General features: G+C 46.1%; 6 protein-coding genes and 1 long non-coding RNA gene across 13 annotated transcripts; 4 read left to right on the forward strand and 3 right to left on the reverse strand.

The window, feature by feature from the left end:
* Positions 1-10,036: 10,036 nt before the first annotated feature.
* Positions 10,037-13,707, reverse strand: LOC146179563 (uncharacterized). The gene is made up of 3 exons (XR_014700737.1): positions 13,353-13,707; positions 13,110-13,270; positions 10,037-11,593 (listed from the first exon to the last, which is right to left on the reverse strand). It is a non-coding gene; the product is annotated as an uncharacterized LOC146179563 (long non-coding RNA).
* A 447-nt stretch (positions 13,708-14,154) lies between these two features.
* Positions 14,155-18,959, forward strand: LOC146179564 (uncharacterized). The gene is made up of 6 exons (XM_084579218.1): positions 14,155-14,328; positions 15,106-15,214; positions 15,829-15,939; positions 16,009-16,066; positions 16,463-16,609; positions 18,822-18,959. The coding sequence occupies exons 1-6, from the start codon at positions 14,306-14,308 to the stop codon at positions 18,896-18,898; spliced, it is 525 nt and encodes a 174-aa protein (XP_084435344.1). The 5' UTR covers positions 14,155-14,305; the 3' UTR covers positions 18,899-18,959.
* A 3,450-nt stretch (positions 18,960-22,409) lies between these two features.
* Positions 22,410-24,360, forward strand: LOC146179565 (uncharacterized). Of its 2 annotated transcripts, XR_014700738.1 has the most exons (3): positions 22,410-22,533; positions 22,629-23,796; positions 24,031-24,360. XR_014700738.1 is itself a non-coding variant. In XM_084579217.1 (2 exons), the coding sequence occupies exon 2, from the start codon at positions 22,652-22,654 to the stop codon at positions 23,513-23,515; it is 864 nt and encodes a 287-aa protein (XP_084435343.1). In that variant the 5' UTR covers positions 22,410-22,533; positions 22,629-22,651; the 3' UTR covers positions 23,516-24,360. The 2 variants fall into 2 exon arrangements, 1 of the variants encoding a protein (XP_084435343.1); XM_084579217.1 differs by having other exon boundaries at positions 22,629-24,360.
* Positions 24,361-32,473: 8,113 nt separating this feature from the next.
* Positions 32,474-82,286, forward strand: l(2)gd1 (lethal (2) giant discs 1). 3 transcript variants are annotated; one of them, XM_084579219.1, is made up of 25 exons: positions 32,474-32,657; positions 35,659-35,809; positions 36,143-36,249; positions 38,270-38,376; positions 38,545-38,698; positions 48,156-48,270; positions 50,557-50,712; positions 51,605-51,765; positions 53,370-53,454; positions 54,308-54,421; positions 59,309-59,463; positions 60,556-60,628; positions 63,498-63,692; positions 65,970-66,109; positions 68,318-68,374; positions 68,967-69,092; positions 70,055-70,113; positions 73,482-73,598; positions 74,787-74,851; positions 76,768-76,812; positions 76,887-76,939; positions 79,017-79,068; positions 79,964-80,063; positions 80,149-80,239; positions 81,838-82,286. In XM_084579219.1, the coding sequence occupies exons 1-25, from the start codon at positions 32,595-32,597 to the stop codon at positions 81,955-81,957; spliced, it is 2,661 nt and encodes an 886-aa protein (XP_084435345.1). In that variant the 5' UTR covers positions 32,474-32,594; the 3' UTR covers positions 81,958-82,286. The 3 variants fall into 3 exon arrangements, with proteins under 3 accessions (XP_084435345.1, XP_084435347.1, XP_084435346.1); XM_084579221.1 differs by having other exon boundaries at positions 50,623-50,712; XM_084579220.1 differs by lacking the exon at positions 76,768-76,812.
* A 6,315-nt stretch (positions 82,287-88,601) lies between these two features.
* Positions 88,602-93,141, reverse strand: LOC146179567 (uncharacterized). The gene is made up of 3 exons (XM_084579222.1): positions 92,919-93,141; positions 92,211-92,412; positions 88,602-88,959 (listed from the first exon to the last, which is right to left on the reverse strand). Exons 1-3 carry the CDS (start codon positions 93,121-93,123, stop codon positions 88,671-88,673), a joined length of 696 nt encoding a protein of 231 aa, XP_084435348.1. The 5' UTR covers positions 93,124-93,141; the 3' UTR covers positions 88,602-88,670.
* Positions 93,142-98,421: 5,280 nt separating this feature from the next.
* LOC146179568 (barrier-to-autointegration factor-like) lies at positions 98,422-116,135 on the forward strand. Of its 4 annotated transcripts, XM_084579225.1 has the most exons (4): positions 103,453-103,563; positions 104,573-104,704; positions 106,855-107,005; positions 110,392-116,135. In XM_084579225.1, the coding sequence occupies exons 3-4, from the start codon at positions 106,880-106,882 to the stop codon at positions 110,536-110,538; spliced, it is 273 nt and encodes a 90-aa protein (XP_084435351.1). In that variant the 5' UTR covers positions 103,453-103,563; positions 104,573-104,704; positions 106,855-106,879; the 3' UTR covers positions 110,539-116,135. The 4 variants fall into 4 exon arrangements, with proteins under 4 accessions (XP_084435350.1, XP_084435349.1, XP_084435351.1 ...); XM_084579224.1 differs by lacking the exons at positions 103,453-103,563; positions 104,573-104,704 and adding an exon at positions 98,422-98,546; XM_084579223.1 differs by lacking the exon at positions 104,573-104,704 and having other exon boundaries at positions 103,412-103,563.
* Positions 116,136-122,925: 6,790 nt separating this feature from the next.
* Positions 122,926-125,289, reverse strand: LOC146179569 (neprilysin-2-like). Its single transcript, XM_084580212.1, has one exon. It carries the CDS (start codon positions 125,287-125,289, stop codon positions 122,926-122,928), a length of 2,364 nt encoding a protein of 787 aa, XP_084436338.1.
* Between the last annotated feature and the right edge of the window lie 17,594 nt (positions 125,290-142,883).

Below are 142,883 nucleotides of genomic sequence, written 5' to 3' on the forward strand. Positions count from 1 at the left end.
CCCGAGCAGGCCTTGCATCACCTGTCGCTTGCAGGCTACGCAGTGCAACCTTTTTCTTGTCTCGCGCTTGTTTTCTTGCGAACGTAACCGCAAGCTTTTTCAGTGCATCTTGCACCGTTCTTCACGAAAAGAACGACCATGCCGTGGTTCTGCGCAGCCTATGGCTGCACGAACACTGGCGGCCGAGAGGATGTCGCGTTTCATTAATTCCCAAAGGAGCGCAAGCTATCGGCGCAGTGGGTTGCCGCGGTCAAGAGGAAGGATTTCACGCCTTCAAAATCGTCGGTGATCTGCTCAGATCATTTTCGCGACACTGACTATTACCAAAGCTTGTCGTTGATGCGATCTTTTGGGATACCGATCAAATCTGCGCGATTGAAAACCGGTGCTGTGCCTTCTGTCTTCGCACACAAGAGCACCTCTCCGCCGCCAAGAGCTGCTTTCGCAAAAAGAGGAAAACTCGAAGTAAGAGGCCCAATACATCATATTGCTCTTCTGTTCTGTTTACGTTTTTGTTCTGTGGGGCAGATGGGTGGCCGGGCAGATGAAGGCACAGGTGAAAGTAAAACTATTCAGCATTGGCGCCCGCTGACGCGGCTGGAAAACTGAGAAGTAATGTCAGAGAGTAGGACTTTTTTTTTTTTTTTTTTTTTTTTTTTAAGAGGAGGGAGTGGGTAATTAGTGGGATGTGAGGAGCGCCATACCTTCTACACGCTCTCATGCATAGCCAGGAACCCCAACGCCGCACCCAGTGCACGAAGTGCGCGCCGTGCTTCGTAACTTGAACCGGGAGAACGCGAACGACCGCGCTAGCCGCGCGCGTCGGACTGGGGCGAGTTATATATCTCTGTCAGTGGAACAAGGGCACACGCTAGACTTGCAACTGAAGTTTACTCCGAAGAGGATGCATTTATGCATTTATTTATCTTCCTTGGTTGCACCTGGATAAAGATAAAAAAATGCGTATAAACTCGTTCTTTCCGGAGTAAAATTCAGTCGCAAGTCTAGTGTGTGTTTTGTCTCCCTGCCTTCTGTGTTCATCTTTCTTTGGAGCTACCCCTGTCAGACTCATTTCAACAACTATCCAAATTAAGAAAAGAAATCGGGGCAGCTTGATGTCTGTGGTCGAAGTCGCGATGTTAAGCGCAGCTAAATGAAGTGCGCTAAACTCGCGACATGGCAGCGCGTGACTGCCGATAGCTGTCCTAGCGTTTCGGTATTTTTACCGGTGTTCTAAATGGGATTACGCGCGCGCAGCAAGGCAGCGGCCTGGCTTCTCGTCGATACCGCGTTCCCGCGTTAATTTGCTAAATCCCGCCAGAATAAAATGTATACGTACTCGAGGTTGCGGGAGCTGAGAGCATGACTTTTGCTGCTCTTGCTGACATATAAATGACTAAATTCACGCAACAAAAGTGGGGCGACGGCTCGTCTGGATGAATTCATTTGTTTACAATCGGCACATCAAGCGCACTGACGTGACACTGCTTCGTTCGAGTCAGGCAGGAGATTTAGGGCACGAGTAACGCAGATATGTTCAATTGAGAGCGGATCACAGGCGCATACAGCAGTGCAGTGCAGCGGTACGTACCGGTGTGAATTTCCCATGCGGGAAAAGGTTAGCGCCGTCTCCTCGCTCGTCATTAAGCCGCCGCTGGTTCGAACAAGTACTGCTCAATATCATATTCCCCTGAGCAGCGTGACCGTTGCATGTTCAGCGGCATACATCCACAGAAAAGCACGTGCGTGCATGTACAATCACTTGGACCGCCGCTGCCACTCAATGGCACGCCGTCATTGACGTCACGGCGCGCTTGGCCAATCAGAGGCAAGAGCGCCACTTTCAAAACGCTCCACGGCGTTGGTGCACGTTTTTTCTGATTAAAAAGTAGTTTGCGGTCACTTATGACTAAATTTAACGTCGTGTTCGTGTTCAGGGGGTCGTAAACTATATATCTGTATTCCGAACTCTTTTTTTTTTTTTTTTTTAAGTGATGCAGCTGCCCTTTAAAGTGCAATCTACGAATTACTAGCTGCGAAGACATCGTTATAAACTGCGCATGGACACTGTCATGTTCTGGGAAGCAATTTTACAAGCTGAAAATTTCTTTATCACTAATTATTTAGCAGTGACTAAATCTTATGCGAAGTAAAATATTAGGGTTGCTTCCAAAACAGATGCCGGATTTAAAACTATTCCGAAAGAAATGGTGGTCATCCTATCATGCGACTATAAAATGTATTTATTCCCGAACTAAGCACTGATATTTAAGTCCGCATGAAGCATTTTTTCTCCCCTTGTCAGAAATGACGCGTTTTGTCGGAAGACAGCCCTTGGACGAAAAGGGATTATAATGTTTATAATACGCTACCAGTAAAGTACATTGATCTAGGTGCATTATGTAATATTTAGGGTAACAATTAGGTGTAGGGAATATGTTTCCCAAACGTTCGAGCATTTCTCTAAAGCAAAATGTGCTCACTAAAACTTTTACGGATGCACAGAAGCCTTCAACAACAAAAAAAAGAAAAGAAAAGAAATGCATATTGGCCCGGGTTTAACGCATGAAAGCGGCATCGGCTATGACGGATGATTGCAGAGGCTGGTTTTGGTGTCATTTTTTTTTTTCATTATTAACACCCCATTTACCACATGGGACTGTTTATTGAGCAGCCAAATCCCACAGCAGGGGAACGCCTTTCGAAACGGTTTTGATTTAATCCCCCGTTCTCGAAATCAGCAGTCGAGCGCCCTTACCATTGAGACACCGCGACAGAGGTTTAAAAGCAAAACAAAAAGTACTCACAAAACTCTATCATGCATACAGACGGCATAGTAGGCATAGAGTGGTCTGTTCAAACTGCATTCTGCTATATGAAGCAGTCTGCGGTGGCATATGTTTTAGTAGCTGCGGTATTCCAAACAGAAACGGGAATATGCGATTTCTGAGTGTTTGCATTAACTTTTATTGACGGCAACGACCTGTTTTGCTTTGACACGGCGGTAACGACCGTACCACTTCGTTTGAGACATTGCATGTCAAAGGATCTCAAGCGCCGAAGATCGCGATGAATGATGTCCTTATCCAAGCATGACATGCTCGATACCGACAAGCATATTTTTTTTAATGAAGCGTGGGGTTATAGACTGCTCATATTTATTTTGCAAGAGGCATATAGGTAAGCAAAAGCTCACAAGAACTGCGAAACAAACAAAAACACTCCTGTACACGCCGCATGCGCGCGCGTATATCACTGCGAGCTGGTACGCGACACGAAAACGCATCCACACTCACGGCCGGTCTCGAGGGAGAGAGCGCGGAGCGCGCACTCTTTCGTACGGCCTTCTCAATCGCCGCGGGAACAATGAGAACTTTTCTCCTTGAGTTATGCTCTCCGCCACCACAAGGGGCGCGACCTGCTCACTGTTCGCTCCGCGTCTGCTTCAGCGGAGGCGGGTGGCTCTTGCCTGGTTTCGCGCTGTCGCTCGCGAGTTTCGTGGTGAGTGCAGCACCGAAATTAAAGAGCACAGAAGGTAGATGCTGCAGCGGCATGTCGTCAACGTACCACACGTGAACGGATATAAAAAAAAATCACTGTCGTTCAGCAAACGTTCGACAAGCATGGCATACATTGCGGCATGGTAGCTACTTTTGTCCATTTTAATCCGAATTTTCCCCAAGCCTGTACAAGAATAGGAACAAAAAGAAAACTGAATGAGCAGTGATCACATCGAAGCTTCTTCAAGGCTAACATGACAGCAACTCGTCTGCAACAGCAAAACCGTCTTTCAGCGCTAGATGCGAAAACATTCATGTAGCACCGAAGATGAAAATAATTTCATAAAAATGTAAATTGCAAAATGCTTGCATGATATAAAGTATTAGTATAACAGTCAAAGTAAACGTTGTAGGGTTGAGTTTTAAGTGTTATTACAATTCATATACTTGGCAATGTGTGGTATTATAAACATTATTTTAATTTTGCAAATTTTAATAAACATTTTACATGATATTATGCTTAATATGAAAACAAAAAATGGTTGATATTCATGACACCACTTGTGCTCGAAGTGGTAAAGAAAGGCCAATAAATGATGAAGGTGATACTCGATGCAGTGACTTACAATGAGTTCACCTGCTATATCGAAAGTATGCAAGAAACTTCTAAAGCGTTAAAGAAGGACACTCTCACTGAAGACTCATTTCAAGCTTTATATAGCGACCCAATGAGGCTCTCTTCGGGAAAGTAAGGTTAATGTGCGGAAGGGAATGACATATGCTAGATGCGAGGGCCGTAACAGCTAGCGGCACATGACTACATTGTCAAGACGGACGTTTCATCTGAGAGCAAAATCAAGGCACTGAAGAAAGTGGTGGCATCTCCTACCATCCCATTTCTCACTGTCACATATTCCGGTTCGCCTTACGTCGCTGGATATAAACATATCGTTTAGTTAATCAACTTCGAGTGTGACGCTTGCGTTATTCTTCTTGAAACTAGCGAAAGAAGCAGCCCCGTGTAGTACGCTCTTCTACGAGGACAATGTTCTAGTGGACTTCATTATCCGAAACCAGAGCTTGTTGCCCTATTGGACAAGCTTTTTTTTTTTTCGAAAAAGCTGCCGTGCACCTACTACACACAAATGTTCTCGAAGTACTTAATATCCTGATCCAGTCAGCATTTCAGAACTCAACGCTGAGTTGCCAGAAATGAATTGACAACATCTATGTTATTAGGTCCGCTTCTTTGATATTTGAAAAATTTCTCAGAATTCTTCTCAATTGATTACACCAGGAAAGTGATAGAGAAGACCGAGAGGCCAACTCCTGATGTGCACAAGCCGTGCAGGAAGATTTTGAGACTGAATTTTCTAGACGCAGGTCGCATTTTGATGAATTGATGAATATATAATGCAATGTGTAACTTTGGAGGACAATTTTTTTTTATTGTTGCCGCTCTTTTCGATTCTGCTTAACTGTTTAAGCCCATTTCCTTGATTAAAAGTAGTCGCGAGACTACATATACATCTTCGGTCTTTCAACCGACTGATATGTTTTGAACGAAGCTAGAACAGCCCACTCCACTAGACAAGTGAAATTTATGAATTTTTGCCGGTGCCTCTTCTGATCTAAACGAAGACGGTAGCCGTTGACAGAATCTCCACCCAACAGTTCACCATGCACTCACGTCAGGTCGCGCTACACCTGCTTAAAACATTCGAAGGCAGATTGCATAGCCTGGTAAATTTATTTTTGTACAAAACTTAGGTGTAAAAAATGTTGAAGTGTACCCGAAGCTTCATTCGACCGTGCCCGGCCGCACTGACGAAGGAGCGCGCGTGAGCGGATTGTTGACTGTATTTTATTCATCGTACACGATAAATGTTCGATGTTGATGACGCAGTTTGTATAAACCATAAGGGGCGAAATGTCAGGAGCTGCTGGTTGCAACTGACGCGGGCGAAGCTGAAAGCGAGCGCGCGTTTCCCTTGCGCGTGAACGGCTGTAGCGGAGGAGGAGCACCGAGGCGCGGCGGGCGGTGGAAACAGACCCATTGGAGAAACCGTAAGAGAAGAGAAGCGCTCTCTCCCTCGAGACCGGCCGTGCCACACCATAGAGTTAAAGGGGTCGTGAAACGAAAATGTAGCAGCCCAGTTGCAATTTTCCTTGCTTCAGTAAACATTAGGTATGCCTATTCCAAAATATCTCGTCGAAATATTGCTTCTGCATTTAATAATACCATTCTGAAATGAAAGCATTTTTGCGTTCCTGAAGCGACCATGCGACCCTGTAGGCCGGAATTAGAAGTACTCGCCTACGTCATGTTTAGCCTTTTGGAAACGCAGATATAATCATTATTTCCCATACAATAGTAGGTTGCTGTTAAAGTTAGCAAATAAAAATACATTATATCAATTATTCGCTCACGCAAACGCATTTCTTCAACAATACTGTCACGTGACGCGCGGTCGGCGGCGGCGGCGGAGCAGGACGGGTGGTAAAGCTCACTTTACGGGTGGTGTCTGCTTCTCGCTGCGCTCTGGAACAGAGCGAGAGGTGACGCTCAAGTTCAGATTTTCGGTAACGACGGCTATACCTCGCTCCGCCGGGTACTCCAAATGACAATGGTTCCAATCTAATTTGTTGTTGTTATTTTCTTTTTCTTTTTGTGAACATTCGTGATGGAGCACAACGTCTTGAGCAGTCTCATACCACCGGTACAACTTGGTTGTGCGGCCGCTGCTGTAATTTTTTTTAAGTATTATTATTCCCGGCGTCATTAAAGATACGATCTAAATACGGTTCCAGGTCAAAGAAATCGACAAGTGTGTTCAATCCGAGTGGTGGGTGGAGTGTTTCAGGAGCGGGCGCCGCGGCGCGTACTCGTATAGTTGCTCGCCTCCGCGCTGCATCACTGAGAATAGCGTGTCGAGCTTCGCTTCCTTTATTTCGGCCGGATGACCTGAACTATGGCACTACACGAAAAGCCGGAAACCGAAAAAAAAAAAAAAAAGGTTGCTACAATGTACTTGGGTGGCCCTTTCACCCTACGCGTTGTCGCAGCTTTGCTCCCCCACCTTCCCGACGCCTCTCTCGTAACCTTTCTCAAAAAAAAAAAAAAAAAAAAAGAGGAAGCATACTTCCTACAACGTCTACAGTGCTCAGACTTCGCCTATTTTTCCTGTCACCGTTAGGTTCTGGGTTTAGGCGTGTTGTGCGTGATTTGAGTGCTCGATATGCCAACCGTGTACGTCGCGATCGATTGCAGCACGGCTTCTCCGAGTGGAAGTAACGTTCGCTTTCACAAGTTTTGGCACACCGATTGGGTTCATGTGTTCGTACTACTTTCTACTGGAAGTCCTAAATGAACCTCGGCGTCATTCGAAGCTCGGCATGGACCGGAAACGAAGAAAGCTCACCTCAAACGATGCGTCGTACCGACGCAAAACCGCTGGCCCAGTGCATTGGCAAAAAAAAAGTGTAGGTCGCGTGATAAAGGCAGTAAACGTAGTTGCGATTTGTAGCCTTACAGATATGCTTATTTGAGAACTACTCGACTCGCAGAAGCCACCAGTTCTATTTGATTGTTTCCTGCCAGATTGCCCTCATAGCAGTAATATGCGCATTTTGGATTTTTTTTTATTTTGAGCGATACCGTGAGGCCAGCACAACAGGTGCCCCTACCAGCATATCGTACCACCCAGAACAGGCCCCTTGGTTCCACTTCGATCACGTTCTTTCCACAGCACTCATCTAGCCCCATAGAACCTGATGAAGACTCCAAAGAGGAGGATCATGTTGAGCAGAGCTCAGAATCCTTCACATCATTTAAAAGACATATCTAGGGTAAAAATTGTTCACCTCAAAAGCTCATACGCCCCATGTCCTTGCATTACGATGGTGTGATTACCAGATCAACCATCCAGGAGAAATGCATTCACGCAAGTGTTATTGATTGGAAAGGCGGATAGATTGGCTTAAAAGTTTAATATCTGACCTGCTACAGAAAGAGAAGAACAAAGAGGGTCGTGACTTGATTAAAATATATGCAGAATCCTTCACATCATTTAAAAGACATTTCTAGGGTAAAAATTGTTCACCTCAAAAGCTCATACGCCCCATGTCCTTGCATTACGATGGTGTGATTACCAGATCAACCATCCAGGAGAAATGCACTCACACAAGTGTTATTGATTGGAAAGGCGGATAGATTGGCTTAAAAGTTTAATATCTGACCTGCTACAGAAAGAGAAGAACAAAGAGGGTCATGACTTGATTAAAATATATACAGGAATAGTAACTTGCACCACAGTCACGAGTCAAGTCCTGTGTCATGCAAGAAGCAGCAGAAAGCCTGCACAGCCTGTAGAGCTTTCCATTTCTGGCCAACCGGCCAATAAGTCCTCTGAGAGAGGCCTGTTGCCAAAACACTTCAAAGAAGTAACTCGAGTTATTGTTTTGCACGCATATACTGGGACACACCGCTAGTACACGCTCCAGAGTCTCCGTAATGTCACATGTGGAACATTCTGGGCAGTCCGCCTGTCCAATTAAGTATAAATATTTGTGTGTGAAACCACATTTAGATGGTCTATGGAGAAAGCATGCATAATGGCATATAATTGGCAAGTGGGTATGGATCCACTAAAGCACTACCTTGTGGCCTTGAGGACAAGTAGATATAAGGAACTCAGTGATGTGTAGTGCCAAAGAGTGGTAAGGGTGTGGTGTTGAAAACTTCCAAAAATTTGTAATGCAGGCTTTGAAACTGTGAATTCACACCACTTCTAAAGTGGTTTCCCACAGATGTGGAAAGCCTCTTACCAAGGGGCCACAAGCTCAGCAGAGGTTTGTGGAGAATTATGCCCTTAAAAAAAAGATGAGTCATGTTCTGAGCGGCATCACCACAATTGTAGGCGACGCTTGCGGTGATACAGATCTGTGTATACATGGATAGAGTTGTAATATTCTCACCAGATGTATGTCAGATTAAGTTGCTTGAATCTACTAATTGATATCTTGGATTTCTCCAGTATCCCGAGAACATGCAAACGCACCAAAGGTTGAGTCATTACACACAGAGGTTGGGTGGGGTGGTATGGGAAGTCGTAGCGTGATAGCATTTGTAATTAATGGCAGCGGAGTGTACGTGAAAAACTGCTGTTCAGCTGCTCATCATCAGTGGGTGGCAATGGTGTTGTGCAAGTAGTCGTAAATACACACAAAGTGGTTCGTGTGACAATTATGTAGATATTGGGCAGGCACGTGACATTCTGAAGTAACAGCACAAAACGTGGATGGGAGCACAAGACGAGAAGACGACACAATGTCTCATCGTCTTCTCGTCTTGTGCTCCCGTCCACATTTTGCGCTGTTACCTCAGGATGGAAAACCAACAAGCCCAACCTGCTATTCTGGCTAACATGCCATTGTTTGAGGTGCATTGTGGCAGCCAAGGTTTATCCCAAGCACCTGCACTTCTATGTACATGTTAAAGAGTACTGGGAGTGGTGCTCATATGGGTGTGTACCATTTTCCTGGCTCGGGCAATCAGATTGCAGGCGGGCTAGCACACACAGCCCAAAGCACATGTAGTAGAAGTTTGGACTGTCGAACCGCGAAGTCTTCAGTTCAATTCCTTCCCTTATATTTTTCAATTTGTATGAGTATCATACAGTCTGTGCTTGTATATGGTTAAATTGCGAGGGTGTACATATCACCTGCGCTCCTGACCAACCTCACTCTGCATAAGTATTCACCAAGCAGTTTTCGTTCCATCAAAAGGCTTTCACAATATTCAGCGACACAAGCAGCTACTCAGACAGCATCAGTGTAGCATTCTTGGAGCTTCGCAAATCTGTGGATACATTGTTTACTAGCAAAACATGCACGGTATGTAGATATGTGTACTAGGACGCATAAGATGCCGTGACAATGTGGACTGCCCTTACGTCTACAGCTGCCCTTTAATCCTGTTACATTCTAGCCTGCAGTGAATTCAGCAGCAAGGTTTCACAATTAAATCATCCCAACTTTATATTTCTAGACTTGAACCCAGCACCGACAAAGTTCATTGTATTACCAGCATTTTGGTGGCATATTCAACCAGCAGGCCAATTAACTCAACGTCATGCAGGTTCTAGTGCAGATGTTTTCATGCAAACTACGGGTATCATCAACGAAGGAGGCTTTACTATACATACCTTTTCAGCACGCTGTTTTATGACTGGTTAAAGTCTGGTACATTTCAAAGTATAAGGCACATATTATTGTATGCATGTCTACAGATTGCAGATTATGCTGGCTTGCTTCTGAATGAGACTGCAAAATGCTGAAAATAGTGGCCACCTTTCAAAGCAGCTTTTGCAGAAAACGGTTTGATTTTTCTATTCCCCATGAGCCACTATTTTTCGAGGCCGTGTAAAGGTGAACGCGGCAACTAGAAAATCTAGGTTTGTCAGTGCCACAAGGACCACCACTTTGTAGTACATTTGGGCATTATCTAATGTTACCAAATGAGTGTTAGAGACATGTTGCTTTCAAAATAATTTATTGGTTAGCCGCAGGTTCATCAGCACATACAAAATTTTTAGGCTAGAAGGAAGTTGACCTAGAGCAAGACATCTTTTATTCACGCTTCTTTGCTGTCTTCCTCTCTCCTAAATATACAAATGTGTATATACAGCTTCACAATCATGATGTGTTGAGGTCAGTGCTAAATAAAAAAAAAATGCATCCAACAAAGGTATAGTTAGAGATTGAGTACACAAAATTCATTCTAAGTGAGCCTATATATGTCTTGTAGATTCCAATGGAAGGCAAGTATAGCAGGGGGCAGCAGAAACTCAGGCAGGCAGATAAAAAGTTTGCGGGGATCAGATGGATGCAGCTGACAGAGGATCGGGTTATTTGGATAGATATGGGAGAGACATCTATACAAGCAGGTATATACACAACTGCACAATTATGATGCATTTGCGGTCAGTGCTAAAAAAAATTCCACCCATCAACGGTATAGGTGGGGAGTGAGCACACAAAATTCATTCTAAGTGAGCCTATATATGTCTTGTAGATTCCAGGGGAAGGCAAGCGTAGCAGGGGGCGGCAGAAATTCAGGCAGACAGATGAGATTAGGAAGTCTGCGGGGATCATATGGATGCAGCTGATGTATCTGCGGTCAGTTCCAAAAGAAGAAAAATTCTACCCATCAAAGGTAAAGGAAGGGAGTGAGTACACAAAATTCATTCTAAGTGAGCCTATATATGTCTTTTAGATTCCAAGGGAAGGCAAGTTTAGCAGGGGGCGGCAGAAACTTGGGCAAGCAGATGAAATTAGGAAGTTTGCGAGAATCATGCACCTGGCACAGGATCGGGTTATTCGGATGGATATGGGAGAAGCATTTGCCCAGCAGTGGGTGCAGTCAGGCTAGTGATATCAACAAGACTAACAACTGGATGAGTTGGTACTGATTCATCTTAAAACCAGCCAGAAGACGAAACACGTGAGAGGAGCACAAGACAAAGTTTGACTAACAACTGAAATGTTACTGAAGGAAAGAGGCAAAAGAAGATTCGCACAGAAATGCACGTGCACGAAAAACCCCCAAAGCAGTGAAAGCGTGGAAAGCAGAAAGGGTCTAAAAAATCAAAATCTAAAAAAAAAGCAAATTCCTTATGGTCAAGAACCACTCGTTACAAAAGGGAAGCCACAGATCCAAGTCCAAAGGCACACTATACTGCAAAGGCTAAGGACGTGTGTGTGGCTAAGAAATCGGTCAACAGTCTTTTGGGGCCTTTTTTACATGTGCATCTCTGTGCAAGTCTTCTTTTGCCTCTATCCTTTAGTAAAATTCCAGTTATTAGTCCAGCTGTCCTGCAATTCTCTCTTCTCATATTTTCCGGCTTGTTTCAGAATGAATAAGGTGATGACTCTACAAACATTGCACAAACTGGAAACCAGTGTAACTGTCAGATGGAAACCTTTCCCTTATTTGGCTTGCATTACAAATAGGGAGGACTTTACTGTGATGTCTGCCGAGGCATCCCCAAAGCCAGTGCGCAAGCTGGCTGTAGCAGATGTAGTGGTGCCTCCTGTTGACAAGAGAAAAAGCAATATTCACTTTTCAGCATAGCAAAATGAAAATATGATTTAGGTCTTTTACAAATTTGAAAGTTATTCATGCATCTGTACAATTAATTCCCATCTAACAGAAGCTGTACAGTGTAACTTTCACTGTCAATTTATTCTCCCTGGAAGTATGGCAAACTTTGAATTCTGCTGCAGGTGATTGAGAGAGAATGAGACCCACCCAATATTAGAACTCCAGTGCAATCACAATTTGCTACTGCAGCAAAATAATGCCTGAAGGCAATGCAGCTTTTGACTGAAAAAACCTGGTAGTCGTCTTACACCCTCTATACTAGTGTTGTGGCCGATGTCAATGTCCACGCTGATATCATCCGCATAGCACGAAGATGTTAAGTATGCGACTTATGCATTAAGCAGCTCTGTGCATGGAGTCATTCTATTCGAAGGAGCCATAAACTACAAGTGCACTTCTGTCAACAGCTCTCCGTTGTTTTCCCACAACACGGCACGTGCCAAACTTTCTGCAAGTGCCGCAAAACTACTGTATAACTTCATTTGCTAACTGTAAAATTTCCAACACTTACTCAAACTGTGGAAGTTTCGGTGTACTGGCTTTTGGGAGAACGTCTTTCTTTTTTTTTTTTTTTTTGGTTGTTACATTTCAGCACATGTAAAATGTCAGTGTCAAAGCATTTTGGAGAGGTTTACTGTGTGCAGGTGTTGATGATGGTATCAGTGAAGTCAATTTTTTTAATTATATTTGCACACTATACAACACTCACCTAATGCAAGTGGGTAAAAAAAAAAACTAGCAAATAAAACTTTGAGTGCTGGTATGGTGATTGTTCTGGCAGCAAGTGGGGACAGGCTATAACAAGAGTTGTCGGGCTAGTTAGTGATCGTCTGCAGAAGCCAGTCCTGCTCTGTGTGTTTTTCTTTTCTGTGTTGTTTTTTAGTGCATTTTCCCACAGCTTCCGCAGGAGACAGGCTACTAGCACAGAGTCCTCCGAAATGAGATTGCTTTTGTACTTATTTACTGCATTTCTTGTGGCATTCCTTATGTATTTATGTTTTGAAGTGCTGCACTTGCTGAAGGTCATAACTGGCTAATAAAACAAGCAAATTTGTCCGGACAGCGTCCCCCCCCCCTCGTTACTTCACATCAATGTGCATGCCCTTTCCATTTAGCAAGTTCACACTATCAGATGATGCGTGTTTTCTCATTTACTCGTGCATGGAATTAAGCAAACCAGTAATTTGCATGGTGAAACGTCATGCTCATGCGCTTCTACGAAAACAAGAAAAATATGAAAACCAGCGATGTGTTCGCGCTAACGTGGCGCAATATCAACACTGTAGACAGTGTAGATGATCGCAGGTAAGTAACGTTAAAGGGGAAGCTTTATTTTATTAACACTGCCTTCCGCAATAGATTTCATTACAGCATTTCTTGCTCGAGAAAATGAAAAACAGGTGCCGCTTGTTCAAGTTATGTCGCCTTTCGCTCAAGGTTCTTACCTTGTGTTCTCGACTAGCAGTCCATGATCAAGAAGCATTTGGAGTAAATGCGGATGATCTGTAACACCCAGACGGCTGCTTCAGCTACGTAGTCGCCGCCGGGATCTCGCCAGATGCTCTCAAGAGCAGTCGGCATCGGCACGCACCGCCCGCAGCTGCACCTGTTCGAAAGCTTCGGTTAGCGATTGCGCACTCTCGCAACGGTCAAACGTAGGCTAGGCTGCAAGACTCGGACATACATACCAATGCGTAGTTCCGAAACGGCTGGGATCGGGAGGCTGACGGTCGGGGCTTCTGCAAGCCGGAGTTGTGCCGCGGTTACCGCGGCCTCTCGACACAAGTGTTACTGTACCGGTCGCTCGCAGGGTCCATCTTCGCCGACCTGGCACCCGAAAAGTTGCGTCGGCGTAAGGCTCAAAGCCCACGATGTAACCATGTTTTAACAGTAGCGACTATATTCTAGTTCACTATAGCAGCACAGCGACGCTGGAACCCAGGAAGGAACCTAGGCGTCGGCCATATTAAAAAACCCTGTGTGAGCGTAGAGTAGGGCACAATTAGAACCTCTAAAATACACCGAGCTTGGTCAACTTTGGCTCAGCAGGCTCCGGCAACGGGAGCTTCTCATTGGCTTAGCGCTATGATGTACTCTGTTGAGTTGAGGAGGACGCGCGCTAGGAAACCGAAATTCTGTTTTTGTCGCTATTAAATCAACGCGGGCGATGAAACGAATCGAGGTATATTATATGATGCAGGACAAGGATTCCATTTAACTAAGCCATGCAAAATTTCCGGAAAACGTTTCACGACCCCTTTAATACAAAGATTCTTTGCCACACTGAGTAGGTTTCGCCGCTGAGCCGCAAGGTGGCGACTCTGCTCGATCTCGAGGCCAATAGATGAAATAAATGTTTATTCTCTCTCTCTCTCTCTCTATCGCATAAACAAAACAAACAAAAGTGCGCCTCTCTCTCTCCCTTTCTCTCAATGCTTTCTTTTTCCTACAAACAAACAAAAATGTATAGAGAACCGAAAGTCAGCACTAGCCAATCCAAAGCCAAATGGGCGCAATAACGCATGGATTTGTTTTGCTCTGAGTGGTGGAGTTGGTGGCAACGATTTTGTTCATGCTTCTGCATTAGCTGTGCAACATTTTGATCTTTCGTGTTGCCGAAACCATCACAAGAGCATCCTTGATGCCTTCTGCAGCAACCAAAAAGTTAGTCCGGCGCAGCTAAACAATACCGTTTTGAACGTATCCTTCGAAACACACGCTTGACAGCAGCGCGAATGCACTGTACAACCTTTATCAATGGCGTTGTAAAGGCGATGCGGTGTAGTAAATTGCTTAAAATGACAGTTTTATGCTATTGCGCATCCGGTGAAAGTGCTTATTGATCCTTAGTCATGATCTCTTAACGGTTTGCGATCGCTGGCTCTTAACGGTGGTCTCATGCATGCAGAAATTTCATTTGTTAACAGTGAGCCGTGCACTCTATCTACTGCTGGCGCTTGGAAAGCAGTAATTATTGGGAAAGGCTTTGTGTGCGCCTGAATACTTATGCTGTTTTGTTCTTTTTTTTTAACTGTTTCTCGTATGTTTGCGCACGTATTCGGCGAAGTTCCCATCTTGATATCGCCAGTAAGCATATGAAAGAACTTAAACCAGCGCTTTCGTTTGCTTACTGTTGGTGCTTGTAAACATATTTGGCAGTACGACTGACCAAGGCTGCCGCCGAGACACAAGAACTCTCAGGCCTCACCTAAGGTGACCAGACACGCCTGGAGCTCCCTCCGCTCTGGACTTAACTGGTCTCTCTGTTCACGGCCAGTCTACGTCGAGACTGGCCGTGCTCTGTTGGACGAAATAAAGTTCTTTCCCCCTATCGTAAACATCTTGCTCAATGCATTCATATGTTGTTGATCATACTGCAGTAGGGTTTTTGCAGTATTTGACTCACGATTTTTTTTTTTTTTTTTTGTTATGTTATGTTAGATACCAAGTTCCCGACAGCTTCGCTGCTGTGACAAATGGCGTTGCACTTCCAGCAGAGGAAGTGTCCGCTGACGAGCATCGGGTGTGGCTTATTCAGGCACCAAATGACGTAAGTGTGTATATATTGGAGTAACTCAATTGTGCTGTTTTGGAAGCAGCGTACCTTAGAGAACAGAGCCTACCACAATCTTCTGAATGCCTTTGTCTTTCCAAAATTAATAGTGCTGCCCCTTGGCAGGAAACTTCTTTTCCTGCATGCTTACAAGCTGTTTGCTATCATTGACTTGCATCTCTTTGTGATGCTTACAATGTAGCACTAGTGACTGCATATAGTATGGAGGATAAACTATATATGCTAATTGTAAATCTTTATAGCAAAGGTTACAAGCATGTTACAAAGGTTACAAGCATAACCTACCAGTTTAGCACGTAAGTATAAGTACGGCTCAGGTTGTGGTCGAGTCAACTGACTTAAATAGAGAACTGAAGGAAGTGCATTAAACAGGTCTTATGCATTAGAATTCTAGTTTGCGTTGCTATTTTAAGGACCTGCTATTAGTTTATAAAATTCCATTTTCACAAAATAATTTTACGTGTGGCATTATTTTATGTTCCTGTTATATCTAATGTTGGTTAAGGTTTAGTCATTCTATTGCCAGCGACATGCATATGCTTACAACATAGGTAAATCTGATGTTCTATGTTCCCCTTGTTTTGAAACAGGTCAATATCTCAAACTTGGATGGAGTGAAGATTTCTCTTAGAGGTGGTGACCAAGCTTCAGTGCAAATTGGAGAGAACACATATGAATTTAAAAAAGCAGAAAATCACAAGGTGAGCCAAGTTCTTCCTCATTTCCCAAAATATGAGTCATGAAAACTGATGTTTCCTTTGCATTCTCAGGAAACCCAGAAGCTCAGCATCTTGGTGCAAGATGAGATGAGTGAGCAGATGACGCTTGGTAAGATCGAGCTGCCTAAATTTTACTGTTGATGCTCCTTTGTCACATTTTATTTTTGTGAAAAAGTGAGGAACTTTAAACCATAGCCATGAAATGCCACCTTCATAGCTGCATTTTAAACCTACCCTTTCAAGCTCAGTAACAGCGCGACGTAGCAGTTAGGCCACCTCAGCGGATAGAAAAAAAGGGCAGCCTCCACCTTGTTGTGATTACTTTTTCATTTTAATGTCATAGGCTCTATATTCTGTTCACTAATGTATGATATGTCAACAAGTTTGCAAGAATTGCATGTGCATTTTCATCTCAGGAACGTGTAACTAGTATACTAGTTGCATGTTCATTACTTGTGTTCCGACCGTGACCCTGTGAGTAAATTCCTTTTTATCATGTTTGCAGTTGGAGGCACGTTTGTTGGCATGGCCACACTGACAAAAAAGATGGCACCTCCACTACAGTTGCCAGCTCCAGGTTCCCCAAAGAGACCACACCTGGATTATTCGGCACACGAATCAGCCCGGCAGCGTTTTGTGCCATTTGGCTCAGGTTTGAAATAGATTTATGTTATAAGCATCCGTGTGGAACCAAATTACCCCGCAGCAATATTCTTAACGATGGTTTGCTCTCTTCTGGAGCTGTTAAAACCTCTCTAAACGTGAGCGATTCAGCGATTGTTGAAGCAAGAGGTGATGATTCGGAAGATGATGAAATGTATTTACAGTATTTGCACAAATACAAGAATGAACTGCAAGTTACAAATGTAACGTCACACACACAAAAAAACAACTGAAACTTAAAACAATCTCACACAGAGAAACTGCCTACAAAACCTTACTTATCGACTGAGTGTCTCAGTTAAAGCCGAGGCACTTGTAGACTTACGTGCTAAGCACGGAGCCTCAACATAGACTGACTGCTCTTTGGTTACCTTCATCTTTTAAGTCATTGGTAGAGAAAGAGGTAGGGGCGCTCATTTTCGGTGGCCTCCCACTAGTGTCAGGTAACCAATCAAAAAAGGTCAAGCAGGACGAGCACTGCCCTGTGAGTTGAGCTCAGCCTCGGACCCAGCGCCCTGCTGACAAAATGAAGCCATCCAAAATAAATGAAATCGTTACTCTTTCTGGTGAGAGAGCCCGCGCCCTCTCCCTTCAGGATTAAGGGTCTCCTTCCCACTTTCATTCCCGACGTTGTCGCCCTTTCCACACTTCCGTGTCCCATGAAATACCTCAAACTTGTTTCATCCTGCTCGCCACCGGGTCTTAAAAACAAAAGGGGAAACCAGACACGGGCAGACAAAAGGGCTGCGTTGGGAAGTCGTTTTCGTTTTTCTGTTGTGCAGGTGGAAGACCTATCTGTGACAAATGGCTCAGGCGGGCGCTGTCGTTTCCCATTTACAAATGTGCAGTGGCACACTCATGTCTCATTTTTTGGTTGCCATTTTGAAAGGAAAAATATTCAGTTCCCCACCCCACGCTAGGACAGGTGAAGAATATCCGGGTGGAAACATGATTGCTTTATCCCCCTTCACAAAAGTGACAAATTTAGCATTCCGCAGCCATCAATAAAGTGATCGCCTGATTGTCGTTTCAGGAATTCGCTGCTGAGAAAAAGAAAAGACTCAGCCCTATCTCCAGCACAGGCAACACTCGAATAATGCCCGCAACAAGACACGGATGCTTCCTCAATTATGGGGCGTATTTCATGACAAAAGTAGCAGAATTCGCGACCTGGAACCAGTAATAGGGGTGTGTTGTCTAAGCATAATCTTTAGCTAAGCTTTATGGTAGCAAGGTTCAGGAGTACCAAACTTCCTCTGTTCTGCACATTGTTGTATTATAGCCACAGACAAATGTCATTATAGATGCAAGAAAACTTCCTCATTAAGAAAGTTATTGTAATGCCAAAAGCTCTCTTCTAAGTAATGTAAATTGTACAGAGGCACCTTAACAGTTTTATGAAGTGGTCATTGTGTAGGTATATAAAAGATACACTGTAGTGAATGTGGTTCTTAATGATGAGCGTGTTCTCCTAACAATGTACTGGCTCCATTCTTGCATTCGTCTTTCTTTGCTGATTGATGTCAGACTACTTGTTGGCCGTGTGCTATTAATTAATATGAAATGATATGCTAAGAAGAGAAGTTCAGACTAGGAAGGGAGAACGTGATCTTATTGGGCCAGTTTATTTTTGCTTTAATGGCATGAAGGCCACTTTTTGGAATTACTCTCTCTACAAGAGAAAGAAAGATCTTGCACGTGTGATTCCAAGATCTTGCTGGTGTGCCCTTTGCATTAAATAGAGTCTGGCTTGGCCTCCACTATACTTTGAACATACAGTTCCAAAGTAAATATGCATCTTGGTATTAAGTGCTACATTTCTTGAGGTCATTTGAAATAGAATAATTATGCTTCCTTTATTGTATTCATTATCATATTGTAGACCGTTTTTACTAATGAATGGTTTGGTTATATAAGCTGCAAGAGAAGAAATGCTATCAGAAAACTTGTCCTGTTTATTGGAAATGCCTTGCAAATGTGTCATAATAATGGCATGTTATTTGGTCTACAGCTCTGGTTGCAAAAAGAAGAGAACAACATTTCCATTCTCTGCTTTTTCTTCAAGAGGTGTGTTAAAGGCATGGAATGGCATTCAGTAATCATGGTCATTTGCTTGTTCAGTACCAACTGGCTGTGTATATGCTGAAAATATGCTTTGCAGTGTTGAACTGAGTGTAGTCATTCGTTTTCTATAACTTTAGATGGTGTGATGACCATGAGTAGAAAGCACAAGAACAAGACAGAAAAGGAACAAAAAGCCAAGCGGTCCAAAAGATGACCCACTTTTGTACGGAGTTATTTCTTTCAATGCGGCTAAATAAATGGCATTGTGCACTCAAGTGTGAACTTGACGGAGGTAACGCTGAAGCATGCCAATAATTATATCGGCATGTGCTTAAGCATTTCACGTTACTTATGCAGTTAAGCATGACATGCCGTTGGTGGTTGAATGATCACGGCATTTGACTGCTGAGAATGGGGGGCCCGAATATGGGTGGAAGCAAAATTCAGAAATGGTTGTGCGGAGCGATGGCAGTGGATGGTAATAAACCGGTGGTGGTCACAATTATTTTGGAGCAATCCACCCCAGCTCCTCTCCTTTTCTTCCGCCTCCTTCATCGTGGTGAGTTCTTGGTCTCTGCGAGTGAGACAGTTTTCACACACCTTTATTTTCTTCATAACCACTACTATCATTTCATTATTTAGATGCTCATGCCATTTCTATAGCACTGTGTCCTGACAAACCCGTGGGTGTCTGTCTCATTGGCACCATGCCTTTTCAGCAGACATCTACAAACTATATGTGATGTAAGTTGATGATGCATGGCATGGCATAGCATTTATTGTTGCAGTGTGCCACAGTTTGTGAGTGTCTCAAATGTTTTGGTCCAGGTGTCTGTATCGGAGACTGAATTGCAAAACAGGGAAAATAACTGCTATGTAGACGTAATTCGTTACAAACTGTGAGACTTGTGAAGGATGGGTGCACATGATATCAGTATGTGTGCTCCCACACTCTCCCTTTTTTGAACTCGACTCATTTAAATGAAACTGCCGCTGTTCTTTTTGCTCATCGAGGCTTGCTGACTTGCTACAATATTAGTCATTCTATATCATAATTATATAGTCTATGAAGTCAACCGCCCCTTGTGGTGGTGCAGTGGTTAAGATGCCCAAGTACTGTGCTGGAATACCCGGGTTCGATCCCGACCGCCGCCGGTTCCATTTTGATGGAGGTGAAGCGGAGTGGCACCCATGTGCTGTATGATGTCGGTGCACGTTAAAGAGCCCCAGGTGGTCGAAATTTCCGGAGTCCTCCACTATGGTGCCTCCCATAACCTGAGTCGATTTGGGACGTTAAACCTTACAGACCAAACCAAACATCCATGAAGCCAACCTTCAGTTTTGAAGCAATTGTTTTACTTTGCTATTAGTAAGTGCGAATTTTGGCATAGGCCTGTAGGTTGTGCTGCATGGCTTATCTCACTGAGCATGGACAATTGCTTGATATTAAATGACTTTGATGATGTCATTGTTTGGCTTTCAATTTTTTAATGTTACTAATAGTAATGAGTGCAAGATGATGTTTTATTTTTAGTGATGCAGACTTCGAGAAATGAGCCATAACTTCTGCCTGCTGCCAGGACACTTTCATACTATTCTATATGCAATGAGAATGTTTGCAGTGTGATGGCTGCTACTTGTTGTGCATCAACATTACTTGGTAAAGATTTGGTTCCATTTTTTACCTGAAAAAAAAGCCTGCCTCCCTCCTATCTTTCCATGCGGCACTGCTGGGAAGCCCATAGAAGCTGTGTTATCGGGCTCTTTTTGTAAATAGTGGCAATAGCATTTCATTCAAAATAAGTATGCCTGCATGCTCATCCTAAGTATGCAACCTTGAGCTAAAGCTAATGACACATAAAAATGTTGCAAGCACAGATACTTGTCATTCGGTGCCCTGCTCATATGCTAAAACACTTCTGGGCTGTTACGACTGCATCTCTGCCAGAGATGCTAGCTTGCTCTTGGATATTTCTCTTGAATGATATCCACAAGAAGTTTTACTGCTTTTCTGTGCTCGTTGGATGCCTGTATGTGTCAATATTTTAGAGCTGTTTTTTGCAGCGACATGCGAGCCTTGGTCATTGAATGATTTCTTTTGTAGCTACTGAAAACATATTAGTCCCTTTGATTTGAAGCATTTTGTACACTCAGTACATTTGGCATTGTTGTCCTTAATGATATTTGCGTACCTTTGAAGATTGCCGTTACAAAAAAATGCTTGAGTTTGCAACTTTTCTTTTGATCATAATTTCGCATTTACTCTTTCAGTGTCTGTCATTTGCAATATTCATGACAACCGCACATTTTTACTTTATAGCATTTTTATATAAAAATGTACGGGAAATAACAGGCTCTCTCAGTTCTCAGATTTTCAAAAACTAGATTTTCCTCGCAGGCATTTTTTCATTTTGTAGTTCAAGTATTGGCTAGCAAGAGCACCCTAATTATTTGCAGTTTTGAACCACATATACCCGACAGACATGTTTAAATTGAGCTTTGAAAGCACCAAAACTTATTGCTTTCAAGTGGGAATAAAGACAAGACCATCATTATATCATAGGATATATCAAACTTTTCCTTATGACGGCGCAGCTCTGGCCCTGCGGGTAGGGCGTTTGGCTGCTGAACCCATGGATGCACTTCAATCCTGACTGCAGCGGCTGCTTTTCCATGGAGGCTGGAAAAAAACAACAAAAACAACAAGGCACCTGTGTAATGTGCGATGTTATTGCACTTAATTGACCCCAGCTGATCGAAATTTACAGAGCCCTCCACTACAGTACCCCCTTAGCCTGAGTCACTTGGGGCATTAATCTAATGTAAACGAAACCAAACTTGCCCTTATGATTTCCCTAGTTAACCTGGTCATCGTTTTTCAGTCCAGGCAAACCACAAGGCCATTCACCCATCTCCGGCTTGCACCACGACCCACCTCCACTCGTCCAAAAATTGGGACTGGAGTCTTCGAACAAGCCTCACCGCGTCATGTTCATATACAAACCTGGATAATTTTGGAAAGCAACTGAATCGTAGCTTGCAATTGAGCTTACCCGCCATGTAAAGCCCTCGCCTGAGGCCTCTTTACGTATCTAGAAAAGCAATAAAAACGTGCAATTTCTGCATCTAAAGGCACACGAACACAAGAATTTCTTGTGTTTGTGTGCCTTTTCGAGCCTTTTACTTTAGATGTAGAAATTGCACGTTTTTGTTGCTACAGGACTCAGCGCAGCTCACAACTGCTTTATTGGAAGGTAAAACAGCAAATATATGGACGCAGCGCACACAAGGAACATCTTCACGAATCACGGTTGATATAATAACATCCGACCGAAAATGTTCTCGGCCTTATGAAGAGACAGCGAAGTATCACCATGCACATGCTGGCTTTTCGTTCAAAAAAAAAAAAAAAAAATTGCCTCAGTTAATTCCCTACCTTTGGTGTCTTATTTTAGAGAGAGGGAAACGCATTTAATGAAATAAAAGCGGAGAAGTCGGTGTCTTTCTTTACTTCTCGAGGTAACCACACTTGGACAAACCAATTTACCAAACAAACCGCCACGCGGTGGTAGCAGTGGCAGTGGTAGTGGCGCAGCCGGCACATTAAAGCCAGCAGGCAAGCATCAAATTAATATTACGTTTTTACTTTTTCATTTGCTATTTTCAGTTGTTTTTTTTTTTTGCTCAACACGAGTCAGTTTTTTAGATCACCTGTTAAAAAAGTTTGTCCACAAGCATCATCATTATTATCATCGGCCTTTTGTTCGACTCGTGCGTTGCAGAAACGTTCAGTTGGTGCGGTCACTGCTGTCCGCCAGCGAAATTATCTGCGAAAAGTGGTTCAATCGGGTACGCTACTCTTGCAAAAGAGATAGGTTACTGTGTAGAGTAAAATCGCAAAGCCACAATAATGTCTGTGGACGCGTTTCCTCTTTTCCCCGTAGCCCTCCAGGCCGAGTTGGACGACATGGACGCCGGGCCAATTCTTCGAGACATCATGCTGGGTCACTACGCGGGTGGCGGAGATGACAGCATCTTGTCCGACATCGCAGTCAGCGAGCTGATAGCGTCCTCCGGAACCTGCGATACCGGCGATGACGGTGTACAAGCTGTCCTGTCCAAGTCGTCGCCTGCAGTCACTCGGCAGCAGGCGGTGTCGACCAGGTTGAAATCCGGTCGCCAATCTAGGCCTAACTACACCATTCTCGCTGGTAAGTCTCGCTCCCGTGCCAAAGGCGAGTCCCTTTCCAGTTCTGATGAAGTCCACATTGATGACGATGAAGACGCCGGTTCGCCGGGTGAGCTGGAAGAGGACTTGCTTGAAGCGTTGAAGACCCGCGGAAGCTGCATGAGCAAGAACGCCATTGCAGCGCGAGAGAACAGAATTAAGAAAAAACTTTATCTAAAAAAGCTAGAACGCAGCGTCCGTGCCCTGTCGACAGAGAACGCTACTCTGAAGAGGCGGTCTATTGAGATGAACAGAGAGATCGAAGAGTTGAGCGATGAAGTGCAGTACTTGAGAAGTGTACTCTGCAACGTCGATGAAATATCGACGCTGGTTCGTAACATTCGGTCGGTTAGGCCTAGTTTGGCGACCTCGCTCGCGGATGGCCTCGTGGATAGCGCCCCCGCAAAGCGCCGGAAGATAGAGGATCATGACTACGTTTCCACCAGCGGCAAGAGGAGGCCGCCCGTTGAGAAGGCGGGAGGTGTGTGCATTCACGTCGCGGATGGAGCAGTGTCCTTGGAATTCTGTCACCGCTGCGCTGGGAAGTCCAGGAAACTTGTGGATGAAGAGCAGCAGTGCCGTGAAGTCAGCAGCGTCGGTTGAACCGGTTTCGGGCCGCACATGACCTTGACAAGTGTGAACTTGCGATCAGAGACGAGACGATGGTCGGTAGAGCGTGTCTCCATTATCCCTGTGTAGTTGACTTCGAGTGAGAACCCATGCCTGTGCTGGACAGACGCTTTTTTTGCTTTTCACGGATTTTCTCGTTTCAGGTGACCATCGCGGGCGAGACGAATGCCAAATGCAGCGGTGGGCTGTGATCGTGCTCTGCACGACGACGAGTGGGCGACAACATGGTCACAGTGCGCACACCATTAACGATGGTTGGTATCCGTTACGCACCACAGCTGTACTGACACAACACTTAGCAGAACGTCAGGTCGCAGTTGCTTGAATATTTTTTGTATTGTGCAAAGCAGCATTATTTGTATGTATTCTAACTGCGGTAATAGCATTGTTATGTGTATCTGTTGAATAATCAACATTAGCCAGGGCAACATGAAACTGTCGCGCTGAGTTCGAAGAACCAGTTATTGGAGAAGCTTTTTGCTTTATAGCGTCCACTGCGGTCTTGGTGCTGACCTGGGGATCACTACCTGCAAGTAAGGATGGTAGGTCTGGTAAACAAGTGACATCTCTCGAGTGTTTTGATTACATTATCTCTAATAGTTATCTATTGCTAGTCTATGTAGGATATGTCTTGTTTCTGTAGCCCTTTTGTAAACATGAATTGTGTGTATACCTATGATGAATCACCAGGGCACGTTTCAAAGCTTTGTAAATACTTGTTGTGTAACGGTTACGTTGTCGCATGTGTGAGTTGTAAATAATGAATGATTGGGTCTATATAGCTAGGTGTTGAATAAATGATTTTGGGCTGCAACTCTCATCTGTGTAGCTTTGTTTGAGTTTCTCGGTGTGGAATTATAGCTGAGGAATTATCAGCCCCTCCACCAACCACTATAGTATTGTGGGGGGGAGTCTTTTTGCGCTGTGAAGATTCCGTGACTTTAACCAGAGCCTTTGAAATGCCATTTGCTTCAAACTGCAAAAAGAATAATAGAATGTTGTAAACAAAAGGACTTGTTGATGCTGAAGCTCCTCTCTTGAAAGGGGAGAAGGGGGGGGGGGGGGGGGGGGGGGGCATTTAGTTCAAAATTGTGGTCTAATTGCTAGTCACCCGAGGTTTGGACCAGTTTTAATAGTGCACATAAAATTGCTAGTCAAGTCTAGCTTTTAAATGTGTGAAAGAGTTGTATCAATGACCTCTGGTCATTTGACCATAATGGGGGTGTAACTCCAGGGGCCGCCATGATTGTTTAAATAAAAGGCACACGTATCTGTCATGTGGTGGTTAGGTGTCCGTGGACACATTAACTGCGCAATAAGGGAGGGAGATTTGCCTTAGTGGAGGGCTCGGAATAATTTCAACCACCTCGGGATCTTTAACGTCCATTGACATTGCACAGCACATGGGCACCTTTGTGTGGGCCGCCGTGGTCAGGATAGAACCGGGGTACTCAGATTCAGTAGCCAAGCTTCTTAACCATTGAACAGCTTATACTTGCATTTCAACGCCTATCTGCCATGGCTGCAGTTTTTGTTTTGGAATTGTTCGGTGTAATTGTGGAATGCTCTGAATGGACACTAGCTAAATGCTTATTAATTTCATAGTGTTCAAGCCTGAATGTGCTGCAGAAAGGAGTAAGGTTTGAAAATTCAGTATGAAGGTGGGAACACTGGAGTACTTTTATAGGAATGCTTTATTTGTGGTGATAAAAAAAGTGATTTTGTTTGTTGCAAGATTTTGGCGAAATGGTCTTTCTAATATCCTGATATGCACTGGTATGTTAAAGGGCCCTTGAAAAGCTATTTACTAAAATTATAAAATGTGCACTGTCGATTGCCGCTGCAGTGCGAAAATGTTTTAAGATAGCCCTATTAGCACTGCAGATGTGAGCGATGACGATGATCCTCCTCTCTCACCTCAACTTGGCCCACACCGGTGCGCAAAAAAAAGTAAACAAGCAGAGATGGCACCACACCACCATCTCGGCCACATAACTTGGGACCATTCAATGAGCGGGCACGCCCAGCAGGCCCATACGGCTTCTCATGGGAGGTTTGCATACTGGATTATGTTGCCCCCAATCGGTCGCCAAGAACACTTCTTTTGTAAATTTTACGCTCTGTGCCAAGCTTTCAAGTTTGACTTGGAATGCTCTTAAGCACCACACCTATGGATTTCTTACATTAGAATATAGCAAGTAGCATTCCATGGGCCCTTTAAAAATTGGCTAGGGGTGATGATGTGGAGGAGACTAAATGAGTTAGCCTTTTGAGATGGATAGCAGTAATTTGTGGTATGACTGAATGTGGCAATGTTTTCAGAAAAGCACAGTACGAGATCAAGTAGTTTTGCAGAACCAGTGCTTGCTAGTAGAGTAATTTGGTGCTGCGAACAGAGCTGCACAGTTTTCATTGCATTTGCGGGCTCATGATTTTAGCAAGCATCAAGTGCCAGTTTTAAATGTTTGATTCGAGTGAACTAGGCTCCAGGGAAAGGTGTCCCGGCTCCCAAGCTTGTGAATGGAATCATGAAAGGGACCATGACAAGATATGTGCTAGAGAAGTGCAGGAGCAATTGCTGTTTTATTGATCTCCACAGCACACATTTTTTAAACTAGCTTTACAGTAACGTTGAAGATGTCGGTGATCAAAAGGGATACTGCTCCTCTCAACTCGTGCTGATGCAAAAGAAAAATGGATCGCGAGTGCACCCCATTGCGGCCTGTCACTTCCATGAACTAGATGGGTCCATCTGGTGTCGGCGGCTAGGGGCAGTGAAAATGTGCGATGAGGTGTTAGCCCTAATAGATTGTGAGGAACAGTTTTAAAAAATAGTCGTAAAAACAGGTTCCACACAGAATTTCAGATACAAGTACTCGCAAAGGCCACATCTACGGATTTGTTGCATTGCAATATGGGCATAAATGTTTTCAGGTCTCCCCGAGATAAAGGGTGTTGTTTGAAGGTATGCAGAGCACATAATAGTTTTTCTAGGAAAGTACATGTGCACCAGTGCCTTGCGGGTACTGTGCGATCTCATACGTTATAGGGAAGAAGATATATGTTTCGCCACATGAGGAACTCGACAAAGAAGCAGGTGTACGCAGAAAACTCGAGACTGGGACATACCCAAACCTGTACATTGTCAACCCCACGGTATATCCAGGTGTTTGCCTGCGATTTGTGGGAAGACCCATGATGTATTGCATAATAATGGTCGTACCAAGAATTGATGTGGTCTAGGATACAACTTCAAAAACTGCAGTTTTTAACTACGGGCCATAGTTTGCAGCATGTGTATTATGCGCTGAACAGTAATTGAAATCAGTTTTCTGTATTAACTATATCTAACAAGCCATAGCACAGAATCCTTGAGCTTATAATTTGTTCTGATGATTAGTTTTATATGTATTATGTACTTTCTGCCTCAGAGGAATTGTGTGTGGCAGTTATAGCAGTCTAGTTGAGTCCTACTATAGTGTGGAGCAATGGGATGCATTTCTGGCCAGCGACGCTGTGCACGACCAGCAAGTCGGATACACTGCGCTCTGTGCCGCAAGAGCAAGTGGAGTTCTGGAATAAGGGCTCCAACCTGTGCTGAAGGCTCCATGAAAAGGAGCAACAGCTAAGAAAGAACACTCTCGGAGCAATAAAATCGTCCAGTCTTGCAAGTTTTGTCTTTGTTGTCAACCATTCAAAGTGGCACACAGCCTTCGTATATGCAGATTAGGAATTAAGCAGTGAATCTTAGTCTGCAAAGAGCCTAATAGTAGAGTAGGTCATTAGCAGAAAGATATCGTGTGGCAGAATTTCATTGTATTGGAAGAACTTTGAGCTAGAGTACCATGCCCGAATGGGCTGCCTGTTCATGCTACGGAGTTGTGTAGCTGTATAAGGTACGGAAATAGTATACCACTAGAAAAACGAGGCACTGTGTTGGCAGAAAAGACCCTTGCATGTTAAAGTGGAGAATAGGGCATGCTGGTTTGCCACTGATTTATGAAGCAGTGCACCAGGGTAATACTTGTCCCTTTTTTGTGTATTTTCCTTCTACGCTGCTTGTAATCAGAACCTTAGCAGCCTGGTTAATGAAAAGAAATCTAGAAGTATGGTATGGATTGAACAGAATATTTTATGTACACCGGTCTCGACATGCGAAAGTGCCGTTTTTGCTGAACGTAACTGTTAATGAGGTTTGATTCTCAGCGTCGTGTAGCGAAAGCGCCTCTGGCTGTGCTAGAAATGAAAAGACTAGAAAGTGAGGACAACAGTATTCAGTGGAAAGTAGCCTATTGCACTGCTGAGAAACCCTGCCGACTGGTTACTCATTGTAGCATCGGTGCCTTACAAGATAGCCTGTCTTAAGCCTCAAAACCGAATTGCAGCTTGTTGACGTGCACGTAAGTACCCAAAATACCTGTAGTGCGTTTGCCCGACGTGCCGGCGAGAACCGTGTTCATGTAGTAGCGGATTGTTGCCGCGAAATCCAGGAACTACATCATTGGCCACGCCTGATTTCACTGATTGCCAGACTTTTCATTCATTTAGTACGTTCTCCTTTTCACTCGTAATGAAGCCCTTCGTGGCCCGAGGCAACACTTACAAAAAATAGCTGAGTTTTAGTGTGCTGAAATCGATTGACACGTACGAAAGCATTGTTTAGCATGATTTTCTCCAGGGAGTTTTGCAACGCCAGAGTTTCAAAAGAAGCTTGGTACGCTGAGTTTTAATACGTGAAGCAGGCTTCAAATGCAATTTTCAACACGAAGAAATTGCGTTGTGCACTGATCACACAGCGCACGAACGTCTCGATCCGCCTCTGGAAACGCAGCGGTCGAATACTTTGCCTATTGGTTCAATGGTTCAATGAAAGGATCTATCCGGCACTTGTTCTGTGGACACCTGAAGAGCACCGTTAGGGATGGGAGAAAGGTGGGAGTGGAGGTGGAAAAAGAGAAAGAGGTAGGTGTTGCGACTATAGCAAGGAGCTAGGAAAAGAATGTACGGGCGTATTCCATAAAAAAAAAAAAAAGGTCCAAATGGGACGATCAATCTAGATTGAATTGGTTCTGCCAATCCCAAATTGTTCGTCCAATGGATCCTGCCGGTTTCTTCACTCCCAATTGGGAGTCACCAAACCAATTGGGCATCTCATTGGTTCTAATTGGTCCAAAGGGAACATCCCAATTGGGAAAGTCGTCAGTGATATCCTTGACTGAGATATATGCGCATATATACATACCTCTATAAAGATGACAGCAGTGAAAAATTTTAAAACTATATGCCGCTTAATCACTGATTTTTTGTCCACTGTACGTGCAGGCATAAATAACTTAGCTCTAAATAACAGATATGTATCACTGGTCCTAGCTCTATTCAACGAATGTTCAACGATTTCATTTCAGTTAAAAAATTTCCAATTGGACCCATTGATTTCTTTTACTGGGATGCTACTGGTGCGGAGAGCGCGTCGCAAACAACTGCCGGTGTATGGCAGGGATTATAGCTGGTGGTAGGCGTGCCTCTGCCGCTTTCCCAGCTCCGTAGGGCAAGGAACAGCCTACACTCTCCAGAAAGATGTGTGTCCGAGTGGCGGGCGGAGTACCCCCGTTCGAACCTGACCGCGGCGGCTAGCTGCGTTTCGATGGTGGTGGTGGTGGTGGTAGAAAACATTTATATAGGACAAATACAGGAGGTTATGCGTGAGCTGACCCTGAAGGGGCCAACCCTCACAAACACTAGGTGGAGGTCCCTAGTTCGGGACCCCAGTGGCGTCTGCCGCCGCTCGGGCTCGCCCGACTAAGGCCCGTTGGGCCTTCAGGTCGGAGCAGCCGAGCAGGGTCGCCTCCCAGTCCTCCCGGGTTGGGTTGGGGTGAGGGGGGATAGCCGGATTTGAGGGGCAGGCCCACACCATGTGGTAGATGTCCGAAGACACCACCCCACAGTGCGGGCAGCTGCCAGAGAAAGCAGGGTCGAAGTGTTTTAGAGCTGCCGGGCACAGCAGTGTGTTTGTATAGAGGCGGAGTAAGAGCCGCTCATCCGCCTTTGAAAGGCCTTTACATGGGCGGGGGTAAAGGCTGTGGCTAGATTGGTAGTAATTTACGATATCTTTGAATGTATAAGCCGGATTAGGATCAGCGTCCTGGTCGGAGGGGGAGGAGGAGGAAACTTCCCGGAGAGAGAGCGCGCGGGCGGCGGCGTCGGCAGCCTCGTTTCCAGCCAGCCCCTGATGAGCAGGAGCCCAAATAATATATCGGGTAGCGGGGTCCCCAATGTAGGAGCTATTTTGAAGTATTCGGTAGGCTAGATAAGGGGTCCAGCCCTGTTCGACATTCCGACAGGCCCCTCGCGAGTCGGAAATTATATATTTCGAGTCGGAGTGGGAAGCAGCCAATGCTATGGCGACCTCCTCCGCATGAGTTGTGTTGCGGGCCCTGAAGCTAAGACCGTTGACTGTTTTCGCCTCGTGGACGACTGCGGCCGTGTACCACCCCCCATGGGGTGGCGTCCACATAAAAAACGCCGGGTTTAGAACCATAATGGCGTGCCAGGGCTTCCGCCCGCGCCAGGCGTCTGCCATCATGGTCTTCGCGTGCCATTTTGGCGGGAAGAGGGCGTACGCGGAGGGCGCATCTCCACGGCGCTGGAATGCGTGCCCGTTCTTCCATAAGTGTCGTATGTTTGATGTGGAGCCGGGCAAGAAGGCGGCGGCCCGACTGCGTCTGCGACAAACGCGTATATTGATTTGTGAGGTGCGCTTCCCTCAATTCCCTGAAGGTGTTCACCATTCCCAGTGCCATGAGGCGCTGGTTTGAGGTAGTCACCGGAATATCGAGGGCCCGCTTATAGATTTTGCGGAGAATGACCTCGAGGGCATCCTCATCTTGCTTCCGCAGGTGGAGATATGGAGTCGAATAAAGGATTCGACTGGTTACGAAGGCGTTTGCCAGCCGCAAGGCATCCTTGCTTCGTAACCCCCCGCGTTTATTGGAAACCCGGCGGACCATGCGGCCCACCTGGTCCCCCACCTTGCGGAGTTTAGCCAATGTGGTGTCTGGCTTGCGGTGTTGGTGAATGAAGAGTCCCAGTACTCGGACTTCTTGTGTTTCTGGAATTGGACCTGATTGAAGAGTAAGTTGAATTTTAGTAGTGCATTTTGGAGAGGGGCGGATGTGCACAAATTCCGATTTCTGTGGGGAGCATTGAAGGCCGCAGCGGCTAGCATAGCGGTCTACTATAGTCGCCGCCTGCTGCAGGCTGGCCTCAATGTCTCCAAGTGAGCCCTGTGTAGCCCACAGGGTGATGTCGTCGGCGTACAGAGCATGCTGCACGCCCCCGACAGCACCCAGCTGGACCGGCAGGCGCATCATGGCCAAATTGAATAGCAGGGGAGAAAGCACTGCGCCTTGCGGCGTTCCCCTGGTACCTAGGGGGAAGGGGCCGTGTTCGTTATCCTGAATGCGGATGTAAGATTGGCGGTCTGTGAGGAATTGGCGGATATATTGGAAGGCACGGTGACCACAGTTGGTTTGACTTAAGTGAGTGAGAATAATATCATGCGTTACATTGTCGAAAGCCCCCTTAAGGTCCAGGGCGAGTACGACCCTGTCGTTATGAGGGCACTCGAGGGGGTCAAGGACTTCCCGATGTAGTTGAAGCAAGACATCCTGTGCGGATCTGTGTGGGCGAAATCCGTACATGGTGTCCGCAAAGACATGTTGTGTCTCAAGGTACTCAGACAACCGGTCCCGCACCATCGTCTCCATAAGTTTGCCCACACAAGAGGTAAGAGAGATGGGGCGAAGGTTGTCCGTGTTTATTGCTTTGCCGGCCTTTGGTATGAATGTGACCACAGCGGTTTTCCAATCAATGGGGAGTGGCGTATCTCCTCGCCATATTGCATTGATGTAGTCCAATAAAGTGGTATAAGCTGAGTCGGGAAGGTTAGCTAGTAATTTAACAGTGATTTTGTCCCGGCCAGGTGCAGTACCACGTTTCATTTTGCCCAGGGCTGCCCGTAAGTCGTGGAGCTTAAACGGCTGATCAAGCTCAGCGTTCTCAGAGCCTGCATAAGAGTACGCCTGCCCACGGGTGTCCTGTATGTTGCACAAATATCGGTCCCTGAGTTTGTGCGCGAGTTGTGTAGTATTACCAGAGAAGGTGTGGATTACACGCTGAAGATGTTTTTGTGTTTCTCTACGGGTCTGAGTTGGATCAATGAGGGCGCGAAAGAGGCGCCATGTGTTTCGGCTGGACATTTGACGCGCTGCCGTGTTGCACCTATCCACCCAGTTAGAGTCGGCGAGCTGGGCCGCATACTCAGCCGCTCGCTGGGTGAGCTCGGCAATTCGAGCTTTAAGGTTTCTGTTATGTTTCTGCCGGCGCCATCGGCGGACGAGGGAGTGCCGAGCTTCCCAGAGGTGGAGTAGGTGGTTGTCCACATCCGATACCACCTCTGAAAGCTGAATCTGAGTTTCGGTGGAGCGAAGGTGTGAAACCAAATGCTGGGACCATGAGGTGTACCCTTGCTCTGTAATGGATGTTGTGTTGTCGAAATTTTGTCTGAATTTCGTCCAATCTGGGAGACGGGCTTGTGTTGTGGGTTTAGAGAGTGGGCGAAACGAAGAGGCGTCCGTGTGCTGTGCGATATCAGCGCACGTTAAGGATCTCCAGGTGGTCGAAATTACGCCGAAGCCCTCCTCTATGGCTCCACCAGCTCCACTTTCCTCCCTTTCCTTACAGCGCGGTCAGGTGCCCGCAGAAAGAAGTGTGACAGGTACTGCGCCTTTCCTTTCCGGTGAACCAATTATTATTATTCATAGTAACTGGTGTAAATTACTCCGTAGCCCTCCACTACATTTCTTTCTTTCTCCCTTCTTTCGGAACTTTTTTTTTTTAATCGTCCTTGGAAGACAGCTACTAATCCAAAACGATCCAATCCAGCAGCTCACGCCCAGCCAGCTGCTTACCCGCTCCTGTCCTGAAAGGCGTTGAGTGTTTTTAATCGTGTTGTTTTCGTGGTTGTCATGGTATAACAAGGAAACTAACCGACATGGCAAGACGTTCAGGAGGTAGCAAAGCCCGTTCTGGCGGGGCCAAGCCATCTCTTGCTCAGGTAACGAGCTTTTCCTCGACTTTCCGCGTCTATTGCGAAGTACAACTGCTCTTCAATTACTCGTATCTTGCCACTCTGTCTCGAACGGCTGCGCTTACGGGCTAGAATGCACTGTGTCGGGTTTTATGGTCACTTGGTGTTAACATAATACGGTCGCGGTGATACAAATACTTCTACGCCCGCAGAAAAAGTACCATGGCTGTGCCTCTTTGAGCGGTTGCATCGGTGGTATAAACGGAATGTCCGACCCAGAAAGGGAGTCGCCTGATCATGAGTGTTGTCAGAGGTGCACCGCCCTGTGAACGGTTTTTATGCTTCTTGTAACTTTCTGCTAGTTAACCGAAGCGTCGGGTCGCTCGGATCACTAAACTCGCACTCAAATAGAGACAGCCAGATTTCCCACCATTCTGTGTGCTACTAAAGAGCACTTTAACGGTCGCCGTTTGGTAACTCTTAGCGCTTACGAAGAATTGATTATATTTGTTTAGGACGTATTTGTTATCAGCGCTTCTGTTCGCTTTTGGGCCGTGTATTTTCGGTGTTTATTTCAGAGAAAATTCAGCGGATTTTTTCGGTATTTGTCCGGATCAACCGCTAAAAGCGGTGATTATCGGCGAAAACGTTCTCAATGCTTACAGAAGAGGAGACAGAAAATTACGCAATGAAATATTTGGGTAAAGTTGGTTATAGTAGCAGACTTTTTACCTTAATTGTTCATTTAACTGTTAGCATGCTTGTTTTGACAGCACCCACTTCAAGTTCTGGTTCGACATCAATATTTGACACGTAAATATACCGCCTCAACAATATGGGCTAGTCGCACACAGTAAATTCATAAAACAATGGAGTGCTGGCAGCAAGATTGAAACCCTGATCAATATTTTTCTGACTGAAATTGTCCCGCACAAGTCTCTTTGGATTGGTCAAATTCTTCTCACAAGGTCGATCTCTTACCCACTTGGTCTATAATGTGGACATCAATCTTTGGGCCACCTGTGAACTGCAAGTCAAAGCAGGTGCTGTGCTGGATGTTGATAAGCATCTTGTTTGAGCACCTTGTAGAATGCTGCACAAATTCTGCGAGCTACAATCTTAGATCCTCATCTCCCATGTTCGTTAGGCTTTACACACCTAAATGATCATCTACAGGCTCCTGATTCAACTTCTTGTCTAGGATAAAAACTTCACACCATGGAGAGGACGCATTGCGTTAACAGATCCGTCTCCGAGTGAAGCTTGCTTATAACTTTGTGAAATGGTTTAGATGGCTTGAGAGGTTGTTTTCAGGAGCTTTTTTAAAATATTCTAGTGCCTGTGTAAATGCTTTTATCTTTTGTGTCCGCTCTATTACAGCATCAGTATTCTTAAGAAAAGGCAATATTTGCAAATAAACCTGTCATGAAGGGCTCATTGTGAACAGCCTTTTTTGTCTGAGACCTCATATGCAATAGCGTTGAAATTCCACTGCAGCTCGACAACTGTTCAATGGAGTCGTGCTGTACTCTCTGCCAAAATGGCTAATCTTTTTGTGCGTGAGCCTATTGATACAGATGACGCAAACATTCCTAGAATATGGTTAGCTACCGTGGCCGAAAGGGGATTGGCCATGCCCACAGGGCTATTTGAAGGTGAAAACTAAGACATGCGGTGATATTGTTGTTGACATGAGAATAAAATGTTGCCTGTATTGCTATGAGTGCCTCCTGGGCTCCAGTTTTAAAAGGAAAGAAGCAGCAAATTCTTTCAGCGAAAACAGTCGTCTCCTAACTTCCACATGGCTAGTAACCAGTGAATTTTCACATTAACCGGTTCGATATTTTTTTTTTACTGGTGGATATTTATCAATGTTTTCAGTTAAGGCAAGAAAGTAGGCAGCCTAGTTATAGCCTAGGTTCCGAAGGAAGCAATGGTGCGTACAGCACTGCAAGCTGAATGCTGCACAAAGAGCTTTGGCTTATTGTTGGGGACAGCTTTTTGGATCCACTGATACTTTTCACATATACCGTTCTTTTCTTTTCTTTTCTTTTTTTTTTTTTTTTTCATACGTGGGGTATTATAAAGTTGAATGTGGCAGTATTCTTGAAATCAGTGCAACTTCTTTGTTTTTATGTCATTATGATAGATCTCCATAATATGCCTTGGATAGAGGATACAGGGCATCTGCTTTGTTTTGTAGCGCACTGTTGTATCTGAGAGTGTAGATGTCATGAATTGAAGGCTACCCGCCATACATTTTCTGATATATGAATTGTGATAATTTTGTAACGAGTGAGTTAATTGGCTGAGCTTTGTAAATTATCATTAGAAAACAATAATGACAGCAATATAAAACAGGAATCTTCATTGCTTAAAGTAGCTTTTCTAAAGGAATCTTTAATTTGAAGTACAAAGCACGGAAAGCAAGGAAACAATGAGGAAAAGAACCTAAAACACTGCTGCCATAGGTAACTAGCTCAGCTTTGGCTTGTATTCATAAGTCATTGCTCTTGATGCCAGCTGCTTTGGCATGAGAGTTCACTTATCAAGTGCAGGGATTTAGAGGCAGTTCTTTTTTATCAGATCTTTGAGGCTGCACTATACTGCTATTAACTTCAAGATAAGAATCACTGAGTGCTCTCTTCCACCTTGGTATTGCAAGTTGGAATCATGACAGGGGAAAGTAAAAATGTGATTTTTTAATCCAATTTTTTTTGTCAATAAAGGCAGCTTTTGCTAGCAGGAAAATATGAGCTTGGCCAGAAAACACCATGAAATTAGTTTGTGATGAAAAAAAGAATTTTGTCATTCCCTTAGTGTCCCTATGATGTAGATGATTTAATTGTGGGTTGCCTGGTAATATGCTGCAGCTGTCTGCACTGAGTTGAATTTAGATAATTGTCATGTGCTTTACTATTTGGGATTGCATTAAAGTAAATTGCCCAAGGGCTGAGTTTACAGTCTAGCTTTAATCAACCTTTGCTTTTGCTTCTTTTTCACTGTCTCTTGTTTGTCTATGCTGTAGATGGGACTATTTGACATGCCTGATTTGGATGCTATCGGCAATGATGATGGTAGTGACGATGATGTGGATGATGGAGACCTGGAAGCAGAATTGTCGGCTTTGCTTACTGGTCGCGTGCAGCAAAAGCCAAAGAAGCCGAAGCCTAAGCCAGGTTCGTGTTGTCATGCGATTGCTGTTCAAGCATTTTCATTTCCTTGTAAAGTCTATGTCGCTTGGATGTATTTAAGTGTAAACATGACATTCAATAGCTTGCAGCAGTGCAGATATGTTTAGAACGAATGTAGTGACAGCTGGTGTCAGAAAGTTTGTAATTTTTTTGAATAAAAAAGCCTCGACATCAAATTTTACTAATTTGTATACTTAGTGTGAAATGTAGTTCAGTGCAGCAAGCTTTAAAAACAGCCTAGTACTTATGTTCTGCGCTTATGACCATAGAAAACTTAGCTGCAGCATGTGACATTGATGTGCTGGGCTATTTTTGCAGCTTCGGACCTGGCATCGATTCAAATGATGGCGGCAGCTGCCTTGAAGGATGTGGGATCGGGCGATGAAAGTGATGATGCCAATCTTTCTGATGACCCTGAGCTTATGGTATGCGCTTTTCTTTGTCAGTTTCTGCAGTTTTGTTTCAGAGCTTGGATATATGTACATGTGCTCCTAATTTACCTCCATAGCTTGCGCAAGTTTCAGCCTTGTGGTGGAAGTGGACTTCGTTGATCATCGCACAGAACTAAATCTTGAGGATTTGTTGTTGGTGAGGCGATGTTAGCTTTGCCTTGCCGCGGTGGTGTGGCATTTAGGGCGCTCGATTGCTGTACCCCAGGATGTGGGATCGAACCCCGGCCACAGCGGCTGCTTTTCGATAGAGGTGAAAAGCAAGGCGCCCGTTTGTTGTATGATGTCAATGCACATTAAAGAACTCCAAGTGGTTGAAATTTCCGGAACCCTCCACTAGGACGTCTCTCAGAGCCAGAATTGCTTTGGGACATGGAACCCCATTCACCAAACCAATGCTAGCTTCGGAGTGATTCAGTACTAACAGCTTTGAGTTGTATTTCAGAAAAGTTGTCCCACAAAGTACTAGCCTTATCTTATGAGAATTTTATGTAGTGGTGCTACACATGAGAGTAATAAGTCTAGTGTGTTTAGGGGATTGGTTGAGGTAAGAATGATTTGAAAAAAACATAACAAAAAAAGAAACTTGGAGCTCTGCCTGTAAGGGTATGATGCAACAGTGTTAATGGCTCTTGCTTTTCCAGTTATTCTTGTGAATCTTTGTTTATGTTCATGGACTTTTTTACTCGTCTAATTGCTAATACACTTATTTGTTCCTCTAATATCTCACACATCCTCTTCAGGCCACTAGACACAGATATAAAGCCTAACTTAACCAAACCATACGAATGTGCCTGTGTTGCTTAGGGGTAGCATGTTTGACTCAGAATGCAAAGGTCCTGGAAGGATGATTCTGATCTTACCCTTCCATCTGAAAGGAGAGACCCGATTTGGTAGCTCCTGCCAAATCGGCCATGTTGTGTGGTTGTGTGACATCAGCTAACACAGAGTGGCTGGCCATGCCAGCCATGAACCTACTAATACCTGCCATCACCTTGCCCGTGGGTTTTCGCTCGTAATGGCGACAACGCTGGCACCGGATTTTCTTTAGAACAGGGCCTTTAACACTGTTATGTTAAACGGGAGTAATTTGTCACAGAAAAAAAATAATAATCCGAATCTTCTTTGGTTTTGAACTACAGATAATAAATTTCAGTTGCGCCTTGTCATCTCATAATGATACATAAGATCCTTGATCATCAGATAACATTTGCCCATGTTTGGTAGTTAATTTAAAATTGAGCTTTGTCTCTCATGCTTTTTTGGTTTCAGTTTCATCAATGAAAAAATGCCTCGGCCATGTAAGGTGTCTTTACGTCACGTAAAATGAGGCACGAAGAAAACTTCAGTAAAGCTGATACTAATTTGTCATTCTATCTCTTGAAGCAGACTGGTTGTATTGAATTAAAACTGTACATCAGTAATTATATTGCAGTTCATATTGTGTGCAGGTTATCTAAACACTTCTTACACTTCACAGCCATTGTTCAGTTCATGAATTCGAAAGAGCATCAAGAAATGGATTCAGTTATACACTATTTAGCCGGGGGTAGGAAAATACCGAGGAGATGATTTGTGTTCGGAGTCACCCGCTCTTAATGTGAACATGCGAGTTGGTGGTCGCTTTCTTTAAACCGCCATTGCATGAAACGTGGCCGCCCATTGAAACATAGTATTGCTCCCCACGGTCTGTGACTTTGGTTCAATGCGCAGCCAGCTCGGATGCAGTGGCACTTTGAAGAGAGCAATCATCTGCATGCATGTTTGTGCTAAGAGTCGACGACCCTGTACATATAATAATGTCGAAAGCTTCCAGTATGTGGCTTGCAGAACCCACGAAAGCAGCTTGTAAAACCCAGTTTGAATAAAGGCCAAAGCAGGAGGGGCATACAAAACGTTTGGCAACGTACAAATGCAAAAGGCAGGTTTATTAAGTGGAAATTTTTATGGCTGCCTGCTGCAAAAGTGTAATAATATCACATTTTTGTTGCTTTAGGGTGAGCTGGCTGCCCTTCATCCTGGCCAAGAAGAAGAAACGGCACCCGAGCCACCACCAAGAGTGGCGCCCAAACCACCGGGTGCCGTGCAGGTGCTTCCAACAAGGTGACACACAAGGCTCGCGTCACATTTTGCTCGCACGCTCCTGGCTTTTCACAAACTTTTCATGAAAACGCTCTTAGAAAGGCCATTTCTTTCCTTTGTGTTGTTGCGTGTATGCTTTCCGATGTCCTCGTAGATGACGCGTTGGTTGTTGTGGCATGTTTTTGTCAGCCCTTCGCCGGCAAGCTCCGTGTCAAGCCCCAGTGGTGAGCTGCCGCTTGTAGAGACCCTTCAGGAGCGTCTGCGCATGTATGGCGCGGCTGAGTCAGCGGCCAAGTCTCTCGGCGACAACTCCAAGGCTAGGCGCTATGGCCGGGCAATCAAGGTATGTCTAGCGCTTCAACCGTGCGCTGCATATTGGCAGGTTCTGCATTGAACAGTGATATTGGCCAGAACATTGCTGACTGCAAGGAAGAGCTGCAGAGCTGTGGTGCCCATTTGGAAGGCTTAGTTTTGCTGGACGGCTATGCTACACTGCTGATGAGAGTTGTGATCGTTTCATGTTGTGTAGTTGCAGTCAGTAATTCACCTAGTGTTAAACGGTAGACTGCTTACTGATGAGCTGTTGTTGCAGGAGAAACATTTTCTTTCTTCAGGAATGGTATGTGTTTACATACATTGCATCATTCACGATGAAAATTTTAAAACAGGCTCCATATCTTAGCTCACATTTGGGCGGGTAGAAATGCAAAACGAACAGAAAAAAAATTGTGGAAAAAAGTGCGTGCTTGAGTGGTCAAAAGAAATCCATGAAAAAAGTGTGATCAAATGATAAAAGTGAAAAGTAAAAACAAAATATCACAAACTTTTTCTAATGTGAATTAACTGTTGGTTGAGGTAGTTGGTGTTACGACCAAGCATCCGCATTTGCGTTCTCTATTGTTCGCCTGTGGGCATGGAAAAGTATTGTGGAAATGTGGTGATGGTCCAATGGCTCTAAGTGAGCCTGTTTCCAGGAATCCTGTTTTGTAAGCCTGTTTTGCTTTGTGGACACTCTGCAAATGCCAAATTGACCCTGTCAAGAGAACGTCTGGAAAAACACAAAGAAACGTCCCCCTGCGGGAAATAGCAGGAAGTGCTTTCTTTCTTTTGTTCACCCTTCCAGTCGAGAAGTGCTATCCTCCAGTGATGAATGCCTCCTATCCAAAGGAGACAACAGAGTGACATGTCCGCTGACGTGCAGGACAAGAAAGGAGCATGACTCATACGGCCATTAAGTGATTTCCCGGGAATGCAGGAAAGATTTGCAATTGTCGAAAAGGGACAATGTTGGGAGCCCTATGCGGCGCCACGTGCACTCGGGTTTCTGAGAAGTAAAACCCCTTGTCAGAACCAGCCTGTGGTTTCTTTGCTGAAGAATAGAAATGTACCTCCTCTCCTCGCCGTTCCCAAGCTTTTCCCGCCAACAAGTGATCACGCCCAACGAATGAATGCCGGACCAGTCAGTGCTTCAGACCATCAGTGCAGTGATGTGTTCGATTGGATGCCGATACCTGAGGGGCGTGCCCTGGATTTGGTTGGTCAACATCTTCAGAGAGGGGCTGGACATAGGGGGGTTTTAAGGACGCTGCAGAGCACGAAATGTCGCTCTGGGCCCTGGGTAAACGGCTCATCCAGTCGCTTCTCGCTATGAACTCTTAACGCTTGCCATTTTGCTGATGTACCCTTCTTTTTCGTGTAAATAATCTTGTAAATAAGTTTCTCAAAGTGCCATTAAACCTGCTTGTACATATTTCACCAACTTCAAAGATTCAATCCTTCATCAACCCCGAGTCTCTGCACGCTACCAAGTGAAGGCCGGGTCGACTTAGTCCCAGCGTCACGACAACTGGTGGCAGCGGTGGGATCTGAATCTACAAGCCCCAACACTGGTGACCAGCGTTGGGATCTGAATCTACAAGCCACAACATCTGATGACTGGAGGTGGGATCTGGATCTACAAGCTACAACATCTGGTGATTGGAGGTGGATCTGAAGCTACAAGCCACAACATCTTGTGATCGGAGGTGGCATCTCAAGCAACAAGCAGGAGCAACAATCGGCCAACAAGAGGGCAGCTCGGAACATCGATCGCATGTGTGGGTGAGTGCTTGGCTTTCTTCTGATGTGGACCAGGTTCTAGAACAGGGTTAGAATTTAGAACTGGTAAAAAGTGTTGAAACGCCTTTAGGTTTGGTAGTTTGCACTGTTGTTTTGGAAGTAGCCGACACTCGGAGCGATCATGGACCTACAAAAGCTGCAGAAACCGGACCTGTTGCAATTGTGTGAGGAATTGGGAATTGATACAAGTGGTTTGGCACGAAAACCCTTGATTATAAAGGCAATCACTGATCTGGGAACCGATGATGAGGAGCTCAGTGAAGCATGGAACCTCATCGGGCAAAAAAAGGAACAGCTCAGACAGCAGAAAGAGCGGGAAAGAGAGGAAAAGAAGCTAGAAATTGAGCTCCGGAAATTAGAACTAGAGTTGAGCAAGAGGTCGGGCGATTGTCCCCAGCTAGCGGTACCTCGTCTCAACAAGGAGGCAGATTTCAAGATGTCAAAGTACATGCAGCCATATGTGATATCAGGGGATATCGGTCTGTATCTGGCTAACTTTGAGCGAACTTGCGAAAAACTGTCCTTCCAGCGAGACACTTGGTCTCAGAGATTATTGACGGTTCTGCCCTGCGAGGCAGCGGAGGTTGTCGCGCGGCTAAGCAAGGAGGACGCGGACAACTACGAGAAGGTCAAAGCTTGCCTTCTGAGAAAGTATAGGCTTAGCGCCGAGGCGTTCAGACAACGTTTTCGGAACGCTACTAAGTCCAGGGACGAGAGTTACCCTGAATTCCTGTACAATTTAAGAGTCAATTTGGGCGAGTGGCTAAAGAGCACAGATTCCTACAGTGATAGGGACGCTGTAGTCGAGCGAATTCTTTTGGAACAGTTTTATAACTGCCTCCCAGAAAAAGAAAGAAATTGGTTACAGGACCGAGGCGAAATTAAGTCGGCAACTGAAGCTGCCGAACTTATTGAGGAGTATGCTTCGCGCCGACAATTCAGCAACCCAGCAGTGGATAGGCCCCGCAATCCCAAGTTCAGTGTGAAAAACCGTCAGGAAAGGCACTTTGCTAGAGTTGGAAACGAAGAAATGAAGGTTTCTTCAGGCAAATTCCCTAGAAAGGACGGCAGTGAGAAAAGTGGGGAAGTGACCAACGTGCAGAACACAAAGAATAAGCTTGAGGCTAGGAAGCCGCTCACATGCTTTAGGTGTAATGAGCAGGGTCACATTGCCGTCAACTGCCGGAAAGAAAAGATTGCTTTCTCGTATGTCAGGGACTGCGATGAAAATATGCAGCTTTTAGAACCCTACCTGCATGACCTAGTAGTCAACGGGAAGCCTTGCAAGGTACTGCGCGATTCGGCCGCAACGATGGATGTTGTCCATCCGGCGTATGTATCGCCTTCCGACTATACAGGACAGTGTGCATGGATCCGACAGGTAGTTGAGGAACAGAGTGTGTGCTTGCCGATCGCGAACGTGGTCATCGAGGGCCCTTTCGGCGAATTAACAACCGAGGCTGCCGTTTCAGGAAAGCTTCCTAAGTGCTATCCGTATTTGTTCTCCAACAAATCGGACATGCTGCTGCGAAAGAGGGGCATCCTTTTCGGAGACAGAGTTGTGCAAGCCTTAACACGTTCAAAGGCGCGAGAACTAGCTACACTGCTCATTCCAGAAAAATCCACAGCGGAGGAAACGGCAGTTAAAACAGTGGTAAATGCGGAAGATAGCAGGTCAGAAAACTTTGAGAGCGAGGCATCTCAGATATGTCAACTTGAAAGGGAGCTTGATGAGACGCGGAATGAGGACGTTCTTGAGAGTAACCTCTTGCCGCCAGTGTCTAGTAATCTCACGAGACTTTTAAGTGGAACCCGAGAGGACTTAGCTATAGAGCAAGCCAATGATCCCAAGATACAGGAGATAAGGGAGCGCCACCGCGCCACTAAGACAGCAAACAATATTTCTTTCGAGATGAGAAAGGGAGTGCTGTATCGCTTATTCAAGGATAAGCGCGGAGTAGAGCGGGACCAATTAGTCGTTCCCCAAAAGTATCGCGGAGACTTACTGCGACTTTCCCATGGCAGCTCGTGGTCATGTCACCTTGGAATAAAGAAAACAAAGCAGAGGCTGTTGCAAGAATACTATTGGCCTGGATGTTTTAAGGACACGGAAAATTTTGTACGGTCATGCGACACGTGCCAGCGGGTTGGAAAGGCGCAAGATAAGTGGAAAGCTCCGATGGTGTTAGTACCAATCATTACCGAGCCGTTTCACCGGTTAGTAATAGATGTAGTTGGGCCACTTCCTGTGACAGAGTCAGGGTACCGTTATATCCTCACTATGTTATGCCCAGCCACAAAGTTTCCAGAGGCTGTTCCGCTGCGCGAGGTGACGTCCGAGAGTGTAGTGGATTCGCTGCTGTCAGTGTTTGCACGAGTTGGATTCCCTTCCGAGGTCCAAAGTGATCAGGGTAGCGTTTTCACGAGTGTCTTCACCACCTCATTTCTCGAGCGATGCGGCATTAAGGTAGTGCATAGCTCGATCCATCATCCGCAGAGCAACAGCGTAGAAAGATGGCACTCTGTTCTCAAACGAGTCCTGAGGGGACTGTGCTATGAAAACAAGCGCGAATGGGATACCTGCCTGCCTGCAGCGCTTTTCGCTTTGCGGTCAGTGCCGCACGAATCCACTGGATTTAGCCCAGCCGAGTTGGTGTACGGAAGGTCACTGCGCTCACCTTTGCGAATGGTGCGCGAAGCCTGGGAGGGGCGCGGAGAAGACCCAACAGTAGTAGAATTCATTCTGAACCTCTTGAATCGCTTACATAACACTAAGGAACTCGTTGAGGCCAGCATGAAGTCAGCCCAGGCTCGTTCCAAGGTGTACTATGATAAGACAGCCCGTCAAAGGACGTTTTGTATCGGGGACCAGGTGATGTTGCTGAGAAGTTCAAGGCAGAATAAGCTCGAAGTACAGTGGGAAGGACCGGCTGAAGTCGTTGCAAAGCTTTCTAACACTAACTACGCAGTGAAAATTCCCGGTAGGCGTAAAGAAGTGCGCATTTATCATTGCAATCTTATGAAGCCTTATGTGCAGAGGGAAGCCGTGGTAAATCTAACGTTAAACCTTCCCGAGGAGATGGGGGACAACTTGATTTGCCTCAGCGGAAAAGGAAGCAACGCTCAGGAGCTTCTCAGAAAGACGGAGCAGAGAGGAGAACTAAAGAAATCCCAGCTGTCCGATCTGGGCGAGATAATAACAGAGTTTGAGGCCTGCTTCGTGGACAGGCCAGGCAGAACTGATTTGACTGAGCACGATATTGAGCTGACTTCAGACGTGCCAGTGCGATCAAGGTGCTACCGATTTTCTCCAAGGCAAAGAGAAATTCTGGATAGGGAAGTAACTCGCATGCTGGAATTGGGAGTAATAAAACCCTCGGAAAGCGATTATGCTTCGCCTATGATCTTAGTAGAAGCTCCAGGTAAAGACCCTAGGCCTGTGGTAGACTACCGAAAGCTAAATTCTCTCACCAGGGATCAAGTGTATCCTATTCCGAATATTGAGGAGAGAGTAGAACAGGTCAGTAGAGCGGCATATGTGACTACGCTGGACCTTACTCGAGGATACTGGCAAGTACCGCTCACTGAACGCGCCAGCAGATACGCGGCTTTCGTCACTCCGACGGGCAGCTACCAGCCAACAATGATGAGTTTCGGGCTCAAAAATGCTCCATTTTGTTTTTCCCGACTCATGGATAGGGTTTTAAATGGGTGTGAAACATTCGCGGTGCCTTATTTAGATGACATTGCGGTTTTTTCCGACTCATGGGCGGACCATATGGTACATCTAAGAGCTGTACTGAGCCTTTTGCGTCAAGCTGGACTAACCGTAAAGGCCGAGAAATGTTGCCTGGCAAGGGCGACCGTGGACTACTTGGGTCACAATGTAGGTCAAGGTTTCAGGAAACCCAGCGAGATTAAGATTTCTGCGGTAGCAGACTACCCGCGGCCGAGCACGAAGACGGAAATTCGAGCATTCCTGGGTCTGACTGGGTACTACAATCACTACATCCCTAACTATTCAGCTTTGGCTAGCCCTCTGACCGACGCTCTCCGCAAGACAGAACCGACAAATGTAGTCTGGGACGAACAAAAGGAAGCCTCCTTCGTAAACCTGAAGGCTGTGCTGATTAGCCGTCCGGTATTGCGAGCTCCAGACTATGGCCGAGAATTCACGGTCCAGTGTGATGCCAGTGATCGAGGGTTAGGTGCTGTTCTCTGCCAGAGAGATGACGACGGTAATGAGCACCCCGTGCTCTACTTGAGCAGAAAACTGAGTTCTAGAGAGAGGGCTTATTGCGCGTCAGAGAAAGAGTGCGCTTGCATTGTATGGGCCATTCAAAAATTGCAGTGCTATCTTGGAGGGGCCAAATTCACCGTAGAGACGGACCATTGTCCCCTGGCTTGGCTGCAAACTGCGACATCGAAGAACAGTCGCCTTCTTAGGTGGAGCTTGGTTTTACAGCAGTACAATTTTGAAATAAGATACAAAAAGGGGAAGTTAAATGGGAATGCGGACGCGCTTAGCCGCTCTTTCTAAGCGGTCCAAGATGTTCCTCACCATGTGTCCAAATTGATAATCAGGTTTTTTTTTTTTTTTTTTTTTTTTTTTTCGTGCGCTTGTATATGTGTGACTATGTAAAGCAGCACGATTGGTTTTCTAGGAATACGTGGGTCCTGAACGTCTTGAGAGTGGGCTTTTCTCGAACAACAATGGCAGTTTTCTTTTAACCTGGTCTCTTCAGACGGGAGCCGAGTGCTTGCTTCGACATGTGGTTGAGTTTCAGACAGCTCGAGCAATTTGGCCTACAACAATCAAGACAACGCGACAAGCAACAGCGAGCTTCAAGCGTTCACGTGCAGGCCATTAAGTCGTCTCTTCATGCAGCAGCTGGGACTGCTGCCCTCCGAGACTCTTCTGGCGGGGGAGGAGGCTGTTACGACCAAGCATCCGCATTTGCGCGCTCTATTGTTCGCCTGTGGGCATGGAAAAGTATTGTGGAAATGTGGTGATGGTCCAATGGCTCTAAGTGAGCCTGTTTCCAGGAATCCTGTTTTGTAAGCCTGTTTTGCTTTGTGGACACTCTGCAAATGCCAAATTGACCCTGTCAAGAGAACGTCTGGAAAAACACAAAGAAACGTCCCCCTGCGGGAAATAGCAGGAAGTGCTTTCTTTCTTTTGTTCACCCTTCCAGTCGAGAAGTGCTATCCTCCAGTGATGAATGCCTCCTATCCAAAGGAGACGACAGAGTGACATGTCCGCTGACGTGCAGGACAAGAAAGGAGCATGACTCATACGGCCATTAAGTGATTTCCCGGGAATGCAGGAAAGATTTGCAATTGTCGAAAAGGGACAATGTTGGGAGCCCTATGCGGCGCCACGTGCACTCGGGTTTCTGAGAAGTAAAACCCCTTGTCAGAACCAGCCTGTGGTTTCTTTGCTGAAGAATAGAAATGTACCTCCTCTCCTCGCCGTTCCCAAGCTTTTCCCGCCAACAAGTGATCACGCCCAACGAATGAATGCCGGACCAGTCAGTGCTTCAGACCATCAGTGCAGTGATGTGTTCGATTGGATGCCGATACCTGAGGGGCGTGCCCTGGATTTGGTTGGTCAACATCTTCAGAGAGGGGCTGGACATAGGGGGGTTTTAAGGACGCTGCAGAGCACGAAATGTCGCTCTGGGCCCTGGGTAAACGGCTCATCCAGTCGCTTCTCGCTATGAACTCTTAACGCTTGCCATTTTGCTGATGTACCCTTCTTTTTCGTGTAAATAATCTTGTAAATAAGTTTCTCAAAGTGCCATTAAACCTGCTTGTACATATTTCACCAACTTCAAAGATTCAATCCTTCATCAACCCCGAGTCTCTGCACGCTACCAAGTGAAGGCCGGGTCGACTTAGTCCCAGCGTCACGACATTGGCAAATGCTTCATGGGGCTAGTGTGGATTTCTTCGGTTGTTACACGGTTTCTCACTTCATATGAACGCTTTCGTTGTAGCTGCCTTTAGCTAACACAGCACTCAGTGTCGTCACGTTGTTGCTAATTCCTATCTCTTCTTACCCTGTCCAAGCCAGGTCTTGAGTGTGCATTGTACGCAATATTGAATTGGAATAGTGGTGGTATTGTTTCTCAGGTCTAATGTGCTCATCAGATCCTGTTTCCATAGTTATTGTCAGAGTGGATCAATGTTGGGGAATTGGGTGTAGTACTGGATATCTCGCTGGTTTTGTTCAGATCAGTCTTGTTTCCACCTTAGTGGGGTTTGCAGTTATACTTGCATGCACATGGAGTTTTTTCAAGTTAGAATGCTTGGTTTGACACTTTGTTTGTCTGCAGCAATGCCTTGTATGGCGTAGTCGCCAAGCACTTTCAGTGAAATAATTCGTGGTCAAGGTGACATCATGTTTTGTTCCTTCCGTGGCGTGTCTAATGACACGTTGGCAGTGCTCACCGTTAAAAATGTCTGAATGAAGCAGCTTCCCATCTAATAGTGGTTTTGACAGCTGATGCCTGCTAGGAATTCTAATTTTAAGTCTGTTCAGTCAGTCAGCCACGATGCTGATGACAAAAATCAGATGTGCTGCATCATTTTTTTTTTGTTACCACTTACAGAGCTTCTTCCAAGCTACAAGCCTTGATACAGCCAAGTCTCAATATAACATGCTGGAGTGTTATGAATTATTGGCCATATCGAACTGTTCACATGTAATTCAGCTCCTATATTGAGCGTGGCTTGCCATGACGGCTAAGTGCTAAGCTGTGCCTACATGGGCAGCAGATGGCAGATTTTTCTTCACTATGCAAGTGACTGGTTGGAGTACGGCAAGAGTTTATGCCACAGTTCACACTTTATGTGCATGCCAAACATCTTGGGAGATACAGCAGTGGGAATATTTTGTAGTCAGGCTGTCAATATCAAGCAGACTTTTATGGAAGTGGTGAAAATGGTAGTAGGTTTCATTCTGGCATCTCCCTCCTGCCTGAGTTTCTGGCTAAATTTATATTAAGAATTTATGTCTATATCAAACTGTTTTATGAATTTTTTTTGCTTGTAGCTGTTTATGTAACAATTTTTGACTGTAGCCCGTTATACCTAGTGGCACGGGCAGAGGCATATTATTTTCTATTACTTTTGGGTAGCCTCACCATAATATATGTATATTTGAAGCGTAGTGCTAAAAATGGCAACTGATTTAAGTTGCCCAAATCCAAAGTATATGAAGGCACGCCGCATTTCGTTTTGCTTATGGCTTGAGGCTAAGGTTGCAGTGTCAGGCTTCAGGCGAAGATCTGCAAAAACAGTGACTGGGCGCCTTAGCAGTAGTTCAGTATATAATATTTTGGGGCTGCTTAACGAGCATTAAGGGGATGATGCGATAGCTGTGCATTTAAATCCATTGTGCACAAATGAAAGTTGATGATGATGACGGCATGAACAGCGTGAGAGAGTGGCAGTAAGCACTCAAGGCGATCGGCTATATTGATAGCTATTTGGTTTCTTGCTTGTTTCCCATGAGGAGTTCCTGGGTTGAAATCCGATCAGGCAACTGTCTCTTTCTGGATAAGTGAAAGGTCGAGGCTTCCCAAATACCTTGGTGTTTTTAGATTTGCCTAGCGACGTTTGCACTAAAAATGTGCTGAAGGTCTGTGCCCTTGTGACTTTGCTTGTGGCGTGTGCAGACGCTGGAGTCACTGCTGAAGAAAGCCAGGGCAGGTGCGTCGGTGAGTGAAGAGGAAATCCCGCCTCCTGTAGCAATCCCAAAGCCACCGGCCCCTGCTGCTTCTGAAGTTTCCCGTGAGTCTCACCTCGTTCTGTACCGCCCATACAGGCTGCTCTTGTCCTTAGTATGCAACCTGTGGTCTTGGTAGCCAGTCCATCTGTAGAGGCACAGCAAAAAAAGGGAAAAGGGGGTACAAATACAAAAACTTTGAATAGTTAATCAAATATTCTGCTATGTATTCGATTATTCGAACAAATCAAACAGTGTATGTTATTCAAAAAGAATCGAATGTGAATTGAACTTTGCGATTAACTTTAAAATAATTGACACGAGGACTGAATAGAGCCTTGCCATATTTTTCTTGATGGCTGTGCTGAAGACAGGCCACGCACAATGATGCAGCATGTCATCATGCTGGGGTGAAAGGTCATCAGCACTGTAACGCAGTCCATTCATATGGCAGCATTCACAGTGCTCATAATTGGCCTCTAAGACTGGACCATGTGGTATGTTTCAAGCAACAAGGTTGACGACTGGGCAAGTTGGCAAGGGTTCATATTTAACCAGCCAAAGGACGAGACACAGGGAAGAAGAGGACAGGACAAATTTGGACCAGTAACTGAATGTTTATTGAACGAAAGAAAACAACGAAGACTCCTTCCGAAAAGCACGCGCACAGCCCAACCGGTGAGATGGCAGGAAATTGAGAAGAAGATGAAGAAGAAGAAAATTCAAAGTCCAGGCCTAACTAACGATTTTTCTAATAGAGTGAATTCCTTACAATGAAGGCTAACTGATGCCTTAGCCACACACTTGTCCTCAGCCTTAGCAGTGTAGTATGCCTTAACTAACTCTCGACAGAATTGTTTGCCTTTGCTGTAAATGACACCCGTATTACTGAAATCAGACGTACAAAGAGACGGGTCATCCTCTGACCTGTCTCTTTGTACGCCTGATTGCTGTAAACCATTGCTGTAAACGACACCCGTATTACTGAAATCAGGCGCACAAAGAGACGGGCCATCCTCCGACCCGTCTCTTTGTACGCCTGATCAGTTAGCCTTCTTTGTAAGGAATTCGCTCTATTAGAAAAGTCGTTAGTTTGGCCTTGACTTTGAATTGACTTTGAATTTTCTTCTTCTTCATCTTCTTCTTAATTTCCTGCCATCTCCCGGTTGGGTTGTGTGCATGCTTTTCGGAAGGAGTCTTCGTTGTTTTCTTTCATTCAATAAACATTCAGTTGCTAGTCCAGCCTTGTCCTGTCCTTTTCTTCCCTGTGTCTCGTCCTTTGGCTGGTTAAATTAATCTCAAGCAAGTTCAGCAAACCCTGCTTTGATACCCGATTTTGGAAGACCATGGGTCGTCTATATCTCATGCGTTGATGTGGGGTTCTAGCTTGCCCTCTCTCGTCATCAGTAGCAAAAGGTAATTTTCATACAGTAAAATTTTGCTAACTTGGCCTTCAAGGAACCATAAATTAATAATTGTCGAATTATGGAATGGCCCTAAAGGTACAGTAGTAAATGGTTTGTGCCACAGTAATTTCATCTTAGTTTTTATTTCGGGTCATGATCCTGCCTCCCCTAGGCTTTTAAGGAAGAAAGTTGATTCATTGTAAAAAATGGTTTCAGTCTAAAAGTTGAGATGGTGCCTCTAGGCTGAAATTGTGGCTATGGCCTCGTTTACGTACGCTGAAGTAAATGTGCAGGTATGAGAAACAGCGTAGCGTCATGCAAAATGGTATTCTAGAACTCCGAAGTCCACTTTTAAGGGTTTGGTATGTAAACAGAGTCTACTTATACCGTTTTTGTAACCATATCTGCATTTATTGCGCTGTGGAGCGGATGACGCGGCACAGAGGAACTCAACACACTCTCATGATTGGCAAAGAGGTCTCCTAGGTTTTATAGTGCTATATATAATGTGTATAATGTGCTATATATAATGTATAGTGCTATATATATATAGTGCTATATATAGTGTTATATATAATGAGTCAAAGGTATAGTTGAGCTTACATCGAGCAACATAATACTGCTATTCATCTATTTCTTCTTTCACACATCTATTCTTGTTCAGTTTTTTTGTTGTTTTGTTCGTTTAATAACAGTGCCCATTGTGATGTCAGGGAATGCGTGCATTAAAAAAAATTATCCCAAGATTTGTAAGAGCTGTTATATGTGACCGAGTGCTAGCGTTGTATGTGTTGTGTATTTCGTGTATCTTGCCTGTGGTGCTGCTATGTGCTATCGTGTTTCGTAGGCTGAATTGTATCTGTCGCGACTTTTTTTCTTTTTTCTGTACGTCTTGTCTTCTTTTGTTCTGCCTCCTTCCCCTTTGTTCTCTCTCTGGATGCGAAGACGAGCATTCCAAGGTGGCCAAACTGGACGCGGGGGGTCACGTTGCGCCCGACACCCCTCTTTCAGAGCCAGCCGCCCCTCCGGCTGAGGAGTCTTCGAGGCCGGCCACAGCACCACCCGTACCAGCTCGAAGGCCTGCACCCCCGATTCCTACACGTGAGTACTGCTGACTTAGCCGTGCAGAACTTGTGCGCTTATAGTAATGAATGTACGGATAGTATTATTCATCGCTTCTCAAAGTGGCTGTCGACCAGCACTCTTAGGAAGTTAAAGGGCTGGTAAATGCCTTTGTGCTTTGCTTTTAACATGATACCATTTAGTTCTAAGGGCCTCGTTCTCCTGAAAATGTGGCTTCTGTATTGTGAGAAAAAAAATCACGGGCATGCTTTTAACAGGTGCTAGTTGACCAATGACATGGCTGTGCAATAACCGGTTGTAGGGTTGTGTGATGCCACAAGTCCGTAAGAACTACCAGCTCGGGTTTCACCTTTGAGATGGAATAGAGAAATCGGAATGCAGCTTTCCAGGACCCATGGGTAACTAGCTAGACATGCGGTGGCACGTGCTGTGTGTACACAGGTGGCAGCGGTTCTAGAGTTTTTGCATATGTATTCTGTCTAGTAGGGCATCTGAAAGTGTACATTCAATATAGGACAATTTTTTTTTTCTGAAATATAATACCTTGAGCTTACAAATTGTGAATTTAATATTTTTTTTTTCACCTGTCTTGGGGCTTTTAGAAAGCTAGTTTTCATTGCGGCAATTCGAAGCCACACGAAGCTCGGCTTGCATACAGTAATGAGGAACCACGCTTCTTTTTTATTCTCCCAACCTCTTCATTCCAGGCCTTTTGTTCGCATTACCCAGGGCATTGTGCATGGCTTATGTCTGTATCTGATCTTTTAGGTTTCATGACCTTGTTTGTCTGTGTTAACGCAAAAGTTGCGGCGAGAGTTGTGTGCCTTCCATTAGACAAGATGTATTAAGCTGTTTTTACTTCTCCTCGGAGAGGGCACACACATCTTCGGTCTGCGTATTCTGTTTTAAGGCCCAGATCAAGAGCCTGCTCAGGCACCTCCTGCTGCCCCCACTGGCAACCCGCAGGAACAATTGTTGACAACGCGTCGAGACCAGTACAAGCGGGCCGCCATCAACGCTAAGAAGCGCGGCGACCAACAGGCAGCTATCAACTACATTCGTACGGCCAAGGTGAGACAAGAGCATATTGCCCTTAGAGTTTTGCTGAAAGTTTTGTGTTTGGATTGGTTGTTATCGAACTGCTGGCTTTCTTCGCTTGAGGGAGATGTCCGCTTGTGTTGGTTTAATTGCTGCCTGTATAATGCTCGTTAAAGGTAGGATGCTAGTCCTGCTTGTACTAGAAGACAGAATGAAAAAAGGAAGATGCAAGGGAAAGAAGTAAAAGAAGGAGAGACATGTACTTGTGTTGGCAATGAAAGTGAAAACCCCTCTATTGTAAAGTCATTGGGACCGGCAGGAATCTTTGCTATATCAGGGTCTTTTTAGTATATCAGTTGTTGGTGATGACATGGCCCTCAAAATGCTCTGTGGTTATTAAATGGCTTACCAATTATAAAAGGAACAGTCTGGAATATCTTCGATCCTTCTCATATTGTCTCTTTATGCGAATTTTTTTTCTTTCAGTTAATCAGTATTTATGCTTGCATCTTGTGGAAGTACCGTTTTAGCATGAATACAATTTGGCTACAAATACATTAAGTTTGGTTTCATGTGAGCCTAAAGCCATGGATGAACACGGTGTCGTCTTCTGCTGATGTCACCATTTAAAGGTAGTACATAGTAGAGAAATACATGTGACACATTCATGTGCGGCAAAACCGCACTCGTCGTGCCTTCACTTCTTGCTACTGCTGCCTCACGCTTTACGCTGCTCAGTGATTCAAATTTGCGGCCGATTCTTCCCTTCTCTAGTTCTCGCTACGCTTTCTCACAGGACTGCGTCACCTCCTTTTCACGTTCATAGCCAGGTTTACTTCCTTCTTTTTTCCCTACATGCTGCATAGTTTGCCTTATGGCTCTAAGGCTCTCGTAAAGCTGGCTTCTCCTCGCAACTCATAAGCGTGGTGGTAAAGCCATCTCATGAAACGCACCCCGCCGGGGTGGTGCAGTGGTTACGGTGCTCGACTACTGTTCCCAGGGACGCAGCATCGAATCCCGGCCTCGGCGACAGCTTTTTGATGGAGGCGAAAAGCAAGGCGCCCGTGTACTGTGCGATGTCAGTGCACGTTAAAGAACCCCAGGTGGTTGAAATTTCCGGAGTCCACCACTACGGCGTCTCTCTTAGCCTGAGTCGCTTTGGGACGTCAAACCCCACAAACCAAACTCATGAACATTTTGCCGTTTCTTTACGAAAAAATAAAAAATAACGAAAACTTTGCCTCGCTGTCCCAGGTTGCCTGCGCCGCAATGTCATTTCGTAGGAAGTATGTCACTGCAGCCAGACGCAATTATATATATATATATATATATAAAAGTGAAGTCGTCTGTGGAAGACGAACTAGGACTTCAGTTTCACTTTTTTTTTAATTCACTGTTTCATGCCTACACTGTTCAGTGTGCAAAGGGGTACTGGGAACTCAACTTTTGTACTGAAGCAGTACAACTGCAGATTATCAGAGAATGTGAAATTTAGGTGGTGTTGCCTCGTTTACAGTTCCATGACTGTGCTGTTGAAGACTTGTCCACTGTTTAGCTAATCTTCATTCTCTTTGGCAGAGAAGTTACAGTAGTCGTCTCGTAAAGTTATATTTTGACGTTTACTTCACTCCTCTTAGCAATTTGATGCAGTCCTCACAGCCATGGTTCAGGGGCAGCCTGTTGACCTGTCCAAGATGCCTCCCCCACCACCAGAGTTTGGAGGTGAGCACATTGGTCTCACATTTGGCCACAATGGGTCTGAACCTAATTAAGCACAATTGTGCTAATTGTGAAATCTCTGTATGTAAAGTGCACAGCTAAACCTTGTTGCATCGAACTGAGCGGTAAATATTTCCCTATATATGAGGGAATTTTTGTCATTGTGGCTACAGTCTAAGATAACTATGATCAGTGTATTCAAGTGGAACAGAGCTTATGGTTGGGTTGTTAACGTTAATTGACTTGATTTTAAAGCCTGCCCTTTGTTGATTTGACTTACAGTTCCCCTTTAGTCAGCCTACTCTTACACTCTTTGCAAATGTATTCTTCTGAAAATCGTTAAAGTGCAGTGTAGTCCACTTATAACTATACCATATATACCATATATATCAATTGTTTATAATGATGAGCTTTAGTAAAGTCATCAAAATATGTATTGCTCATGTGGAAAAATAAACGAATATATTGGTGGAGGTGAATTGCATAAACTGCTGTGAGGTGTTAGCACACTTGAATTAGAGAACCACAGGTGATCTAAATTAATCTGGAGCCCTCCACTTCTACAATCCTTTGGGTCCATGTGTTGCTTCGGAATGTAAAACCACACACTTTACAGACCCTATTCAAGACTAGTGGGTGACTGTGTTACGAATCAGCCAAAACTGGGCACATGACGTCTAGAGCATGCGCAGGCTTTTGAGGGCTGCTTCAAGTTCACTCAAAGAATGCCTCGGTACTCTGCGCTCCCGGTAAATGTGTTTGTCGCAAAGCTTGAGGACATAATGTAATTGCGGAAGGGAGGAATTGGAAGACCGATATTTAATACTTGCATTAAAAAATTTTGCTTTTTGTACAGGCCCCAACCAGGCTACAGCTTCACCCGCCGTGCCCCACAGTGTGCAGACTGCAGAGGCTCGGACGCAGGCTTCAGGTGACAGCACTCCGATGCCGTCTTACATTGATGAAAACGGTAATGCCCACATCTTTTTCACGTTGTTTAGGCTGTAAGTTGGTAGCCATTGCAACTTATTAGGACATGCAAAGCGTTTTATTCAAGGGACACTGGGGAAACAGTACCCATTCATTTTTGTTAAGTAAAAATCGGTTGCATGTTTTTTTTTTTGTGACTGTGTCGATGCTTGGTTAACAGCAAATGATGTATTTATTGCTTAGAAAGTTGCATTTAAAAATTTTCCGACCACTCGGTTGAAACTCGGGACGTCCAGGCTGAAAGAGAGAGTGTGGTTTCACCACATGAAGGCGAAAAAACTGTTGAAAGCATTTGTTTGCTTGGGAAAATGGCTGGAGGCGACATCTTGGTTTTTGTTTGCTTACATTTGCTTGTTTATACTGTAATAGGGCGTTTATTAACGCTCAGATGGAGAGCTGTGAGGACAGGACCTTGCAACGGCGAGCCCAGCATACTTCTTCTTCGTCGCACAACGCACAGGTGCATGTCGATGGCGATGACTATCACAGTACATTTTCCCCCCGGGTAAAAAAAGGAGCCATCCTGGCGACTTATGGCGCGGAAAGCACAGCGGGGTCATAGAATGGCTTCAATCGGTTCACGTGAACTGTTTCACGACCACGGCGACGCAAGTCCGCAGAGGGCGTGACGGGCTCAACTACGTAGTTGACTGCAGATGTTTGCTGGAGGACCCTATATTGCCCGTGGTAGCGAGCAAGAAACTTCTTTGAAAGGCCAGGGGTTGTGGAGGGCACCCAGAGCCACACCAGTGTGTCCGGGAGATATGGCGAAGCTTCGCCGGTATCACGGAGGTATTTTTGTTGCCACTGATTTTCTGTTGTGAGAGAGCGGGCGAGCTGACGGCATTCTTCTGCGTACGTGACGGCATCGGATAGCGGGGAAGATTCGGAAACGTCAGGGCGGTAGGGAAAAAGTGTGTCCATAGTACAGGGTGGCTCGCGCCCGTAAAGGAGAAAGAATGGAGAGAATCCAGTAGTGGCCTGTGTCGCGGTGTTATATGCGTAAGTAACAAACGGTAGAACTTGGTCCCAATTGGAATGGTCGGTGTTCACGTGCATAGCCAGCATGTCACCGAGAGTGCGGTTAAAACGTTCTGTCAGTCCATTCGTCTGAGGGTGGTACGAGGTAGCGGTGCGGTGTATGATGCGGCATTCTTTCAGGAGAGCCTCAAGAGCGTCTGATAAGAAAACGCGTCCGCGGTCACTGAGCAGTTCGCGAGGGCACCATGGCGAAGAACCAGGTTTTTCAGAATAAAGGCAGCCACGTCGCGTGCGGAAGCAGAGGGCAATGATGATGTCTCAGTGTAGCGGGTTAGATGATCCGCTGCCACGATAATCCAGCGGTTGCCAGCTGAAGTTGTAGGAAGGGGACCGTATAGATCTATGCCGACACGATCAAACGGACGGGCAGGACAGGGCAACGGCTGCAACGAAGCAGAGGACTTGAGAGGAGTTTTTCGGCGTTGGCAAGACTGGCAGGAGCGGACAAAATGGCGGACAAAGCGGTACATTCCACGCCAGAAGAAGCGTAGACGCAAGCGCGTGTAGGTTTTCAACACTCCGCCGTGGGCGCACTGGGGATCAGTATGGAAAGCAGCACAAATTTCGGCGCGGAGATGATGGGGGATGACTAAAAGCCACTTCCTTCCGTCGTGAAGATAATTGCGGCGATAGAGCAGCCCGTCACGAATTGAAAAATGGTGAGCTTGGCGGGAAAGCGCCCGAGACAGACGACCTGGAGAGTGACTTGAAAGAAAGTCCAGAAGTGTAGATATCCACGGGTCGCGCCGCTGTTCCGTGGCCATGTCAATAGTGGCAAGCGAAGACAAATCGTAGGCGCAGATCTCATCAGGCAACGAAGAGGGAGGCAGCGGTGAGCGCGAAAGAGCGTCCGCGTCAGTATGCTTGAGGCCTGAGCGATATATGACACGAATGTCATACTCTTGGAGGCGAAGAGCCCAGCGAGCAAGGCGGCCGGACGGGTCCTTGAGGGACGCCAGCCAGCACAGAGCGTGATGATCAGTGACCACATAAAATGGTCGGCCATAGACATACGGACGGAATTTGCCGATGGCCCAAATAATGGCCAAGCATTCTCTTTCCGTAACAGAATAATTGGACTCTGCCTTGGTCAAGGTGCGGCTTGCGTACGCCACCACATAGTCTCGGATACCAGGTGTGCGTTGGGTGAGAACGGCGCCTATCCCAATACCGCTAGCGTCAGTGTGAATCTCAGTTGGCGCATTCAGGTCGAAGTGGCGGAGGATGGGAGGCGAAACCAAAAGACGGCGTAAAGTGTTGAAGGCGTCATCACAAGCAGGTGTCCATGCGGAGAGGTCGGAGCTACCGGAGAGGAGCTGGATGAGAGGAGCAATAATAGAGGCGAAATTTAAGATGAAGCGGCGAAAGTAGGAGCATAGGCCAATGAAACTTCGTAGCTGCTTCAGTGATTTTGGGCGTGGGAATTCGGCAACTGCACGAAGTTTGGTGGGATCGGGAAGAATGCCATCCTTAGAAACGACATGACCTAGAATTGTTAGTCGGCGAGCAGCAAAGCGGCACTTCTTCAGATTCAGTTGGAGGCCGGCGGTAGCGAGACAAGTGAGAACGTCCTTCAGTCGGAGCAGGTGGGATTGAAAATCGGTAGAAAAGACTACGATATCATCGAGATAGCAAAGACAGGTTCGCCACTTGAATCCACGAAGCACAGTGTCCATGAGGCGTTCAAATGTGGCCGGGGCGTTGCAAAGCCCAAAGGGCATGACGTTGAATTCATATAATCCATCTGGTGTGATGAAGGCAGTTTTAGAGCGGTCAGCGTCAGCCATTGGCACCTGCCAGTAGCCAGATCGTAAATCCAACGAGGAGAAAAACTCGGCGCCCTGCAAGGAGTCTAGTGCGTCATCGATGCATGGCAGAGGATAGACGTCCTTGCGCGTGACTTGTTGAGCCGGCGGTAGTCGACACAAAACCGGAAGGAGCCATCTTTCTTAGGTACCAACACAACTGGAGACGCCCAGGGACTGTGGGATGGCCGAATGACACCCCGACGGAGCATGTCGTCCACATGATCAGCAATTACTTGGCGCTCCGAAGCCGACACGCGATAGGGGCGCTGGCGCAAAGGTGTAGTTTTACCGGTGTCGATGGTGTGCTCTACGACAGACGTGCGGCCCAAGTCAGTTTGAGGAAAGTCGAATGAAGAAGCGAAGTTCTGCAAGAGGGCGACAAGTTGATCACGTTGCGCAAGTGGAAGATCAGCATCAATAGCATGTTGGAAAACGTCGGAGGGCGTCGAAGCGGTCGCAACATCGCAAGAGCACAGACTAACGTCGAAGGAGGGGGTTGAGTCAGCAAGAGTGGTGATATGACTGGGATCAAGCTCTTCAAGACGTCCAATGCATTCGCCACGGAGCAGGACTGCTGGGCAAGAAAATGGGTTCGAGGCGTAAAGTGCACTCTTGCCGTCTTGAATTTCGAGAACAGCGAACGGAAAAAGGAGGCAGGGATGACGGGAGGTGGCTTCGGAAGGTGTAAAAATCGCAGTCAAAGGAGTTACCCACTCACAAGACAGTGGTACGAGGGCAGCAGAGAACGGAGGAATGTCGGTGTCATGGGCGACGAGAAGTTTTGCAGTGCGGGGAGGGGTATCACAGAAGTTGGCATCACAGAGGGGGGCGAAGGCAATTTGTGCACGAGCACAGTCAATAACGGCTTGATGAGTCGATAGAAAATCGTATCCGAGGATGATATCATGCGAGCAGTTTGGCAGAACAATAAACTCGATGGGGTACAAGACGTCTTGAATGAGCACACGGGCTGTGCAAGATGCGGAGGGGTGAATGTGCTGTGATGAGGCGGTGCGGAGCGAAAAGTCGGAAATCGGAGTGGTCACTTTGCGAATTCGACGGCAGAGCGCTTCACTGATGACGGAGACGGCTGCACCGGTATCGACGAGAGTGAGAACTGTGGCGCCTTCTGCAGAAACTTTGATAACATTAGCGGGACGGCATGGAGGACTTGGAGGACTTTCTTTCCAGTGAAAGAAGCCTTCTTTTATCTATTGGAAACCTGCTTTTAGTTATCAGAAGGAGGTGTCTGTCAGTGCAAGCCAACTTCAATTTGTCCTCAGCTTTAATGTCATCTGTTTATTGACTAACTGACTGGACTTTGCCCTATAACTGTGGGAGTGTGCATTACACTGAAGAATCACGTGACAGATTTAGTGCAGAGTATGCGGGCATGTACAAAGGAATAGTATACTAAAAAAAAAAGTGGCGTAATTCACAGTGTACACGTGCCCAGGGCTCTGCTAAAATGAACCGCAGTGCACACTTAGTGTACACTTTTTCCTGTTTAGCATATGTAGCTTAAGTGTAGACATGGCGATAGCCTAATCAACTTGAGGTAGTGCACTACGAAGCAGGGCTCTCTTCGCTTCGAAGAGAATTCGTCATCTCAACTTGCATTTTTCATTTCGTCCACTGGCTGTAAATGGCACGTAGGCTTTTCTCTGGCAGATGCAAGGCCTAATGAGAAATCTGTTTGTTGTCAAGAACGGTCAACTTATAAAAACAACAAACGGCCCCACTGAGATTTGAAGTTATCATCACCTCTGCGTTTGAGTGCGGCACACATGGGATGGAATTTGAGGCCCCTTTTAAAGGTGCGGACCTGGCGTACAGTTTAATGCCTCTATTAAAGGTGCGGACACGGAGTGCAGTTTAGTGCCTCTTTTAAAGGTGTGGATGTGGTGTACAGTTTAACTGCTTGTGTTCAGTGTATGTAAACATACGCACCATTGTAAAGCCTTCTACTAGCTGGCGTGGCTGCGACTTTGTCCTCTCCCACTGTCCCCTGCACACAGTTGAGGATGACCCTGCTCTGTTTGGGGGGCCTCCCCCTGCGACCACGGTCATGGAGGCACTTCAGCAGAGGCTCGACAAGTACAAGAACACTTTCGCTGAAGCCAAGGAGCAAGGTAACGACCGGAAGGCACGACGGCTGGAGCGCATCGTCAAGGTGAAAGGGGCTGCACTTTTGCCACCTCGTTTATTTTAATCTGGTTTAGCGCATCATGCCCCTTCCTTTTTTTGATCAACACTTGTGTAACTAGCTTTCCTTCATTGGTGTAGTCATGGCGAAAGACAAGTATTAAGGAAATAGCTACAGGCAGTGGATTTTTCAGAACACTCGCAGCATTTTAGAGATGCACTTTTTTTTTTCCTGTACTCTGTATTTTCCAGTGTACAGGATGCACACTTGTATAAGACGAACCCCTCATATTTAAAGGCTTTCGGCGAAAAAGTTTGTATAAAAGACGCATCTCAATTTACACAATTAGAGCAACGGGACCTAACTAAGCGATGCTTGTGCGACCACCGCGAAATGCTCCGTGTCTGTGAGAATGCTCTTTGTGTGTCTCGAAATGTTAGAAGACGAGAGGCAACACTCACACCCAAAGAAGCTCTCTCACAGGTAGAGCAGCAACACTGTTATTGCTCAAAGTCTTCAGAGGGTCTATCTTTCTGTGCGCTATCAATAAGCTCATCACCGATTTGTGGTGCTAGCACTGCAGGACATTCTCTTCGCACTCAGAAAACACACAAGCAGTAGCCACCAAACACAGTTGCAAATGGCAGCTGTGTTTGGTGGCTTACTGCACGTGTGTTTTCTGAGAGTGAAGAGAATGCCTTTGCAGCGCTAGCACCATGCAACTGGAAAAATGAGCCAGCTTGTCTTGGCTTGCCTTGACTTGCCTTGGTAATGTGGCTGGGTGAGGAGCGTAGACGTTGCCATCTGGCGGCATTTCATATTACAAATACTTGGGGCCAGTTAGACAACCATAGAATTATTGTTGATGAAGTCGTTACTGCCACAGTTTCATGATAAATTTCACCTCGGAACATTGCACAAAACAAAAAAAAGGAAACTAGAAGACTCACCAGCAAAACATTTGTAAACGAAAATCACGTCTTATACACCAGCAAATACGGTACGCATTTGATTCCGTGTTGAAAAATAGGTACTACTAAAGGAAATAGCTACTGGTGGTGAACTTAATGGCAGAACCTTCACAGCATTTTTAGAGCTGCTTTTTTTTTTTTTCGACAGCAATATGAAGATGCCATTAAATTGCACAAGGCCGGAAAACCAGTGGATTTTGAAGAGTTGCCAGCTCCTCCAGGTGCGTGAAATTGGCGTTCTTGTTGCTTACGAAAAAAAGAGATAGTTGTATGTGGCACAGTCTCTTAGTTATCAAGGCGTCCTTTTAAATCTTACCGTTCCAGGCACTTGATTCTGTGTGTCTGTGCTAAAAATGTGGTCTGTAAACTGTGTTCATTGGAGTAGAACCCCAGGGGTACTTTCACGACCATGGAGAATTTTGACGTGGTACAAGTTCATAAAAATCTCCCGCCATAGTTCATTGAGTATGGTGTGCACAATGTATTTCTTGACAGTGGACACATACCGTATTTATGCAATTGTAAGTCAACTCGAATGTAAGTCGACCCCCCTCCAAATCGCATGTCCAGAAAAAAAAAAAAAAAATCCAGTGGACGCTTTTGACAGCGAAAATTTATTGCCTGGCTGTACTACTCGTCTCCACTTTAAATCACATATTTTGGTGATATAAGCTGCAAGCTTGGCCTCCAGCTCTGGATAGCATACCAACTGTATCCCTTGGAAGCCGCTTCGCTTGGTGTCACAGTTAAAAATATTGTTTCACTCTCGCATAGCCCGTTTAGAAGCTTCGAACTTGCGGCCCACAGCGCAGTTGTTTCTTTGGCATAAATGATAGCCGCTGCATGGAGAAAGTGCCGAATGCTTTTTGGACTGGGGAGCTCGTGACAAAGCATGCTGCCGGTCGTGAAGTCAAGCGCGAACTCAGTGAAGTATCGGTGTCGGCTCTTCCATCAACCATCGACACTCCCTGAAAGTGCCGCCATGCCACGTGACCCGACGCGACTGTCGGGTCACGTGGCGTGCAAAAAGCGAGCGTCGCCGCCTTGCCGTGATTCTAATAGAGGCTCTTCTATAAACTATCGACACTTCCGCAGGTGCAGTTCGTGCTGCGCAGTAAAAGTTAAAAAAGAAAAAATTCTTCCCAAGAAGCACGCACAGTAACTGAATGCTGCACTTAGAGCCGTAGAGCAATCGAATTTGCCGTAGCCTCCCTGATATAGCTTTCTTGCTTTTATTAACAGTGTCATGCTTTGGTTTCGATTGTAAGTCGACTCCCCCCCCCCCCCACTTCATATTTTCAAATTTTAACAAAGGGATCGACTTACAATCGTGTAAATACGGTACCTGTGAAACAGTATATGTTTTTTACTATAGTATTACTTGGAGGGAAAGCTGGTGGTGCTGCATTTCAGCCATCATGGACGCTCTGAGCATCGTGGGGCTCAGCACGACCTGATGCAATATACCGTATACACGCGTGTAATGGCCGCACGCATGTAATGGCCGCACCCCGAACTTTAGAAAGAAAATTGGGAAAAAAATACTTTTAAAAAATTTCCCGAGTAAAAGCCGCACCATGAGTTTCAGGAAGTTGAGCAGTGCCGTCTACTGTGCGGTGCAAAAAATACGGAACGTTTTGTGGTTACTGCCGCCAGGTGGGGCCCAAAAATCAAGTGAAAGCCAAAATGAAGCGTAAGGTTAGAAGTAGAATTGCCAATAAGAACTAAGAACAGAATATTTGAGGAAAGAAAAAGTCGAGCATGGGGGCAGCGGCCACCACCTCCGTTACAAAGGAGGCACTCCTAGCTGCAGCGATGCCCGCCCGTTACAAAGGGCGAGGCCAGCAAATTCAATCCAATCCAATCCAAGTCTGTTCGCTCCTCCGTTTTACAGCCATTTCCTCGATCGCCCGAAGCATACCACGTGCGATCTCGCAATCGAAATGCATCGCTGCCCTGATTTGTTCTGCGTTCGTGAGCTGAAGATTTTCTTTTCACTCGATGAGTGATGTTTTGGACATGGGACAAGCCTGAAATCTCGACGAGTTTAGCGGAGGAGGACGAAGAGTTTTTTGACAATAATAAAGGCAGGTACCACCGCAAATAATTTTTTTCACTGTCTTTTTTCTCATGTAATCGCCACACCATTGATTTTCACCCCAATCTCGGAAAAAAAAGTGCGGCCATTACACGCGTGTATACGGTAGACTTTCTTGACCACATAGAATGGCATTACTCAGATGCCCCATTTCGAAAATGCTTCTTGTTTGTATGTGGACAGACATGCCACCGTTTCAGGTGAGAGTGTGAGAGTGAATATGTGAGCTGCTTTTAGGGATCCATGCTGGAAATTTCTCTGTTGTGGTTAAGAGGTAAAGGTGGATTTGAAGTGCAAGTCCGCGATTGCTTTCTGGACCGTTATCACAATGTTTTATTGCAGCTTGGGTCAAAAAAAGGGTTCCGTGCATCAGTGTCTACTGCTGTCAATCGTGGCGAATGAAGCGGAATGTACGTTTAAAAGTGCAAAGTATTTTAACGAGCGACTGTTATGTTACCTGGAGATTTTCAAGCCAGGTGGTGACAGTACTGTGCAAGCAGAAAGCGACTTGATGAAATCGTTCACAAAGATATCCACATGCTCTGCTTGTCGACACTGTCATAGGCGTCACTTGTGGTGGAACAAGCTTCTACTTAGTTCATATGTTTCGCAGAGTTTGTATGCGTAGTCTCGGGACCTGGTGATAAAGGTGATAAAATGGGGGTGCCTTGATTGCCAGCACTCTCTTAGTAACAAGTCATGACTGTTCTTGCTGTTTCATTATCTGTGTGGATATTACATGATTACAGACTCACCGTTGGAAGCATTGAGAGTGTTCAGGAATGCATCAGGCCCTTGTGGCAACATGCAGAATTTGCTTCAGCTGCAAATAAATATTCATGAATACACTTCCTTGTTATAGCACCCAGATTTTTTTTTTTTTTCATTTTGTTGAGGCAAATTTTGGCAATAATGAATATTTCCATGACTGCATGAGCTTTTTTAACCATTACATTCTTGCTGAGCGCCCTTACGAGAAATTTCGGTTTCAGGTTTCGGGCCAATTCCGGTTCCGTCCGCGCCTGCACCTGCTCCGAAGCCGGAGCAGGAGCCACCCAAGCCAGTCCCCAAGCCCACTGCAAAGCCGGCTCCAAAGCCATCTACCAAGCCAGCTGCTCCACAGCCCGGAGCTGCAAAACCGGCCGCTGGTGCAGCACAGTCCGGGTCTGGTTCTCCAAAGAAACCATGTGAGTGCAATGGGAGTTCGTGATTAGAAAATATTACTGCTACAAAGCACAGAAGCTTGTTCTTTGTAAACGCCTCTCTTCTGGTAGAGTTGGAGTAGGTGTAAGTCTCAATACATGCACCGTGATTAAGAAGCTGCAAATTGTGTTGCACAATTAGAGGCGTGCTGTAGAATGCTTCTCCCAGCTAAACCGCGGAATCTTCGCAGTTCAAATTTCGCACAGAAATGGCATTTTATTTTTAATATTTTTTAATATCAAATTTGTTAGGGGTACTTGCCTGATTCTATCAAAAGAAGTCGGATGTTCGTACCATATGTGGCGGCGGCGAAGCAGAAGGAACCATTGCCACAACGACAACACTGGTGGCGCCGCCTTGTGCAAACACCTTCCGTCGCCTCTTGTTTTGTTGCGGTAGAGTTGGGGGAAACAGCACAAGATGTCGCCTCTGGTGTTAGCGTTGGGGCGATGGTTTCTTTTGCTTCGCTGCCGCTGCATACGGTAAGAACGTTCGACTTCTTTGGATTCAATCAGGCAAGTACCCCTAAAATTTGATATTAAAAGATACTAACCACAAAATGCCATTTCTGTGCGAAATTTGAACTGCGAGGATTCCGCAGTTTAGCTGGGAGAAGCATCCTACTGCGCACCTCTAATTGTGAAACACGCTGTAGTTAAGTAAAGTAGCAGTTGTGAGTAGCTAGGCTGCAGCAGTATGTGGATCGGGAGCTTCCGGACGTGCAAGCTGGGTTTCGCAAGGGCAGAGGAACTAGAGACCCAATTGCTAACCTTCGCTGGATCATGGAAAAAGCAAGAGAGTTCCAGAAATCCATCTACTTCTGCTTTATTGATTATGCGAAAGCGCTTGACTGCGTAGATCACAGCAGATTGTGGCAAGCTCTCCAAGAGATGGGAGTTCCAATTCACCTCATCTGTCTCCTCAGGAACCTGTATGAAGGGCAAGAGGCCACAGTCAGAACTGGGCATGGTCTTACCGATTGGTTTCCGATCGAGAAAGGAGTGAGGCAAGGCTGCATTCTGTCGCCCTGCCTATTTAACCTATATGCAGAGTGCATCATGAGGAAGGCCGGTCTGGACGAGTCTTCAGCTGAAGTGAAGATTGCTGGAAAACGTATCAACAACCTTAGATATGCGGATGATACCACTTTAATGGCAGAAAGTGAAGTGGAACTCAAGAGACTTCTGATGCGCGTACAAGAAGAGAGTGAGAAGTTTGGGCTTAAACTGAACATTAAAAAGACAAAGATCATGGCATCTTGCCCTATCAAGTCTTGGAGCATCAATGGACAACAAGTGGAAGCTGTGACAGATTTTCTGTTCTTGGGCGCCAAGATTACCTCGGAAGGAGACTGCAGCCATGAAATTAGGAGACGCCTGCTTCTGGGAAAGAGAGCAATGGTTAGTCTTGACCACCTAGTAAAGAGCAGAGACATTAGTCTGCCAACCAAGATCCGTATAACTCGTGCTATGGTCTTTCTAGTTGTGATGTATGGATGCGAGAGTTGGACTGTGAAAAAGGCTAACCGCCGAAGAATTGACGCGTTTGAATTGTGGTGCTGGCGAAGACTCTTGAGAGTTCCTTGGACTGCCAGAAGATCAAATCAGTTGATATTGTCGACCATAAACCCTGACTGCTCATTGGAGGGTCAAATTCTAAAGTTATAGCTCAGCTACTTTGGTCATCTGATGAGAAGAGAGGAGTCGCTGGAGAAAGATTTGATGTTGGGAAAGGTTGAGGGTCGCCGGAGAAGGGGTAGGCAGCGAACGCGATGGTTAGATGGCATCCTCGAGGCACTGCAGATGAAGTTATGTGATGTTAGGAAGATAGAGACCGGAAAGCGTGGCGTGACATGGTCCATAGGGTCACGAAGAGTCGGACACGACTGAACGACTGAACTGAACTGAACTAGTGAGCTTATACGTAACTCGTATAGATCAAGAAGTGAGATAAATCTGAGAGATGGCACCTAAGGTACAGGGCTCATGTCTGTTTTTGCCCATGTGGCCAGACTACCGTGTAGAGTCGTCTCCTTTAACCGGTAATCTGCACTTGTAAGATATGCTTGTTTTCCTGTAAGTGCACCTCCTAAGCACCCTAGGCGAGCATAGCTTGGCTTTCATTTCTGCTGCCACTTTGGTCACACCACGGTGGTCATTGTGTTGCTGCTCTGGCCTTGCATAGATTCCTCCCAGATGGGTTGCTCTGTAACCAAGACAAGACAGGTCTGATGTTGCTTCTCAACTACTGTATGTACGCAGTGCGACGTGGGCTATCGACAACCATTGACAAGCAGATGCAGTTTCTGCTGGAAAGACAGCGACTGTTTCGTGAGGCGGCCTTGGAGGCGAAGCGCAGGGGAGAGGTGGAACAGGCCAAGCAGTACCTCCGCACCATGAAGGTATGTGATGTCGCTGCTGGAGGCAGCTTCTGTGGCATTTTTGCATTAAGAGAACAGAGTGGGCTAAAATTCAAAGATTTTATTTTTTTGCCTTATTGTCTACGAGGGAGCGGGGAAAGGGTGGTGGCGGAGGAATCAGTCTAAGGTAGAGCGCGCTATGCACTCTATGTGCCACCGCAGCTGAATGAGGCAGCATTCAAATGTAAAAAGTAATGAGTTCCGAGGTGAGTGCCTGGCTGATGGCCATTTAAGTTACATATCAACTAGTGTAGTTCTACAAAGAAGCTATTTTTTTTAAAAGCCAATTTTATCTCAAAACGTCAATTTTTCTAGCACTCATTAATTCTGTTAAGAAACAAAAGAGCAATAAACACGTTATTTACCTCGTATTTAAAAATTGGAAGGGTGAGTCTACTGAAAATAGGATTAAAAAGTTTTATCCAGGAAGTTCTTTTTCACAGCGTGTTTATTACACACTTTGACTTGATATTTGGGATGGCTCAGTCAAAAGTGTTAACAAGGTATAACAGACACCTTCTAAGCAATACAGTAGAATCTCGATAAACGGAAATCGTTTAAACGGAACTACCGCTTAAACGGAACAAACGCCTCGCGATTGGTTGGTTTTGTATTAAGCCAATGTAAAAAAAATCTCGTTAATCGGAACTCAAATTTTGGGACCACCGCGTTAACGGAACCGAAAAACTCGAAACTGCAAGTAGTTGGACAAGCGCAGTGCCATCGCGGTACGCATCAATGCTCCCCTCCTTCTCCTCCCCGCGTCACCACTCCGGTTTCCGTCTCCGGCGGTTTCCGGTTTGCTCGTACACTGCCCTCCGCATCGCTCGCTCGCGTTCATGGCGGTTGTGTTCAGTTAGGCCTAAGCCCTAGAGCCCTAGAGCTTTTGTTCGGTCCGATGGCAGCGCAAAAACGACTGCACAATGCACTTGCGTTGGAAAGGAAGATGGAGATCATCAACGACTTCGAGAGTGGTGGCTTCACGAAAACGGCGCTAGCGACGAAGTACGCCATCCCCAAAAGCAGCTTAACAAGAATTCTTCAGGAATTCTTCAGGAATCCTTTTTCACTAGCCAATAAGTGGTAATTCCCACTCTTTTGACATTTTTTTTTAAATTTCAGTACTAGTACTACTAGAACAAAAATTCACTGCTTATTTTTCTCTAATAAAGTTTGTTCTCTCCTTATTACCTAGATTTCGCAAATTGAGATCCGCTGAGACTGCCAACTGCGCGCGCGCGCCAGCCCTCGTAGGGTTCACGCGGAAGCGGATTACGCAATGCTGAACCTATTCTCTCTTTAAACGAAACTCCTGATAAACGGAACATATTTTCCCGGTCCCTTGAGGTTCCGTTTATCGAGATTCTGCTGTAATTCTAGTTCAGCAAAAAGCATGCAGAAAGCTAATTACAGTGATACATGTGTGGCTGTCCTAACCCTAATAAAAGTTTCTGAAACACGCGGAGCTTGGGCCGCATGCAGTCAGCGGAGCTGTGTGATGCGGCTTGGCAGCTCCAAAAATTTCCGCGAAGGACAAAATTGTTTCAGTGCGATCTTCGTAGCATAATGAGTTCGAGGCCCCTGCCCAGTTAGATACTCGGAGAAACAATCTTAAGCATTATCTTAAATACATTGGAGGTATATATTGCCCTGTTGGATAGGCTCGGGGGTTAGGCTACTCAACTCCTAATCATTCATGAAAACGCAGGTTTCCGTGTTAGCGTGGCGGTCGCATTCTGATGGAGACGAAATCAAAGGCACCTGTGTACTATGCAATGTCAGTTCACATTAAAGGACCTCAGGTAGTCGACATTATCTGCACACCTCCATTATGGCTTCCCTTATAGCCTGTGTCTCTTTGGGACTTACACCCAATAAACAAGACCAAATCAGCAGGGAAGGCATAGGGCCTATCCCATCACTTTATAGCTTTACGCTTAACCTGCACTGTGAAGGCATCTGGAAACTTTTGTTCAAAAGATGCTTTAATTAAGGCTATAATTTGTTGAATGACAGACAATCTCTATCGTTGGTTGTCACACTTACTGATGTACCAGTGGAAGATGCGCATACTTGAAGAAGCTAATATTTTGGGAATGTTGTGACAGGTATACTTATAGTTACAGAAATGAGTGATTTTACATTTGTCATGCTCAGTGAGCAGTTGATTTGAGGTTTTCATCCCTGCAGGGAATTGACCCCATGATCCATGCTACAGAATGTGGGCTACCCATCGATGCATCTAGTGTGAGTACATTTCTTTGTACGAGTCTTAAAACTGAAATTCATTATTTGATTTGAAAGGATACTCACGCACAAGGTGAACTGGGAATGTCGTCGTTGTTCGCTCTGAGCCAGACGAGGGGCAACTGCGAAGGTTTTCTAGTCCAGGTGCAAGCAGGGGCGGCATTGTGGTGGCGCTGCCAACCACGACATCTTTTTTTTTTTTTTTCCCCCTCCTAATGCTTAGCTCTCATCTTTCAAGTCTCACACATTGTCATCAGGCAAGGATTCTATATCCTGATAGCGGCAGAACAAAACATTCGCTGCAGCTGTTTTGCTATTGAAATGTTGTGGCTTGCCTGTCACTGTTCTTGTGATGATTTAACTTGAATTGCGGGCAGTTTTGGTCAGGGGAATCATGGAAGATCACTTTTCATGTCGCATCATCACAAGATTCTTCGCTATGCCGGGAATGGGAACATTGCTTTTCAGGGCTTCAAGACGCTTGATTTTTTTTTTTTCTAATTTCCCGGTTCATAGCGTATAGGGAGAAATGTTTCTTCAACACAAATGCGAGCGTCGTGTCAGTGTGTGTTGTTCTCTTTGGTTTGTGCAGATCCCAATTCCACCCCAGCTGCAAGAAGACTTCGTGGTTGTTGAGGCATCCGATTGCGAACCCAAGGATGAGAACGTAGAACAGATGTACGAGACGCTTGAAAAGGAGCTAGTGGCCCAGCATGAGGTGAACATTTTTTGTCGAAAAATGTTTCACTTTGCAAAGCTAGAACTAGAACCCCCAGAATACTTTGCGACATCTTGCCTCATCATATATATATTTATCTTTTTATTTTTTTAGACTCAACTCATGCATTTCTGACACTGCTGTGTGCTTTATACATCTTTTTCTATACATCTTACGGCTTAACATTGCAAGGCATTCTCTTTCTTTTGCTAGGATTGCAGTCTGTTTCAAGAACACTGGGATGAATTTGGCTTGTGACCTTTTGTGATGGAAGAAAGCTTAATAGGATGCAATCGCAGCTGCCAACTCGGATTTCTTTGTAATTGTTTGGCTGAGTAAGCTAGTCATGAAGCGCAGTACAGCGCTGATATCTCATACACAAGTTCAGTTGTGCTGAACAAATGGCCCTTGGCATGAAAGATAATTTAGTTGGCCAGCGTAGAGGAATAGTAAAATTGGGTTTTCGTATGGCAGCTACTCTGCTCAATATGCACATGCAAGGAATGTATTGTGAAGGCCCTTTCGGCCGATGTGGCTTTTTGCGGAACCCGCAAACGCAGCCCAAGAAACTGAGACTTAGGATCAGTGATTTAAGACATTGTTAATAGCACCTAGCTTGGTTCTGCATCAGCCCTTGTAGAACCACTGGATTTTCAAAGGATTTTCGCTGGAGGTTTATGCACTAGAAGTATGACGTGTTGTAGTTCTCGAGAACAGTGTGAATGCTGCTGCTGTGTAAAAATATTATGTCATGCACAGACACCGCTGAAATCTGAAATAGATGTCAATAATTTTTCTCACTGACCAAGCCTGATAACAAAAGCACTCATGAGTGAAGGCCTGCTTTTGGTTTGCCTGCTTAAGAGCATTGTCAGTTTTGTTTTGATGGCTTCTGTCACACTGATTGGTGTATGTGTGGGCATGAACCGTGTTCCTGAGGTGTCGGTCATGCTGCGTTGCAGATGTGCATTCAGAACAAGGACCACTTCTTCAAACTGGGTGATGTGTCTTCTGGCACCAAGTAAGAACGGCCTTTACATTTTGTAACTCTGGATCGCTGCAGTGTCTTGATCTAAAGAACCCTATGTATTTTATTTGCACTTTCTCGTGGACTGCGCGAGATGGGTGCCCGTGTGCTGTGTGATGTTGATGCTTGCTAACCCTTAGTGTTTCGAATATTTTCGAAAAATTTTTCCCCCAGTGTCAAATTTTTCTATTGCTGATTTTAAACAAACGAAATTGTAAAAGTCCGGATAAATAGGCCAAAGATATATAGGGGGAGTATTACAGTCGTAGCATCAATGAAACTAAACGGGAGAACAGTGACACCTTGTAAGTGTTGATAAGCTGAGAGAGCATCAACAAAGTTAAAAATCAGCCTTCACTAGCCTCCGCTAACATCCCAATAGAGATAAAGATCAATTTCACATTTTCGTTGCGACCACGTGGAGCGAATGAGACCTCAAAGGCGAGTCGCCGCAAATTACACATCGCACCAAAAGTCACAATCGGTTATTTTTATTTTTTTGCTGCAATGTGTAAGCAATTTTTCAACACTCCTTGCAAGTCCTAGAAGGTCTTCACGGGCCTCTGCTAGCGCCCTAACAAAGATAGAGATCAAATTTCATGCGTCTGTTACGGTCACATGGACGAACCGAAACCGCAAGGGCGGGCCGCCACAAACAACGCGCATTAACGATGAATGATTACAATCTGCATAGAAGTAAATTTCGAGCAAAGTAGGAATGCACTAGAAGGTTATGCATTTGAAAGGGTCAGCTTAACACGATGGCCGTCACAGTTTTAGTCATTCAGTGACTGTGTTATGGGACGTGTAGGCAAACTTGCATCATTTCTTCGGCCAAATGCCGACGGGGCGAAATTCTATATCAGTTTTACTTCTCGGCTACACAAGAAAGGTAAGTGCTTCCCTAAGTTGCAGCATTGCTTTGCTGTGTTTATGTTAGCGGCATTGATCTGTATAGTAGCATTGAAATAGCTCGCTGAATAGTAGTGCAACCCATTAAAACCTACGAGTTTGGTCAAGTGGGGTGATGCACACTATGGCCCATTTTGATCGTTGGAACTGGCTCGCTCGTATAACGAGTGCTGAAACGCTAAATGCGAACCATAATGCGATTCTTTCGGTTTAATCGCTTGATTATTCGCACAGAAATTCAGCACAAACTCTGCCGGCCTGGCGCGGTGGTTACGGCACTCGACTACTGTTCCCAAGGCTACGGGATCGAATCCTGGCCTTGGCGGCCGCCTTTCGATGGAGGCGAAAAGCAAGGCACCCGTGTGCTTTGTGATGTCAGTGCACGTTAAAGAACCCCAGGTGGTCGAAATTTCTGGAGTCCTTCACTACGGCGTCTCTCATAGCCTGAGTCGCTTTGGGACATTAAACCTCACAAACCAACCAACCAACCAACCGAAATTCGGCACACAGACAGCATACAACCGCCTATCATTTTCAATACCAGCTTGGGTGATGTCCTTGCTTGGTTTGATAATAATTCATTCGAAATCCGCGTCGTTTGCATCGTTTGTGACCCATAGGAAGCTTTCTTTTGGGTTGCTGATGATGCAGACGGCGCAGGTTTCGAATAAATTCTGGTTGAATTAGACAAGTATACATCATGTAAACTAGTATTAAAAACGATAGACGGTTGTACGCTATCTGCGTGCCAAATTTCAGCCCAAATAAGCAAGCGATTTAAATAATAGAAGCATATTACAGTTCGCATTCAGTGCTGTAACATGCGGTATGTACCTAGAGTGATCAATTATGACCCAGTAGTGCTTTTTCATAGTTGACCAAATTATTCCATAAATTATTCCATATTCCTTGTAACATGACTGCAGGTATGATCAAGTAGAGAAGAAACATACAAAAAGCAAATGAAAATTTTTCTACAGCAGCCGACCGAATTTTTAGACTCCAATAATTCGGACTGGTGCGAATATTAGGGACGTTCATTCAGGAACAGTCACGCGCCCCATATGAACATGTACATTTTCACGACCGATATTTCAGACTGTATGGTGTCTGGTGTCTTAAAGTTAAATTTTTCGCACCAAATTTGATGCCAGCAATACTGTAGAGATCGTTTTTGGTCAAAGTCTCATTTTTTCGGCATGACACAGACGCCAGCGGGCATTGTTGCCGCAAACAACCAGTTTTCCGCGGCTGTGAACGCTAGGTGAAGCAGAGTCATTCGGACGGACTAGCTTGGCTTTCTCTTCATCATTGCCATGTGAGGCAGTGGCAGTAAGGGAATGCAGATGGGTGGTACACGGAAGCTGCACACACTAGCAGATTGCGCTATGCTGTAGTAACTCCCTATTATCGACATATAAACGAAACGTGCGGAGTGGCGAAGTTCATGATTTTTAAAGCTAATTTTTCGCAGAAAATTATTATTTTTCTTTAAATGCACTGATTTTTCGGACTGTTTGATTATTCGGACGGGCACTGGCGTGTCCAAAAAAGAGGTCGGCGACTGTAATTGCCATTGCGTGTTGTGAAAACAATAATTTGTGGCAAGTAAATTGACGGAAGGAAAGGCTTGGTTGGAACACAAAGATCTGCCTGCTATAGAAGAAATACGCTTGAGTAAACCAATGTTTTGGACTTGTTGGTCACATTTTTACCGCAGATGTAACAATGGTGCAGAGATGGCGCTAAGGGGCTTTCAGTCTGTCAGTGCGCAATTTTTCTCTGTGCTCTGGTCTGTACAAGATATACCTGCTTACAAGTATGGCTTAGGTGTTGTTAAGTAGCCAGTGGGATTCTAAAATGGTGTAGTCGAGACAGGATTTGTGCATGTTTCATAATTATCACCCGGATTAAATGTTCTTCACCATAGCTCTTTCTGCAGAGTTTAATTACAATGGTTTGGTGGGCTTAGCAAAACAAGAAAGCAAGAAAGGGGATGGTAGCTGTTATTCCTCATCAGCCGGCTCAACTCGCTAATGTCTGTAAGGGCTGGGGAGATGTTCCTACTGTGGGACTTTGTTACTTCCTATTCTGGTATTGGTTGAAGCATACTTTGTGTTTGTGCATTGCAATTTCTACTTTTCATTTGGCCGAATGAATACATTTTACTTCCTTTTCCAAATGCACATTTAAATTCACATCTTTCTTTTTTTTTTTTTTTTTTTGCAAGGCTTGTTGTGGGCAAAGCGGAAGAGTAAGCTATGGGAGATGAAAAGGGGGGAAAAAAGAATATTTCAACACATGCGAGCTTGACGCATATTTACAAAGACGAACTGTGTAGCACGTACTAAAATGCTTTTAATAATCATTTGCCTGGGCTTGGACACCATCAATAGTGTCCATGACATACTCCCCCATTTTCTGCTTTTTTATTTTTTTTCCCCTCCTAGGTTCGAAAAGCTGGCCCAGGACACGAATCGTGATCTCCTGGTTGTGAAAAATCTCAGGCAGCGCAATGACCCGCTCCCACGTTTTCACTACGAGACCAGGGTGTTCTCCATTGTGCGGTGAGGCCTGTTATTCTCTGCCTTCTGATGCTCTGCTGAATGAAGTGTGTTAGTGCCTTGACTTATTCATTGCTGATATTAGTCACCTGAATGAAGCATGTTAGTGCATCAGTTAGCTAGTGCAAAATGTTACAGATATATGATTTTAACTCACTGGGTTCTTATGCAAGGTTTGGCAGTGCAGACTTCTTGCGAGCAGTTATTTTATGTCACTGTTAATATGCAAGGGTGGTAAAACTAGCATACATTGAGGGCCGTGAATTTATGATCTGTATGCATTAGTATTTAGTTAACTGGGTGATTTATTTTTGTCCTTATTTTTTCCTCTTGAAAATGTCTTACATGCTCACAGTTCTATGTACAGCAGCTCAGCGAGGGAGGCTGATCTCTTCCGGCCGAATCTAATTCCGGCCGCGGCGGCCGCTTTTCGATGGAGGCTAAAAGCAAGGCGTGGCGTGCTGTGCGTTGTCAGTGCATGCTAAAGAACCCCAGCTGGTCGAAATTTCCAGAGCCCTTCACTGTGACTTCTCTTGTAGCCTGAGTCACTTTGTGACATGAGACCCGATAAACTAAACCGAACTAAATAACAATCTAAGTTTTCTACGTCTATTCGGCCGAACGCATGCATTTAACGTTTCTGCCTTGCCACATGCTACTAAGTGTTGGAATGGTCTTCCAGAACGCATTGCTAGCATGCCTGACCCACTAAGGTACAAAATAGAATTGAGCACCTTCCTTGCAATCGGAATGCAACCTTTGTACGTTGCGTTCACTGTGTGCAAGTTGATTTCGCCGAATGCCGCTAACTGTTGTATGACCTTATAAGTCTTTGTGTGTTATTATGCACATTTTAATAATTGTTTGCATTTCAGGCTTCTGTATATTTAAGTTATGCATCATTTCTTACTCCATTATACCCTCACACAATGTTCTATGTTTGGAACCTGTGAGGTATTTTAATAAATAAATAAAGAAATGAATTGTTATGGTTATCAAGAGTGTGATTGTTGAGCAGATCACCGTGTGTGGAGTGTGGAACATGATACATTTGGTCAAAGTAAGCATTGCCCTTAAATAGCTGCTTCAGTTCTAAGCCCTGTGTCCGCGATGTCCTTATGTCGGAACAAAACTGAAGAGAAAGACAGGGCAGTTGTAAATTTATGTTTATGTTTTAATTTCATCCTTCAGGTGCAATCACGACTTGACAGATAGCGACATTGAGGTGTCCATAGTCAGAGGCGTCAACTTGCCAGGTCAGTAAATTTGTCTTTTTCTTCAACTTTCTCATGAACTGGTGCTGTTTCACTGCATTTTATTATGTGATTTCTATGAAATATCAATCTTTTACTAGAAGGGCGATATTCCAGTTTCTTGAAGCTAGTCAGAAATGACGTGTAGTCTTGTTTCTTCTTTGTCTGAGAGTTCATAGTGCTTTCTCCTGATGGGGTTGCGGATTGACGGGCTTTGCCAAAAGACCAGTTTGCGGTAGATTTGAGGTGAACTAACCTTGGCGGTTGCATTTAGTGTACATTAGAACACATTTTGAGGGAATTGCCCAAAGTGAAGTGGGCTTAAATCGAGGGAGAAATTATTCGTTAGCATCGACATAAGCACGGCCACACAACTACGAAGCAATGACATGCAGCTTCCCCAGACTCTCTAGAGCTTAAAAACAATTTCTCCTTGGTTCATGGATTAAAAGTAGGACTACCATAGTGTGGGGCAGTTATCCTACCAACCAACTTAAACCAAGCTGGGTAGCAGAAGGGGTGGCAAAGGCAAATTTATCAACAACACTATTCCGCACCAGACCATTCTTGTCTGAACTGCGAGTTTTATAGGTTTTCTTTTTAGCTGTGTGGCTGTGCTTTGGATGATTCGAATGACTGTGTGCTTAGAGTGTTGCATGGCAGCATGGTTTACGTGCATGGTCGCGTGTTCAGCACTTGGTGACCTTTGACCTCGGGCGAGTTCGGGGCTTGCATGCTGTTGAAAACACGGCTTGTTGCTTGCAGGCTTGTAAGCTGTGCCAAAAGAGCTCATGCTGTCGCAGATTCTCGGTAAAGGGCTTTCACTTCACTACCATCACCGTTGAATATTTACTAGACTCGTGGTAGCAGTTGTTCTCAGTTTGGAAATGAATACAAAATACAGAGTAGGTAGTTTTTTTTTTTTTGTGTGTTTGAGTACAAAACAAATCTTTGCAGATATTTTCATATTGTGAATGTATTGCTATTGATGGGGAGAATGAAAAAGATATATACACCAAAGTTGATCATCGTCAATCAGCAGCAGCAGCTTAACTGTATCCGCTGCAGTACAAATACCCTCTCCTACTGTTTTCCAATCAACCCTACACTGCTCCAACTGCAGCTGTCTAATCCCTGCCCACTACCTTATCTCATCACTCCCAATCTCATCCACCTCACCCTCTTTTGCATCCTGTTACTTTTGCCTTTTCTTGGTGTGAATTCTAGTGGATGGACAACAGGGTAACAGGGGCAAAGAAGAAAAGGCCTGGCTTATGGTCTTCTCAACTGGAGCTCGAAAGTTTTTAGCATTTGACGCTGCTCAATTTTCGCTCTTTAGTTTGGAACCAAAGGAAGGTCAGTAGTAGCGCACTTGAACATTCTGAATATTTAATATTTACAAAATGCTAATGTCCTGCCTCTGGTGTAATCGGTGGTTCAGCATATTTGAATGCTGACTTCAAATAACACTTTTTGATTCTGATTCATTTTCTCCTGCTTCACATTCATGTTTTCATTAATTAGACACACAATACTGAAAATTCAGTTCCTAAGGGATTACAGCCAAATAATGTTTCTGGTTTTTGACAGTATTCAGAGTACAGATATGAGTCGCCTCCTCAATTAGCGCAGTTAATTGACAGCCTAATGATTGGCAGGGCATGATTTTGCACCCATTTAGTACACTGCAAGGTTCTCTCTTTATGCTAATGCGTGCCACTTGCCTTGCTTCGCCCGACTGTCTTCTCACGCTCACTGTCTCAGCATGTCACGTTAAACTAATAGAAATAAAACCTCCCTGATTTCTGTCGTAGTGCTTAACCACTGTCTTGACGCAGCTTCTCTTTGCTGCTCTGCGTTGAGCCTGGCAGTGAGCTGCAAGCCTGAAGCGCGGTTGTCGTGTTTTTGACGGCGTCTAGGTCGAAAGGTCACAGTCAAGAGTGCGCTGGCGTGCGGATGTGCCCGTATGTGTTTCTCGTGACCAGTCTTGCTCAAGTAAGCCGCTTCTTCTCATTTCTCACACGCAACCGCTGCGCAGGGAAGCCCGACGACTTGGACTCCTATGTGATGGTTACATTTCCCTTCCCCAATGTGAGTCTGTGCTGTACCGCTCTTTCTAGGTTTGAGATTTCAGCATATTTCGTGTTTTACTGAAAGGAGTGAAATTAAATTCTGCTAGTATATGTATATATATTTTTATTACAGCATGTACAGTTTGATTGCAGCATGTAAAAGTTTGCAGGACGTGGATTTGTGGGGAAAAATTTCTCAGTCAGCCAATATTCTTCCAGAAGGTGCTGTGCACATGTCCCCCTATGCTTCAGTGTTGTTTGTTTGACCACACATTAGTAATTTGCTTTTTCTGTGATTCTTCATCCTGCAAACTTTGTATCTGACTGTGCAGCCACGTGTTTACAGGCGTACAATCATCACCTTATAGACTGATGCTCTGTAGGCTTTACTAACACGCTAGTATAAATAACCTTATACAGTAAAAGCTCGTTAATTCGGACTTCTAGGGACAATAAGATATGTCCGAATTAACCGAATGTCCGAATTATCGAGAGAACAAAAAAAAAACATGCACGATTTTATCTCAACATACATTTATTACTTAAAGTAATCACGGATGCTTGTCTGCTTTCCCGCAGAAACCCGCGCGGATACTATTTTCCTTGGACCATGTCTGTCTCTAAAGCGCGCACACCACCCTTCTGACGCTTTGAATCTATCGATATGCATCATCAGTGCAAACCTCTCGGCCTGCGCCATGATGAGGGGTCCACTCAATGGGAGGTTTGCATCACGCGAGTTGACCACCCACCGAAGCAAGGCTTCTTCCAACTCCGGATGAGCTGCTGTTCGCAGACGCTTCCTTGACACTTGGAACTTCTCGCTTTCGAACGCCTGAAGAATCTGTTCTTAGTTTTTTACATATGTGCTTAAAGTACTCCTTTTAACGTCATATTTTTTCATTGCTTCTTGTCGGGAGAGCCCGTTCTTAAGGGCCCGCAAAATTTCCACTTTGGTAGCCAAGTTCTTGGCCTCCTAGCTCTTCGGCCGTTTCGCCGGTGTTGCCATCGGGGGTGAGTGCGGTGATACCAGCGTACAACAGAGAAGCAATGAGCCGCACTAAAGTGAGCAGTCTTCAATACAACAGCGTAGCGCACCGACAGCAGCAAAACGACAAAATGGCACCGCCAGTAACGTCGACTCGTGAAAAAACAAGAAAAAGCGCCCATCCAGCCACAAGTCGAGCCAAGTTGATTAATTGATGTCCATGGCGATGCTGCTTTTGGGTATCGCTATTGCGCCGCGTTCGTCTTATTTTCGTTTTCGAGCCTCGGTAGCTGCCCGAATTTGTCCGAATTATCCGTTGTGTGGTCAAATCCGTCCGAATTAACAAGAGTTTCGTCCCATAGACTCCTATACATAATTCTGGGGACCAGGCGCAAAGGTCAAATTATCCGATTTTCCAAATTAACGGGAGTCGAATTAACGAGCCTTTACTGTAATTTCAATTTCAGTATTTTTTAGAAATAATATATTGTTCTGTCACTTTTAGCAGTGAGTGCTTTGCTGACTCAAACATACTTTTTTTTTTCTATTTAGTTGTAATCATCAGGTGACTTTTTTGCTGTTTCTGATCAGTTTTTGCCACATTCATGCTTCTGCTGTTTTTGTGAAAACTTTCTCTTGTATGTGTGATTCGATCTTAGTGTTGTTTCATGCATTCCTCATCTGCACTTTACTTATAGGTTAAAATAGGCAATTTTAAATTATAAGTATTAGTAATTGTATTGCTTTAGATATATTTGGTGTGGTAAAAGTATGAAATATTATATATATATAAAGATGTAGTGAGTTTGTTCGGTGCAATTGTTTGAAAACATTGCACCAAACAATCACTACATGGTGAATTCTATCTTCTGTTATGGGATACAGACAGTCTTCTGCAAAAGATTCTCATTTTTTTTTTTCATGCAGAGAGGCACTAACTGAATTTCAGAAAAAGATGTGAGAAGTTTGTTGCTTTGATAAAATTGGTGACACAGGGAAGTGTTTTACTGCAGAAAGAAATAATTCTAAGAAAGAATTCGAACTAAATCCTGAGGTGGTGATCCATTTTCCATCAGACGAATAATTTGTGGTATTTGTCGCTTTTTAGGATGCGCCACAGTCAGCAAGGACTAGAACTGTGAAGGACACTAACAACCCAGGTGAGGAAGTGAAGTGTTGGCTTGTGTCAGGGCGGCTGGCATTGACTGTGGTCATCATACTCCCAGGCATGCTGTGACTTTGTACTTGTAGAGAGTCCGAAATAACATGAGCCGAAAGTATACAGCAATGTTCATTGTAGTGGTCCCTTAAAGCCAATGTATCCATATATATTTTTATCATACCAATCTAATGACATTATTAGATTTTAGAAGAAATAATTTTCTTCTTGGACACTATGAATACATTTCTTTTTGTGCTTTAAATGCGGCACGTTAGTCTTGAGGAAAGTTAAATAGCTCTGTTTGAATGCTCTGATAGAGGTGCTGCAAACTCTTTGAGTAAAAAGCTGCCAGAAGCTGCCCAAGGATGCAGGATCGAATCCTGGCCTCCATGGCCATTTTTCAATAGAGGCGAAAAGCTAGGTGCCCATGTTTTGTGTAATATCAGTGCATGTTAAAGAACCCCAGATGGTTTAAATTTCCGGAAGCCCTCACTACAGTGTCTCTCATAGCCTTAGTCACCTTGAGGTGTTAAACCCCACAAAACCATATCAATCCAAATTTGTGTTATTCGTGATTTTAGTTCTACAACTTTACTGTGCCCTACTGTATGTACATCTGGTGATTTGGAAGTTGGTCAATGAATTTGAACTGAATTGATAGGTGAAGAAATAATTGAACATTTTGATGACTACACAGGGCAATAATATAGTGCTGCTTTGGTTTCAAATTTACTACCTGTCACACTTTTCTCTTTTTTTAAACTGTAGACTCCTGCGTAAGACGCATTTGGTGGTGACATCTAAGGGCACTGGGCTGAGAATTACTGTATTGTGTAGCTTTGGCTCGGACCTCGTATCTTTATACTATCAGCAGATCTGTCTTCTCCTTTCAGAGTTCAATGAGGCGTTCAAATTTGAAGTCAACCGGAAGTCTCGGAGTCTTGCAAGAATCATGAAACGACACCCCATCAAGTGTGAAGTGTGGGCAAAGAGGTGTGAACCAGTCTATTTTGATTTGAAGCACGTAATGGCGTCAGCACTAATTTGTGACACTGCTGTAACATTTTTTTCCTCGCAGGGGATTCTTGCGAAGTGACGCCGTGATAGGCACCGCTTCTGTCAAGTTTGAAGAATTAGAAAACAAATGTGAAATTCATGATAGCTATGATGTAAGTTCCCTCTAATTTATTTTTGTGTGTGTGTGTGTGCAAGGAAATGAGGACTTAGCAGTGTGTACCTTTAAAGTTTGTTGTGCATATATCTGAAATTTACAGGTGAATTCAAAGCAAGGTAGATGAAGATTGGCAGTAGGAAATGTACCAGTCTTGGTTTCACGGGATTCAAATTGCATGGCGCTCACTACACTTAGTTTTCTTTTGGGGGAGAACGGGTACTTTTATCGCGTTAAACTTGGTCTTGCACCTTCAGCAAAGGCGTTAAATAATTGCACGTTTAGGGACTTTGATGTCCTGATAATGACTTCAACCACCAGATCAATCAATCAATGTACTGAAGCACCGATATGCTGTGGCTGACAGTACTTATAGCAATGACTGCTCAGCACTGCTTGAACAGTGAACACAGTACACGGTTGCATATCTAGTTGAATAAAAACCCTATTATATTGAAGTTGAAGGGGGGCCCATATGTTTGCTTTGTTATGACTGTTTTTTCACTATACTTGCGCAGTGAGCATCCACTAGCTACGTCTCCAAACATACATACGCCACCTGAATATGTCCGCCTTTCCAGCGTGCGTGCATTTCTTTGGCACGCACATAAGCATCAGGGCCCAGAAAATAGGTCTTGGAGGAATAGTCATAGAGGTCAGGGCCTAGCTACATTGGCTGTAAACTGCTAGGATAACAAGATGGTTTAATCTCTGCTTGCTTTCGATACCACCAGTTGGGGGCACTCTATTTACACCCAGCAGTAGTAAAAGTTAGCATTATCAGAAAGTAGTGCTTTGTAACCTTCATAGCAGCATATTAGTACCACTTATACCCCTGTCAAGCGCGCAAAATAAAGCGCACTTAAGGCAAGTGTCACTTACGAAAAGTGCACTCTACCGTTGCTAAACAGCGTAACATAGTGCACTTGCCAAAGTGTGCACTCAGGTCGGAGTACGTTCGCAAAACAGACTTCGAGGGCTGAGCGCGTAGCCTCGCCGGCAGAAATTTATTCGTCACAAATGCATTATGTAATAAGATACGTATACAAGTTGATTTTACTTGTTTTGTACATATTTCCATTTGATGAAATGTTTTATAATAGCGACGGGCAAAATGTCAAATAACAAAAACGTGATGTAACCGCATACGCAACTTCCACATTATGAGTGGTGCGCTACTGCGGCTACGCCATTTTCAGTTAGGGGGCGGTTGTTATTGTTTATGGTGTTCGTTGATAAGGGGTCTACGAATCATGGCCCGGTGCCAAATTTTAAGCATTTTTTTAATGTTTTACTACTTTAAAAAGCAGTTCCCTGAACTTCACGCTTAGAGGTTCCAATTTCTTTTTTAAAACATGTTTTTCAGTTGCTAGTTTCGTACCAACAAGTGCTTATGCGAGTGCACTTCGCTTTCCCGTTTAGCACTGCGTAGCGTAAAGTCTCTTTCAAGCTGCGAAGTGCACTCCGCGGAAGTGCACTTTAACTTGCACGCTTGACTGGGGTATTAGTGTCACATGATTAAAAGTGTGAAAGCTCGCTCACTATTGCTTTGTGTTGCTCAAGTAAAAAACAAGAATTGTTTCTATTTCCTTCTAGGTGTTTGACAGCAAGCGTCCCAGTGGTGGCAAACTTGAAGTAAAAGTGCGCGTGCGCGAGCCTTTTGTGTCAAAACAGGTGGAGGAGATTAGGCACAGGTGGCTCATTATTGGCAGCTAGCTTTCACCTACACCTTGCTTGTTAGGCAGACAGCCATGTTTTATATCTACAGCTTGCTTTTAGAAGGGAAGAATTGCACAGTTACACTATCTAGCACCTGTATATATATATGCATTCGGTCTGCTTGTTATGAGAGCCCCCTGCAACGAGTGCAGTCTCTCGTAGCTGTTCATGCATCTACAAATGTTGCCCTGTGCTGCCAGTTCATGCTGAGTGTTCAGGCTTAAGCAGAGAGCGCTATTTTATTTATATGAAGTAATTGTTGGCTGCAGTGTCTATATGCATTTGTCATGTGGAGGCAAACTGCCATTAAAATGGAATACAATCTTGTTTTGTGTCATGTCTGGCCATGATGTCATCTTGCTGGGGTCTTACGAATCCATGAACCCTTTGTTGTTTTCACTGCTGAGCAGTTGTGCAACATCCACTTATCTATGCAGGCTAATTATTTCTTGCACCAATGTACAAAAAGGTTTGAAAACAAACTGTGCTCAGATAGAAGTGCTGATACAAATTGTTATTCAAGCCACAAGTGAGCACTTGTCTTTTCTTCCTTTCTATAGACTGCACTGTTGTCCATCATGAATATTAAAAAAAACCCTGTCCAACTTCCTTCACTAATAACACGTCATCTAACAGAAATTCAGTTCACTTGCTTTAGTCAAAGCATTGAAGAAACTAATGAAAATGAAAGCAATACATAGTGAACAAAAGTTGTTTGGCCAAAAGTGTGTTGGAAGTGTGTGCTTCATGCAAGTCTTCATGCATGTGTGGCGTCCTATCATGTATGATGATAGTCTAGCCGAAGACGACAGGCGCCAGCTCATGCGCAGTGCATGCTCAGAGAAGACTTTTCTTTGTGGGTACACATTTTTATTAGGGCAACAACAAAAGATTTGGAGTTTTGGCTAGATAAAACTCTAGCTGCGCACAGTCTCGTTTCCACCTGTCTGAGTGGACCTGGTAAAACAAGTGTGGACAACAGGCAGCGATGTGTGTCTGTTTTTTCTGCGCCACAAATTGGTGACTCTGGACTTCATGCCTTCACCTTCAGCTCCCACCCGGCTCTGCCTCAGCCACTTTGCTAGGCAGCCCGAGCCCGCTCTCTTCTCCTTTCCTGTGTTCCATGGCCTCAGATTCTGCCCTAGATGTGCAGCCTTCTATGCATTCCAGCCCCCTTTTCATGAGCCTAGGGGGTTGTCGGACATCGAACTTTAGTGGTTCATCACCATTGGATCATTCATTGTTCTGTCATCACCACATCAATTCGCAGTTGACCATGTTGTCGTCCCCACCTTCCGAGTGACCTTATGATCATCTTAAGGCGATGCTCATCCAGCACAGCACCGAAACGGAACTGCGTCAGTTTAAGCAACTTCTTGCATCCGAGGAGCTCGGTGACCGAAAACCTACCGACTTATTGCGTTGCATGCAAACTTTGGCTGGAGGGCTGGCTACATCTACTGAGAGTGGACTTCTGCTGAAACTTTTCCTGGAGCGTCTTCCACAGCAGGTGTGCATAATATTGACTATCATAATTGTGGCCTCTCTGGCTCAACTAACTGACAAGATTATGTGTATACTATTTTTTTTCTCCATGGCCTCAATACATTGCCCTTCTGACTCTGTCCTTTGGTGCGGCTACTGCAATTGCTATGCATGGCTCCTCGACGCTAACGCGGAGCTCACTCGGCAAACCACGCAGCTCATAGCTGGTGTTGCTGCTCTTCGCACACCTGGGTGTGTTCTTTGTAGCGTCGCCGTTCCAGCCCGGTCATGCTGGCTACCATTCTCCACTTTCGCTGCTTTGCTGGTACCACCATCGCTACGGCTTTGATGCACGACAATGCTGCCAGCCCTGCTGCTACACTGGGAACGGTTCGGCCGAACACTGATGGCGACTGATGTCTCGGCTCAAGATCATGTCACTGACCGTAGCAGCAGAGTTCGCTATCTCATCAATATAGGTGCCGAGCTCTGTCCTTCCTCTTACATTGGCCGAGTGACTGCTGACATCTGTCTCAGGGGTACCTTTTGCTGGGTCTTTGTCATCGCAGACGTGTGCCACCCAATAATAGGAGTAGACTTTAGAACACTACAAGCTTGCCCTTGACATGCGGCATTGCAGTAGCTTGGACTCCGAGACTTTAGCTGTCCGAGGTGTTTCCTATCGAGCTTCACCGCTCTAGCTTCACCAGGCATACGCGACCGTTCCCAACCCTTGTGTCCTTGCCGAGTTTCCGGACGATTTTCTACCACCCTCTCTCCACTCTGCGGTCGCCCATAGCGTGATTTATTGTCACAACGCTCCTCTATTCATGTTTACTCACGGGCTCGTCGCCTCGCACCAGATCGCCTGCTCGTTACCAAAAAGGAGTTCAAACACATGCTGACTTCGGCTTCATTCGTCCTTCCTCCAGTTCTTGAGCCTCACCACCTCTCAACTTCACATGGTGCCCAAAAAAGACTGGAAACTATGCGGCGACTACCATGGTTTGAACAAAGCCGCCGTATCAGACCGCTATCCGATTCCCCACATCCAGGATTTTACGACGGCGGTGCATGGCTGCACTATCTTTAGCAAGGTCTACCTGGTGAAAGCATACCACGAGATTCCCATGGAGCACTCGGATATTCTCAACACTGCCATTACAACACTCTTCAGTTTGTTCGAATATCTCTGCGTGCCTTTTGGTCTGCACAGTGCCGCCCAGGCCTTTAAGCGTTTCGTCGACCAGGAATTGCAGGGAATATACATGTTGACCTTATCTTGACGACATTGTCTTCACTACCATCGCTGAGGCTCAAGCTCCACCTGAGTCAAGTGCTCGCACGACTTGGCAATTTTGGCCTTGTGGTTAACTCTCCCAAGAACGAGTTCAGTATCGCGGAGTTGGATTTCCTCGGTCATCGCGTCTATACCAAGAGCGTTCACCCACTCCTTACCAGTGTTCCAGCCATTCGTGAGTTCCCTCAGCTGTCCACCATCAGGCATCTATGCGAATTCCTTGGCCTCGCCAATACTACCATCGATTCATCCCTCGCTGTGTATCCCGGCCGCGACGGCCGCTTTTCGGCGGAGGTGAAAAGCTAGGCGCCCGTGGGCTGTGCAATGTCGGTGCGCGTTAAAGAACCTCAGGTGGTCGAAATTTCCGGAGCCCTCCTGAAAATGAATAGTCTGAGTCGCTTTTTGACGATAATCGCCCAAACCATCTCTCACTGCGCTAACATACTGCAGCCTCTCTACTACCTCCAGGGCTGCAAGACACCGAACACCGTTGTGGCCTGGGCCGAACTGCTGAACGTGTTTCAAGTAATCAAAAGCCATTGCCGGTGCGACGCTCCTCGTCCATCCCAACTGTGATGTGCCAACATCGGTCATGGTTGACGCGCATCAGACACCGCTGTTGGTGCGGTCTGGCAGCAGTTCATTGCCGGTGTATAGCCTTTTCGAAGAAATTTGCTTGCTATAAATGTCACTACATTACCTTTGACTGAGAACTACTGCCCATTTGGCCATCAAGCACTTTCGCCACTATCCTCGAGGGCCACTCCTTTCATGTCCTATTGACCACAAACCCCTGACATCCACGCTGCGTCTAGTATCACCTCCTATGCTCCCCACAAAATAAGGCAGCTCGCCTACATTTCTGAATGCACCAGCGAGATTCGTCATGTCGGCGATCGAACGCACTCCACGCAGCTGTGCACGGCCTACCAGTCATCGATTTCAAGGCCATAGCTGCTGCTCAGGTTACCGATGACGAGCTCCGCCTGCTCCGTACACGCAGCAACTTTAGTGTTTAAAGACGTCTTCCTCCCTGACTGATGTGTCCCTAGTTTCAGGTAGAACAAGAGGAAGATGGCTACACGGTATGAAAGAGACTGAACAATGTTAGAGGGGGGAGGTCTTAGTTCTCAGGTCGAGCCAATGTTTCGACAAGTGGACTTGACTTCGTCTGGTCGCCCAGACAGTCTGCTCGTCGTGTGTACATCAACCCACCTTCAAAGCTGCACGCACGTTTTTGCGAAACGACGCCGTGTGTCCTCACGAATGTCCTCAAGCGGGCACCCGAATACCTATTGCTCGTCGACGGCCGCGGGAAGATACTGTCTTTATTGGTCGTGTGCAACCGACCTATTTCGCCTCTTAAGTCTTTGCTGATTGTGCCGCCTTATTCCCCCCTGATTGGGGCGGTTCAACTTGCAGTTTACTTCGCAGCACCATCATCCACACTTTGCCATTCGTCGCTTCCTCGCGAGGCTCCGCATTGAAATACCTTGTATAAGATTCCCAGGCGCACTATAGATGTGCGTGGCGGAATCACGCCTCTAGCCTGCAAGATTTTTAATCAGTTTTGGACTCAAGCTGCGCGAAAGAAGCTGGTACGCGCGCCAGGTCGGGAGTTGAAGGAAACGAGCGCGCACACGCTTCGGCCCGAGCCCTTCGTCTCCAGAATCCTGTGTCCGCCCTTCCATTGGCAACACATTCCGAGATATCACATTTGCATCTTGAATGGCAGACATACCCGAGGCCTGCTAAGTGTGTTAATAAATCGGAAGAGTGCCACCTTTGAAGGCTACAAACTATGTCTTCTATAGTAATCCAGCGCTTCAAGCCGGATTCCTTTTCGGCGAAGTTAAAATTTTGTGGTGAGAAGGCAAACTTATACGTCATGAGTATGGGCTTTGCAGAAAAACAGCAGTATTGACATAATAAATCAGCTAACGTGGCAGGGCTGGGAGGCGGCCTTGTCCAGCTCGGACCTCGAAGAACGAGGCCTCCGCCAACGGTGTCCCGGTCCTGGCCTATCAAAGGCAACGAGGACAAGCGCCAGGTCAGCTCGCGCGCGCTGCGCGAGCAGGTCAGATTCAGCTTTCTGGCAAGGTAGAACGCAGTCTCGTTTCCACCTTACTGAGCGGGCCTAGTAAAATATAATTGTGGACATCATGCAGTGGTGCTTGTTTGCACGGTTCTACACCCCACATGCATGTCCACACCGTCTGAGTGGCACAGTGGTTAGTGCCAAGATGTCGGATCGAATAGCTTCGGCGATCGCTTCTCCGTGGAGGCGAAAAGCAAGGCGCCCGTGCGCTGTGCAATGTCGCTTCACGTGAAAGAACCCCAAGTGGTCGAAATTTCCGTAGTCCTCCACTACGGCGTCTCTCATAGCCTTAGTCGCTTTGGGACGCTAAAGCCCACAAAACCAAACCATGTAATGGGATCTGCTTTTCATTGTTGAAGGATTGCAGGTGTTAAATTGCGGATGGCAATACGCAACATGCAACATGCAAGCCTTTGTCACAGGCATGACTCGAAAGGGGGGAGGAAAATGGTAATCTGTGCCAATTGTACTTGCTGGTCTGAAAGGTAGGGGTGAGTTACATTGAGCCCGTTTTATTTTCTAGTCCTTAAAATGAAATTGCAAAATTTAAAGAAATTGTTTGCTCACAGATATGTAGGTTTCGTAGGTTTAAATGTTTGGTTAGATTTGTAGGGTTTAATATCCCAAAGCAACTAAGGCTATGGGAGACGCCTTAGTGGAAGAGTCCTGAAATTTCGACCACCTGGGGTTCTTCAACATACACTGACATCGAATGCTGTGTATGGAGGTTGATATTTTCTTTCCCTCTCAACTACTCTGTTCTTGTCTACTACAAATATGTGGTTGTGACAGCTAAGAAAGGATGTTGAAGGGTGCTGCATGGTGCTGTTTGGATGCAAGTGGTGGAGTGCCTAGCTACTGTACATTGGTATTTCGCGCCCATCGACTTATTTTTCATGGTAGAGCACAATATCTTGGATTATTCTTTGGCCATTCCAAATCCAAGGCTTGTAAAAGAATGCCAAGATTTGCCAAAACAGTATGTCATGGTTTCTGTGTTGGTATCGGTATTATGTATTGTTGAGATGAGTTTTGTAACTTGGCTCGAAAGTTATATAAAGTGACCATTATTATGCTCAAAATACAAAATGAGAAGTCTGCTGTGATCGTATGAGAAATCATAAACTGCAAAATTATTAGGTCATCTAGCCCACTCGTTGCAAGCAGCAGCAATGTGCACACATATGAGCTTTGTATGGAATGCAGTCATGTGTCCCGTAATTTCACATGCATGCCAACCTGTTATGCATTTATCAGAAAGGTATTACATGAACATTTTTTTCTCGGACACCCTTTGATTTGAGAGAAGTTTGGAGAAAAGTAGCTCTATACATTCACATTGATGTGTGGGAGAGCAAAACGTGATGGCTGTTAAGTGGCATACAAACCGTATATGAAGCTTGTGTCCTCCAGAATTCAGTCATTCATGACAACGGTCGCATATCGGTGAATGTAAAATTACTTTCGCACTACTGGTGCCAGTTTTTTTTTTTTTTTTTTGCTTCTTGATTTTACTGGTGTCTGACTGTTATCGTGCTTATTTCAGATATCGAAATGCCCTCTCGGATTTCGGATTTGATTTCGGATTTGCTTCGTTTTTGTTCCCTAATCCACTCTACTTTCTTGCTGTCTCAGCATTCTCCCAAGCACCATTATCATTTGCTCTTATATGGCTATATTTCTTTTAGCTGTACTAAGTTAATCGTATGAACAGTCACTCGATGGCTGCTGTCGTTCAGGAGAGATACCACACATGACATTTTACGGCTCCCATGTTCGTTCTTATTGTACACCGTGGTTGTGGCCATCGAGCGTGCTACGGTGCCTTCAGACGGGCTCGGGCAGCAGTCTGAGCGTTGAATCCCGCGAGTCGTGTTCCCGGATGCCGTTGTGCCGCAGGCTCCTTGGAGGCAGCTTGATGGTACACCGGCTGGTGAGCCGGTTGCAGATGAACGTGCCCAGCAACATGATGAGCGACAGCGCCAGCGCGAATGTCACTAGCTCCACCGTGGACCCGTGCTCGTCCCCTTCACTGTGGCCGGGGCGTTCGTCCGGCGACGACGAGGCATCGACCAGCTTGCTCCGGGACCGCAGGTCCTCGTGAGGCGAAATCTTCCTGCCGCGAAATGAATTGGGCTGTGAAATGTCGTCTTCGTCATATAAATTGTCATGCCCGCTGTTATGCAATAACATATAGAAGCCACATTGGAGCAAAAAATTGGAGGGGTTCAACGCTACTGAACTGAATGTGGAGCGAAAGCTTTCCGCTCCGTTGAGCGCATTCATAATTCACCGGGCGTTCTATGCAGAACCCCTTTTCATGCCTGTTATGAATGTGCCTGCGTGGCATACGGGTAACGTGAATTGAAATGTCATGGCAGGCTGCCTCTAATGTCACCCTTCCACATAAAGGGAGAGACCCGAGTTGGCGAAACTGGTTGCTAGGCAACGGTGCGCTCTTTCAGGCACCGGCGAAATGCTCAAGGGTAGCGTAGTGTAGCTTTAGCTGCAAAAGCTGTCGCTTGCTGTCCGTTGTCTCACCTATTTGTGTGCGGAGGCGCTTGCTAGAACGTCACTGGTTGGCTGTAGTAAAGCGTTCCACATTGGCGGAAACGGAAGACTGCTTGGTAGCGGTCGTGGAGGAAGGGAAAAAAATCAGTAGTGATTCGACGGCGCAGAACCTGAATATCGATTCTCAGCTCAATACGGGAAGATGCGTGGGTTGCATGCTTGCGCAAAATGCTTATCAATGACAATTTTTACACATGCTGTAGTACGATTTTAATCCAGATCTGCCGAGGGCAAACTTTGGGTTGGCCTGGGGCATGGAGGAAGGAAAAACTATAGAAGGAGCGCGCGGCAATATGAGGCCTAGTCATAAAAATTAAAAGGGAGCGAGTCGGCCCCTACGTGTTAGGTCACGTGATAGCGTGCGGTGATATCTAAACTCGCGCGCATGCGCGAATCGGCGCCGCTCGGGTAGCGCGGGGTCCGCCGAACCTGCAGCACCCAGCAGCCCCCACAGCCGCGCGCCCGCGCCATGGCAGATGCGCGCACTGAAACGCACCCATCAAAACATAGGGTCTAACTAGGAGAGCGAAAAAACGGGGTAGGAAGCGGCTTCATCGGCACTTGGCTTGCGAAGGTTGGCCGTGTGACGTCATGCTCCCTCCTAGTATTTCCTTCCTCCATGGCCCAGGGCGAACTTGTAGTTAACTGTAGTGTTCACCATAGTGGGATTAGGCCGGACATCCATTCTGAACCTAATCGGCTGAGGTCAAATTTTGGGATGGTTCGGATCAAAATTGCTGGTAGCCAGGACAAATTTGGAGTCACCGCCGTGTTCGCCTTTGCCGAATAATTCTAGACATCGATTTTAGTCCAAATTGGCCGAGGTCAGGTCTTGGGGGTTACCTGGGCCAAATTTGGAAGTTAACGCCGTGTTTGCCATATTAAAATTAGGCTGGATATCGATTTTGGGCCAAATTGGCTGAATTGAAAGTTAAGGGTGGCCCGGACCAAATTCGGAGGCCGCAACCGTGTTCACCACAGGTGAATAAGGCTTGCCATCGATATTTTGTACACGTGGTGACGTGCCCTGGGAGTGTCCTCTGCCGCGGCGATGGCTTACGTGGTTGTAGCGACTGCATTCCTTAATTAGAGGTCAATTCCCGGTGTCGCTTGACCTTCAGGAATGGTAGCTCTAAAATGAGCGGTTCATTGTAGCGGTCGCGGTTATGGGACGGCGGCAGTCGCCTGCTGTTTGCAGAAGTACGGACGTGAGTGGAATTATTTTTTGAAACACCCCCAAATTGGTCGCCTTGCCTCGACGTGAAGATGTGTCAAATCCATTGTATGTGGGTTTAAGAGCGGTGTGAGGGTGCAGTGCACGTCTTACTGGAAGGCTCCACATTGAAAATAGCACAGAACACGAACGTCCTTTTCGTTCTCCTCCATTGAAACGCAGCCATGGTTGGAACCCGGTCATGCCGGCTCAGCCAGTAGTCGAGTGCCTAGCCACTGAACCACCGCGTACGTGCAACTGACCAGTTGCACCATGGGGGGGGGGGGGGGGGGGGGGGGGGGGGGGGGGGGGGGGGGGGGGCGCTCTTTTTCTTTGCACCTTGCGCAAGGTTATGCCCGGCGTGCTGCGAGTACGTGCGCCTTGCGGGTCCCGACGCCCAGTGCGAGCGGGTGACTGCCAGTAAGACGGCGTGCACACATCGCTGCAGAAAGCGTGCTGCTAAGCTTAGGTTCGTATAGTATTGACGCTTCTGTATTGTGAAGAAGCGCATCTCTTCGCATGTTTTATATATGTAATTATTGATATATCGAACTACCTTGCGATCCCCTTCGATATTCCCGGGATCGGCGGTATGCGAATATAACTTTGTAGAAATTATAATTTTACAGGACGGTTGTGCACAGTTTGTCGCCATGTGGCGTATTGTGAACCCTCCGGAAACACGATCAACGGACGAACGAGGATATTGCCGTATCAGTGGTGGAAGCAGGTGGCACACTAAGTGGATGAAGGAGCACATAAATCTACTTGTCTGTGTAACTACATATTAGCCGAGCATTTTTAACACTACGGCGCTGCTTGGAGCGATAGCTATGTGCTATACTTGCTTTATAGAACTGAAGTAGTTGAAAACTTACTTGCTAACCTGCTTGCGAATAAGAATTTTGCCGTTCCCGAAGACACGATCGAGTAATCGAGCCTCCTAGTGAACGCTATCCAAGAGTATGCTGTTTCGATGAACGCTTCCAGAGCTAGTGTTTTGCAAACAAAGCTAAAGTGCGGGGAGCAGATGGGCTCAAAAATGCCTAGAGTGGTTGTTTCCGTGGAAGTGGGTTACAAGTTTTTTTTTTCTCCGAAAATCTACGGTGAGTGAGGGAAATTTCTATATCTGTAGGACAATGTGATTCGCGCACTCATCTTGCGGATTTGAAAACCCATGGAGTGCAGCCTGGTACAGCAGGCAAGAACAGCAGCACAGACCATGCAGAGGTTCTGCACTGAGTACTCCACCAGCTCACAAATCTTAGACTTCATTTTTCGTAATAAATATGTTGCTACTAGTACTATTACTACCACCACTACAAAATGACTAGTTCTACTAGTGCTATTTCATTACGACTTGCGAATCAAGCTACGGTATACATTCAGCGATTCCTCATCGCGATCCTTCATCACTGTGAGCCTATGTTCACTGGTGACGGAAGGCTACTTCCAATACTGCAGTGCTGGAAGCAGCCTTGTCATGACCTCTATTTAACCATGTTCTGCGCTAGCTGCAGCAACAAATAATTCCTATTTCTGCTCTTCATACAAGCCGGCCGCGAAGATGAGAGGAGCCTTGCCTGAACGGGTCGGAGAGGAAGTTTGTCTTGACGGCGAGCACCTTCTCGCCGTAGACAACGCGGGCCAGGTCATCCGCCAAGTCTCGGTGTCCGAGCTCCTGCAGCCGCACCAGCAGCTGTTGGAAGGTGCTGTTGGGCGGCCGCTGCCGGTTCCACAGGTCCAGCAGCCGGTAGCAGGACAGGGCACTGGACTCCGAGTGGCCTGCAGTGAAACACGGAAGGTGTTGGGGCTTGCGGAGGACACCACAAGCGCTTTGCGCATATTTTTCACGAATGCGGAGAAAATTCGTGCTTAAAGGAACTCCGTTGTCTTAGTGCGTGCTAACAGAAACCACTCACATTGAACTAATAATGTGCCAGGTCATTTGGCGCATTTTTTATTTTTCACATGCCTAGCGTTGTCCTTTGAAAATTGCTGTCTTAGCGTTCTAGTCTCCATGTCCGAGCCTTAAACAATGACCGATTAGTTCGCTCGCTCAACGAGGCCTGGAAGCTGAAGTTTGTTTAAGTTCCTTCGTCATGGGCCAGGCTTATTTCTCACATCAGTGAACTCAAATGACAAAGGTGCAGTAGTAGTTTTTAACTGGCTCCTAATAAAAAATTGTGGTGTGTATAGAATATCGTCGCCTCCTATCCTGTGCGTCCGGTCGTCCACTAATTGTGTTCTCCGGTTCTGAACCTGCCGATGGTCGCGCGTGCGTAGTATACCATCAAGCGTGTGGTCCAGGACGTAGTCGTCGGAGCGGAGCGACTCGACGAGGCTGCGGCACTGGTCCAGCTTCAGTCTGTCGGCCACGAGCCGCAGCTGGGCGGCGTTCAGGTCGGGCGCTGCTGCGTCTCCTGCGACGGCGCAGTAGGCGGACAACAGCCATGCCGCAGCCAAGTAGGGCACGGGGCTTCCCAGACCTAGCATGGCACTCGCTGCCGTCGTTGTTGTTGTAGGCTTCCTGAAAAGTGGCACGTATCCACAAGGCGGGACTGTTCTTGTTCAGCTGCTTCAACTTCTTCTGGAGGCTATCGACACGCGCCCGCGTGGTGCTATCTGGCGTCGCTTCAACCTCTTTTGCTTTCACGGCATGAACAGGAAACCTGAAGCTGGCCCCACAATTGAGGCACTCTTCACCATTGTAAGAAATGTAGAGATAACGGATGGGAGCCATTTATCCTTTACTTCAGTGCGTAACTTGTTTCAAAAATACACGGCAGCATAAGCAGCTGTTAAAACACGCTGGATACGTGTGAACAGGTTGCTTAGTAACGGTTCGCATCTAACACCGCGCATGTTGCGAACTCCGATGTAAAACATGGTGCTAGGCTATATAGTTGGTGAGACGCAATGAAAACTTCAGGTTAGTGGCGCTGTAGGGTTTTTTGAAAAGGAACCATTTTTTTTTGCGAAAGCAATACTACTCTAGGTTTCGAGCCTTCAGCGTAGCGCGGCGGTAGCCACGCCTTACCTATGTGACGCTGTGATATCACATCCCAAGTGACACAAAAGCGAGAGATGGGCTCCCAACTCAAGCGGTTGGCGTGGCGCGGTCGGAGCCGCGGCTCAGTTGGCAGGAGCTGCCAATTAACTTGAGTCTCTCGTTTCACATGGGGCGATTATGTCAGAATCAGCCTGCTAGGACCCTGGCATTTCGTTACCCCTATAGGCCACTAAGGCACGTTCATACGACTTGGTTAAAGCGGGGCTTTATATGTTTCAAGTTTATTTCATACATACATACAAAAAAAAAATGATACAGAAGAGTTGTACACAAGGAGGTCCCGTAGTACAAGACTGTTGGGGGGACTTCCCAGAACAAAGCAAGTGAGGTAGAAATGTAAAAAAAAAAGCAGTATAACAAGTAATTCTTATAAAAGTACAATCTACAAAACAACTTTTAGAATATACACCAATGAGAACAAAGAAGATAAATATGCAGACCATCAACTTCAGTGCATAGAACAGACAATATAGCACATTCCAAAGAACTAGAACAGTTGAAGAAAATTAACCATGTAACATGTTTATTAAATATTGTTTCATGCGGAAATGGAATGAGTGAACAGTATGCGATGGTTTAATTTCTGGAGGTAAAGAATGCCAGTAGGATATGCCGGCAAACAAGGTAGTAAATTTTCCATAATTAGTCCTGACTTTTGGCAAAAGATTATTGCGCTGTTTAAAACTGGTGGGATTAGAATTTACATGCTGATTGGCAATGCCATCAATATGAGCATGACTTATTAGTTTATACATAATCATGGACAATTTTAGGCTGAATAAATGTTGAAGTGGAAGTATGTTCAAACTGTAGTATAGTGGCAGAGAGTGTGACTGGAATGAGCTGAATGACATGAGTCTGATGGCTTGATTCTAGAGGCGTTGAAGTCTTTCAATATGCGTGTAATATGTATATCTCCAGCAAGACAAACAGTTAAAGTGACTATGGATGTAGGCATAATATAACGATATAACGATATAATATAACGGGTTGAGAAAGAAGAAAAAGAGAAGAAGAACGCTCGGTCACCCGTAGCTAATGCTTTCGCTCAATATTTGGTTCAGCAGCGTTGAACTCGTAATTTTTTTGCCTACAAACCGACACACTTCTTATTTTCGTTTCTACATTTTCATTCATCAATACGGAGTGCAAATGGCATGGCCGAAAAAAGGTCGAAAAGAAGTGGTGGGGAGAGGGGGTGTAACGCGCAGAAAAATACCCCTCTCCTCTCTTCAGTTTGATATATCGAATGTTCTGCTGAACTGGATTTCAATAAACTCGAACAAAACTGCATAGGATTTCAGAGGATATTCGTAGAGTTCGATATATGCAATAATTCGGTATATCCAGGCTCGATATGCCCTGGACTGACTGCTTTGTAACTATTCGCGGATAATTCGATTGGTGAAAGTGTGGTTCGCAAATTTCATAAACGTTCTGAAATTGCGAACTTTGGTTTATCTAAATGGCGTTGAAACATTGAGACATTTTCAAACACCTTAGCTTGCTTTGCTCTTCTCCCACAGAAGCAACTGCCAACACGCGGCTGACGCCCGCACGGTAATGACCCCTCTTGTTTGTTTGTTTATTGTGCTTAAGACGCAAAATAAGTAATGTCAAGGGTCAGAGGCAAAATGCGATAGCAATGATCGCCTGACTGGGTCAATTTGCCCCTGCAAAAACTTGCAGCACAACACAACACATAGCAATGACTACATATAAAGCAAACTTACACATGAACAGAGGGAATCTGTCGATTTCAAATAAAGAGCAGCGTTGAAACCAGCACTAGGTAATCAACTTATACAATTATGTAACAACCTAAGTGCAGAACAGATTAACAGTATGATTTGAATAATAAAATACAAAATACGCTGCTTGTCGACTACAAGCAGCGTATAGGGAGAACCTACAGCTCTTATGCGCTGCTGTGGTTGTTTCGCCACGACCGCTTCAATATTTGTTACAATCTAAAAACTATTCACCTTAGATCGATGTGGACAAGACAAAATTAGGCCAGCACTCTGCCATTCGCTCAATCCCGTATCTCTTCATGTGCCCCTGTTACCTGTCAAATAATTTCTAACACAAAGCCGTAAGCTACCATAAATATGTTAAAGACACGGGCTTAATAAAAGCCATACTAAAGTACCTGCATTACTTCGGACAGTTTATGAGAAAGAAGCCAACAGCCACACATACAAAGGAAAGCAAAGGAGAGATATGATTCTGTTTTGTGTGTGTTGATGAATGTGAAGTAATAATTAGTTGTGGAATTAGCTGATTAAAACGTTGCAGAAAAGAAACCACATGCCGTCGGTGGGATCCGGACCCACGACCTCCGATTTTCACCTTCGATGGTCTACCTCTGAACCATGGCGCGACAGCTGTTCAGTCTTCTTCTTTGTTAGGTATTTCATCAGCAGCAGCGCTTGCATCGCAGTGCGAAGGCCTCTCCTATATTCCTCCAATTACCCCAGTCCAGTGCTAGGTGCATCCAAATGGCCCCTGCGAACTTCTTAACCTCGATCATCCACCCATCTAATTTTCTGCCGCCTCCTGCTAAGCTTTTCTTTCCTTGGAGTCCAATTTGTTACCCTTAGCGATCATTGGTTATCCTCTCTTCGCCTTACCGGTCCTGCAAATGCCCATTTCATATTGATTTTCACTATAATATCATTAACGCGTGTTATTTTTCTGACCCACTCTTCACGCTTCCCATATTTTTAGCATTTCCCGTTTCATAGCTCCCTGCATTGTCCCCAATTTAAGCAAGAGCCCTTTTCGTCAGCCTCCGCCTTTCAGCCCCATATATGTAAGCACAGGTAAGATGCAACTGTTGTATACCTTCCCCTTGAGCGATACCGGTAAGCAGCTAGTAATAATCTGCGAGTGCTTGCCAAATGTGCTCCATCCCAATCTTATTCTCCTTGTTATTTCCCTTTCATAGTCCGGATCTGTGGTTACTACCTTCCTAAGTAGACGTATTCGCCTACCACTTTCAGGCTTCGCTACCCATTATAAACTGATGTTCCTTCACAAGGCTGTTGGACATTACCTTAGTCTTCTGCATATTAATGTTTAGGTAATTTATGTTTCGTGTAGCCTTTTCTTGAGAGTGTTCGTGAGGGCTACCCTCCTTCTAAGCGGCTCTGACACCCCGAGTGTCACGTTACACATGAGCTAACAGGGAGGGCGGGAGCTGTGGGTCGTGGAAGGTTACTGGAGGGCCGGATTCTGACCTCATCTCCCATCTGAGCTGAGAAGCCCAGTTCGGAAGTTCCTGCCAAATCGCCAATGTCACGTGGTCGCGTCAAGTCGCACAATACCATATGACAATTGAGTGCATGGCCATGTGAGCTGCCAGCTACCACCTGTCCGAGCTGTGTCCATGATTTTGTTTTCACTACGTCAACGCAGCCTACAATGCCGATGCAGGATTTACGGCCCATGGTTGTTCCTGAGCTCGGCATGATCGAAAGCGAAATCATTGGATGACGCTCAGGATATAAACGAATTAAACAGCAACATGAAGGTCGCGTTCGGCGGCTCGTGCTCACGTTATCTTTCGTACTGTTCCGATCAGGTATTTGTTTCACTTTTATTTAATGTTTGAACTGCTTGAATTTGAGTAAACGAGGTATACATATCCTTCTCAGCAGCACCTGAAATTTAATATGGAACTGCAATTTTACTGCAGCGCTCGAGAACGTAGCTACAAGTGAGCCAGAACCGTTCTTGCTTGCGGCCCCATGCAGTATAGCATGGAACGCACCTGAACTTCCTGTGCAGCGGTAAACAGTGCCGTCGCACAACAAAATTCCTCGAACTGCAGCAGCCATGTCGGCCAAGAGCCCCTTTACTGACAAAAGTTGTGTGGTGCAATGACCGCATTCAAGGTTTAGCATAGTGTCATGGACACATCATACAAATGTCATATAATGACCGCATTCAAGGTTTAGTATACAGTGTCATAGACACATCATACAAATGTCATATAAATGTCATACATTTCCTATATTTTCTACGGTATCTTACTATAATTTATGACATTGCTATAATAAAAACTACGAGGTTATTACGCCATAGAGTTTTTCAGCAGGCCGTGGTTATCATAAACTCCTATATGTTCACTGTATCACTCCGGATAAATAATGCCGGGTCAAAATACCTCTTTAACATGGCAATTGCGATTGTTAACGGGCAGTTTTCTAGAAACATCTTTACGGTGCCTTTGGACGACAGAATCCAAGGGATATGAGACCCTATGTGAGAAGGGCTCTGAAATAATTCGGACCGAAGTGTCAATGCATGATGTTTCTGCTTCACCCGTTAAGGAGGCCTAGTAGATGTGTCATTCGATCGGCTACCGAGCCCAAGGTCGCTGAATTGACTCTCAGTAGCAGCCGCATTTGGATGTAAGCCTAGTGACAAAGACAAATTCCCCCGCATCCGCTGCGACATAGCTCACTACGTTCGATCATATGCGGTGACAAATCGTAAAGCTTCGAATCTTTGCGACATTAAATTCCAGGTTCTATTCCGCTCACGCATCCGTCGAGTGTAGCGCTGCTTCGGACGTGGTAAAGCACACGCTGTAGTCAATTCCGAAACTTCCCCAGGCTGAATCAGCGCTGCAGCGGAACGTTTAGCAAGGGTTTAGTGTAACCAGATGTGCAGGGCGCGGGAAGCGGATGGCGTTTACACAGATGACGTATTAAGGGAGAGGGAACGGGCAAAGTGAACCAGCAGTCGGCCCGTCGGCATATTATCAGCTCGGTGTCGGTGGTGTCGGTGGGACGTGGCGACTAGCACCTCCGTTGTTTTTGCAACGACCCTTGCGCCAGTGAGTTCGTGCCACACATTTCTCACGACTTTCCGCGCAGAGTGTATGTATACGTCAGTGAACTCTGTATTAGTTCCCGCGCTGGTTGGTACGCCGGCAATATATTTAAAAGACATTTTGTGCCGTTCTCGGTTCAATTTCTAACGCAGAATTTTAAAGTATTGAAGAATAAAATAGGAAAATATTAAAAATGAACAATTTAGTAATATACAGTTGATGTCTACCGCTTGCTGCATTTCTCTGAATAAGCAAGAAATCATGCTTTCAAGATCTCTTGGGTGTGGTCCTGCCATTTTCATCTTTGTGAGCAGCCTTTTCGGGGTAAACAATGTCTGCATCGTAGTACGTCTTGCCTGAAAAAAAAAAAAAGGACAACAACAAAGAACATACAAACTTTGGTCGCACGATTTAGCTGATACAGGCAGTAAAACTTGTGAGACTAGTTGGGTCAATCGTCACCCTGAGATAGATCGACCTGCAATGTTCGCAGCATCATTCTCCCGAGTGTTTTGCAATCGTAGAAGCTCGTGTCCGCTGATCACGTAATTTGTACCTGGGGATGCTTTTATTGTAGAACTTTGCCTTGCGTAAGTGCCGATGCCGGCTACGTGTATAATTACTTTCTGGAGTTAACTGCAACTCGCGACTGCTGTGCCTTTAGTGTCGCCATTTTTGATGCAGCCAAGATTGACAGCTTCTTCCCCTAACTGTATTGTGCGTGCTAGTGCAGCAGCTGCTTGGAACGTTGACAGCGGAGATTTCTCACCCGCTGATCGACATATGAGCGTTGCCGCAGCTACCGTTTGCGACTCCGTAGTTGGGCACTCGACACTAAAGGGAAGGCCGCAGGAATTAGCGCTTCAGTGTATGCTTTATTGCATTTCTTTACTTCTGGTATAATTAGAATAGCTCAATAGCCTTCGAAAATACGCACCTTTGTTCAGAAAAAGCATTAGAAGAGGAACCCAAGTGTTTAATTTTTCTTTGAAAAAAAAAAAAGAAAAGAAAAACAAATAGAAGGGGTTAGGAGGGCCGATGGGGTGTGCTTCTGAGAGCTAATCTCTGACTTCTACTTGTAAGTGTAAACGTTTTCCTACGTGTAAATATCTCCATGTTGGTGCTATTTGCGGGTTATTTTAACACGATACCGTGAAAGGCTCCGTTCCCCAGAAGGACCAACGTTCTCGGGGAAGTGCACGAAAACATGATAGAGGCGCAGTCTCGTTGTAGGAAGGGGGATATAAGCGGTGAGCTGGAGCCATAGGGGCGTGGTGCAACAGTTACAGCAAGAGCACGTAAAAATGTTTGTTTGATTACGTCTGCTTCTTTTTGTAGCTTTGTTCGAAAAAAAAAGAGCGTTCCTACAAGTTTTCGAAAATTCTCGGAAATAATCTGTTTTAGACCAATTTTCCTTATTTGCATGCGAAATTTTATCCGCACATTTCTAATATTTGTGTGTGTGTGTGTGTGTGTGTGTGTGTGTGTGTGTGTGTGTGTGTGTGTGTGTGTGTGTGTGTGTGTGTGTGTGTGTGTGTGTGTGTGTGTGTGTGTGTGTGTGTGTGTGTGTGTGTGTGTGTGTGTGTGTGTGTGTGTGCGTGCGTGCGTGCGTGCGTGCGTGCGTGCGTGGTCATGTATGGTTTGCAGAAGAGTTCATCTATAATTTAAACTTGGCAGTATCCGAAAAATATTTGATCCTAATGCACACAGTTTTCAATATTCGAATTCACTTCGCACCCAGATTTTCGCTATTCGCACAGGCTGTAAAGATAAGCGATAGTCCCTAATAAGGATGACAGAAAGAAAGTTTGGTGGGTGGACGACATTGGGAAGCTTGGGAAGGTTAAGTGGATGCAGCTGGTACAGGATTGCGTTAATTGGAAGCAGAGTTGTACGTAATCTATTAACTTGTAATCGATTACTCGTAATTACAATTTTGTGTAATTTGTAATCGAGTGATTGCTTTTTTTGAAAAAAGTAGCGTTTTGACTAAGTGAAGTATTTCTTCTTTAGTTGATCAGCGGCAATCAATAATTTCTTTGCAAAAAAAGGGCCACAAGGGCTAAGCGTTTGGGACTATGAGACTGAGCCAAATTTTTCGGCCCCGCAATGCTATGCATGACATGTCTGGCATGTTGCTCTCCGCGCTATTTCGTTCTTGGTGTGGCTAACGTCACCTGGGTACTACTTGCAGGAATCGTGCGTAGCTAATTAGTTTATTGCAGTTTATTGCAGTTTGACCAAGTTTGTATATGCCGATAAAGTTCGTGTGAAAATAACGCAATAGTACTCGATTCATCATCATCATAATCAGCCTGACTATACCCACTGCAGGGCGAAGGCCTCTCCCATATTTCTCCACTTAACCCGGTTCTGTGATAGCTGCATCCACTTGACTCCTGCGAAATTCTTAATCTCATCCGCCCACCTAACTTTCTGCCGCCCCCTGCTACGCTTTCCTTCCCTTGGAATCCAGTTTGTTACCCTAAGCGACCATCGGTTATCCTCTCTTCGCACTACATGTCCTGCTCATGTCCATTTCTTCTTCTTAATTTCCACTAGAATGTCGGTAACCTGAGTTATTTCTCTGATCAACTCTGCACGCTTCCTATCTCTTAATGTTACCCCTACCATTTTTCGTCCCATAGCCCTCTGGGTTGTCCTCAACTTAAGTAGAACTCTATTGGTTAGCCTCCACGTTTCAGCCCCATAGGTGAGTACAGGCAAGATGCAACTGTTGTATACTTTCCTCTTGAGCGATACCGGTAAGTTGCTAGTCATAATCTGCGAGTGCTTGCAAAATGCGCTCCATCCCAATCTTATTCTTCTTGTTATTTCCTTTTCATGGTCCGGATCTGCGGTTACTACCTGTCCTAACTTCTAAGTAGACATATTCGCCTACTACTTCCAGTACTTCGCTACCTAATGTAAACTGCTGTTCCTTCCCGAGGCTGTTGAACATTACCTTAGTCTTCTGCATATTGATTTTCAAGCCTACCTTTCTACTTTTCCTGTCTAGGTCATCAATCATTATTTGCAGTTCATTCTCCGAGTTGCTTAGCAAGGCAATGTCATCAGCAAATCGCAGATTACTGAGGTATTCTCCATCTACCCTTATCCCTAACTGCTCCCATTCCAAGTCTCTGAATACTTCCTCTAAGCAAGCTGTGAATAGTACTGGGGAGATTGTGTCTCCTTGCTTAACACCTTTCTTTATGGGAATTTTGTTACTTTCGTTATGCAGAACTATGGTTGCTGTGCAGCCGCTATATATATCTTCCAGCACTTTCACGTACGGCTCGTCTATCCCCTGATTTCGCAATGCCTGTATTAGCGCCAAGGTTTCAACTGAGTCAAATGCTTTTTCGTAATCAATGAATGCTATGTATCTGATTTGCTATGATCGATTACTGATTTTTAATCATTCCGCTACTTTTCTGACGCTGTTATTGACAAATGTAGTCAGTTACATTAAAGATGGGTAATTTTAATTGTAATCTGTATGGGATTAGACGCAGGCCCCTGCAGAGGGTATAGTCGGGCTTATGATAATGATGATGACGCATCTGTGCATTACTTGTCCGCGTGATGATGATGAACCGCAGAAAAATGTAAAAATGTGAGCACTGCATCTTGCTCTAGTTCAGTTGGGAAATGCATCTCGCAGTTTGGCTCAAGAGATTTCAAGACGCTATGCGAGTAGTTAATTGTCTCGTGTACGGCCCATTGTTTTTCCTGAGCTAGGCACGACGACAGACTCATCAACGGCACGACCGAAATCGAAAACACTGGATGACGCTCAGGCTATAAAGAATTAAACAGCAACATGAAGGACGCGTTCGACGGCTCGTGCTCATATTATCTTCTTACTGTTCCGATCCGGTATTTGTTTCACTTTGATTCAATAATTCAACTGCGTGAATTTTAGTGAACGAGGTACACACATGCTTCTGAGCAGCACCTGACATTTTATATAGAACTGCAATTTTACTGCAGAGCTCGAGAACGTAGCTACAAATGAGCCCCCTTAATTTTGAAAAAAGCTGTATGGTGCAATGACCGCATTCAAGGTTTAGCATACAGTGTCATAGACACTTCATACAAATGTCATACAATGACCGCATTTCAGTTTTAGCATACAGTCTCATCGACACATCTTACAAATGTCATATAAATATCACACATTGCCGTATATTTTGTACGATATCTTACGATAATTTATGACATCGCTATGATAAAAACTGTACGAAGTTATTGCGTCATAGAGTTTTTCAGCAGGCCGTGGTTATCATAAACTCCTATATGTTCATTGTATCACCCCGGATAAATAATGCCGGGTCAAAATACATCTTTGACACGGCAACTGCGATTGTTAACGGGCAGTTTTCTAGAAAAACCTTTACGCTGCCTTTGGGCGACAGAATCCAAGGGATATGAGACGCTATGTGAGAAACAGAGGGCTCTGAAATAATTCGGACCGAAGTCTCAGTGCATGAGGTTTCTGCTTCACCCGTTAAGGAGGCCTAGTAGATGTGTCAGTCGATCGGCTACCGAGCCCAAGGTCGCTGAATTGACTCTTAGTAGCAGCCGCATTTGGATGTAAGCCTAGTGACAAAGAAACGTTCCCCCGCATCCGCTGCGACATTTCTCACCACGTTCAATCATGCGGTGACAGGTCGCAAAGCTTTGAATCTTTGCGACGAATAAATTCCAGGTTCTAATCCGCTCACGCATCCGTCGAGTGTAGCGCTGCTTCGGATGTGGTAAAGCACACGCTGTAGTCAATTCCGAAACTTCCCCAGACTGAATCAGCGCTGGAGCGGAACGTTTATCAAGGGTTTAGTGTAACCAGATGTCCAGGGCACGGAAAGCGGATGGCGCTTACGCAGGAGATGACGTATTAAGGGAGAGGGAACGGGCAAAGTGAACGTGCAGTCGGCCCGTCGGCATATTATCAGCTCAGTGTCGGTGGGACGTGGCGTCTAGCATCTCCGGTGTTTTTGCAACGGTCCTTGCGCAGGTGAGTTCGCGCAACACATTTTTCACGAATTTCCGCGCAGAGTGTATGTACGTAAGTGAACTCTGTATTAGTTCCCGCGCTGGTAGGTACGCCGGTAATATATTTAAAATACCTTTCGTGCAATTCTCAGTTTAATTTTTAACGCAGGATTTTAAAGTATTGAAGAATAAAATAGAAAAACATGAAAAATGAACAAGTTAGCAATATACTGTTGATGTCTACCGCTTGCTTCATTTCTCTGAATAAGCAAGAAATCATGCTTTCAAGATCTCTTGGGTGTGGCCCTACCATTTTAATCTGTGTGAGAGGCCTTTTCGAAGTAAACAATGTCTGCATTGTAGCACGTCTTGCCTGAAAAAAAGGACAACAACAAAGAACATACAACCTTTGGTCACGCGATTTAGCTGAGACAGGCAGTAAAACTTATAAGTGAGACTAGCTGGGTTAATCGTCACCCTGAGAGAGAGCGGATAACCTGCAGTGTTCGCGACATCATTTTTCCCTGTGTTTTGCAATTGAAGAAGCTCGTGTCCGCTGGTCACGTAATCTCTATCTGGGGATGTTTTTATTCTAGAACTTTGCCTTGCATAAGTGCCGATGCCGGCTACGTGTATAATTTGGATTTAACTGCAGCTCGCGACTACTGTGTCTTCAGTGTCGCCATTTGATGCGCATCAAATATTGGCACCGCCTCACCCCAGCCGTATTGTGCGTGCTAGTGCAGCAGGTTAGCGCTTCAATATAGGCTTTATTGCATTCCATTACTTAGGGTATAATTAGAGGACGCTCCTCAAATAGCTCGATAGCCTTCGAAAATACACACCTTCATTCAGAAAAAGCATTATAAGAGGAACCCGTGTGCTCTATTTAAAAATAAAGAAAAGAAAAATAAATGGAAGGGGTTAGGAGGGTCGATAGGGTGTGCTTCTGAAAGCTAATCTCTGACTTCTACCTGTAAATATAAGAGTTTTCCTACATGTAAATGCCTTCATGTTGGTGTTATTTGCAGGTTATTCTAACACGATGTCGTTAAAGGTTCCGTTCGCCCGAAGAACCAACGCTCTCGGGGAAGCGCCCGAAAACACGATTGAGGCGCAGTCTCGTATGAACGGAGCACATATGCGGGGAACCGGAGCCACAGGTGCATGGTGAAACAGTCACAGCGAGAGCGCATAAATACCTCAGAAGCTATCTCTGAATCTCTCTTTACACACTGCTAACCGTCCTGCAAATATTTTAACATGCTTTTCTGGATGCTTCGGTCGTCATCAGTAACGTAATGTATAGCAGTCGAAACCTCCCACCGCTTGAAATGTTGCTTGGCACTGCTTTCAGTGCGTTTGGTTTTTCCTTTCTTCGCTCTTTTTGGTCCCTCGCTAGCGGCCACATTTTGTAATGAAGAATTACTCAACATGTACCGACGAACACGGTCCAGTAGACGTAGCAGAGGCACTGTTTCTTTCTTTTTTTTTTTTTTTAAATGTTTATTAGGGGAAAAACTTCACTCAGTCGCGCAGTATTCGTGTTTTGCAGAATGCGTTTAGTCCGGGTGACCCGCCAACGTTCATGACAACGGTGATTGCAATTTTAATTTATGATCTCCCTGCATCTGGGGAATTATGATAGATGAATCATTGATTGAAGGGCTCTAGCCGCGAATTTCCGCTGTTACATGACCTTAATTGCCTTTGAACATCTGCGCAATTAAAGTCTAATTCGCCACTTACGTTACGCATTTAGACAGTGATAAGATGAAACTTGATGAAGATATCGACTGTTACTTCCATTCTGAATTTTTGTTACTTTATTTCGATAGTTTTAACTGCGGACACTTTTCGCGACTGCTGTTATCGTGCGGTCTTAAACCAATATGGTGATAAAGCAATTTTCCTCCTTATTTTAGCGCTTTTGAGCGTCACGCAGTTCGTGACGTTTCGCTTCAAAAAATTATACCACGCGGGAAACTGCTTTGAGAGGGCCGCTATAGTCCTTGGAAAGGGATGAGGAAAGGGGGAGGGGTGATTCCATTTGACTTCTCGAAACATTGCCTCAGAAAAAAGGAAAAGAAGCAGTTCTTCTTCGTTCTGAACGCGTCACTACCACGACAGGGCAGACTGCTGTATCGCGATCGACGTCGGAGCTGTTGCACCCTTGCTTGCTACGTTGCCCAAGAACGCGCGTCCGGTGCCTGTAGCACTCTTATCTCCTCGACGGCATTTGCATGTGCGCGACGAGATAAGCTCTTTATCAGTCGGGACGTACCACTACGAAGAGAAATGGCGCAGTTGCTTGAATCTAAAGCTTGAATGTGATGAGAAAAGTTTGGCTTTAGTCGGACGTTTTTTACAGCGAAAAGCAAGAACTATTTGCATAACACTCTGAATTCTGGCCTAAAGGCAAGTCTTATGTGTCCTTAAACGTATTTTTAATTCGAATGTCTCCTTATGATTATGTCCAGTTTTCCTAAAAGTTCAGCAACTATGGCGTGGTTTGTTGGTAACAGGTAAAGATCTCACAGCTTAACTCGACGGGGAATACCTTCACGAGTATAGAAAACTGAGCGAGTTGGATTGGATTCATCTTAAAGCAGCGCGAAACACAGGACAAAAGAACAGGAGACGACACAAGCGCTTTCTAACAACTGAATTTTTATTCATATAAGGGTGTATTTATATAGGAACCAAACACAGGTAAAATCAAGACGAGACACGTGAAACCACCGCGATGCCCTTTAAAAACAGTGCACGTGCGCAAAATGAGGATTGAACACACACGTCAACACAACTAACAAAACTATCAACCTCCCACATGACAAACACCCGCTAACACCTCGTCGCCAAATATTCACAGAGAGCGTGAATCTCTTTTTCTTCAAGATTAACGGAAGGTGTAGCTATGCACGCGTCAAACTCTTTACTTATCAGAAATGCATCGACCAGCTCTCTGCATATTCGATCAGGGTGACTGAACAAGAAATTGGTGCTGTCCAAATGGGGGTAACAATCTTTACACTCCCGGCAATGAGCGGCAAGGTTGGATGACACAGCTCCTTTTACTGATCTGCGGTGTTCAAACGAAGTCTTCAGACTCGACACTTCGTAGGAAATGCTCTGCTGAGATGCACATTTGCGCTTTGAATTCAGCTTATGTTTTTTTTTTTTTTTTTCACCTAAAAAAGAGAAAAAAATGTTGATTACTCTTGTCCGGAGCCTTCTTCTCTGCCTAACTCCGTGTCGTGATACTAATGACTGGCCGAAATGAGCAGCATATTGCCTTTTCTTTTTTTCCTAGGTGCACGCCTGCAGAGAAGCCAGCCATGTCGTCGACATCACAGAAGCATCGCAACTTTATTTCGGAGCCCATGGGAGAAAAGGATGTGACAGACCTCGCCGGCATTGGCGACGTCCTCGGAAAGCGCCTTAAAGACAAAGGTTTCGATAAAGTAAGAACGCAGTTAGGTTTATAGGCTAGAAACCTACAGCCTTTGTCAAAAGTTTAGAGCCCATAGGGTCTGCTACAGAGCGAGCCATGTAGTGGCGCTGATTTGGCCTTAGTGGAGGTCGACCAATTACCGTTGTAGAGGGTAGGGATACGGAACACTGGAAATCTATTACAAGGCACACGAAGTGGCTCAGAAGCAAATACCCTGAACTCCACACTTTTGACAAAGACTGTACGTCGTCGCCAGCTTTGCTAATACGAACTGTTATAATACATTTGGCGCAGAGGCACAGGCAGGGCAGAGAAGCACACACTACAAGCGCTAAACATTTTATATACTGAGTAACCAACTAACCCAGCATGGTACACCATTGCAGTTATGAATTAATTGTAACTGAAATGGGCAAATATATTTCAGCGCCTTGTTCGTTATATTAATTATCGTAATCATCTCCATCAGCCCAACGTCCACTCGAGAACAAAGCGCCTCTCTTATCGGTCTAGTGAGCCTGCTTTGCAACTGAACCAATAGTAATAATTGTGACTGATTATTAAGACTACAATTCTTATCAAAAATATTGAAGTTAACATTGATCATAATATTTGTAGTAACACTGAGGTGCCATAGCAGGTGCTTTCGCTTCTTTACATGCACTGAAGTCAGTGTTCCCAGTAAAGATTCCGATGTAGCATAGCCTCAGGTATTGGGGGCCAAACACATTATGAGGAAAATTACATTTCATAGTGCGAAATTTGAGCTCAGATATTTAGCTTTTCTTTTTTCACTAAGCGAAAGAGAGCACGATGGGAAAGCGCTGGCAGTGGCGCAGCCAGAGAAAGAGAGACTGGGGTCGTTTGTTGAGAGACTGGGGCCGGCCTCGGTGATGGCCCGCACTCCGCTTGGTGGGCCGTCTCGGGTGTCCCATGAGAGAGAGGCACATAGCTCGTGGCTCTTTTTATTTTATCTTTTTTGAGAAATTCCCTTTGGCTAGTGTCTCTCTCCTGACTCTCGCTTTGTTACACCGGCAACGACGAGGCTCGACCGCCGAACGGACGCATAGCTACCGCTCTAAAATTGGTGTCGACACACATTTTAGCTGCGATGTCGGCCGGTGATGACGACATCCGAATTTCCTTTTCGCTACCTTTCATAGCGCACTATTTTCGGTGAGGGTGGTGCATTTTGATTTAGAGCGCCCTACGTACGATATCAGTACAGGTCTACTTTATGTTTTGTTTTTTAGTACACCTTAAAAGAATTGTGTTGTATACCGGGTGTCCGAGCTAACTTAGCCAGGGGTTAAAAAATAAACATTGAGATAGGCCAGAGAAACCACTCGCATACAGCGGCCAGCCGTCTGGCGCACCACAGGCAATTTTATATTGTAATTAACCAACTACTAATTAAGATAATTTTTCTCATTACTAAGTATTGTTTTAAACAATAAATGTGATTTGCAAAGTTGGAAAGCACCTTCTGAAATCCCAATTTCATTAACTTCCGATTTCCGTGTATCTTTTTTTCCAAGCTCTAAGAAAGCCCGCGAAATACAAAAAAATATCACGTGACTGGCGCATTCGCGCGCCACGATTGTGGTGCTCTCGATCGTGGTTTGCGTGAACGAAGTCAGCTGTGGCCGTGACTCGACAGCCCAGATGTAGCGGTAGGCTGATATGTTGGCGATGGTTGCAGCGAGCACGGTGACTTCGCTGCTCCATAGTTCGCTGCAACGTGAACTGTCACGTGCGCCGACTGCCTGAAGCGGTCGAAGAAACCATCGCAGGCATAATGGCGTGCCGCTGCTACGGCCCCCTGTCACAGCTGATTGGTTCACTCAAACCAAGGTCGTGAGCACCACAATCGTGGCGCGCGAATGCAGTCACGTGATTTTTTTTTTCTCGGACTTTCTTTAGAGCTTGGAAAAAAGATGCACACGAGGCTTTCTTTATCGCAAATAAATGGAAGGAGGGTTTCATTGGGTGCTCTCCGAATTTTCAAATCACATTTTTGCCTGAATGCAATAGTTAGCAAATTAGAAAAATATCTTAATTACTAATTAGTTAATTGCAAAATTAAAAAAGAAATGCCTGTGGTGCGCCGATGGCTGCCAGCTGTATACAAGTGGTTTCGCTGGCCTATCTCTAATGTTTTATTTTTACCCCTTGGCTAAGGGTTAGCTTGGACACCTTGTATGTTACCTCTATAATTACTAACACGGACGTTTTCGCAGAGAACACAGTCTCTATATAAGCCCAAAAATAGTAATATTAAGCACCTTCGTCGCCTGACATTTTAGCGAAGAAACGTCAGGACAACAATTTTTACGGGGAACTATGAAACTATGGGCTACATAGCCACTCTTTCCCTATAGTGATCACGGAGTTCTTTTTTATCTTAACAATGAGTTTGAACAGAGTGGCGGAAATACAAAAAAAAAAAAAAAAAATCCGTCTTTTCGCAGTGTTCTCAGCAATAAATGCGTCTTTACTATCGGACAACGTATACATCTTCAGGAAGATAAAGCTGAAAATATTTTTACAGGCGACAATACGTTTCTACGCAAGGCGAACTGGCAGTTTACTTTGCACAGTGCCAAGCGACAGGAAACAAAAAGAGCAGGCTCTATCCTAGGCACGAGCAGCCAACAACATGCAACATGCAGTTCTGAACATTTAATTCGGTACATCGCAGATAAATAGAGAATAGTTGTGGGAACTTGTTGTTTGGCGGGTTGGTTAGAGGGCAGTACTAGTTGGATGAGGCGCTCCGTCCCGTCGTGTTCAGTGTGTTTGTTCTGTGTATTTCGCGTCTTTAAATATTAAGAATAACTGTGAAAACGCGGGAAGAGCACACTCAAGAACGCCGACACCACACCACTGCCTCTGAGACGCAGTCGACTGCCGCTTTTCGTTTGCCAATTTAGACCATTCCATTTCGAAATGTATTTCTACCTAAACACGTTTTATTCAGTATGTAATTTTTCTCTGCAGTGCTTGTTGCCTTTTAGGTTGCGTTTTGAGAGCTTTGAAAGCAACTGCTTTTAAAAAGACATTTTGGTATAGTGTTCTAGGATACTGTACTGCGCTTTGTTATAGTTTACTGCATTCTTGACAAGCGGCAAGACCAAACCGGAATTTGGTGCACTGTGTTGTTACCGGAAGGGCAATACAACCACATGGCGCTGCTTCCCGTCATTTTTTTTAATCTTTGTCTTCATGGACAATATAAACCGCATCCATCATTGTTGGCTGCACTGAGAACAAAAATTGGATTGAGTTAATGTTCTGAGCGTCAGCTCAGAAACAGGAAAGAGTTCGCGACGAAATATGGCCGACTTTTTCTGGTTACCCACTTAATGACGTCGGCACTGTCGCTTGTTGTTTCAGGCCTACGTTGTTCTCGGCCAGTTCCTGGTCATGAAGAAGAACAAAGACGTGTTCACCTCCTGGTTGAAGGGCATCACCGGTGCCAACAGCAAACAGGCTGAAGAATGCTACCTCTGCTTGAGAGAGTGGTGCCACGAATTCTTGTAGTCTTCGGACATTGCTCTCCCATCTTCACCATGATTACCTGAATGGAAGAGAGGCTCATCGAGTGAGGTTCATCCACCTGCGAGAATGATCGGGAAGTGCATACAGACTGCCGGGAAATACCTGGCCAGTGATCGATCGAAAGCATGCCCTGTGGCCTGTGCCGCGCACTCGTAGCTTTTTATATAGAGTGTTTTCAAGTTTTAGATTAAGTTAATTGCCAGTTACGGCTCTGTATTAGGTACATATGGAAATCAACTAAGATCTTCTGTGAGGTACGCCAAAAAGAAAGTAAATAATCCCATATATGAGCAGCACGGGTTCAGACAAACGCAGGCCTATCCATAAACGGAATTGATACCACCCGGCATCCCAGGGTGGCGTGAACGCTCAAGGCGCCCTTTTCCCCATCGGGTAACCGGGTACCATCTCTCACTGCCCTTGTCGCATTGCAGACGCGATGCACATCTTCACGTTAATGTTCATTGATTTGCTTTCTATTTCGAAGCACCCCATAAGGAGGCCTCCCCCAATCTCGTGTTTCCTTCAGTCGCTTCCCATCTTTCACGCGGCGTGATTGCCTGCTTCGCCGTGTCTGAAATGAAATAATTCCACTGGCCACTTTTGCCGAATGGAAGAGAACACTTCGGGACCTCTCTCTGTGAAATATTGCTTCATTTTCTGTGTGACCATCAGTGATAATGAGCTCAAACTTCAACAACACGTCGCCAATACCGTGAATAAATTAAAGTTTACTTTCTCTCTCATTCCAAAACGTAGATGCAGGCAGAAACGACGTTTTAACACATGACTGGCCGGGTATATTAACTGGTGTCAATTCAGCACCTCTATGGTTTGCACATGCTAACGCCGTATCTTCCTGCACGCTTGAACTAGAGGCGCCGGAGGCTCCGCAGACAGGCTGCAGCGCCAAAAGAGATCGACACTGTTAATCACCCGGACCAGTGACACTGGAAGTATAATTTCAGGGGGTGCGGGAATGGCGGCATTTTTGTTTTTATTAATTGTTTATGTAGATGAAAAGTATTCACTCAATCTAAGTCCTTTCTCGCATTTTTGCACTGTTAAAACCATCAGTGGAAACAAGTTTTGAGTCATTAAGAAAAAGACACTCAATTCATATGTGAATGTTGCAGTCAATATTGAATTAGTTAATTTAGATAAGATTACTTTATGACAAAACTTGTCAAATGGTTTTGAAAATTTAAGAAAAGGTCAAAGTTTAAGCATGGTTAAACCTATGACCATGCGAAATGGGCACGATAAGCCTCCAGCCTCGTGGCCCGTTCTTGTGGTGTTTCAGCAGCTCGTGCAATCCTCTATCTGTCACGTGTTCTCTTCAATTATTCTTGTCGCTTGGACACATCTTCAGGATCTAGACCACGCTTGGTGGTTCTGCTTGGTGGTTTAACATTGAGAGACAGGTATAGAATTTGGTAAATTGTTAAACGTCTTTATTTCACGGTATATTGCAGGTACATACGTTGTTGCGACACTGTTTTGATATAAAAGAGGGGAAATCTGGCCCCACAAAGATCCTTTGATGATGCGCGGCAGGCAGTAGGAGAGGGTGACTTGGCACAGGGTGATGCCTGCTGTGTATGCCATCGTCTCACTCTCCTTTTCGGTGACTCGACATCGACTGGCGTCGCAGTTGCTTTGGCAACAGCTGTCATCATGGTTGCTATGGTAACCAGGCATAGAGGCCTCATACAAACTTCAGGAGAGGGCTGTATGGACAAGTGCTTGCGCACTGATATAAGTGAGCGAGTGTTGAGTGAGCAAGAGAGAGAGAGTAAATTAATGAGAAGAACGGTGGAGGGGTCGGCCGGCGGTAAAGAGACCCTGGCCTGCTATTACACACTGGGGAAGGGGGGAAGAGGAAGTTAAAGGAGAGTTAGGGTGTGAATGAAGAGTGATGATGTCATAGTACAGTAAGGTTTCACTTGTGATCCGAGTTATTGAGGAGCCCAAACACACATTTAACGAATTCGTGACACGCAACATGCCGCACATGTCTTGGACACACACCACTTGTCACTGAACAAACACTGCCACAATTGCAAAGAGCTCTGCACTCTCACATGCCAGCACAAACGCAGGAACACGCACCAGAAAACCTCAAAGTACCACATAGATGTGTGGTACTCGCGCACTTCAGGAGACACTCGTAGAAACCAAAATGCCGCATTTATCTTGGACACGCACCACGTGTCACTGACTACACATGCCGACACAAATGCGGAAGCACGCACGCGAGGCACCTCAGCAGAAAAAGCTCAAAGTGCACTAACACCTGTTTCAGCACAAGCGCGTATGCATGTGTGATACTCACTCACTTCGCAGTACACACAAATGTCACAGGCGGAAATCTAGGCCCGTTTCACTTTAAAAATCCAACAGGTCATTCATCATGCACCAATTATCCGCTTGTTTCGCCCTGGCATCTAGAGGTTTTTTTCTCAGAGAGAGCGCGGCTGTCCGACTGCTTGAGAGTATTTTCCAAGGACCTCCTCGCGTCACTATAGTTAGGGCACCCACAAATAATATAAAAAAAATTTTCTCTGGAATGTTGCAGTTCACGCAATTCGGGTTTTCTTCAACTCCGATCTTGTGGAGGTAGCCTTTGGTGTACGCGATTCCAAGCGGTAACCGACGGAGCAGAGTTCCTTGACGTCGCATAACTTTAGCAGGTACGTGAAGTCACAAGCCTGTATCTAGCCCTGAGATGCGGTCCTGCTGATGGCTTGCATCGTCCCAGTGTAGACGCATATAGCAGACTGCATCGAATGAGCCAGTAAGGCTTCGGCGTCACTCCTTGAGAATGAGAGGTGTATGGAAGACTGGTCTTCATGAGCCAGCTTGGCTTCCGCATCAGCACTTTCATTGCCTGCGATGCCGCAATGGCTGGGGATCCATTGAAACTTGACGACGTGGCCACGTTGGAAGGCCTCAGCAAGCAGAACAACAATTCGCCCGGCTAGCTGCTCATATATTTACTTGGTTTTATCTACGTTCTTATAGTCTGTAGTGCAGGTCTCGGGTCGCAGAATATTGTCCAGTGATTTGCGTTCTGCTGACCAATGTATCGAATAACCTCACTTATGTCTGTCAATTCAGTCGCTGTGGATGATGTTTTATGCATACTACACTACACTACAAACTACAAACACTACAAACGCCGATGCTGAAGACATTGTCGTTACTGAGCTGTCAACAAAAACATGCACTGAGTCACTACGCATAGATGAGATATATGACAGTGCCAACTGTTTGAGTCCAACTGTTGCATATTTTTGCTATGTCTGGAATATGATAACGCACGTTAGGTTTTGGAATTCTCCATAATGACACTGCCGAAGTTTGGTGGGGCATGTAGTTTGTAGGTATTACATTCCATTGCGTTCATGATAGCTTTCGAATAAGACGCATCTGGACGCACGCTGGCCAGGAAGTGGTGATTATGTACCAGGCGCTCGTGGTTGGATATCTAAGATACAGTGCGCCGGTTCTTTCGGGGATACGAATTGAATGCCCCGCGAATCCTGGGAAGCGCTCAGGAGCGTGCATTAAGGGTGTGCTTGGGTGTACCCTGCAGGACTTCGACGTGGGGCACATTTTATGATGCCCGCGCCTGCCCCGCCAGTATTTATGTCCAATATGAGCCATTACGGGTGCATTTGCGACACATAACTATGAATGAGCTAGAGTTCGATGCGATGCTTGTGCCAAGAATATTAGCTGAGAGTTTTAGGCGAATCACCATTATCATTATTATCAGCCTGACTATACCCACTGCAGGGCGAAGGTTTCTCCAATATTCCTCCAATTAACCAGGTCCTGTGCTAGTTGCATTCACTTGACCCCTTCGAACTTAACCTCATTCGCCCACTTAACTTTCTGCCGCTGCTTTCCTTCCTTTGGAATCCAGTTTGTTACCTTCAGCGACAATCGGTTATCCTCTCTTCGCACTACATGTCCTGCCCATCCCCATTTCTTCTTCTTAATTTTCATTAGAATGTCGGTAACCTGAGTTATTTCTCTGACCCACTCTGCACGCTTTCTATCTCTTAATGTTACCCCTACAATTTTTCGTTCCATAGCCCTCTGGGTTGTCCTCAACTTAAGTATAACTCTCTTGGTTATAGCCTCTAGGTTTCAGCCCCATAGGTGAGTACAGGTAAGATGCAGCTGTTGTATACTTTCCTCTTGAGCGATACCGGTAAGCTGCTAGTCATAATCTGCGAGTGCTTGAAAAATGCGCTCCATCCTAATCTTATTCATCTTGTAATTTTCTTTGCATGGTCCGGATCTGCGGTTACTACCTGTCCTAAGTAGATATATTCGCCTACTAATTCCAGTGCTTCGCTACCAATCGTAAACTGTAGTTCCTTCCCGAGGCTGTTGAACATTACCTTAGTTTTCTGCATATTGATTTTCAAGCCTACCTTTGTACCTTTCTACTTACTCAATCTTACTCAGATGAGTACGATTTCTCAACGTCGTGTTTGCTGATGAGAGGACTGAGTTGAAATCAAGGAATGCAACAATGTTTGCGAACGCATGCTCAAAAGAGTTTTGCAACATGCAGGGGTGATGGGGTAGGGGATGCCAGTTAACTGGATACATGCATTGCTGCTGGACTTGAATTTAAAATCTCTCGTGAGAATCGAGAGACTGCTGGAGAAGTCTGAATAGCATCTAGACGCAGAGACTGAAGTGTTTTTGGTTTGGTTTGGTTTGTGGGGTTTAACGTCCCGAAGCGACTGAGGCTATGAGAGACGCCGTAGTGGAGGACTCCGGAAATTTCGACCACCTGGGGTTTTTTAACGTGCACTGACATCGTACAGCACACGGGCGCCTTGCTTTTCGCCTCCATCGAAAAACAGCCGCCGAGGTCGGGATTCGATCCCGCGTCCTTGGGAACAGTGGTCGAGCGCCGTAACCACTGCGCCACCCCGGCGGGGGCTGAAGTGTTTTTCAATATGTTATTGATATTATCACAACCTAGGGTACAGTTTAAAGTTCTGCTCATCAATAAGCTTCAGAACATCAAATCAATATTGCTAGTGGTTTTAGTAACGTTGCATCAAATGTACTGGTATACAGGGTATGGTTGCTTACTCGTGGTTATGGGTCAGTGACGTGTGAGCAGATAAAATGGTCAAAATATTCTCTGCAAAAGTACAGCTAAGAACTGTGTTACAAACATATATCATGGAATGAGGTCGCCATATGAGTGGTGAAGTGATACTGGTAGCACTCGAAGGAGTAATAACGCGGTTGAATATCTCCACGTTTGTGGTTAACATTGAGGTTGATACATGCGCGTGTAAATATTTTTCTCTCTTTTAGAGTCTGATCGTTTTTCTTGCACGCTGCCCAGTTTAAAGCCCACCTTTCTAGGCGAAAGATTGGTCTTGATTTTCATTTCCATGATTTCCAGTTCCGTTGTGTTCCTTTATGTTTGTACTGCTGATATGTACAAGTGACTTGACCCACTCCTGTATGAGCCTGAAGAAGGCTTACAGTATTGATAAATATATAAAAAATAAATAAGAACGCTTCTTTCTGCTTGATAGACGCCTGACATGACTGCCGTACCAGAGTTAAGTTGGTTTGGTTTGGTTTGGTTTGGTTTGTGGGGTTTAACGTCCCAAAGCAACTCAGGCTATGAGAGATGCCGTAGTGGAGGACTCCGGAAATTTCGACCACATGGGGTTCTGGAATGTACCGTTCAGTGAGTTTATCAACTTCTTATGTAAACCTGTTCCAGTTGATATGAACACGGCCGTTATCAAACCCACCACGAACTGTCAATAAAAGAAGAAAATTTGTCTTTAGTCACCTTGGAATTAGCTTGGTTGGAGCAAAATATCAGTTTTTTTTTTGTTTGCTTTCGTAGGACTTATAGAATAATTTGATAGTAGAGGAGCAAGTGGTTGCTACGCCCGAGCTGAGGTAATGTAGATGAAATTAGATCGGGTCGGCCGATCTTTAATAAGTCTATTGTGTTTGAACGTTACGTACTGTTTTGGTTGCTTGTGTGGACATTTTCTGTAATGAGAATATAATACACTGAACATATATCAAAACACTCGCTAGCTTGAGAGGAAAATTGAAATATTAAAGATGAGTGGAAGGTACACTTTACGTTGGCGAACTTGAAGTCGCTTTGTAAAAATGGCGACGAGGCAGTAAAGCGCGCGGTGGCAATATTAATTACGTCATGAAATTGGTTAAAATTTCGATGAAAAAAATGGCATTCGGCAGCGTACTAAAATTACGGCTCAAGGTATAGCTGGTATAAGGTATATGACAATAAGGTCCATCATAATGACCATCATGATGAATTCGGCACTGTAATCTCGCTCGTGAATGTCGGTGATGATAACATGAGTATACTCCACAAAGACGAGCATCTAATTTCCGCAATTGGACACCAACAGTTCAGAACAAGATGAATTCGTAAGGGCGCGGCAGCACAGATTCGAATCACACAAGTTCCTCCGAGCATTCTTCTGCTATATATTTGTCCCCATTTTTTGCGCTGATCTTTTTTTATGTGCTAATTATGAACCAACTGACTCAAACAGCTATTTTGATCGAACGTATTTCTTCTACATTGGGCACTTTTCGATGCTCACCAAAGCGAAATTCCGCGATTAGGCTCGTCAACCTTTTCAAGTCGTTTTGTGGTCCTTTCCGAAGACCGTTTTTATGGGCGAAGTGTGAACCAACTGGCCCAAACGGCTATTTTGATCGAACGTATTTTTTTACATTGGACACTTTTCGATGCTCACCCAAGCAAAGTTCCGATATTACGCTCGTCAACATTTTAAGAGTCGTTTTGTGGTTTTTTGTCCCCGTTTTCCGCGCTGATCATTTTATGTGCTAAGTATGAACCAATTGGCCCAAGCGGCAATTTTGATCGAACGTATTTCTTCTACATTTGGCGCTTTTCTATGCTCATCCAAGCAAAATTCCGCCATTACTTTGGTCAACCTTTTCAGAGTCGTTTTGTGGTCTTTTGTCCCCGTTTTTCGCGCTGATATTTTTTATGTGCTAAGTATGAACCAACTGGCCCAAACAGCTATCGAACGTATTTCTTCTACATTGGGCACTTTTCTATGCTCACCCAAGCAAAAATCCGCCATCACGCAGGTCAACCTTTTCAGAGTCGTTTTGTTTTCCTTTATGCCCGTTTTTCGCGCTGATCTTTTTTATGTGCTAAGTATGAACCAACTGGCCCAAACAGCTATTTTGTCGCAACATGGTGACGAGTCCCCACGGCTCTCGATATAGCAGCATGGCGCTCAATCTCTACCACGCGCTCCATAGCGTTTCTTACACTAACTAGAGGGAAAGCTGAGGGCGCTGCACTTCAGCCACCATGGGCGCACTAAGAATCATGGGCCGGTGTGCTACTTGTTGCGGGACAGTCGGTTTTTCTCGGGTACTGCGATGTTTCTTTTTTCGTCATCATCATCATCATCTGAAGGTGCGTACATAGACCGCGAAAGCCATAGTTGCGAAGGCGCAAAAGCAGACGTCGCCAATAAATGGTTTTGTTTTTCCCGAAATGCCACGAAAAACTTCCTTAAGTGATTGCAGAACGATAAATATTTTCATAACATTTTTTTTATTTCAAAGTGTGCCTATTAAGTGCGAAATATTGGTATTTGTGCTGCGCAAAGCTAAGCCAATAGGAGAAAGAGCCATCGCTTATATTGGATAAATCTCACACTGGCATTCTGTTTCTCTCTCTTTTTGTAATTTATAGTCACAATATTCAATGTTAGGACATTATTTACGGTAGAACAACGTTTATCTTTGCATTAGTTTTGGCCAAAAGTTGTAGTTCTGTACTCGGTAGCTCTCCGGCCCATGATGGTGATGGTGATGGTGATGATGGCTGTCCCCTTTCTAACGGGTCGCCTCCGCCTGTCGGCGTGGCGGAGCCAAAAAAACTAAAACAAAAAAACAACATAATAATGCAAAAAATAAAACACACACACACACACACACACACACACACACACACACACACACACACACACACACACACACACACACACACACACACACACACACACACACACACACACACACACACACACACACACACACACACACACACACACACACACACACACACACACAATATCTGTTCCACGTGACCACTTAGTTCACTCTGGCACGTTCACAGCCGGAATGCTCTTCTGTTGCACCGCCCCATTCCGCCACCAGTATTCCAGGCGTCGTTTAGTGGTCTCCACTACACTTCGCTCCGTCTGGCCGAAACCCAGGGCAGCAGGGAGAGCTGAGGCCTCCGAGATCGGTGTTATACCGGGGCACTCTAGGACCACATGCCCTATCGTTTCCTCCGCCCCTCCACAGGTGCCGCAAGCGGTGCCCAGACCGCTTACGAATTTTGCGCGCCATACGCGCGTGCGGAGCACTCCGCAGCGCGCCTCCGCCAGCAAGCCGCTACCGCACGAATTGTCAAAACAGTGCTCACGGCCGATAGCTGTCTTCGCCGCCCAGTAGAGAGCCAAGGTGGGCTTCGCCATCATTCCACTCATCCACTCTCGCGTCTCAGTCTTTAGCACCTGCTCCCGGATTTTCGCGTTCGTTGCGTTGCTGGGCTTAGCAGGCGCCGACGCCATGGAGGAGGGTGCCACCTTGAAACGACGCTGTAAATTAGCCGTCCGTCTGGTCCATCGCGTCGATAGTCCCGCGTATATGATGTGCACCAACGTTTGGTGCGCCAGATTCGTGTCCGGCAACCGAAGGAGCCTAGCCTCATAGCTCAGCTTCGCTACAGCTTCACGAGCTGCAAATGAGGACCAGCCAAGATCTCCCTGTACACCCTCCACCGGTGAGCTCCTGTGGACTCCTAGCGCCAATCGCCCTGCGTCCCTCTGCCGTCTTTCCAAGAACTCCCTTGTGCCGGCAGATAAACACAGTGTTGCGTTGGCGTACGTGAGCCCCGGCACAGCCACCATCTTCCACAGTGCACGTACCACCTCATACTTGTTGTACGCCCACAGCGCCTGTCGGCCCAGGATCCCTCTATCTCGCGCCGCTTTGGCTTTGAGGGCCTTTTCCTGCGCTGTCATGTAGTCAGAGTCACAACATAGGCGCACTCCCAAGTATTTAGCGGCTGAAGCGATGCTCACCGCGCCTCCCTGGAGAGTCCACGTCTGTGCCTGGTCGAGCTCTTCCGCACCCCACACCAGCACAGAGCACTTCGCAGGACTAAACCTCAGTTGAAGCCTAGACATCCCCCTGCCGCAGATGTCCAGCAAGCTCTGCAGTTCAGCGGGTGAGTCCGCCATGACCGCAAAATCATCCGCATACACAAGCGCAGGTATACGCCGAACAACTCGCATGATGCTTTGAGCGCTCATGGTGGCTGAACTGGCCGTCTGGAAACTCCATGTAAACGCCCATAGGCGGCAGCACAGCTTTCCCTCTAGGTAAGAGTAAGGTACTCTATGACGCGCTCTTCCAGTCCAAAACCTCTTCTTCTTCGTCGTTCCTATTGCAGATTCCTATGCGAATTGTGCAACACGGAATTAAAGCAGACAGAGACGGCCTGGTATCTGCACCGCTTCTTCTGTAAAAGGAACACAAAGCGCCCGTCCTGTCGTTTTGCCCTTTGTCCCTGTTTTTTTTTTTGTTTTTTGTTTTTTTAGGAAACTCTTGTTTGACGGTATTATTATAAATGGTGAATGAACAGTTGTCTTCGAAGTTCTAGTTCAAGGGGTAATTGTGGCTAGATCTAGAGAATCACTCGGAGTAAGCTTAAAGGTAACAATCCCCATAGATACATAATGAATTACGCGATGTTAATTCTGAAAACAGAAAGACAGAAAAGGTATTAGTAAAAAGCAGATTCAGCCCATGTTTCTTTTTTTTTTTATAACGTTGTTTATTACCACAGGGCATGAAGAAATATGTAGCAAGAAAATTAAACGGGGTATTAAATGAAAAAAAAAAGTGTTGGCTGCTCTAATAAAATTCAAGAGGGAACAATGATAAGGCTCTTGCGTTCAAGCAATGTAAGAAGATGGGTAGTTCGGCGAAAGGCCCACTGCCGTCAGGTGCCGAATTCTCGTCGGCTTCAGTGCCGGGAAAACCCACAAGTGGTGGATATCTACCTCATGATTTTGTGACTCACAGACTGGACATCCTGGACATTGATATAAATATCGGTATTGAGGCCATGTTCGTGTTACAGCAGGTGTGAGGACAACCCCGACCCGGATCTTCTGCGCGGGTAATATCGCCGAGGAGGGTTACCGCAAACGGTAGGACAAGAGCACGTGTGCGGTGCCGGAGGTGCTCCTTTCTTGTGTGAAGCAGAGTTGAGGGGGGTTGAAGAATCTAATAGCTTTGCGAACTGAGTAGATCACGTGGGACCTACTCAATTCGAACGGTTTGCTAGATGCGATCCACCAGACGATGTATATTCTGGCGGATTTATGGGCTTCGAGTGACGCATCGGAGCAGACGTCTTGCTTGAAGGGTGTGTGTGCGGATGACAAGTTTGGCTGTAGGTGGTAAGGTTATGTCGGATACAGAGCGGAGCGCGTATTTAGACGGCAACCAGCTCAGTACAGAAAGAAGGAGGAGGCTCTGCAAATCGATATCTGGATATATAAATATTAAGTGCCGGCTTACAAGGACAATGAAGTGCAGTTGCCGTTTCACATCTGTGAATGCTGGCATCTACATATATAATTATCAAGCCTTGGGGCAGCTTGGTATCTTTTTCTGTGATCCTTTCACGCATGCAGGGATGACGCCGCATAAGATGTAGTCTGTCGATGAATATCAGTAGTTTTGTTTTCGCTCAGCTGAACAAAATTCCATGGAGGAAGAACTGGCGATGGCGGCGACAATATGATGTGCGATGTAGCATTGGCCCGCAGTGCTCGCGGTGAGTGCAAAAGGGTCACCTTAAGGCTACGAGCATCACGGTGTTGCTGTACCAGTTCATCTAATGTGCTGAGCTGATCGTTCTCTTCTAGTGCCACGACCGGTGTGATGCGGGGGAGACAAGTGATGGTTCTCATAGCCTGTCTATTTACTGCTTCCAGACGATTTGCTCGTTCAGAAACCGACCGCTAATCCACTGTGCTACAGAAGAAACGAATACGAGTGATGATAATTATTGTGATAAACAGAACTTTCACGCGTTGCGTGCTTGAAGCCCTGGCTGCCACTCTCGTGAGACTCCGTATAACTCGCCCGGTGGGCCTTGGTTGCGCAGGGAGAAAGTGTAACGGTCACGAAGACGGTGAGGTGTTTTGTGCTAGATAGAAAGATGATGTCCTTTGAGGTCTTGCGCTGCGCAGAGCCTGCGAGTGCTGACAGCTAAACAGCATCTCTGAAATCCCGTTTTAAAGCGAAAACTTTACTATATATCCTTCCGTCTTGGTCAGCGTGTATTTCATATGGTCTGGAAACATCGCAAACCTCCCTCTTCTTCTTCAAACTTCATTCTCACCGGCACATATCTCCACAAATATACATCATTGCCTGACACAACGGCACACAGCCGTTCGATGTCCTGCCTACCCTTTCCCGCCAATGCAGCCCACCTGGCTCGCCTCCTGGGACCACCCCCTTCAAAATGCCATCGATACCTTCATGCCATCTAGAATTGCGAGGACAGTTTACTCAAAGCTAAAGTCCCGCTATACAGTATTAGCAATGAATATATATGTATCTGCCGTTACCGTCTGGTGTGCCTATTCTGAACGATGTCGCTGAACGTTTAATACCTAACCTAGCCCCTCCTTCGAAATGCCGTCGACACGTGTATTCTAGGCCCGGCTGTGGTGTCCTTGAGGTTTGCAGACATCCATGGAGGAGTGGTGCGCTATCGCTTTGTCTACTTAGATTTAGCCATATTAATTTCCAGGCAGCAGACATCTTGGTCCCAGTGTTGGTACTCTCTTGGAAATGTCTGGCCCAATGTATGGCGGGACTTTGCCAACGTAGTGGCAACACTGGGCCCGAGGTTTGTGCTGCCTGGAAAACCTTTTCTTTTTTGGACGATCTTCACTTGCAACAATATAAAAAATATCAAAGCAGTCCTAAGAGCTCTTAAACTTTCCGAATGAAGGCGAGGTGCTGTTGAAGCTAGGCCTTTCTCAAAAAGGCGTTTTAAATTTTGTTCTGCATACTGGCATCATCCTGAATAATCAGCATGCGTCTGCCTAGCGTGCAGGCCATAAAGTATTGAGAATATCTCGGCATAACACTCTTTCCCCATCATATGCAAGATATGCAGGAGAGAGTTTTATTCATCAAAAGCCCATCGGCTCCTTCGGTGATCGTAAGTCGCTTTCATTGCTACTTCCAGAAGCTGCATCGCTTCGTAGGATTCATGCGGGAGCCGGCCTTGCACCCAAAAGCGTCCGCAAAAGCGGGCAGGTTCATGAGGGGCACATTAACGCGCCATGGCGCGGGCGTAATGTGAAACTTCCTCTGCTGTTGCCACAGCTCCTCATCCCTAAAGTCGCAGTGGGCAATGGCGAAGTTGTAAAAAAACATTTGATCCAGCGTGAGCGAGTCACTAAGTGCACGCGACGTGCTGGGTCCAGTTGCTTTCGAGTCGCTATAACTTGCCGTCGCATATTTGTAGAGTCGGAAGAGCGGGTATGCAACGGCGTTATCTAAAAAGTTCATCTCCAGGGAACGCATACTTGTTCCTTCGGCTAAGGGAGCCGGGTACTGAGATTCAATGCACGCACTAATATTTTCGTACGCCTCCAGGGTCCCAATGCCCCACCAGAGGCGAGATTGAAAATCGGCGTCGATCGAAGAGCCACTCCTGGCGAGCGCTTCCACGAGCCCGCGCATTATGTCTATCGCCACCACACTGTACAACAAGGGGTGGATGACGTTGCTGAGCTGGCTGACAAATGATACCGTCGCCTGTGGAGAAACCAGAACGTTTCTGGTGTGTTGGAGCTCGTAACCCGGCCGGAAAGCGGTCAGTGTGTAACGGTTATCGTAGGCTCTCGACGCCGTGCTTTCCCAGGCGTCCCAGTACGCCACCGAGGCCACTGAATAAAGGTAGAACACGACACGTAGAAGCGGATACTGGAACCACGTGTGCTCTGCGCGCTTTCCACTCCCCTCCCAGAAGGGGAATGTCGTGTTCGGCGGCACGACGTTCCGTCGGTAGAGTTCGTACTCCACCAGGTTACTTTGGGCTCCGAACTCGAAGCGCATGGTTCGCAGTTTTCGCGACGCAGTATCCTTGTCGAAATGTTCCACCCAGGAGCGACCCGAGTCGACGAACCCGGTGATCAAGTGTCTCGAAGCGTTGAAAATCTGGCCCAGTTGTAAGTCCATATAGCTCCGAGGAGTGGTCGCAAACTCCTTGCCCAACGTGAGCTTGGCAACTATGCCGATGCCATATCTAAAAAGCTTCTCCGTCAGCGGGAGACAGGCTACCTGTCGCTCGCCGAGGTCTGGGACGTCGTAGTCGCGGGTGAACTGGAGTAAATATTCGGCGTCTTGTCCCAGCACAGGTGCGAGCTCGACGATGGTCTTGTACGCCATATAGTTGGCGATGATGCCATTCCAGGCGCCGCTGAGCACGGACCCCAAGTTTCGGAAGAATATAGGGTCGCTAACGATGACTTTGGTGTCGTTCCCAATGCTGCCATTGGCGTTGGAAATGAGCGTATTGAAGTAGGCCGGCCAGTCCCAGTTGTCGGAGAGGAAGAGGTCATCAAGTAGCACGTACTTTTCTCGGGGAGGCATCATAAGCTCCTCATCGGAGGCAAGCATGAAGCTTTCCAATCTCTTCTCGAGCTGCAATATCTTCCTGGCTGCCGAGCGGGTGTTGGCCAGAGTGCACAGACTTAGTGTCTTGGCGATGAAGTCGGCGTACGTCGAATCGGTTGAATCAACGAAGTTTGTGAGAAAGCGCCGGTACAGCGTCTCCGGAGCCGACAGCACGATGTCGAATCCGCCCTCCTCCCTCGGTTCAAATCGACGCAGCAGCCTGACCGTGAACAACGGATGGAGGGCGAGATGTCTATCTCCGGACGCCACCACAGCTGCGAGCTGGCCTCGAGCGATTTCCTTAATGGGCAAAGAATCGGAGAGACCAATCATCTCGAAGATTTTTCCGAGCTCAGCCGAGGTGTTCACCCGGAGGTCCGTGTCATTGTGGCAGGCGTCGTAGACCCACATGATTCGCGAAAGGAAATTGTCTTCGGTAGCGTTTCCCTTCAGTTGGACGAAGTAGCGGAAGAAGTTTTCAATGTCCACCATGAGTTGCGTGGTGCTGAGTTCCGAGAACGGCCTGGTCGACGCGCTGCCCATTCGGAACCAACGCAAAGAGTTGCAGGCGTGCGCGTAAAAGTCGTCGCACGGGTTCCTGGTCGTGTCAGCAGCGCGGAGAATGTAGTCTCTGTTCCACTGGCATAGCGGCGACCGGCACCCGCCGTCGGCCATGTTGGATCTGGCGAGCTGCACTTGCCTCTCGAGACCGTGCTGCTGGGAGTCATGCGTGACGGGTGCATCGCGCATCCTGGCCGTGTAGATGACGCCGGTGACTCCGAGCAGGATGGTGCATCCGGCGGTGGACAGCAGCACCAGAGCAAAGACAGGTACGGTGGCAGCGTTGCTCAGACCGCAGTGAGAAGCGCTCTCTGGTTCAGTTAAGCGCTGTCTTTGGCGTTCCTTGTGGCCTTGCATGGTTGAATCCCGGAGGAATCAAGGCTACTATAAAGGTGAAAAGCCGTCAGGCAGCAGAGGAGTCTTTCGCTAAGCGATAGAGATTCGCGAGGTGCACCCTACGGCGCGAGCAGAACTTCTTCTTTGTGCGTCATAATTTTCTTCATCGTCTTTGTCTTGGCTGGAATGAAAACGGAACTCCGATCTCTGATATCGCAACAATTGCGCAGGGCCGCAACAAAAATAAATGATATTTATTTAGTGCAATAACCACAATGTTTTACCAGCTTGAAAACATTCCACAATTATTTAGACCTCCCCCTGCTCATACATGGTTGTTAACTTTAACAAGAGGACGCCAAATCAGTTTCAATATTTAATGGATTAGTTTGAATAGCGGATGAAATGAAACCAAAGCTATTTCAGCGCTTTTGATATTCGTATTTTTCCACCTATTGTCATGGTTCATAGCAGGAGACATTTTCTAAAGACACCATATGCGCAACTGTCGCGCATATAGTGTCTGTCGCGAGCACCTACCACAACACATCAGAATCACACCGACTTTCTTGCTAAATGATTATTTTCTTCCTATCTATTTCACAGGGCATGCTCATGATCCATAACTATTTAAACATTACTTTTACCCTAACGCCATATTCGGCCTATTCAATCACGTATCTATATAACAGAAACTAATTCATTGAATTTAATAATTGTCTTGCTGACAAATGCTTTATTACTAGAAATATGCATTAGCATGAGGACACCGTATTCCTCCATTTCGACAATTTTCCGCAAAAAATATGCAGTCTTTTCCCATTTATAGCAACAATAACAGCGTCATAAACACCAGTGAGAACGGTTAAGTATCTAACCTGGTTGTTGCTTTTCGCACATCAAGCCATGCACTAAGGTAATTTGGGCCGCCGAATATTTCATATCTACACAGCCGCCCGAAAAGCCGTATTCCAAAGCCACATCGTCACAAGGATGATACCGTCGAATGAAAAGGAGAAGTGGGTAGTGGCGTGGGCACGAGTGCTCGCACTAGGCCCTCCGGCACACATTAAATTCGTCTCATCGTCACCCGATAGCTCCTCTCTGTTCTCTTTTCCTGTGTTCATTGGCTTGCAACCCTGCAACAATATTTTTGACAGAGGAGATTATGGCTGTCAGCCCACGGGAATTGTCAAAGAAGTGTCATGTGGTGCAGGATGATTTGCAGAAAGTGGTGGCGTCATACCGGAGTGTCGTAACCAAAGTGTCAGGTGATCCACGATGACTAGCAAAAAGGGATGATGTCACACTGCAGTCACACAAAGTGTCACGTATTTAGGATTACTTGCAAAACGTGAAGGCATCACACCGGAGTTACGTGAAAAAGAAGTGCGTGATTAAGGATGATTGGATTGATTGATTGAAAACATCTTTATTTACATTTTGTTTATCGCTGCCGCGTTGGCCCTCCCCATCAGTAAATGCTGAAGGTCAAGATTATCGAAGAGCAGAAAAACCTCTCAGTGCTCTTCTAGCCGAGCTCTCGTTAGTTACTGGATCCTTATTAGCCTCGGATCTGGACTTGGACAGGGCGCGGCCTCCATCACCTCAACTTTTGGCATTGCGTTTGGATCTTCAGGTAGATTGTTTTGGCGTAGGTCCATACCATGGGTGGTCCTGCCCACGGAATTTGCATTTGGTGCCGCAGAACCCGGGGCTTATTGCGTTTAAACGGACGGGAGAGTGAGTTTCATCTCTCTTTCTTTCTGTAGGAATCACGATCTACCTTCCTCCGCTTTGGAAAGTGGATTCGCTGGAGGCGGATACTTTCGGCGAGAGAGCTTGCAGTAGCCTCCCCGCGTGCATTGCCATGGAGCCGAGGAAGGGTGGGATGGGAAATGGAGGGTTCGAGCCCCGGGAGAGGCGAGCTCGGGCCAAAAGCGACTCAGGTTATGAGACGCCGCAGTGGAGCTCCGGAAATTTCTGCAGTCTGGAATCCTAAATGTGCACTGACATCAAACAGTATACGGACGCCTCAGTTTTCTCTTCCATCGAAAAGCGCGAAAGTATACAATGTGTAGAAAGGAGCGCTTACGACAGTATTCGGTTCGCTTGTATTGGCTCCGGTTCAGCACCCTGTTCTTCTCGGCGGAGCGGTGACAACGGGCGCTAAAAGCATTTCACACATCAAACAATGCCTTCCCACGATTTTAAAGGCATTCTGCTAGTTCTTTCGGCCTTCCGCATGCGTGTGCAGTTTTCTCCAGCTTCTCGGGCTTTTTTTTTTTGTTTGTTTGTTTTCATCTTAACCTTGTTCTCATTCGAATCCTGGCAAGGCACTGTGCAATCTACGTGCAAGGCACTGTGCAGCTCCCATTCAGATACCTGCAAGCCGACTTCTAGATGTCTATTCCACTAAAACAAAGGCGGATTCGAAGAATTTAAAAACGAAAAAGAATGGCTCGTCTCCGAGACAAAAGGAGACAGTGGACGCGTCGCTGATGAATGAGCCAGAGCTCGCGCGAGGAGGCAGAACTGCAGCGGGGCCACGTCCGCGGTTTGCCGTTCTCTGATTGGACAGGCGTACGCATTGCAGCTGCACTCTTCCCGGCAGCAGCGTTCATCCCGAATGGTTCTCCAGCGTACACAGTGCATAGACGAGCCAGCAGAAGACAAAGCAGAGACAATCCAACACATATAGCACGGCAGAGGAACTGGCGCCTTTCGAGGAGCGCTCGCTGTGAACCTTCTCCTGGCGATCCGTCTCTCGCCTCCAACTTCTGCAGTCGTCGCAGCTGGAGTCCCCGGAGCGTCCTCGTCGTTGCCGTGTCAAGTCGAGCGGGGCGAAAGAATGGAGGGGCCGCTTTGTTTGTGCCCGCCGTCCATCCCAGCGCGTTCGGCGCTGCTCCTTGACGTATGTCATCGCGCGATGCGCAGCTGTTAATAGCGCGGAGTTTTGGCCGCTTCCTACCACTGCTGCTTTTTTGCGCCCGCCATGTGTACGTTATTTGCACTTGCGGCGTGAGGCTTAGCTAAAGCAGGCCGTCGGGTCGGTGCAGGCCACTCGGAGCATTTTAAAAACCAGGGGATATCCTGCTGCCATGAAGTGTTCAAAGCTAGCGGAAGGTGGCGTTACTTGCTAGCGCTGCTCTGGAATGCGATACTGGGGCGGTGGCGCGACATCCAACTGTACTTGCTGAGCAGTTCTGAAATATTCACTTGCAGCGTTTGCTAGTAGTTGGCGTAGAATACCAATTTTGAACCGTCCAGCCTTGTTAATTTGGTTAGAGGCACTTTTTTGATCGCTTGCGAAGATAAAAAGTCGGCCCAGGTAGCTTCACTTGCCTTAAAATATGGGTTCCAGGGAGCAGTTGTGTTTTTCGCACTGTTGGTACTCTTCTGATTCGCCCAGTAGCGTATACAAGTAAATATCCTTTTGTATCCACTCTTAAATCGAAAGTTTAGTTCCAAAACTTAGAAGTCACTGAGAAACTGCGTTGGGGAAAGGCCAAAGCATTGCCGCGACCGCGACGTTTCTAAGAACTGCATATCACAAATTATATTATCACTGAATGTTCTATCACTAATTATGTTATCACTAACCAGAGCTATTTAACATTACCACTTGCGAAACTTCCCATGGGTGGTGGCAGTAACAACATTTATTGGGCATATGAATGTGAATAAAAGGGAGCGAGAGCAAAGGGCCTATGCATAAAACAAAAAAAAAAAAAATACCGGCGGTTTTCTTTGGTGAAACTTCGGGCGCTTACGAACAGTGGCAGCGCTCGCGGCCACTGAAGGAAACTGTGTGCAAGTTGCAAACTTAAGATTGTTGATAAATGCACAACCTCTTGGAAAATAAAATAAATTGAAGAGTTGTACTAGCAAAAATTCTTAGGCACTACAGCCGTAGAGTTAGTTAAGGTGGAAAGAAGAGAGAGAAAAAGTGATTCTCAGAAGGCAATGATAGTAGAAAGCTTCTATTGACTGCTGCCAGATGGCGCCACAATTCATAGTCATCCGAAAGGTGCGCATTAAAACTAGTCACTTTTTGAAGCGGAGTTTCCCAACTGGTATGATTCAAAAGCTCTGATCACTAACTGTATATCTATCACTAATTAACCCCGCCGGGGTGGCGCAGTGTTTACGGCGCTCGACTACTGTGCCCAAGGAAGCGGGATCGAATACCGGCCTCGGCGGCTGCGTTTCGATGGAGGCGAAACGGAGTGGCGTCCGTGTGCTGTGCGATCTCAGTGCACGTTAAAGAACCCCAGGTGGTCGAAATTACCGGAGTCCTCCACTACGGTGTCTCTCATAGCCTGAGTCGCTTTGGGACGTTAAACCCTACAAACCAACCAATCAACAACCAACCTATCACTAATTACACGAATATTTTAGTAGAAATTATTGTGACTATTGTAGTTTTTTTATTAGCAATAATCAATGTTATTAATGACCAATGACTCGACAAGACATCACCAGGTGATGACGACACATCCGGCGACACATTCTGATGACAGCTTTTATACGGACACAGCATAGCCTAGTAAGGCTTTAGCCCCAATAATGTTTCGACCTAGCGCAAACATACGTATGCATAATAGCATATTGCACTGACGAAATAGCGTAGAGGGTCCGGACTCCAGGATATCACGCGAGCATATGCCTCTGTAAGGTGTCCGTTGGCAAGTGATCTGGCAGGAAACTTATTGGTGGGCAGTTTGCGTGGTGTCACGAAACCACAAGACATTGCTTCTTTCAGATGTGAGAGTGAGGTGGAAATCGAACCTACGGGGACCATTGGACCTTGATTCAGACGCACCCCTCGTAGGCCACGCAGGCGCGTTTGTAAGGCTTGGTTAAAAACGGAGTTTAATATCTCAAGTCGTTACGACTGTCTGCTTATGGGAATACGTGAGATAACAGAGGCACAAATTAAGGAACGAGTGATTAGGCGGTCAGGAAACTGCAAGTACTCGAGCGGGGATCCTGAAGGGAGCTGGCACACGGGGGCCATTGACGTTGTTGAGTTCATAACCTTACTCTTAATTTATTGCGAAGACGCCAAATTTTTTTTTTATTTAGATGCATCACTGCATTAACGTGCGCCTCTGGTTCTTGCTAAATTGGAGCACGTAAACAGTTTCCTATAGACCTATCTCACACTGCTCAAGGATTGTCTGCCCCCTGGTCTTCAGAGCCTGTGCGCAATGTAAAAAGGAAACAAAAAACTGAGTGAAGATTTTGAAGCAGGAGATTGGGTGTATTAATCTCAAATTCAACGCATCATGGACTGGTTATACATATGTAATTAATGAACAACACACACACACGCACGCACGCACGCACGCACGCACGCACACACACACACACACACACACACACACACACACACACACACACACACACACACACACACACACACACACACACACACACACACACACACACACACACACACACACACACACACACACACACACACACACACACACACACACACACACACACACACACTGTGAGCCCAGCTATTACTTGAAGGGCTAAAATACTAATGGAGGCGGACCGGTGCCCCACCGTGGTGATGCAGCTGTGAAGATGGCCGACTACTGTGCCAAAGTACCAGGGTTCGATCCCGACCGCCGCGGCTGTGTTTCGATGGAGGCAAAACAGAGTCATCCGTGTGCTGTGCGATGTCAGTGCAGTTGTGGCTGTAGGAAGAAGGAAAAGAAAATGCACGGGCCTGCTACTGGCTCTGTAGCTGAGCCACCTACGCTGCCTCGTGCAGATAGTCCAGAATATAGAGAAGAAAAGCAAGAGGGAAGAAAGACGCGCGCCGCAACAACAGCCGTCGTCCACCACCAGCGGTGGCGTCTGCAATGACGGCCTACAACAGATAAAAATTCGGTGCCAGGCCAGCCCCCCGCCGCAAGCAGCAGTGACCCACCTGCACCAGCCCCATCAGGGCAGAGACCATCACCCTGATGGGGCTGGTGCAGGTGGGTCACTGCTGCTTGCGGCGGGGGGGCTGGCCTGGCGTTACAGATCCCCAAGTGGCCAAAATTGCTCCGTAGCCCTCCACTACGGCTCCTCTTTCTCTCTTTCCACTTTCAATCCACCTTTTTCTCATCCATTACTGCGCGGGTCAGGTGTCCACAGAACAAGCGTGACAGATACTGTGCCTTTTCTGTGTACCAATTATACAATATTAGAGGCATGCCAGATAAATCCGTTACACATTCCTGGTAGCCTGGTCACCACGTTGCGCACAACATTGTTTTATATTGCAACAATTAGTTCATTAAGTTTAATTATTTCACTTACTGAATATTGCCTTTAGAATACCCCCCCCCCCCCCCCCCCACACACACACACACATATATAAATATTATATAACTACTAACGACACGTTTCTGCGAAAGAATGTGGCTTTAATGTTTGTTTACGGAGTGTTGTGCTATTTGACGTACTAATTTCAGGTTAATGATCAATGTGGTCAGCCAGACCATGGACACAGTTGCGAGTGTCGTGCTTGGTTCAATTAATATAAAATCATCTGAATTACTGAATATAGAGTAAGAACCAAATTACTGGATTATCAACTCCCTCTCGATAAACGGTTAGAACAATCGTAAATTTTAGATAGTCCGCAGCACCTGCCGACTGATCCAGAATTATTATATGTTTGATGGGACAGCATTACGAGTAGATGTGGTGGTGGTGGCAAACATTTCTTTATTCTTTTTACAAGGAGGTGTTTGGACCCGGACTCTATTGGCCCAGGTCCTCATACACCTAGGTGGAGCTCCCATTCCGGAGCGCAAATGGCGTCTAACGCCACTCGCGCTCTGGCGACCAAGGTCCGTTAGCGCTGGAACCACAGATCACATGGCAGCTAAGCATCGCCGCCTCTCAGGCCTCCCTAGCAGGATGGATAGTGAAGGATTGGAAACGATGGGGATTGGATGGGCATGCCCAGACCATGTGGAAAACGTCCGATGAAGTCGCTCCACACAGGCTACAGCCTCCATCAAAGTTTGTATTGAAGTGTTTTAAGGTTGCCGGGTACAGCATTGTGTTTGTAAAAATTTTGAGAAGGAGCCTTTCGTCGTGTCACCTCCAAGAAACCACAGTTGGTTTCTTGGAGATGACTGAGTATCACTGCATGTTTGACGTTATCAAAGGCTCCTTTCAAACCTAAGGCCAGGACTACGTTGTCATTGTGAGGGAGTTCTTTGGGCTCTAATATGTGATGATGAAGCTATAGGAGGATATCTTGTGCGGATTTCTGTGGTTGAAAACCAAACACAGTATCCGCAAAAGTGTGACGTATTTCGATGTAAGTGGACAGCCTGTCTCCTACCATAACACAAGATGTGACGGAGATAGGGCACAGGTTTTCCACATCAATTTGCTTGCCTACCTTAGGAATAAATGTGACTAAGACTGTCTTCCAATCCTGGAAGAGAGGAATCCTCCAAGCCAGATTTAGTTGGTGAGTTCAAGAAGGGTATGGTAGGCTGCATGCATCCGTAAGGTTTGCCAGAAGTTTGACGGTTACCTTGTCGCGGCCCGGTGCAGTACCACGCTTCATATTGGCTATGGCCTCTTTCAAAATTTGGAGCTGGAAGGGGGCGTCCAGCTTTGTTTGGCCTGCATATGAGCATTGGGAAAGACGAAGATCTACTGTGGTACAGAGATATCTGTTTGACCGTGTTCGGGCCAACTGTGTTGCAGTACCGGGAAAGTTATGAATGGCACGACGGAGATGCCGCGTCATTTCTGCACGTGTTTGAGAGGGGTCCATAAGTGCACGGAACAGACGCCAGGTATTACGACCAGACATCAGGCGCGCAGCAGTGTTACATCGATCCACCCAGTTAGTGTCGGCTAACGGATCGGCAAAGTCGGCAGACTTTTGGGAGAGCTCAAGAAAGCGGTTTCTGAGCTTCGTGTTGCGTTTCTGTTTTTCACATCGTTTGGTAAGACTGCAGCGGGCCTACCAAAGATGGAGGAGATGGCTGTCTACTTGGGGGTGGAGTCGGTGAGCTGGATGCATTGTTCTTTAGTGCGGAGGGTTGTCATTGAGAGGTCACCCACTCGTGATATCCCAAGCGAACAATGTCAATAGATGGAAGTGTCGCATGGAACTTCGTCCAATCAGAATGAAGCGCTTGTAGTTTGGGGCGTTTAAGGGGCCGTGTGTATGTAGTGGTATTAATAATACCATGGTCACTACCCAGGGTGCCTTGCGTATTAAGCCAGTCGGCGTGCTGAATATTGCGGGCAAAAGTCAAATCAGGGCATGTATCCCTAGTTATTGAGTTATGTGAGTGGCGTTGGCCGGACGTGTACAAAAATCGTAGAGCAAATACACAGCACGCTTCTGGCAGATGATGCATGGCTGAGTGAGTTGCAAGCATGGAGGTGGCGTGTCTATGTGTCTTTGCGGCCCTCCTCACGAGGCATGCAGACAAATAAATCAGATGATAGGGGGCTGATTAATCATCTGCTTATCTGACCTCACGAGACCGCGTGTCATAACCAAATTTGCATGAGATGCTAGCTTAGGCTACTTAGTTGAGACGGGAATCGAACCCGCCATGATCCTTAGACCCCAGGTCAGTAACACTGCACCTGCCAACTAGGGCTATATACATCGCGGTCTTCCCCACCGGCATCCTTATGGCAGATGGCATGACCGGACACTTCGCTATCATATACATTGTGCAGCATAGCATTACTCAGTACTAGTAAAGCACCGTGAGGTGCAGACTATGTACAGACATCATGCATAGTCAGGACCCATAATCATTGTAATGATTTCGCAAGAGCGTTCCTGAGTAATTGTTTTGTCTGGGCGAAACCTCGGGGTCACATTTTGAGCCAAGTTCAAGGTAGGTGTAGACATGTCAAATTAGAGGACACCTAGGTTCCGCGCCTTTAAGGGTATCACGCGATGTCGTTAATGATTCCGTCAATGGCATCCGACGTACACTCACTGGCATGCACTCGCGCCACGGCTATAAGATTACCAATAATAATTTAAGCTGTTGGTTCAATTTTTTTTTACTTATTGCATATGCCCCGAAGGGCATTGCGTAAGATGGGGAGGATTGCAATATGTAATGAATGTGATTAATAATAAGCAAAGCAACTAGCAAGTGCACACTTTCAAAACATAACAGAATTCCAACGAACAGCAGAATTTATACGCGGTTACCACTAAATAGGGTATAACCAGATGCATACAAAATACGAAGAATGTATACAAAACGAGAGGCTGGCACCGCGCAATAATGGAGGAGGAATGTCTTAGAAGTCCAAGTTGGGGCACGTGATCACGGAATGAAGCAAAGTCAAGATGAAACTGAGTCAGGAAGGTAATTCAAGGGGTATACAGCGCGAGGGAGTGCGGGTGAGTTGGCTTTTATACGTCCAAAGATGAGACAAAAAACTAACATAATTGTGTGAGTGCCTGTAGATTTGTGCGTTGGAGTGCTACGAGGCAGCGGCGAGGGCTTATCGGTGTGTACGCACTTTAACACACACAGAAGTTAAACTGGGCGACGACTGTCTAAAGGTGGGATATGTTCTCTTTCGTTTCATATACTCTGCAAGGCGGCTAAAGTTGCTGGAGCTAAGCCTGGCAGCTCTGTTTTTGTGTTCTGGTTTTGTGTTCAGGTAGTTCTGGCGTGGTGACCATACTGAAAATGTAAATTCGAGCTGGGGACGCACATAGGTTATATGTAAACAAGTTTGCGGACATGCAAGCACTTTTTTTAAGATTCCGGCGGCGATAATCAAGTGAGCGGGATTCTGTAGCACATGCAGATAGGAGTTGATGCTAAATGAATACCCAGGTATCTGTAGGACGATGCTCATTATGTAAAAGGCAAGAGAAACTCGGAATTAGTATATTTACACCTGAAAGTCAATATGTTATATTTAGTGGGCCCCGCCGCGATGGTGTAGTGATTAAGATGCCCGACTACTGTACCGGAGTACTCGAGTTCGATCCCGACCGAAGGCGGATGCGTTTCGATTGAAGCGAAACGAAGAGGCGTCCGCGTGCTGTGCGATGTTGTTGTTGTTGTGGCTATAGGAAGAAAGAAAAGAAAATGCACGGGCCTGCTACTGGCTCTGTAGCTGAGCCACTTCGGCCGCCTCGTGCGGACAAGAGAAAGTAGAGAAGGAAAAATTGGCTGCAGGCTTAGCTTGGTTAAGCCTGGAAGATTGCGAAAGCAATACCCTTGGCTGCGCCCAGTTCGGCGGCTGCGCCCCGACTACTGCGTTGTTGTTGTTGGGGCTATAGCAAGAAGGAAGAGAAAATGCACGGGCCTGCTACTGGCTCTGTAGCTGAGCCACCTCCGCTGCCTCGTGCAGATGAAAGAGAATATAGAGAAGAAAGAAAAGCAAGAGGGAAAGAAAGACGCTCGCCGCAACAAAAGCCGTCGTCCACCACCAGCGGTGGCGTGTGCAATGACGACCTACAACAGATAAAAATTCGGTGCCAGGCCAGCCCCCCCTGCAAGCAGCGGTGGCCCACCTGCACCAGCCCGATCAGTCGGTAACTGTCTCACTTGTTTTCTGTGGACACCGCAATCGCGCCGTAAGGGAAGGAAGGAAGGTGGGAGTGAAAGTGAAAGTGGAAAGAGAGAAAGAGGAGCCGTAGTGGAGGGATACGGAGTAATTTCGACCACCTGGGGATCTTTAACGTGCGCTGACATCGCACAGCACACGACGCCTCTTCGTTTCGCCTCCATCGAAACGCAGCCGCCGAGGTCGGGTTCGAACCCGGGTACTCCGGCACAGTAGTCGGGCGTCTACTGTGCCGGTGCCTCGTGCAGACAAGAGAAAAAGAGAAGAAGGAAGAGGGAGAGAAAGACGCGCGCCGCAACAACAGCCGTCGTCCACCACCGAACCTCGGTCTAGCGTGACGTCACACGGCCACGTGAAAATGACGTGACGTCACCGCTGCGGCTTCTGTAAGGACTCACCGCCATCATCCGATGGCGCGAGCTGGGGCCCCGTCTCTCGGTCTGGCGTAACGTCACACGGTCACGTGAAAGGTCATGTATGGAGGCGCCACGACACGCCAAAGGCTCGAAGTGCTAGCAGTATTGCTTCCGCAATAAAGGGGGAGCACGTGGAGAGCCGAAGCGAGCGGACGCGCTTCACATGGGCTCCGCGAATTTTGGCTTTTTCGGCAGCCTGTCGATTTTGCTTTCCTGGCTTTTGTGCTCAATCGACGGCAGAAGAGAAGAGGACCACGAGGATACCATTTTTTCGGCAAGTGGGACTTTATTTTGCCATTTTTTGACTTTGTTTGTTCGACGCAGCACGTAGCTGAGTTGAGCTTAACGGCGCTAAGACTAAAACGGCCGACCGGGCCCACGGCGTCCCTACCGGGGGATCTTTTGCCGCTCGTGGTCGTGCGAAAGCTGTGAATCATGGATATTGTGGAAGGAACCACGATTACACCGGATGAATTTTCGGAGCCAGGACAATGGTTCACGAGCGAAGGAGGAAGGTACGTGCCGCTAGAGAAGAGCGGGCAGAAAACTGCGAAACAGCGAGCCCAGGAAAAGCAAGCACGCAGGAAAATGGCGGCCAAGTCGATCGAGCGTCAGCAGACGCGCATTCCAGATGGCGCCGAGAAAATTGTTCTCCGACCTCGTGGAGGCCTACTCAGGCTTACCAAATATGGAACAGCACATCTCACTGACATCATCAAAATGTCGGCGGGGATCAATCCACGCGAAGAGAAGGAAGATATAATAATTCAAAATATGAAGCAGCACTCCGTTCTGGTCATCACTACGGAGAGGAAGCTGAAGTACGTGAGCGTGAAACACCTCATGTTCGACGGTGAAAAAGTGGAGACTTCCACCTACGTGGCCACCCCCGAGCACTGCGACAAGGGAGTCATCCACGGGGTTCCGCTCGGATATTCTGTCGAAGAAATTCTATACCGCCTAGATCGCAAGGACAACCCCGAGATTCGAGGCGTCCGCAGGCTGGGCAAAGATTCAAGTCGATCTTCATTGTCTTCAAGAGAAAGAAGTGCCAAGATGGATTTATCTCAACGGGACGCCGCACAGGTGCCAGCTGTACCGCAAAAAATACGAAGTATGCGTCGCCTGTGGCCGATTCGGTCATCGCGAGGACGTGTGCCCGGATCCGACGAACGTCAAGTGCCGTGGCTGCGGCCTCGAGAACCCGTCAAGAGAACACAAATGTGAACCAACATGCCAGCTCTGCGGCAAAGGCCATGCACTAGGAGACCCCAAGTGCCGAGAACTTTTCCGCACTCCCTACGAAGTGAAGAAGCGACATTGGGAGAAGATGGAACATGCAGCGACGACTGGTGGGGGACATCAGAGTCGAAAAAGCGAACCGAAAGTAAAAGAAGACTTCAAATTCCGCGAGGACTCTTTCCCGATTCTGGAAACGAAACAAGGCAGACCACCGCCGCCGCCCAGAGAACGCTCCGATTCTTGTGCCAGGAGCCAGTCCAGGGGACGCTCAAGCTCAAGGGATACTGCCAACGCATGGAAACGAGGTAGGAGCAAGGAACGTAAGGGTGTGAGTTTTGCGGGCAAGGTCTCCCAGGAAAATAATCACAGAGGTAAACGAGACGAGGAAATTGAGAAATTAAAGCAAATGATCGAAAACTTAACGGGGATAGTCGAATCGCAGCGGTCCGAGATCCAAAACTTAAAGAAATCACAGAGGCAGGCAACACCTCCTCCGCAACAACCCATTAGACAAACGACCTCCCCAGCGGTACGTCAACAGCCGCAGGGACAGGATAAGATGGTCACAGAGCCGTCCCTCCCACCACCGGTGAAACGCAAAATTCAAGACACCGACTCTATTCAGGCTATGGAGAAAAGGATGGAAAATTTGGAAAGGTTAGATGCCAAGATGAGTGAATTTATGAATCATATCAACATCCAAATTCAAGCTGTCCTCGGGGCAGTTCAGAAACAGGCCGAGAAATGCCAAAGGTTAAGGAATGAGATGGCCTCCATAAACGGGTGGCAACAAAATATAGAACAGGTCGTCTCGCAACTGCAAAATGGCCAGGCGCGCAAATGAAAATCAAATCTAGGAGTGGAACTGTCGCGGCTTCCGGCGCAAGCGGCCGATTCTGCAACAGTACCTTCTGCTATTAGATGAGACTCCATTGGCAATTGCTCTCCAAGAAACCGGGGGGCCCGCAAAATTGTCGGGATATCAGGAATTTCATAGTGGCAGGGGAGAGAAATCCTCGGTCACAACACTCGTGAAAAGAAACATTGCAGCCATTGAACACGATCTAGAGTCTCGAGAGATCGAGAATGTGTTTGTAGAAGTTTTAACCGGAAAACAGAAAGACCCTAGTCTATTCATTCTAAATTTATACAGCTCACCCAGGCAAAGGAAGGTGAGGTTCAGAGCTCTGCTTCGCAAGGCCCTCAAAATTTCAAACAACCAGCCACTGTTGATAGTGGGGGACTTTAATGCACATCGCCAGGAAGGGGGGTACCCGCACCAGTGCCCAAAAGGTAGACAGCTGTGGGAGGATACGCATGACCTATGGCTCACTCTGCACACGGACCCCGAGAGCCCAACGAGGGTGGGCAATAGCGCCAGTAAGGATACATCCCCAGACTTGACATTCTCGAAAAACGTAAAAGGTCTAGAATGGCATAATTCGGATCAAAATTTTGGCAGCGACCACTACATAATTGTCTCCACACTGAGGAAAGGCGTTAAAACACGCCGGGCTCGCGCGCCGCGGCCGTCGTTGAGTGGGATGAATTTAGAGATAGTGGGATGAATTTAGAGATATCAGGAGGGCTCAGGAACTAGAGCCCATCAGAAGCATCGAGGAATGGGCGACGGCGCTCAAATCGGACGTTAGAGAGGCAACAAAATTGCTCGAAGGTGATAACGCCCCGGAGATTGCGGGAAAGCATATGTGGGAAAGCTAAGCAGAACATGGAGCGTCGTCTCAAAAAGCAGAAATGGAACCGCAACCTCAGAAGAAGGATTGCGCGACATAATAAGGAAATCGAGGACTATACTTTCAAATTATGCGAACAAAATTGGGACAACAAGTGTGACGAAATGGAGGGGAGCATGAACCTCTCCAAGACGTGGAGCTTCCTCCGGCACTTGTTGGACCCAGACAACTCGAAGACGCAATCTGGTATAAGATTGGCAAAAACGAGGCACGCTTTCGAAGGGAACGATGATGATTTCATGAGCAAATTAATTGAGACGTATGTGGGGGAAACTTCACGAACCCCACTTCCTGACTATGGTGGAGCGCCTAACGAGGCGCTGGACGCCCCCATCACAGAAGCGGAAGTGAGGGCGGAGATTGTAAGACTTAAAACGAAGTCGGCTCCAGGCCCTGACGGAGTAACGAACAAAATGCTCAGGAACCTAGATGATGACTCCATTAGGTATCTAACGGAGTATATGCAGGAATGTTGGGAAAAAGGCGAGCTCCCACAACAGTGGAAGACGGCAAGCATTATTTTAATACCGAAACCAGGGAAGCCTCCTCAACTGGCAAATTTACGACCAATTTCCTTAACTTCATGCGTGGGGAAATTGATGGAGCACGTCGTCCAGACCAGACTGATGAGTTTCATGGAGCAGGGTGATCTGTGGCCACATGAGATGGTCGGGTTCCGTCCTCACTTGTGTACGCAGGACGTCATGCTCCAAATCAAACATGACATAATAGACTCAAAGTCTAAAGATGCGAAAGCAATTTTGGGGCTCGACCTCACGAAGGCTTTCGACAACGTAAAACATGAGGCGGTCCTGGAAGGGCTGAACAAGATTAATGTAGGTACCAGGTCATATCGGTACATCAGGGACTTTCTGACGGGTAGAACGGCCTGCATGAAGTTTCAGACGCTGGAATCCTCAGCAGTAGAGCTAGGGAGTAAGGGTACGCCCCAGGGATCAGTGCTATCCCCCTACTCTTCAACGTGGCTATGAGGGAACTCCCCGAGCAATTGGCAAAGCTCGAAGGATTAAAATTTAGTATATATGCGGATGATATCACCTTTTGGGTCAACCGGGGAAGTGATTCGTGCGTCGAAAACCTGCTCCAAGCCGCCACCGACATTATAGTCTATTACGCGGCAGAGAGAGGCCTAGCGTGCTCGCCGCAGAAATCAGAATTGTTTATATACAATCCGAAGCAATTAAGGTGCAAGGCACCGTCGGAGATTAAAATTAAAGTGGCGGGTAACGAGGTACCAATAGTCGAGCAAATCAGAATCTTGGGCTTGATTCTCCAGTCACACGGACATAATGGCGAGACCATCAAGAGGCTGGAGAATCACGCGATGCAGACCCTGAGCCTAATTAGGCGGGTGGCCAACAGAGGCCGAGGGTTAAAGGAAAAAAAATTGATGAAACTGATACAGGCCTACATCTTCAGCCGAGTGAGCTACGCAACGCCGTATCTAGATTTGAAAGCGGTGGAAAAAGAAAAAAATTGAGTCTCTAATGAGAAAATGCGTAAAAAGAGCGCTGGGACTGCCCATATGCACATCCACAGAGAGAGTGATGGCTCTAGGGGTACACAACACATGGGCAGAACTGGCGGAAGCGGTGCGAACCTCTCAAATTGAGAGACTTAGCACCACGAAGACAGGAAGAGTCATTTTGACGAAAGTTGGAATAAATCCGGATAGGGGTCCCACGGTCAAGGTGGAGGTAGCTAGAGAAGTCAGACAAAATTTGGTGATTCCCCCGCTGCCAAAAAACATGCACCCGGAATATAACAAAGACAGGAGGAAAAAACGAGCCGAAGCATTAGAAATTAGATTCAGCGAAATTGCGGAACACGAGGTGGCCTATGTAGACGCGGCGGGAGGTGGTGGCAGTTCCACGGTAGCAACGGTCGTCAGCGGCCGGGGCAATCCCGTGACAGCTGCCACTTTGCGCGGGCGGAGCATAGAAATAGCCGAGGAAACTGCGATCGCGTTAGCTTGCGTCGGAACGGAAGCGAAGTTTGTCATCAGTGACAGCAAAACTGCCATACAAAATTTTAGCAAGGGCAGGATCTCGCCCTTAGCAACCAGAATCCTAGGCCAGAAAAAGTTGGATAGGAAAATTCAAATAATTTGGACTCCTGCGCATGAAGCCGTCCCCGGCAACGAGGCGGCCCACCGAGCCGCTACAGGGCCACTTATGACCGAGGAAGCGGAGAGCGCTTGCTAAAATATGGGGAGATCACGCATCACTACAGATTGGATCGTAGACTGGTACCCCCACCAGACCCGAAATTAAACAGCAGACAAGCAGTGGCGTGGAGGCGACTGCAAACTTATACATATCCGCACCCGGTTATTGCGAACCACATGTTCCCTGAGGCTAGGAGTGACAAGTGCAATCTTTGTGGGGCGAGAGGGACCCTCGACCACATAATATGGGAATGCCCGTATTCTCCCAGGAGGGCGAACAATATAGGCTGTAGAGACACCTGGGAGACCCTGCTGCGCAGCTCGGACCCTGAGCTCCAGCTCCTACTCGTCCAACTGGATGAAGAGGCTGCTGGGACCCAAGACCTCCCGGCCTGCCTCTGAGGCGGCGGCACCCGCCCCTTGACCTGCGTGTCGGGGGGTGGGTAGATCACCTTATCTGTTGGACATTAAAGTTTAGTCCACCCATCCATCCGCAATAAAAGAAGAGGGAGAGAAAGACGCGCGCCGCAATAACAGCCGTCGTCCGCCACCGAAGCAGTGGCGGGTGCAATGACGGCATACAACAGATAAAATTTGGTGGCTGGCTAGCCCTCGCCGCAAGCGGCGTTGACCTACCGTCCCAGCCCCGTAGGGCCAGGAACTGCCACCCTTCGCCACCTCCCCCCGCCGCGATGTCAGTTCACGTTAAAGATCCCCAAACAAGTGAGACAGTCACCGCGCCTTTCCCTTCCTATAAATCAATCAACCAGGTGGTGGAAATTACTCCGCAGCCTTCCACTACGGCGCTTCTGTCTCTCTTTCCCGTTTCACTCCCACCTTCCTTCCGCACCTTACTGTGCGGTTTAGGTGTCCACAGAGCAAGTGCGACAAATACTGGGCCTTTCCGCTCCTGTGAATAAAGTAATAATAATAATAATAATAATAATAATAATAATAATAATAATAATAATAATAATAATAATAATAATAATAATAATAATAATAGTAGTTCACAGGAAGGGAAAAGTGCAGTATCTGTCGCACTTGTTTCTGTGGACACCTGAACCGCGCCGTAAGGGAAGGTGGAACTGAGAGTGAAAAGAGAGAAAGAGGAGCCGTAGTGGAGGGCTGCGGAGCAATTTTAACAACCTGGGGATCTCAAACGTGCGCTGACATCGCACAGTACACGGACGCCTCTTCGTTTCGCCTCCATCGAAACGCAGCCGCCGGTGATCGGGATCAAACCCGGGTACTCCGGCACAGTAGTCGGACGTCTTACCACTGCAACACCGCGGCGGGGGCATTTCCTGGGGCTGATCTTGGCCCTGGTGGGGCTGGGACAGGTAGGTCAGGGCTGATCCTGGCCCTGATGGGGCTGGAACAGGTAGGGCACTGCCAATTGCAGCGGGG

This window comes from Amblyomma maculatum, chromosome 9, assembly GCF_055883805.1.
Source record: "Amblyomma maculatum isolate TAMU_Amacu chromosome 9, ASM5588380v1, whole genome shotgun sequence".
In the NCBI taxonomy this organism is placed as follows: domain Eukaryota; kingdom Metazoa; phylum Arthropoda; class Arachnida; order Ixodida; family Ixodidae; genus Amblyomma; species Amblyomma maculatum.

Bases quoted from the DNA above. Each gene is read 5' to 3' on its own strand.
- LOC146179564 (XM_084579218.1), top strand. From the start codon at position 14,306: ATGCCTTCTGCAGCAACCAAAAA. The intron at 14,329-15,105 runs GTTAGTCCGGCG...ATGTTATGTTAG, and splicing joins CCTTCTGCAGCAACCAAAAA to ATACCAAGTTCCCGACAGCT. The intron at 15,940-16,008 runs GTGAGCCAAGTT...TTGCATTCTCAG, and splicing joins AAAAAGCAGAAAATCACAAG to GAAACCCAGAAGCTCAGCAT.
- LOC146179568 (XM_084579224.1), top strand. From the start codon at position 106,880: ATGTCGTCGACATCACAGAAGCATCGCAACTTTATTTCGGAGCCCATG. The intron at 107,006-110,391 runs GTAAGAACGCAG...TTGTTGTTTCAG, and splicing joins AAGACAAAGGTTTCGATAAA to GCCTACGTTGTTCTCGGCCA.
- LOC146179565 (XM_084579217.1), top strand. From the start codon at position 22,652: ATGGACGCCGGGCCAATTCTTCGAGACATCATGCTGGGTCACTACGCG.
- LOC146179569 (XM_084580212.1), bottom strand. From the start codon at position 125,289: ATGCAAGGCCACAAGGAACGCCAAAGACAGCGCTTAACTGAACCAGAG.
- LOC146179567 (XM_084579222.1), bottom strand. From the start codon at position 93,123: ATGCTAGGTCTGGGAAGCCCCGTGCCCTACTTGGCTGCGGCATGGCTG. The intron at 92,413-92,918 runs GTATACTACGCA...GTTTCACTGCAG, and splicing joins CCTGGACCACACGCTTGATG to GCCACTCGGAGTCCAGTGCC. The intron at 88,960-92,210 runs GCAAGGCTCCTC...ATTTCGCGGCAG, and splicing joins TTCCTCTCCGACCCGTTCAG to GAAGATTTCGCCTCACGAGG.